Source organism: Haliotis cracherodii, unplaced genomic scaffold (genome assembly GCF_022045235.1).
Source record: "Haliotis cracherodii isolate W230 unplaced genomic scaffold, xgHalCrac1.p SCAF_8, whole genome shotgun sequence".
Taxonomy (NCBI): domain Eukaryota; kingdom Metazoa; phylum Mollusca; class Gastropoda; order Lepetellida; family Haliotidae; genus Haliotis; species Haliotis cracherodii.
The window spans coordinates 17,405,791-17,527,686 of record NW_027266341.1 but is presented as its reverse complement, the minus strand read 5'-3'; the positions used below and the strand labels follow the sequence as shown (position 1 = coordinate 17,527,686).

The 121,896-nt window shown below is 39.3% G+C and overlaps 2 protein-coding genes and 1 pseudogene across 2 annotated transcripts; 2 read left to right on the top strand and 1 right to left on the bottom strand.

Moving 5' to 3' along the window:
- Positions 1-2,656: 2,656 nt before the first annotated feature.
- LOC139449493 (uncharacterized) lies at positions 2,657-8,169 on the bottom strand. Its single transcript, XM_071230916.1, has 5 exons — positions 8,161-8,169; positions 5,712-6,025; positions 4,144-4,236; positions 3,458-3,571; positions 2,657-2,840 (listed from the first exon to the last, which is right to left on the bottom strand). Exons 1-5 carry the CDS (start codon positions 8,167-8,169, stop codon positions 2,657-2,659), a joined length of 714 nt encoding a protein of 237 aa, XP_071087017.1.
- A 21,891-nt stretch (positions 8,170-30,060) lies between these two features.
- Positions 30,061-46,061, top strand: LOC139450830 (sodium/glucose cotransporter 4-like; annotated as a pseudogene).
- A 5,697-nt stretch (positions 46,062-51,758) lies between these two features.
- On the top strand, positions 51,759-67,740 carry LOC139450595 (sodium/glucose cotransporter 4-like). The gene is made up of 14 exons (XM_071232362.1): positions 51,759-51,836; positions 54,917-54,988; positions 55,459-55,563; positions 56,504-56,563; positions 56,817-56,921; positions 57,859-57,964; positions 59,243-59,323; positions 59,623-59,837; positions 62,649-62,784; positions 63,438-63,545; positions 64,247-64,566; positions 65,403-65,624; positions 66,726-66,927; positions 67,532-67,740. The coding sequence occupies exons 1-14, from the start codon at positions 51,759-51,761 to the stop codon at positions 67,738-67,740; spliced, it is 2,019 nt and encodes a 672-aa protein (XP_071088463.1).
- The last annotated feature ends 54,156 nt before the right edge of the window (positions 67,741-121,896 follow it).

Genomic DNA, 121,896 nt, shown 5'->3' with positions numbered 1-121,896 from the left:
TATCATGCATAAACGACACAAACATAAAGTCTAGATACATGTATGCACATATCAATAACCTATGTGATCAGTCTGAATCATGCATGTAGCGTAGACGCATAGCCCGAAATCTCTGCATGACAAATACCTGAATATGTTTTGATGAAAGCTTAATCCTTTAAGACGAATTTAGATGACTTTTAGAGAGAAAAATGAACGTACATGAATTTCCACACTCCCTTCAGAATTCCCTTCTGAAGTAATTGAATAAGAGCGGCAAAACCCTTTCCATGACCATACTAAACATCTGCAAAACGCAGTCCAATGTACTATTCCGACAATATCACATGGACGTGTTTATGAATCATTATCAACTAATGATGCTGTCAATGTTCGCCAAAAGTTTAGCAAATCCTGCACCACCAGTATAACCCGTCACACTACAAACAAGACAATTATTCACATGAAGAGAAGGGAGCATTTGGCACAAGTCAAAATAGGAAATTGCATCGGATATTTTTGTCGCTGATGTAAAGAATTTGGAAATGTCCTCCACATGTCAACCATTAAACTTTCTGAAAACTTTAGTCAGGCCTTTAGTATCGTAACCCTGATCACACAACTTAAGCAAGAGTCGTATGAAGTTTTAGCAGAAAGAGAAAAGTCGTTTACCCCAAAAGGTGTGAAATGTACACGCCAAAGGTTGACGTGGCTGGAATATTGCTTGACATAATGGGAATGTTGACTATTGCCAAATTGAGTCATCCCTTTTGTCATTAGCGTTGTGTAGAGTATTTGTGTCACCCTGTATGTTTATGCATAGATCTAAATAAAAAGCACATTGTTACTGGCCGGTTTTACTTTTTAGTTTGGGTGGGTAAATCAGATGAAGGGAATTGGCTATTTGACCTCAATTGAACAATCATCTGAAGCTAATAATAAATAAAACGTCTTCCCTTGTTTTGATTTTGCCAATCCTAGCAGAACTCCAAATTGAAAAATTCTTACTCTAAAAATATTTTAAAAATTAAATGTAGATTTTTAAACGTAGCTGAATTTGACTTGTATAATTGTATTGCAGACTGTGTCCAATAACTTTATGAAGTTGTGCCATGTATTTATTGTAACTGTATTGCATTTATTGTAACTGTGATCGTCGACCAATAAAAAAACATTATCTCACCGCACCGAAAATATTAGCTTCTGATTGGTTAAGGAGCAAGCAAATACTTTCCATGTAGCCCGCTTATTACCCCGCTGAGAAATCAATCGAAATACACCTTAGGTAACTTGACTATCTCGCTTAAGTTTCGTCGAGCTGAAATGAACCAATCTTCATGCGAATGCGGGACACGGGTGGCTCAGTCGCCTAAGGCGCCGCGATTCGCTGTGCAGGGTTGCGTCCCTTGGGCACGCCAGAAACCTATGATTGTGGGTTCGAATCCCGGTTCTTTCCGATTATGTTTCTAGGTTTGTCAGCACCATCTCCGTGCTCGTGGGTTTCGCCGAAGTGGTAAACGTCTGAGACTTGCATCACTTCGGGCTTTCCTCCCACATTAAGCTGACACACCGTGATATAACTGGAACACTGTTTAAAGCGGCGTTACACCCAACTCACTCACTCATGCGAATGCATTCTATAAAGGGAAGTAACTCGGTTACTTTGCGTTGTCTTCCAGCTGTCAAAATGGCTGAACAAAATCATGTTACTCGGTGAAACTTCAGACATATATGCCGGGCATGTATGCATGAATGTCGGTGAGAGAAATTCATTGTCAGCCGACCCCTAGGGGCATATGGTGTGAGGTACCCTGTGTGTGAGCCTGACGGCTCAGGGAACATATGCTCACACACAGGGTACAGCAAACAATATATCCCTTGAGATCGGTTGACAACTTATAACGTCTCAATTTTTCTACCAAGTAGCATCAATTGTACTGATGCAACACACCGTAAAAGGGTAAGTGGCCCACGTAGCCCTCATCAACTTGGCAGGTTCAATGACCCTATGGTTTGATGGCTTTTTATATATCCCAATAGTATACCTATAGAATAGGTTTTCAGCAACCCATGCTTGCCGTAAAAGGCTACTATGCTTGTCGTAAAAGGCGAATAACGGAATCGGTTGGTCAGGCTCGCTGACTTGCTTGATGCATGTCAACGTATCCGAATTGCGTAGATCCATGCTCATGATGTCAATCACGGGATTGTCTTGTCCAGACTCGATTATTTACAGATCGCCGCCAAAAAGCTGGAATATTGCTGAGTGCGGCGTTAAACAACAAACAAGCTGTTATCACATCTAATACGGTTGTTTGAGCACAAAGTATAGAATGATAATAACACAGCATTTGCGTAATCAAATATGCAATATATTCATCAAAAGTAAAAACATTATGACTACAGATTATGTTTCAACATTTTATTCATGCATGATTTATGTTGTACATAGAGGACCGTTTGAATTGTATGTAATGTAGCAATAGAAAAAATATATTTTATTTAAAAATATTGAGCTGGTTATAATTAGATTTTCGTGTATGAAAATAGAAATAATAGTACTTAAAAACTAATGAGTTACATTTTTGTGTAACACAAGGTTGGTGAAAGCAATGTATCATAAACTAACATATATCTTTTATGACATGAGTGAGTATTGCTTCAAAGTTGATACAATCTAAATACATTTCATATTCTTGCAAGAGCAGAACTTAGGAACTCGAATGGCTTCCTGCCTGATACGTAGGTTGGGGACCTGAAAGTTGTCGCAGTATACCCAGACGTAGAGAGTCTCAAACTGCTCCATGCACATGTTCCTGGCGTAGAAGGAGCTGTCGTAGTGGTTGCTGCAGTAGTTGTTGCTGAAGAAAAGAAGGTAATAGGTCAGACTTCGATTTGAGTGAGTGAGTATGGTTTTACGCCACTTTAAGCAATATACCAGCAATGTCACGGCGGGGGACACCAGAAACGGCTTCACACATTGTACCCATGTCTGGAATCGAACCCGGGGCTTCGGCGTGACGAACGAACGCTTTAACCACTAGGCTACCCGACCGCCCCGACTTCGATTTGAAGTCAAGTGAACTATGTAATAAAGCAATACATAGTTAAACAACAGGCAAGGAATACTAAGCTAAGTGGGTCGCAAGCCAACACTAAAACTAATACCACCAAGGATAAGACCCGTGAAGATCCGGGGTAGAATAGGTCTTCAGCAACCCATGCTAGCTGTAAAAGGCGACTATGCTTGTCGTAAGAGGCGACCAACGGGATCGGGTGGTCAGGCTGGCTGACGTGGTTGATGCATGTCATCGATCCCAATTGCGTGGATCGATGCTCATGATATTAATCACTGGATTGTGTTGTCCAGACTGGATTATTTACAGACCGCCGTCATATAGCTGGAATATTGCTGAGTGCGGCGTCAAACAACAAACCAACCAACCAACCAGGGATAAGTGATGACAAATACACTTACGAGCAGTAGCCATAGTCAATTTCCTGCAAGTCAGACAGAACCCAGCAGCGTCCTCCATATCTGGCGAAACTCCTCATCCTCTTCCTTGTGGTTGGGCAGGAAAAACTGTTGTCACTATGGAAACAAAAGTAAAATATATTCAACTACATGTATATAAAACTCCATGTCTGATGTCACGAGGGACCAAGGAAAACGAGACAAATGTGATTCCTGGACATATTTACCTTCATTATTATTCATTCAGAAGAATTTTTGGCGAAAACTGTATTTAAATGTTCCTTTTATATACTTTTCACTGCTTTATTGACTTTGACGCCCAATGAAATCTGTTTCGGCGGAAGATCGATACTGGATATTCTCTGGCGTTGACATTGTATATAGATATTTGAAAGGGCTCAATTAAGGCGTTTCTTCGTTTCGTTACATAAGGAACATTATCTTAACCATTGTTCTTCACTGTAGTAAATAAGACGTGCCACTACCATCCGTATTGCATAAAGTCTATTGTATAGCGGTATATGTTCTATAGGATAAGTAATAACAAAAAAAAGAGTATATGACGACTGCATGTAAATAATTAAATTAGGACCAGACAATCAAGTGATTGATATTGTGAGTGCGGCGTTAAACAAACAAACAAACAAACAAACAAACAAACAAACGTCAGTAATTCACATCATACTTACACTCCATAGACCCCATCAGTAACTTCCGTGAGCGCTGGGGGAAGGTAGAAAGCTAAGTCTGGACGCTGAGATCTCTCCAGGTTGATAGCGTCACTGAAATATATTAGGTACCATAAAAAAGGGTTATTATGGCAAGATTTCGAGAGTAAGAGAATGCTGTTTAACGATCTGCATGTCGCGGCTGCTTGTACAATTCACTAATCATTGAATGAAAACGTGCACGGATTTACATGCAATCGGGACACGATGACACTGTCAGTCAAGTCAATCAGCATGACCTTCAGATCCACTTTATTCGCAATGGGGTACTGGGATCTTTAGACGTCGAGATCTTACCATAGTGACACGATTACTAAATTCTATGAGTAGCATACAAATGGTGAGGTGAGGTGAAATGGGGTTAAACGTCGCGTCCAAGATTATTGCACGTATATAGCGACTTGCATGCACGTGTGCGTGTGGCTGCTTGTACTAGTCCGGACTGATGCCGATTTATAGTGCTAGCCCACTGAGATACCATGCCGCAGTTAAACAGCAGTTTAACATGAATGCCCCACTCAGACACAGTCACAGCCCGAGCCGACCAGTCCTTGTTTTAGCCCCTTAATGCCGAGCGCAAGACAGGGTAACAACAAGTACCACCTTTTAACGTCTTTTGGTATGACGCGGCCGGTGATCGAACCCCGGACCTTCAACTCTCCGGGCGGACGCTCTACCACTAGACCACGGAGGCGGTCAGCATACAAATGTGGACATGATAAATATAAACAGAAACATAAATGCAATGCATACTGTTATAACGAACACGTTTATAAAGAACTGAAGGGTTATAACAAACGTATTTTATGGTCCCGAACATTTGTTATAATTATGTTGTACATAATTATGCTTCTAACGAACTACGGATATAACGAGCTAAAATTAGTGGTCCCTTTGACCACTCGTTTGTTATAACCGTAGTTTGAACAATGTGAGCCTTCAACGTAGACGAATAATTCCATTTAATTATTACATATTCAGCATTGTCTTACGTTTTCACAAATATGGAATACACCAGAGTTTACTGAGGCTCTTGAAATGCCGAATGTATCGTAGCCATCAGCAACTTTCCAGCATTTACTTCCCAGTGGGAAACATAAGAAATGGCCTTTACACATTGTAGCCATGTGGGAAATCAAACGTGGCCTCTTAACTAACGCTTCACCACTATTCTATCCCACCTCTAAAACCACATGCGAAATGATGACGAATAAATGCGAAACATTGGAAAACGGCTCTACAAGTAGCATTAACTGAAGGGGGCTTTATGACGTGACAAAATCATGCTGTGGGGCGGTGGGGTAGGCTAGTTGTTATTAAGTCGTTTGCTCGTTACGCCAAAAACCTTGGTTCATACCCGATATGGGTGTGGCCCATGTTTTGTGTCCACCGCCGTGATATTGCTGGAATATTTAGAAAGGCGGCGTAAAACCATGTCAGCGATCCCTTTAACCACTAGGCTACCCGACCGCCCCTACGTGCCAACTAAACTGCTGGATGACTGAACGAGTTGTAATGAAACCTCTTACAAGGGATATCCTTCAGCACTGTCAGACAGAGGGCCGAGTTCTACGCTGAGGTTGTACGGCTTGACACACTTGTGGTTGGCAGGCAGAAAGTGTCTATCAAGCTGGTCGTAGATCCCTCCTTGGGGGTTGAAGGGGTTGATCGGGGTTTGAAATGAGGGATTGTGAAAGGGGAAATTTGGAGGCAAATTGAAAGGGAGATTTGGTATTTGGACACCGAATTGTTGCCGAAGATGATCCGCCTGGCGTTTTGCGATAGCGTGGTTATTTAACGCTGCACCCAGACAGGATGAAATGCCGAGGGCAATAATAATGATCTGGAAATGAAAAAAAATATGGTAAGTAAATTAAAAACATAAAACTAATCACTGTCAGCGTATTCGTAATCCTGACGATGAAATACTGTATTACATTGGGTACAAATCATGATATGTTGTATTTGTCAGGATACACTACTTTTGACTTGGCTTTGCATGTGTTTGTGATCGGTGCCGCAGGTGGGACAGGATACGCACACCTTTTCGCAATTATCTGGTATCATTACCACTTCATGTTTTTTTTCATAAACATGCTTATGATATTATCACAATCGTACAATTTCTTATGATTTTGGAAGGGGTACGGGTGGCCCAGTCGTCTAAGTCGCCGTGATTCGCTCTGGAGAGTTGCGTCCCTTCTGGAACGCCAGAAACCTATGATTGTGGGTTCGAATCCCTGTTCGCCTCGATTATGTTTCTAAGTTTGTCAGCACCATACCCGTGCTCGTGGGTTTCACCAAAGTGGTAAACGTCTGAGACATGCATTACCTCAGACTTTCCTCCAACATTCAGCTGACACGCCGTGATATAACTGGGACACTGTTTTAAGCGGCGTTAAACCCAACTCACTCACTATGATTATGGAAATAGTTTTGTCACTGTTATTTAGCAGGGTGTATTTTCCGTACTGCTCACAGATCCCATAAGAAATAGAAATGTGTGGTAGTCAAAGTTATATGACATAATTCATAAACCTTTTACAACCAGTCTTGCACACTGTCCCAAATAGTTATCTATGGTAAAAAATAAACTATTCAAATCATTATGCTATTTGCTGCAATAATGGATTTTTTAGAGGTCACTTATTCATACCCTGTAACGTTGTTGTGCTGTGAACATGTGCCAGACATATTTAGCACTAAGTACAGAAAGTACATTTCCAAAATATCAGCATATGTAGAACGTATACATGTTCACGAAATGTGCTGAATATAGCATATGGTAACATTCCTTAGTTATCCCGTCCCTTTCAGTCGACACGAGGCACGTTCGTTAACAGTGACATAACAAATTAATGAACACAGAAACGTGTCCGGCAACACTCCTAGTCCCTTGGACATGGCAAAAACCTAAGATTGTGGGTTCGAATCCCGGTAATCATCTGAGACCTGCATCATTTCGGGCTCTCCTCCCACAAGAAGCTAACACGCTGACCAGTAACTAGAATACTGTTTAAAGCGGTGTTAAAACCAAACTCACTCACTCTCATATGGTAAACCTACGTGTCGAGTTACATGCATGGTACCTATAGATACAACGCTATATTCAATCTTCATTCTATCGTATCCAATGAAAGGCGGGCCTATAGTCTGGAACAAAGCCCATAAGATCCGAATGAGGGATGACCTGAGCTTTCACCTTTCTTCTTCTCAAAAAGTCAGTTTTGTTCAGTTGAATAATTTCATATAGTATTTTGTAAAGAATGATTTAACATCTCAATCACTTAGAATCTTCTTCGGGCTATTGACCATTTCTTACGTGATACAATGCTACATAATTGCTGCTTCTGTTATACATGTGTCAAGTACACACATATTAACATTATCTAATGGCAAATGGTCATGGACAATTTCGTCATTGATATTTACATGAGCATCAACATTGGCAAATAAGTTCTTAAAATGATTAAACCAGGATTCATTGTCGACATTGGACTGATTATTAGATCGTGAAATATTTCTCAGTCCTTTCCAAAATCTAGTCTTTAACTAACAGTTTAAGCTTTGTTTGTTTGGTTCTCTTATTTCATTTATCTATGTGCACATACATAATGTATGTCCACATACATTTTTTACACATTTCTTATATGGCAGTAGATAGGTTTATGTACATCTGTTTTATTACGTCGTAGGCATTTTTGGCTTCTTCTTTTTTTTTTATGTAAACATAATGTATAAAGGAGTGTTTATGCACCTAATCTAAATAGCACAAGAAATGTGCTATTTAGGTTAGGTGCATACAATATTGTTCTTCATAGCTTTGTCATGCATTTCGTCAATTTAAACTCATGTCAGAAAATACTCTGCTTTGAACAATCTATTTTTGCGGATCATAAATGAATTTTTTTGAAAGCTCATTGCACATATTACAAAAGAAAAGAAAAAAGAAAGATTCAGCACAAATGGGGCACTCACCTTCATCATTCTGTGGATTTGTCGTCGTTTCGTCAGGGAGAACTGGTCAACAACAGAATGAAGAACTGTGTAGTTCCCTCCGTATTTAAATTGTTCGGTGAAAATAAAGAGACAATGCGATTCCATTGAGGTAATCCTACAGGCTTCTGATATCCTCAACGTAACAGCTTAGGGATTATCTGCATCATCCTAATGCTCCAGTCTGTCCATATAAGTCAATGATCAAAAGGAGTGGACACTTTTATGACAGATTAAAAGGCCCATTTAGTCCACAGGGGTGCTTTTATTTACCGGTTCACGTCGACCATCCATGGGTAAAAGGCGAGATTAGCGGTCAAATGTGCGTATACAAGTATCTGCATGATTGTTTAAACGGTTTGACGTTTCGTCTGAAATACTTCTCACCCAAAAATTAGATTATTAGAAACGTTCAAAGATACATCTTATTCCATATCAGGTATAATTAAGTAATCATTTTAACAATGCGTCTAAACCACATCTCTAACACTTGCGTATGTACCTGTATGCACGTGCTACAATCATAATCGTCAGTGTAGATTAAGCGGTAAAGTCGGAAGGAGGGTTGATGTTGCGTTAACATAAGTTTTTGTCCAATCAATACAATATTGTTGCAATATGACTTTTATGACGTTTAGTTAGTGGTGCTTTCACCCGTTTGTATTATGTGACCCTTTGACAAATGTAAACGCAGGTTGTTAAAATAAAGCGTGTCAATAGATGAATGCTACAAATATGTGTGTATTAGTCATATTTGTTATTAAAACCGTAATCACATTATGACTGAAAAGGAACATACGGGTGCTCTTGTCTTCATCAACGTCCTGGCAGTGATAATGCGATAGCCGTTACTATTTGTGCAATAAACTGTGTTTTAAACTTATCACTTTGAAGTACTCATTGACGTCAATGTAATGAATCGTGTTGACTTTTGCTTCGCTGCATAACGATCATTTTTCACAGGATAACCTCAATAATTATGATTACAATCGATGAATATAGCGATGATGTTAAAACGAATTCACTTTTTTAGAGGACTGTAGGACCGTTACGGTATAGCATCTGGGCATAATTTAAAATTAATGTATTCCCGGAGAATCATATGTCAGTATCATCCCGATATGCTTGGTCGCATATTCTTAAAAAAGGAAATAATTTAATGCAGGAAACACACCAAGAATGACCTGTCATTTGGTGTAATCATTCAGCTATAACATTTATATCATAGTTATGAATCCACATTCTTTCCCATGTAATGTTACACAATTATTGTTTATGATAGATAAACATAGCAAAAAAAGACATTGTGCCCAAAGGTCAACTATTGCGATAATAATAATTATTGAAGCTCATAATTTTGAAAAATGACTCTCTCATAACGCTCGCGCCAGTACACAGATGAAGAGTTACGATTCGGGAAGGCACCGTGAGAAACAGTTGGATTGACATTGCCAATCATGCACGAAGGCGCGGTTAGCGTTTTAATATATGTTTACTTTGAGAAAGTGCAGATTCAAACATCGACGCAATGTAGGCGCTTGCAAAATGCCCAAAAGCAATTGGGAAAACGACCAATGACCATGAACAAAAAATGTCTTCGTTTTTTCAGTGTCCTCTTTTTTTTTATTAGATATATGCATGAAGATTAAGAGGAACAAAACACTATCAATAAGGCTATTTGAATGGAGGACGACTTCACCTTTGCAATTGTCAACTTTCCCTTGATCATCGAGCATTATAGCAAAAATGGCCCGCATGTTAGAAAAAATGAGGGGGCCACTGTAACTTGATAATGCCATCATATTACTTGACGACGGGCCATTATCACGCCCGTTGTTAGATGACGTCATAGTATAGGGATAGGTGAAGTCACGTTCAATAGTGACGTCATCTGATTTGTTCTATGACGTTTCCATATTTGTAAAAGTGGGTCAGTAATATTCGTGTTGATTGTTTCAAAACCGATATTGTTGTTTCTTTTTATTTGATAACAAATTCCATCCATTTCAGCTATAATAACGGTAGCGCTATTTTTCAGGGCATTATCATTTGCAGAAGCCTTCGGTCATTTCAACTGACCTCCTTCGTCGGGCAGTTTATCGAAGACCTCGGGCTTCTGCAAATGATAATGCCCTGAAAAATAGCGTTGCCCTTATAATAGTCCAGCAGCCCCAGCCTTTGGTGTTTAGAGTTCACAACTTTTGAGGTAAAACTGGGGATGCTCTTTCTACGAAGATTTCAAAGAGCATCATATAAGTCTTGCTCAAACGTTTTTTGGTCCGTGCTTAGTAAAGTTTTTAAGAGGTTTTACGGTTTGCATGCGGAGGACGTTTCCAAATTTAGTCACATGTGACTAAACTTATGTCTGATGCATTTCTCCGTTTGGACTGGTACGTGTACCATATATTCACGTGTTTTGTTTCAGGTGAAAAGTTGACTTTCCTTTGTGTGTGTTTATGACGTGTTCCATCGTGGGGCAGGATACGCTCACCTTTTAGCGAACACTTGGCATCATCACTAGTTGATAGTGATTCATAAACATATGCTGATGATATAGCCGGTATTGTACAATCGACATTTCTATTGAATATGGAAAGGGTTTTGTCGCTTTTATATTTATAGCTATATTTATGATATTGCAATATGTGTACAAAGACATTGTCAACTATCTCGCATATTAAAGTATTTGTGTATACTAAGTATGGCAGTATGTATGTGTGTATATGTGTGAGTGTTTGTGTTGGTGAATGTGTATGTACATGTTGTTTAGGCTTCTAATATAGTCGTTATCGAACAATTGACTCTGGTTTGTGCAGAGATTCCTTATGATTGGGGTGACATTCTTGAACAGTGTTGACAATGACGTCCCATCTGGGCGAAGTGTGAAATCAGCATATGTTTCACACAAAAAGGAAGGAGATATTCGGAAATAACTTAAAATTTCCTAAACTGTAACTGGTATTAGTTTCTAGTAATAGCTGTATGATTAAAATAAACGAATTCGAACACATTGTAACCGGTAGTGAAGTATGGCAGTAGATGTTATGACTGCCACCGAACAGGAAGGACGATAGGGGTAAGATGGGAAATTTTGAAGTTAACGTGTTTGGTTAAGTAGTGCGTAACATCGCCAGGATACGTCAAACATTCATTCACTCAATGAGGCATACTGCGTATGAGTCTTCCAATGGCGATTTGAAGGAGACTGTCATACTCCTCTTGCAGCACCTGGCCAAGTTCAGTTAACTTGGTCGGCGGCCTATGACGCGCACGTCTCCCGATCATGTCCCAAAGGGTGACAGGTCTTGGCTCATTGGTGAGCAATGGTGGTGTCTCCCTGAAAGACAACACGTCGACCCACACGCCTTGCAACGGGACAACAAAGGGTGTCGGAAGGTTGTGCCGTTGGGATCGTTCCGTGCTCCTTCCTTGCACAATATGGAGTGGGGTTAACTCAGTCATTGTAATGCCACCCCATACCATAACCTTTCCACCGTCGAATCTGTCGTGAGCTTGACGTTCATATCGACGTCGCCTCACTCGACGACGCCTATGAAGGAAGTGCAAAGTGAATCGGGATTCATCTGAAAACATGACACGTGACTAGTGACGATTACCCCAGTTTCGACGATGTGTACACTGAAGACACAATTTATGGATACCAACTTCAGACAATCTTTAATTACTGAAAAGGAGACGTTTCGGTATTGATCTTTATACCGTTGACAAGCAAGACTGAGGACACCGTCACAATGGCTAGACTGGAGTCCAGTGGAATAATATAATTATAATCATATATTCGACCAACCGGACATAGGCAAACCTTGTGTTTATGGTCTGGTGAACACATGTCCTTGGTCGTTCATGAACGCAAGTCAGCATTTCAGGCATGACTTGGTCAGAACATGTCCTGCATTAAAAACGATATATTCAAGAAGGTCAACGATGGATGGCACAGTACAACTATTTTGTGAACATTTAAAAGAGGATACAATAATTACACAACACAACATAAAAACGGGCTATACCAAAAGTTAGGCCACCATACACGGGACCATGGGACTTCGGTACCTCTGCTACCCCAGCAGGATTTACACCATCCTTAGTTTGCAAGTTTAGCCAAATCATTAAAATGTCAAATATACCACGTTTAAGACGGTATCTTCCCATTATGAACTACTGTTTCATTATTTCATGGTTCAGTGATTGCTAAGTACTACCTGTCACCCCTACATATGTTTCTGGTTATAGGCCGGGAAAGCCATATTTGAAGAGCAGAGAGTTCTGGAAACGCCAAACACATAATTCGATTGTTGGTCTTTGTTTGTTGGTTAACGTCGCGCACAGCAACATCCGAGCTATATAACAGTGGTCTCAAAATAACCGAGTCTGGACCAGTCAATCCAGTGATTGACATCTTGAGCATCGATCTTCGCAATTAGGATACGATGACACGTATCAACGAAGTCAGCGTGCCTGACCACTCGACCCCCTTAGTAGCCTGCTACGACAAACATTGGTTGCTGAAGACCAATTCTAACAAATTCAATATTGCCGACTCGACTCGATGTAACATTTTAACTAACTCACTCGTTCTAAAAAGAAGGGGCGGTCGGGTAGCCTAGTGGTTAAAGCGTTCGCTCGTCACGCCGAAGACCCGGGTTCGATTCCCGACATGGGAACAATGTGTGAAGCCCATTTCTATAGTCCCCCGCCGTAATATTGCTGGAATTTTGCTAAAACCATACTCACTCACCTCGAACGGTATCGTCCTCATGCATGTCAATACACTATGCCTGCCAAACAAGATTAAGTGTTTGTTATAGTTTGTGAGGTGCACCCTACTGTAACAAATCATACCATGCCCTGGCAGGACTACAAGAAGTCGAATATGTTCCATCCCGTAGAGGTACCTACGGTTCCGAGCTGAGCAGAAGTATTTGTACTGAGAAGTTTTGACTTTGTTAGATATGGTTTTATTCATTTTGTGTACTTTAAATTGTTATATCCACATGCTGGTACAGAAATGAAAAGTTTATACATACACACACATACGAGTATATATACACACATACAGATTCACACTTATTCGCGTACAAATAGATTACTACACGAGTGCAGTAATCTGTTTCTTACACACCCTTAAATCGCACATTGTGTACATCGAATCGATGCATTTTGTCTATTCTCATGATCGCACTAGCGCATTAATACATAACACCACTGTCATAAGTGACGTCATCCTATGTACTGCTTACTACTTATAAATGATTGACTGTACACAAAAAAAGGTTTCCGCCATACCTGTGGATTATCAATGCCAACTAGATAAAAACAAAGATCACGCTGGAAGCCGAGTTAAAACTTTACACCTCAAAGAAATTACCAAATATGTACAACAATGTTTACTTCCGTATGACATCACTACCGGTGACCGACTTTTACAAAATGGCGTGTTCACTGACAACAGTACGCAGGATTTCCAGGGGAGGATTTTCGTTGATTGAGGGATCGTATATACATAAATTGTCACGTTAGTAATCAGAAACATTCTGACAATCTGCGTACTGTTATTTGTTTACCATGTTTTCCAATGTAACAAAGAGAATTAGTCAGAAATGCAGATAACAACCGTCGTCGTTGTGCGTGATTTGGCGTCAGTCATGGCGTCACATAGGACGGAAACTTTTACGGTTTCTGTTGAATTTACCACATCATTGTTATGCATATATTTGAAAATTCAATAGTTAGTGCAACGAATATTCTCAAACGCGTGATCAAGTCAATGTATGCAACAATTAGACGAAAGTACCTAAAATGTTACACAGCATAACTCTGAATGTTGCTTTCAAATTGTTTACATTTCGTTTCCACACCTAATTTATTTCGCATGATTTCATCTTGATAATTTGCATTGGTGACAAACACCTTTTGTCATTTGTTTCTAAAATGTATGAGGAATTCAGGGATGCATGTTTTGCAGCTGAGTTTGAAATATACCTGGTTGAATAGGCGTCTCATAACCGGCATTTTGAAAACACAATCCAATATGGCGGAACGAGTAAATATCCGATATTTAGATGTCTAGACGCCGTGAATTGTAACTTGGCGAGATTTACGATGTACCTAATTTTCAGAAGTCACTTTCAGTAATTTTGCTTTGCCTAAAATGACAGTAAATGATAAACAGAAGGGGAAATTCAAAACTGTTAAGTATATGTTTACGTGGCGAATTTTGAATTTTATTCCACCTCAAAGTGAGGATTGAAGAGGAGGCACACAATAGTCGTTGTGGCATCAAGGTGGTTAACACACTAAAAAACCAATAACGTTGACATAACAACAGATAATGTAACTGATAAAAATAACAAACTCGCAGACGAGGACGAGATTGTTTGTTTGTTTGTTTGTTGTTGTTATTATTATTATTATTATTATTATTATTATTATTATTATCAATTACACGGTCCTGTGGATCGATACAGACGTTGGTGAACATCCGACTGAAGAACGAGCAACTTGTGAATGGCTTACACTCAGGAAAGTAGTCCGTCATCATCTAACCTCAGGTCATCACCAAGGAGTAGCCAATCACGGGCCTGGAATTCGATCTCACACAAATGTTTGATACCAGTTATCTCAAATGCGTTTCTCACCGACACGTGTGTAAGAAATATACATCACCAACATAAGCACTCTCATACCACACACCCATACCACTCACAGTCACCCAGCGACAGCACCTTCACCACCCCATCCCCCACAGATGCTCACTACCATTATCACCACCCCACAAAATATTTTCATCTGTAGTCCTTCCCACAAACCTGTACATACACATTCACCAACACAAGCACTCACACCATATACACTGCCATACTTTGTATACACAAATACTATAATATGTGAGACAGTTATGTATATACACACATTGCAATATCATAAATATAGATAGATAAATAAAAGCGACAAAACCCTTTACATACTAGTATTTAACAAGGATGAAACGATACACAGATATTCTGATGCATCGCGATACTTGACCCACGATACGATATACGATAAACATGGGCCCATTTATCGATACGCCACTATACGGAAGGCAAATCTCAAGTACAGCGTTTCCTTGCTATCGTGCCTTTCAATAAACCGCTAACTTGGTTATAGCGCTCGGTAACGCATGGCTCCAACAAACGTACTAATCTTACATTTTTAATAAGCTCAGGTCTTACACTGACAGGTGTTTTTCCCCATCTCCAAAAACATTATTAGCTGATCACCGCAAGCACCTACCAGTCAGTAAATCCGAACTGAAGTTCCCAATTAAATACCAATATTATACTATCTTTTTTTTTTTTATTAAAACGTGTTCATTGTATATCTGGACTTGTGTTTGTAATATATTTTATTAATTTTATTCAAAATTTCATTTAATATTGTTTTCATTAAGTTTGGTGAAATCGTGTGTGAAGTAATACCGCAACCACAGTCAGATAACACTGAAACGAACTTTAGTTGCCAGAGAATGGACACGTATATTAACAATGCCTTACTTTGACTCGTTAAAAGTCATACTTGTGGCAATGTGGCTGATATGTGTCAACATAACGTTTTCGCAATCGAAATACATGTAGCAAGGAGTCCCTACGGTGACTAGTCAAATTGTTCCATACGTATAAATATCCTGCAACAATAATCACCAGTACCAAAATCCTACGCTTGTGGTTCTTATAATTTTAAGAATATATATAGTAAAAGCTGCAACTAAAGTAACACGATTTTGGAATATATTATTCCTGATAAAACAATAATTTCAGATACAATTTATTCGACCATTGCATCAAAATTATTTTCTGGTGTTTGAACTTTGAATTGTTTTGAAGGAAAGTTTCAACTTTGAAGCCTAACTTTAAGTCTTTTTTTATCATTGCGTTTGGAGATACGTATCGTATCGTGATCTTCCTGTATCGTTGCAGACCTAGTATTCAATAGAAATGCCTGCATAAAGCAGAGCTGATTATACAATTCCGACTATATCATGATCATGTGTTCACACTATCAAATAGTGATGATACAGGTGTTCACAAAAAGGTGACTATATCATGCCCCACGAAGGCACCGTCATAAATACATGCAAAGGCAAGTCAATATTTCACTTGAAAAAACAAAAGTCAAAATGGGGACTTGTGACTGATGCCTAATACACATCATAAGAACACGATCGTATATCTATGTACATATAATATTTAAAACATGGTGTTGGAAAAATATTAAACGCATGTGGTTCTTCTTCTGGGCCCCGTTCCACAAAGTGATCTTAGCTCTAAGTCGATCGTAACTCCCATTCTTTAACACTGACTTACGACAGTCGTAGCGCTAAGATCGCTTTGTGGAACGGGGCCCTGAACATCTCATATAATGTTGACGATAGTTGATTTGGCACTGAGTGTGTGGATCATTACATGACAATCTGGTCTGGTTAAAGCTGGTATTTCTACACGCTTTCCCTAACAACCAGTAGCACGTGATGACGAATAACCAATCCATCCAATGTAACGGAACAGGATGTTACGCACTTTCATTCAGGCCTAGGCATCTCATCGCCTCAACAAGCATTAGGTAAGTGAGACTTTGGTCTTACAATTCATATAAAAACCTATGAGATTTAAGCTTCATTGATCTACAGAACTATGTGTTTATACATACATTAACTGTGAATGGTAAGCATTGTTTTGCCTAAATGGCTGTTTTAAATTAATGTTCTGTGGGATTCGTTTTGATTTCCAACCATTAAGCTGTTTACATGTAACGTTTTCTTGCGATTGATGACTGTCAGGGTTATATAACAGAAAATGTTTTAATATATTTGCATAATCTAATAATAGTATTCGTGAAGATACATATTATTGATTACCTGAGCGTTTGAAGTAATATCAAAAAGTGGGACCCGTGCTGAAAAGAAAGACGTTACCCTGAACGTGTGGTGGATTGTTGGTTTAATTTAACCAGATAAAGCTCTTATCATTGACAATGACGTAGTGAGATGACATGGGGTTTAACGTTGCATCCAAGATTATTGCACTTATATAGCGACGTCGCATGCACGTGTGTGTGTGTGGCTGCTTCTACTAGTCCGGACGTATGCCGATTTATAGAGCTAGCCCACTGAGATACTATGCCCCAATTTAACATAAACACCCCACTCAGGCACAATAGTACTCATTCCGAGCCGACAGGTTTTGTTTAAGCACCTTAATGCCGAACGACAGACAGGGTAACAACAAATACCATCTTTTAACATATTTTGGAATCACATGGCCGGGGATCGAAGGCGGACGTCTTACTACCAGACCATATGACAATGAACGATAAGAATAATTGAAACGTCACGTTTCGTTCAAGACTGTCGATGCGGTCCACTCAGGGCTTCGTGTGCAAATGTTCTCGAACAATCCCATGATAGACAACCACACCAGACACGCCGAATTAAAGAGGAGAGGGACATTACACATCTCTTTCCAATGTGATGCAAATGACAATGTAAATATCTCGCTAAATGAGAATAGTATGCGTGAACAGTACTGTGAATGCATGTCACACATATCAATAGCATGTCATCCAACGACAAAATAGTATATGAATCTAAGTGTGGGGATATTGGTGGTCATGCTGATAATGATTATGCTGAGCTACTAGTATACGAGCTCTCGTCAACAGATGCTGTCATATCGGGTAAGAGTTATGACTCTCAACATATACTGATTTACTTAAATGTATGTGGTTAAAAATCTAGACTGCCTATTAATGAATTTACGAATGTTATTACCAACTTTGAAATGTTATGTTTGTTGAAACAAAACTTGACCAAGTGGATTGTATTGATATTCCTGGATATGCAATGTTTTATTATCGTTGAATTACAGGTACTTTCACAGAATAGGTGAATCTTCGGAATATGCAACATGGTTTCTCGCGATCGCTTCCCGTGAAATGTTAAATGTATCTTGTAATGGGGATGTATATATTGGTAGTTCCTATAATCCACCAGATGGTTCGTAATTTAACTCTGACGAAACTTTCCCAAAAACTACACAGTGAAATCTTGTGTAACTTTAGTAGATTGCGACAATAATACACGTACTTTGTCCAATGTTATTACAACAAACTCCAGCTCGATCTACGAAGATATACTCCTAAGCGAATTGGTTACTTATATGAATGATGTTGAAAGACTAAAATATGCAAAACAATTAATATATTGTTAGAAAGGTCAAGTCAGGATCTGGATAAACCAACTTCACATGGTTATTCTTCCCCGCCCTTAAGGCGGGGAAGTATACGGGAAACGTTAATGTTGAAGCATGTAAGTCGACATGTTGGTTTATTTGAAATTTCAAGCCACGCATTTACGGAAACAAAACATACAAATCATGTGCGTGGAATGTTGATGCTATTCTTTTCCAGCAATAAGAGATACTTCAAAATCGTCTTTATGTAGTTAATTGATGCATCTGACCGTTTCTGGTCATTAGCTGACATTATTAAACCATTCATGTGTTATCCGATGTCCTTATTTCCTCAAGGACTAATTTTCTGATTTTCATGGTGTATACAAAAGAAGAACTGTGCTCCGGAGATCGTAAATAACAGCATAATAAAAATTATGTTCTGAATATGCTTATTCATGAACAACGACGACATCTCAATTTAAATGTAATATGGCTGAATTCCACATTCTACATACCACACTTTTGATTGTTTGGATGCTCATGTTCCCTGGAAATATTTGGAATAGTTACTATTCCGTATTTTGAATTAACCCAGTCCCCCTTGTTTTTTTTAATCAGTGCACCGCACATAACCACATGTCAAACGTTTGGTAGCAAAGTCAAAGCAAAATCGGAGTAGTGTGTCGGCGAATTTGCTTCAAGGCTGTAGTATTTTTCAACCGTTTAATGGAATTCAATGTACAGCCGTAGCTCTGGTCACTCATATATTTTGTGTCCCATGGCTTAAATCTATTTGCGTCTGTACCGTGTTCCACTGACCTCGATAATCTGTTGGATGAAGGCACAGCTCTCTACAGTCACATAGTTAACACCGGAGGCTATGAGGGGTATTTAGGTCATAATCAGCTCCCAGCAGCCACTGCCTCAGCGATATTATCTACATAACAGATCAGTTTTATGGCTCCGTCACAGGTGCTCCAAACATTAAAGCAGGGAAAACAAATTTCATAGAATCATTTCAACAAGCAATATTGATATCCCCGTCACTTTTGGTAACTTTTAATGATGTCTCTATTGCAATTTTCACGGATTTTGATTCGTATGCATTATTTGACTTTCATCAGCGGAATGGTTTGGGTCAGATTGATCCGAATGGACAAGCGGTTTTACTTCTGTTTAGTAGTATGGATGAATTGTTATGTTACATCTTAACAGTATATCAGGCGACTATGCTTTTCGTAAGAGGCGACAAACGGGATCGGATGGTCAGGCTTTAGTTGATGCATGGCAACGATCCCAATTGCGTGGATCGATGCTCATGATGTCAATCACTGGATTGTCTGGTCCAGACTCGATTATTTACAGACCGCCGTCATATAGCTGGGATATTGCTTAGTGCGGCGTTAAACGACAAACCAATCAATCATCATCATATGAACTCAAATCAGTCATTGTTACAAGTAAACTACATTCCACAACAGTTACTGACACTGGATAAAAAAAATAGTACACAAAAAAAAAAAAGTAACTCAACTCATCATGATCACAATTGCTATTCTTTGAAAGAAAGAAATACAAAAAAGAAACTGACCAAAAAACGTTAAACAAGAGACGAGGAATCTCCGTTATTGATTAGCCCCGGTATTGAAATGTTCTCCAACTACGTGATAATATTTTGAGTATATGCATCTGTTGTTGTGACAAAAAGACCTTATCTAGTATAACGTTTTTGCCATATGGAGCCCTTAGTATTTTCATTTACATTATTATAACCAAATGCCAAGTGTAAAAAGAGTGTGATCTATTATTTGAGTATGTGCATCTGCCAATGTTGTTGGCAGTTTTGATACACTATTTCCACATGTTTACATTTGTGCCAGAAATTGCTTCCATTTCCTTCGATCTACTTTTTAAATAAAGACCCAGGTTAGAACAGGTCTTCAGCAACCTATGCTTGCCGTATTTTAAGAGGCGACCAACAAGATTGGGTAGTCAGGCTCGCCGATTTGGTCGATGCAAAACATCATATTCCAAGTGCGTAGTTCGACGCTCTTGGTGTCAATCACTGGATCTTGTACAGACTGGATTATTTACAGACCGCCGTCATATGGCTGGAATACTGCTGAGTGCGGCATTAAACAAGAAACTATTTTTGAATAGACCTACCCTATGCAAATGTATCAACTGTATTGCCCAATACTCAAAATAAATAATATTTTTTTCCACAACAGCGTTGTGTTATTTGTGGTTAATATAATTATGCTCCATCATGCCTTTCAGTAACATCAGAATTATGCGTTTGTGAGGCATCACATATGGCGGGGAACTTTGATGCTCTGCATCAATGTTTTCTTGTAAGCTAGTTAGCGAGCGCTAATTACTGTTTCCCCATCAACAGTAGATTTCGAGGTCCTTGATTTTGAACCATTGTTCTCAGACATCCTCTCGCCTATCACTGTAACACCAACAAAAACATTGATAAGCCTGTTTCACACCAAGATCCAATGTCAGAAAATGACACAAAACCCGTAATAAAATCGAAAATATGACGCTTGCCACTGAATATGTCGACTCGATTTAAAAAAGAGTTTATACTATTTACACCGACAAAAGACACACGAATACTATTATGACGCATGTTGGTTAATATATAAAGAATTACTCCATTTCAAGAAACATTAGGTTGGTTCGATACACAGTGAGTGAGTTGGGTTTAACGCCGCTTTTAACAATATTCCGGTTATATCACGGCGTGTCAGCTTAATATGGGAGGAAAGCCCGAAGTTATTACGGTCTCAGACGTTTACCACTTCGGTGAAACCCACGAGCACGTGTATGGTGCTGACAAACCTAAATACATAATCGGGCCGAACCGGTATTCGAACCCACAATCATAGGTTTCTGGCGTGCCCAAGGGACGCCACTCTGCACAGCAAATCGCGGCGCCATAGACGACAGGGCCAACTGTGCCCCCGGTTCGATACACAAATGAATATACTCGAATATTATGTGAACCGACGCTCATGAACGCATTACATGTTATGTCATAGCCCCATGACTCGAGATGCACCATTTGTCTTGTGCAGGATTAGCATGTACAGTTTGGAAATCACGTGCAGCATATCGTGATAACAAAAAGAAAAAAGTAGTAAATATTTACTATCAAATAGAGTATTATAAAGCCTTCAAAAGAGATAGTCGCTTTATTTCATCAGCAAAAATGATTAAATGTGAAATTAATACACACAAAAGGCCCCTTCCCTGGAAAAAAAATTAACTCAGTATTTGATACGTATCATAGATAAGCTAACTTCAGTAGTTTCTTCGAAAACATGTCCTGATTGCTGACACTCCGCACTAAGTAAACTAACATGGAATAAGGGCCGTCACAATAACAAAAGATAATTTATGGGACCAATTATCGAACTCCGTCTTGACAGGTATCTCACGTGGTTGTCAGTGCGCACCGACTGGTTGAAGCTGGAGTGGAGATTGATCTGACAGGATACTTGGTACTGTATATCCACTGCCTCTCAACGTGGTCGGTCAGCTGGCGAGCTCGACCTTGGTCTCTCACTTTTTTAGAGATCTCAGCAAAGACTGGTCTTATGTGCTCATGGGGTAGAAAGAGTAAGGGCATCAGCTTGGTGACAAACGTATGTAATTCCCCGTCGTTGCATTGTTACCAGTGTACGCAGTCTAAACAAAATAATATATATATATATATATATATATATATATATATATATATATATATATACTAGCCACATAAAGAAACTGTGCACGGAGAAAATATAGATATAAGGGCACACCGTCCATATATGAAAGGTTTGAACACAGCAATTATTGGAGACATTCAAACGCTCATGCACGTGCCATGCGATATGACGTCATTGATGGGGGCCTATGGACGTGCAATGTGTTACTGCACGTGCATCCTGTGCAGCTGTACACAGCATGTGTAACTCAAAATTCGCTGTCACTTTGGAAAGCATGATCTATGGTCATACAAAAATTCAAAACTTCTCAGGCGCAGACACAAGCCTATTACAAGCAAATCATGCCAAGATTGGCAGCTGCACAGCGTCATGAAACCATTGGAATGATCCGAGCGGGAATGAGGCAACAACAGGTGGCAACACATTTCCAATGCCATCGTAACACGATATCGGCATTGGTGAGGCGTTATCAGAACACAAATGACGTTGCCGACCACCCACGTTCAGGACGTCCCCGAGTAACGACGCCAAGACAGGACAGATGGATTCGAGTTACACATCTCCGACACAGGTTCCAAACAGCAGTAACGACGTCCTAGACAATTCCTGGACTGCGCCGTATCCATCCCAACACTGTCAGGAATCGTTTACGTCAATACGGGATTCGACCACGACGCCCTGCCATACGTCCCATCCTGACACACCGTCATCGAGTCAACCGTCTAAGATGGTGTCGAAATCATGTTCGCCAACCTCGAATATGGTGGAGAAATGTTGTCTTTACAGATGAATCGAGGTTCAACATTTCCCACAGTGACGGGCGCCAACGTGTCTACCTGCGTTTGGGAGAACGTTATGCACGCAACTGTATTGTGGAGAGGAATCGTTTTGGAGGTGGCTCTGTGATGATTTGGGGTGGGATAACAGCACGGCACCGAACCCCTTTGAGGGTTGTTCAGGGCAATCTCACCGGTTTTGATCTTCTGATGTCATCGTAACAGATGTTGTTCAGGTCCCGTTGACATTTTCTTATGGTCCGATCATTCAGCTGCTACAGCGTCTGCATCATTTTGTTCTTGCTGTGTTGTATTTCAATCCAGAATATATTTTCTCCGTGCACAGTTTCTTTATGTGGCTAGTATATATATATACACACATTATTATATATATATAGTTATAGTTATAGTTATATATAGTTATAGTTATATATAGTTATAGTTATATATAGTTATAGTTATATAAAGTTATATATAGTTATATATATATAGGGGGCTGGTCATCATTCAGACTCTCATTGATAATGTCTTCAACAATAGTTGCAGCAGACGGGTACAGATTCCCATGCGTCAAGTCTTTGACCTATTGTAAATAGTTATATAGTTAAAAAAACCCAATCAATTAACTGACACATCTAATTATTATCTAAATATCATTAAGTGACCGTAACATTATACAATGTAGTGTGAGTCCATTTAAGTACTTAATTAGGATAATAATATACAATTGAGTTTTAACCTGAACATCAATCAACACGCCAAGGGTTGAGGAGTGATTGTTGCCGTGTTTACCAGGTGTGAACTTCTCATCTTGTTACTCCTTTAAGTGGCATTTAGAAGTTGGTGTGATGAAGTAAGACAAGTTCTATGGATGAACAACTTCTTTATTACAATTAGTGCGACCTTTCGGTGTAGATCCTAACACATTTATCAAGCAAGCATCACATCTTGTTGTTTAATAGTAGCATGACAGGTGCTATTCTTCTTTCTGACGCTGCAACGCCAATAAACTGAGGATTTCTTTGTTTCATGTAATATAAGATTTAAAGTTAATTTAGGTCTAGCAATTATTGGTGTAACGTTAAGATATATCAACCTTTAATCTATTCAAACATCATTTATGCTTACACATTCACAATGGATCAATTCATTTACCTTAACTACATCTTCAACATCTTGAAAGGGAACTGATATATCTATGCGGGATAAGTCTGGCGCAATTTCAGTTGCAGAGACCTCTACTGTTGTGGTGTCTAAAGTCATATCAAATGTGATGGCTGCAGCAACTTGAGATATTTCTGTGATAGTGCTATCGTATATGTGCCGACCTCTGCATTTGGAACAGACGAAGTCGTCTGATATGTCACAAGAGATGTACTGCTGTCGAAGGCATACCTGACGGTCTTCTGACACTCTGAACACTTAGGTCTCATAGTGAAGAATGATTCTATATTGAATTTCTGAGTTTATATATACTTATTATGAAAATACTATTTAATCTCTTAAAACAACATTAAAACAACATCAAAGCCCAGTGTACAAATCATTAAGTGTCATTATCATTCACTTAATGTTACTTTATCATATTCCAGCAAAACTATACAAGAAACAAGTTAGCGTGACCAGAGGACGTTTGCTTAAAACATAGCGGACGTTTTCTCTAAGTGCAAAGGGCGTTTTCTCTAACGCGGCGGCCGTTCTCGCTAATTGACCAGCGGCCGTTTTTGCGGGCGTACGTTTTCTCCAGTTCCCGCCATAACTCTGTACAAAATGAATTTACGATACCAATTTTCGAACTAATTTGAGATCAGGAAGGACGGACGGACGGACTGACGACCTCCGTTCCTATATCCCCCTCCCCCACTTGGTCATTAAGTGGTACACCTTTGAAACATCTTTTCTTAACACCCATACGTCTCTACATGTTTCTATGGTTGGCGGTGAGTATATTTTGTAATCCAGTTGATGTAATGACAAATGTAAATGACAAAATAAGTGATGTGCTTCTTCATACTGCTGATGAAGTGTTCGGATTTGTTAAAAAAGTGTAAGAGAAAATCAACATCACAAAAGCGCTCTGGTTTGGTATACAGTGTAAAACCGCCCGTGGAATAACGGTGCTCCACCAAACCTCGACAATTACAGACCTATCATTTGGCTGAGCTGTTTTGGCAAACTTTTTACAGCAGTTGAAAATAACTATTTGCAAACATTCATCGAAACCAACTCTACACTTCTTTCAGTGGCATTTAGAAGTTGGAGTGATGAAGTAAGACGAGTTCTATGGATGAACAACTTCTTTATTACAATTAGTGCGACGTTTCGGTGTAGATCCTAACACCTTTATCAAGCTGTCGGAAACTCAGGCAGGTTTGAGCTAGGAAAAAGAAATAAGTTTGTGCGTTTTAAGATTTTTAAAAAGCAGTTGATACAGTTTTGCGATCAGGACTTTGGCAAAATCTATCCTATAAAAAATCTATTTGGAAAATGTTTTAAGGTTATTTATAGTATGTGAATATGAAATCATGAGTTTCGTGTAATAGTAATTTAATAAGTTTCCTTTATGTAAATCTGGAGTGAGGCAAGGAGAAAGCCTGTCTGCTGTTTTGTTTGCAATATTTTTAAATGGTCTCACAAGTCGAGAAGCACCCATTGTCAAATTTCGTCCATCTAACATAACCGTTGATAGCTAAATTGGGTGCATATTTACCTAGGCCTAGATAACAGCATATAGCTCTATGGTGCACTGTTTTCACACATAAATGTACCGTCGTACACCATACAGATGACCCGTAGTCCAAAATTGACCAGACCATTGTGTCAAATAGTTTCCTGAATACATTAAAGGACATGCCTCCGAGGGATTTAAATTTGGAAATCAAGAGTTCAAGTGCTCTGCTAGCTGATTAAGTTGCTGACTTCGCCATGTTGCTGTAATCTGGATGCTCTGTTAATAAAACTCCCAGGTAATTGTAACAGTTACATTTCTCAGCCCCGTCTCACTACACTAAAAGCTGTATGTGTTCTCGTGCTAGATTACCCTCTAAAATGGACCTCTTTAGATTTATCTTGATTTATCACCATCTTGTTTTTGACGCACCAATTTGAGTTTGAATTTTAGCTGGCGAGGGCTGTGCACAGTACTGAAGATGATGTTGGAGATTTAACAAGATTTAACGTGCCGATTTCGCACTCGGATATAGTACAGGGTGCCGTTGTACAAAACAACATTAGCGCTACGACTGTCGTAAGTCTATGTTAAGATATGGGAGTTACGATCTCCTCAGCGCCTAGATCACTTTGCTAGCCGGGAGAATAGTAACATAATTTCTTGAATAGGAACAACACGTATAGCAACTGAACTACCAACTGAACCCATATTGGAGGTATCAAAATAAGGGCTGAACATATTCTACCAAAAGGTACCATGAAACATTAATTTTACAATCAGATGAGAGATACAGATCAGCTAAGAGAGAGGCACAGATAATCCCCATATGGATATCAACCACTTGTGTAAATGATCTATTCTCAAATTTGACGAAGATATTACCAGTCAAATATCATATCTTGGAAGACACCAAGGTACAGGTTTAAAAATGCATCTACGTTTGAGAAGTCAACAAAAGAACTTGACAGGGGTGAGCGAAACTGCAAAAATGATCAAACTGAGAAACGAACTGTGATTAAGAACCTGCATAAAATGGTATGTTACCAAAGGAAAAACTCAAATGTAAAACGCACACTTGGGCATGACTACCATTCATGTTCAAATGTTCTAATGGGCTTCTGAATGAAGCGAAAGGAAGAAGCACACAAGTGGCAGTGGCTGCATCCGCGTATTGCGGCTTTAATAGTTCAACCATGTACCTGACCCTCCACTCGTAAACTGAGCAACGTCATTCGCCGACGAGGTACGATGACACACAACCATCTAAGTCACTGGGCCTGACAACGCGACCCATTTAGTCACCTTTCACAAAAGATTGCTTGGGACTTTTGTTATTAGGCAGAGACCACACGGGGAGGATCAGAAGCGCTGCCACATGACAGCAACTTCAGATCGCGTTTTGAAACCACATCGACATTTTATTACGTCAGTAGCTATAGATGAATTAGATGTTTGTATGACCGTGGTGGCATGACAGAAATATAAACATTAGAATTTATTTGACAATTCATTTTCGGCACATAATAGTAGTCCATTTGTATGGCGCTTTTACATGCTAAATGTCATGCTCCAAGCGCAAAGGGGATTTGGTTCAGTGTTCATTCTGTTTTGATTCTCTTCTCCCTGGAGAGTACACAAAGACAGCAGCCAGTAGTTACCATTCACATTACCATCTAATTCTTCTGGGTATCCACTTTCTGCTTGAAGGAAAGTCACTTTCCCAAGGAGACAAGCCTTAGAAATTCACAGGAGCCAAGCTGCCGAACATATGTGTCGTAATTACTTCATTAATATTCCATTTGCCTGTCAGTGAGTAACCTACGTGTATGACGCTATTCATACATAAGCCTACAGATAGGTCCTCTTGGAGACCAACGGATTGTGGGTTATATATTTATAATTTTGTAATTTGAAGTTTACACCATATACGGCTTTTCCATTGGACGAGATGTCGGTCACATGACCGCGAAACTGACGTTCATAAGTATATGAACGACACAATCTGACGTTCATACGTTTTTCACGAAACCGTGTTCTTGAAATGACGTTAACTCTGACGAACTACTTCCACATGCCAGGGGAAACCCTTGGTATTCCCCAGCACGAATAAATACAGAAGCGTTGTTTCTCATCATTTAGGTCGACCCTCTTTTCTTCAACATTTAGTGAGTGAGTGAGTGAGTTGGGTTTAACGCCGCTTTTAACAGTATTCCAGTTATATCGCGGCGTGTCAGCTTAATGAGGGAGGAAAGCCCGATGTGATGCAGGTCTCAGACGTTTATCGCTTCGGTGAAACCCACGAGCACGGGTATGGAGCTGACAAACCTTGAAACATAATCGGGGCGAACCGGGATTCGAACCCACAATCATAGGTTTCTGGCGTGCCCAGGGGACGCAACTCTGCACAGCGAATCGCGGCGCCTTAGACGACTGGGCCACCCGTACCCCCCTTCAACATTTAGTATACATTGGGATAAGCTAGAGAGTATCATTGCATATCCGTTAAAGGATATCCTCGTTACAACCCATCCTAGAGAATATAACGAAGAAATTCACATCCAAACATCCATACCATCGACTCGATCCGTGTCAAGACCTCAGTGACAGTCTACAGCAATAAATGAATGTACCTTTGTATCTGTTTGTATTGATTGACACATCTTTACGATCACCTTACAGTCATCGGCCAGTTGATTAGTGACGTGTAACACTTGTAACAGCCACAGGTTCATTAAAAACGTCGGTAGTCTCTCCAATCACGTCTATCGTCACGGCCGTGACGTCTTGTACTTGGTGTTATGTGTTACGTTATGCTGTCTTTGTGACCTATTTTACTGAGGCGGTTCTTAACATACCTTTCTCATCTAATGAGGATATTATTTGAGTACATTTGTTGTACAGAAAATACAAAAGTTGTTCCCGCTCGTCACCGCTCGTTTTGAGGAACTATTTCATTCCGCGATAGCTGGTTGTTGTATGGCTGTCAGTGTAAACGTGAAGTCACACGTACGCAATATTATTGTGTATATATCAAAGTCGACGTCCTTTGACGTAAATAGTGATATAAAACAATATAAGAATTGACTTTCACTTTGTTTGAGTTCATTGGAGTAAGAACCTTCAGACATTGAGGGCCAAACATTGTATGAACGTCGTCGCAAGCTCTGACATTCATACAGTTTGGCCCTCACTCTATGAAGGTGCACACAGTCCAATGAACATACACAAAGTGAAAATCATTTCTTAAAAAGATCTAAACGTTCTTTGTGGATGGTAAACAATAGTTGACAGATTTAGTCAACATGTTTATAGTAGACCCCATGCACGGACAGAGCAGTTAGGGTCTTCAAGGGTCAATAAAGGATTACAGCGTGGACATTACAGCCCCTGTATTTGCAGGTAAAGGAACCGCATGGTGCGCCATCTGCAGGGAAAACCTGTCTTGCCAGTTTATGGCGCTCAACATGAACTGCAGATTATCTTTAAATGGCATTTTCGAAGCTCCAGTACCAATTAAGACAGAACTGACTTGTGGATGGCAAGTTCTATATTATTACAGACGCTCGTACCTTATCCAGAAAGAATAGAATCTGCACCGAAACGTAGCTTTGAAAAAAATTGAAGTTGAAATCAGTCAGTCAGTTTCAGTGTTTCAGTAAACGCTATGCTCTTACCAACAATCAGGTGAGGTGAAATGGGCTTTAACGTCGCGTCCAAGATTATTGCACTTATATAGCGACGTGCATTCAAGTATGTTTATGTGTATGTGTGTTTGGCTGCTTGTACCAGTACGGACTAATGCCGATTTCATAGTGCTAGCCCACTAAGATTGCATGCCACAGTTTAATATGCATATATCACTCAGACGCAGTATACTGACTCTGAGCCGACCAGTCCTTGTTTTGCCCGCTAATGCCGAGCGCCAGACAGGGTAACGAAAAGAAGCATCTTTTAAAGTCTGTTGGTATGACGCGGCTGGAGATCGTACCCCGGACCTTCCGCTCACGGGGCGGACGGTCTTCCATTAGACCACGGACGCGGTCTACCTACAATCAAAGTGTTCATCTGATGCATTACTTTGTGAAGAAAGAATATGTCAGCAACGTGACTTACAAGTAATCGAAACAGAATATCATTAATTCGGATGCTCGGATGTTAACAGATAGTTGCAGATAGTTCCAAATGTTATGCACTAGACGATATGTGAAACCCATTTCTGGTGTCCGCCGCCGTGGGTTTTCTAGAATATTGTTAAAAGCTATGTACATAGAAATATTCACACAACTGGTCTCATGACATTGGCTAGTGCCCGGATGCCTGTTGCAATTTAGTTTTAAAAACTTCATTCTTAAACATGTCATACAAAATGCACGTTAAACTCCTGGTTGAACAGGCAGGTCGAATTTTGGGAAATGAAGATCATGGCACGTTCTCATTTCAGTTATACGCAACGTAGATTCAACATCTATTGTCACAACGAAGGAAGGATGTCAGAGCAGCTTCACCCATGGGATTATGCTGCACTGGGCGGGTACTTCGCCCTGGTGTTAGGGGTGGGAATATGGGTAGGTATTTAATCTTAAGACGGTTATTGTATCTATAGAATCTTAAATATTTCGTAATATGAATTGCAGAGATATTACGTGTCGCTGCTCTCGATCTATCGGTAGGTAAGGATCAATAACGTACGCAGTAAAAACGAAGAAATAGAGGGATTATAAACACCACTTCAGCTTTGAACTGGGTGATCGTGTGTCATTGATGGCATGGGTCACGATGGCATGGGTCGTTGTTCATGCTATTCACCACCTGTTTTTCGGGTCCAGACTGAATTACAGACATGTACTGTCTCTTATAACAATTATTTCCTGAGAGATTGATATTGTGTTCTTTTATCGATGCCTGTTCCTGTATGTATTGTTTATGACAAAAGTGGCGTTTTAAATAAAATCTATAATTGTGTCTAATTACATGATTAGAATTATATATTTTCATTTTTGATTGAGAAAGCTTTCTATTCTTACAGGCCAGTCTACGACGTGGTAAAGACAGTGCAGAGGGCTACTTTCTGGCCGGGAAACATATGACGTGGCTTCCGGTTTGTTATTTTTAGTTTCGTTTAAAGACATGTTTGAGTCTTAAGTTATCATCCACGTAGATAATACTTTCATCTGCGTAGATAATACTTTCATCTACGTGGATGATACTTTCATCTACGTAGATAATACTTTCATCTACGTAGATAACACTTTCATCTACGTAGATAATACTTTCATCTACGTAGATGATGCTTCTTTCATTTACGAAGACAATACGTACATCTACGTAGATGATATTATAATCGTGCGTATCGTTACCTCAACAGTAATTTGTCTTGTGAAGTTGCGACCCGAGTTGGATACTAGTTTACACAAAACATATATATGTGGCAACTTAATCAAATGTTTGGGCGCATGCTGGTCGTTTGTTTTATTTTCGCCTTTTCCGTATTTTTACACTATACTGCGATCATTTCAAACTTGTGAAACTATCAGCGTTCAAATAAAAATACAAACTGTAGACTTCTACCTTAAAAGATTTATAGGATGATAGGATGATTATCGTTTTAATATAGTTTTTCTTTCATAGTTTGAATGATTCTCACCCCTTCATATTCACGCTTTACCTCTGAAACCTATAAATCATAACATCAACATATTCCAGCGATTTCTTCGTCTTTAACCATCTTATCGTTGATTTTTTATTTCAGAAGTTATCTATAACTGACCTGGAACTATTGTCGATTAATCGAAAAAATATTGTTACAAAAGTCGATAATTCGACCGAAGATGATACTTTCTTCTACGAAAATAATAATATCATATGCCTAGATGAAGGTATCTTCCACGTAAATGTGACTAGTATCATCTACGTAGATGAAAGTATTATCTACTTAGATGAAAATATCATCAACGTCGATGAAAGTGTCATTAACGTGGACGATGTAGTGTTCAGATTATGGCACGAGTACGCTTCCATACATATTGCCTTGAGGGTGTCATTGAATAATGAAAAGATAATCCGGAAACCCCTCCTTCCGGAGGAGAGAGTGAGTGAGTATGGTTTTATGACATTTTTAGCGACATCACGGTGGGGCTAACCAGAAATATTGAACCCATGTCGGGAACGAACCCGGGGCTTCGGTGTGACGAGCAAATGCTTTAACCACTAGGCTATCGCAAGCTCCTCCTTCCCGAGGAACTTGTTAAAGGGAAGTGTAGGCGCGAAAGTCACTTTCTTTCTTATTTTCAACAAAACGCAGTTTTAGAATTAGTTAGTATCAGTGTTTGAAAATATGCACACATTTTTTATCACAGTGACTGTTGGAAGCACACAGTAAGGGTGAAAAATATCATGCCGTCATGAGCAATTCGTTTTCCGAGCTAAGCGGGTCTGAGTTATCCCCCTTAGATTATGACGTAATTGATGCGAATTTAACTGGTTCCCTGTCTTTTATTTTTCCCAAAGGAGTATATTTTTGGACCCACGATACGGTATTCCTGACCTATTCGCTTATCACACTTGGCAACAGCGCCCTGGAATGTCATTTGTCGACGTTGTAAATCTCCGTTATTCTGGTTCACTGTTTCGCATCATCACGCCCGCCCCCGCAGTGAGTTGGATATAGAGCGTATGTCCATAGAGCGGTGAGGTCGGTAGTTCAATCCCCCAGGCATGGGGCGTTTTACCTTGTCCAGCGCTCCGCATTTAGGTAATACAACAAGGACTGGTCGACTCGGAGTCAATATAATGTCTCTGAGTGGGGTATACACTTTCAACAGCATCATAGTATCTCGGTGTGCTAGCACCATAAAACGGGCATAACACACACATGTTCAGGCAAATCGCTACATACGTGCAATAATCTTGAACGCGACGTTAATCTCCATTTCAAATCACCATCTCATCAACATATCTTCTGACAGCGACATTGCAGCTGTATCGGGGAACGAGTGGCAGATGCTGGGACAGAGCTTTGCCGGGACAGTGCGACTCTTTTGTTACTTTTGTTTTTAAATAACAGTGGTGCCAATTAACCTGTTTTATTGACTAGGGATTCCGACATAGATGTAGTTAACGGTATCCCATGATTGTCGTAGGAGTCGACAAACTTGGATCGGATGGTCAGGCTCTGGTGATGTCACTGAGGGGATTGCGTGTTATTGTTGTGGCGTTAATCGTTCTTTCAATCTGTTTCTTCTGGTCCATGCGCGATTATTTACAGACCACTGTGAAAAAGCAGAAGTACGGAAAACTTTGGCCTTGAAGAGCATTCACTTATTTCAGTCTTCCGTGTGTCGTTTTCTGTACTGATGTGGACCGCCTCCGTGGGATTGTGGTAGAGTGACCGCCCGGATAGCGTAATTCTGGCCGCGTCATACCAAAAGACGTTAAAGGATGGTACTTGATGTTACCCTGTCTGGCGTTAGGCATAAAGGGGGCTAAAACAAGGACTGGTCGGCTCAGATTCAGTATACTGTGTCTGAGTGGGGTATTCATGTTAAACTTAATGTAAATCGGCATCAGTCCGGACTAGTACAAGCAGCCACACACACAAACACACACACGCACGCACGCACGCACGCACGCATTCACGCTCGCACGCACGCACGCGCGCGCGCGCGCACACACACACAAACACACACTATATTAAGTGCAATAATCTTGGACGCGACGTTAAACCCCATTTCAACTCACCTCACCTGTTCTGATGTGATTCATATATCGTATCCGGAAATTAAGGACAAATATATTTGTTATTTACGACAAGCAACACAAAAAATACTCCTAGTATAATGATACCCGGTAAAGACAAATTGGTTATCTGATCACAAGGGATAGTGCATTTTCGTTGAGGATTCAAGCTAAATTATAGTTAGCACACTTTCATAGTCACTTTTATAGGCTTGTTAGATTTTGGGATGAATTAATTTGTTTCCATAAAATAAAGTGTCATATTATATATTCTGTTACCATAGCGATAAACATACAGTGATTTGTCGCTGTTGTAGTTAAAACAAGAATGGTAGCTGTTACTCACAAGGAAACAATATTCTCTCGTTTTCAGCGTCACATTTCGCGAACACCTTGTATCATCTGTTCACCATTTGCTAGTGATTTATAAACAAAAGGTCATGATATACATGTAGTCGCAATCGTACAATAGACTCTGCTTCATATTATGATTATGAAAATTGTTTTGTCGCTTTCATTTGGTTTCAGCCACCTGATGTTTTGTTTTCCTGTTATTTATACAGGTAGGAGCATCTTTGTTCGCAAGCAACGTTGGTGCGCCGATGTTCATTGGCTTAGCTGGAGCCGGGGCTGCATCCGGGTACTCAGTTGTGCTTTATGAATGGGCAGTAAGTATTAAGAGGCAGAACAGAAGCCCGATGTAGTGGATACATTTGGTCTTCTACACATACATTTGTTCTGTTGCATGATGACCACCTCCGTAGTCTAGTGGTAGAGCGTCCGCCCGGAGAGCGAAAGGTGCGGGGTTAAATCCTCGGTCGCGTCATACCATCAGACGTTAAAAGATGGTACTTGTTGTTACCCTGTCTGGCGCTCGCCATTTAGGGCCTAAAACAAGGACTGGTCGGCTCGGAGTCAGTATACTGTGTCTGAGTGGGGTATTCATGTTATACTGCAGCACGGTATCTCAGTGGGCTAGCACTGTAAATCGGCTTACGTTCGGACTAGTATAAACAGTCACATACACGCACACACGTGCATGCAGGTCGCTATATAAGTGCAAATCTAGGATGCGATGTTAAACCTCACCTGTTAAATTATGTTGCATATGTTTCCGGCACCTTGGTTGGTAAAGTATTCGCCGCATGCCGATGAATTTTATAATCCCACAGGCGAATATATCAACATTAAGTAGTACTTGGTACTACAATAGTAGTAGTACAATAATAATCTTGACGAAGTTATGGACCAAAAGAGTCATCTGTCTTGAGTGTCTTTTGTTTGATGTGGCACAGAGGCAAAAATGAAAATTCATAATTGTTATTCCGAATGTTTGAACACAAGTTGTATCTGATACTGTTAAGTGTCCATGTGTATCTAGTATCCAGGTCTCTCTATTTCCTTAAGCATTTTGACAATACAATAAGTACAATTAATTAGAACAGTATCTTATGTACAACCGTCCGTAGTGTTTCGAGAAAAATAAGTTGAGTTGAGGTGCAAGAATCGTAACCACATGTCTCCTTAAGGTTGTGTTGCCCGAAGCGTGTCCTGGACACAGTAGGACGCGGATAACACCCCTATGTTTCTTATATATTGTGTCTTCAAATAAAGCTTGAAAATGTTGGAATATTTTGTCAGTATGCGAGTATATTTCGGAATATAGGGCCTTTCAGTACATACCTTCAGATAGCCTTCAGTTGCGGTTGTGGTTGAATGTGTTTTGCGTTTGTTACATCCTCCAATTGACTTGAACCCTGTGTTTGTTATTTGTCATTTATGTATAATTACAAACATCCCACAAGGAACATAAGTCAATGCTCCCAAACTGTGTCAACAAAAATCACTTGCACGAGTGACCTGAACCCAATTTCTTTTATATTCCCTACATATTTAACCCCTTAATTATTCTGTCGATGTTTAATTACAAATATTTACCGCCCTTGACATGTCACGATTCTAGCGCATGGGCGTTATGGGTGATGGAGTAGGAAAGGGGTTTTGTTAAAAGCTTTTTTGAACAGGGTTTCAGTAATGTCACGGTGTCACAGTTCAACCTTGTAGATATCAAATCGATAACGTTCCTTTTATTTAAAACATGACAAAAGAAGGTGCACTAAAAAGTTTAAATGTTTCCTTTTCCAGGCAACGTTCCTCCTCATTGCTCTTGGTTGGTTTTTCGTTCCAATTTTTGTCGCTAGTGGGGTAAGTTATGTTCTGCAAAGAAGAAACTAAAAAATTAATTTCTTGTCACTTATTATGGTTCCTGTATGAATTGTTACTTATTGTTAATTATTTCATATGACAGAATAGTTACTGTAGATACTATTTCCTAATCGTAACGTACAATGTACGTCACTGGTTTAACGATGTTAAGTTGGATGTCACGAGAAAATGCATCCGCAGTGAACATGTAGATGAAAAATTGCAATGTCTTTGAACATTTATTGATGATTATAACTTTTTTCCATCCTCTTTAGGCCTACACTATGCCGGAATATCTGATGAAGCGATTCGGTGGAGTTCGTCTCAGGATCTGTCTCTCCATCCTTGGGCTGTTTCTATATATCTTGACAAAGATATCGGTATGGAATTTAATTCATCATGAATTCAGTTTTCTCTCTGTCAATTATAATGAACACGTCCCATTTTAATTCTGGAAACCCCAAAGTCCAGAAACTCTACGGTCTTTTCCCAGTCTCGGTCAAAGGTATTTACAAAAATAAGCATGCTGTTTTCATGGGAACATACTAAGGAAGAAAAAATGAAAAAAAAAAGTTTAAAAACTCAATATTTACACCATCTTACACCAGAATATTTTCATTTACACAAAACTCATGTTTTTGTTTCGCAAATACTTAACTTGTATTCCATCAAGTATCATGACAAAAAATTTAACTCATTTTAACTTGATTCAACGATTTTATAGCGATATTGAAATATTTCGCCCATGGGCGAGAAAAAGGCTTGGCCCATGGGCGAGAATATTTTCATTTACACAAAACTCATGTTTTTGTTTCGCAAAAAGTTAACTTGTATTCCTTCAAGTATCATGACACAAAATTTAACTCATTTTAACTTGATTCAACGATTTTAAAGCGATATTGAAATATTTCGCCCATGGGCGAGAAAAAGGCTTGGCCCATGGGCGAGAATATTTTCATTTACACAAAACTCATGTTTTTGTTTCGCAAATACTTAACTTGTATTCCTTCAAGTATCATGACACAAAATTTAACTCATTTCAACGATTTAATTCAACGATTTTAGAGCGATATTGAAATATTTCGCCCATGGGCGAGAAAAAGGTTTGGCCCATGGGCGAGCATATTTTCCTTTGCTCAACAGTTTTAGTTTCGCAAGTACATTAAGGGATTATAAGCATGACACATGATTCAACTCATTTTAACTTAATTCAACTAAGTTTTGGCGTTATTAAATAATGTCGCCCATGTTTTCGTCAGTCCCTTTAAAGAATTAACTAATTGTTTACAAAGTATATTGTATCATGTGAAACACACTTTGTATTATATCATTACATTACTATTTTAAAAGGGCCTTTGGTTGCAAATTGGACGTTTCCCCTGCAGAAGTTTTACAAATTTCACCTTTTTACATATTGCAACGATCTTTAATGAACCTGGCCTTATCTCTCAAAACGTTTTGACAGTTTATCATACAAATTCATGCGCGTGTACACCAATTTATTGGCATTATTTTTCAACAAATTAAAGTTTAGTTTGTTTCTTTTTCACTACCCATTTTATTTCTCGTTAGTAGATCACATTGGGAAAGTAAGTGACAATAGATATGCAATATACAGGTACACGTGCGCGTATTTTAATGGGGAAAAACCCGATTCGTCTTTCATTGCATAACGTCTAGCTGAATATCTCAAATTCTAACTAAATCTCGAACTAATTATTTCATTATATGCGGTGCGATGTTTACAGGCGATTGAGTGAATATTTTGACACTAAAACAACTTAAAAATGCATTGTCACTTTTGGTATCAAAATGGTAACAGTTCAGAAAAAAAACAGCCTTCTTATGATAATTCTCATATTCTCATTAGTACGTTGTATCTAATTACAGTGTCGGCATTATTCACACGTGATTCTACAATACCTGCTCTCAGTCAATTACGATCTACCACACCACGCGCGAATAAACAGTTCTGCAGGTTTATGTATATTTTTTTTGTCGATACATGTATTACATATTTTCGTTGATATGTGGATATATTAAGCACAAAGACAAAAAAAACGGTTTATGAAAGATGAATTAGTGCCTTGATATATTCAACGAGATGTGTATCATCGTTTAAGGGGTCATTCAATAAAAGTATGTTTGGAGGAGATATCAAAGGAGCCGCCCAATATACACAGTGTCGTCCGGTGAACTACCACCCCACCCTGTCCGTAAGAGTTATGTAATCGGTACACAAATATATTTGATGCGGTGTCAGTGTGGAAGGAGTTTGAATTACGTCCGCCACTGGCCACAGAGGTAATCCTCAACGTACTATATGTTGCTACATATAGTTTTGTGTAAAGGAAAATATTCTCGCCCATGGGCCAAGCCTTTTTCTCGCCCATGGGCGAAATATTTCAATATCGCTATAAAATCGTTGAATTAAGTTAAAATGAGTTAAATTTTGTGTCATGATACTTGAAGGAATACAAGTTAAGTATTTGCGAAACAAAAACATGAGTTTTGTGTAAAGGAAAATATTCTCGCCCATGGGCCTGCCCATGGGCCAAGCCTTCTTCTCGCCCATGGGCGAAATATTTCAATATCGCTTTAAAATCGTTGAATCAAGTTAAAATGAGTTAAATTTTTTGTCATGATACGTAAAGGAATGCATTAAAATATATTTGCGAAACAAACACATAATTTTTGTTTAATGGAAAATATTCTCGCCCATTGGCCAAACCTTTTTCTCGCCCATGGGAGAACTATTTCAATATCGCTCTAAAATCGTTGAATTAAGTTAAAATGAGTTAGATTTTGTGTCATGATACTTGATGGAATACAAGTTAAGTATTTGCGAAACAAAAACATGAGTTTTGTGTAAAGGAAAATATTCTCGCCCATGGGCCTGCCCATGGGCCAAGCCTTTTTCTCGCCCATGGGCAAAATATTTCAATATCGCTTTAAAATCGTTGAATTAAGTTTAAATGAGTTAAATTTTGTGTCATGATCCTTGATGGAATACAAGTAAGTATTTGCGAAACAAAAACATGAGTTTTGTGTAAATGAAAATATTCTTGCCATTGGCAGGCCCATGGGCCAAACTGGTGTAAATATTGAGTTTTTAAACTTTTTTTTTTCATTTTTTCTTCCTTAGTATGTTCCCATGAAAACAGCATGCTTATTTTTGTAAATACCTTTGACCGAGACTGGGAAAAGACCGTAGAGTTTCTGGACTTTGGGGTTTCCAGAATTAAAATGGGACGTGTTAATGGTTAAATCTTGAATTTAAAAATCCTTCTAAGAAAAAAAATAAAATTGAAAACTTACCATAAACCGTATACATATGGAAAATCATTACCAACAATGATCTCTTTTCTCGTTTACTTGCAGTTAATATGGTCATTTTTTATGTTTTGTTTTGTTTAAAATTAGGCTGAAATCTTCTGCGGGGCTCTATTCATGCAGCTACTTCTTGGCTGGAATCTCTACATATGCATCATAAGCTTACTGGCCGTTACAGCTGTCTTTACAGTCACAGGTAAGCCAAATCACTTAAGTTTATTTCAGTAGTATTGTAAGGCCACCGTTCCAAGATAAATTGCCCGACAACCTCGATCATCCACCGGAACGGAATAAATTAAACAGGCATGAGTAAAGAATAAGGAAAGACAATTTCATTTCAGCTGTTTATTAAATGAAAAGTTTTGTTAGACGTAACATTACTGACCTTTCGTTGAAATGGTCTGTTGAATGTACCATATGCCTTCGTACATTCCTTTTCAAAATGTGTGAAGGCCCTTAAAATGTTGCAGTTATTACAAAAAATAATTGATACGTTTTCTAATTCTTGCCATGAATCAATAGTTACACCTACATTTCTTGAAGATTATGCTGACATAAAGTTCACATTTCAATATGAACTGTACATATCTTACAACTAACAAACAAATCTAAAATAAGATTCCTTTATAAATGTATTTTCATAACTAGATAGTTATTTATGCCAGAAGATCATTTGATGTATCAGACCTTGAATGTGTTTGTTCGAATTGTAATAGTTGTGCTATCGAAGATGAGTACTATGTGCTCAGTGTTTGGGACAAATACTCATAAATTCGTTGTAAATAGCTAGCAAATATACATTTATAGTCTAAAAGTAAAAACAACACAATCACTTTAAAATACACTCTTCAAACAGGAAACGCACAGGTAGCATGTAGTTCAGTGAACCTGACTACATAAAAAATCGGGTATATAAATGGGATATTTGTCAAAACGCAGATGTTGTCGATTTGCAATGTCTTAATAGAAACGGCATTCTTTTCACACTTGTTAAAAAATGTCATGGAGAAAAACAGTAAAGCACATGCAAGTTATGGGATTCGTAACTCGTGGTTGTGGCTATAAAAAGGCAAGCATTGGCCAATAATTTGTCATTCAATTCTCAACATTTTTCAAGTTAAAACCGCCGAGAGTCAGCGCTGCCGTTCGGAACATCGCCAAAGGTCGTATCCATAGAGGGGAATCGCAGTCTTCTGTTGCAGTCTTCAACGTCCACCACAGCACTATTTGCGGCCTTTGTGACCGATACACACAGTTCAATGCCAGTGCAGACAGTCCGAGAACCGGCCGACCTAGAGTTACCACCCCTGCACAGGATCGCTACATTCGATTGTTCCACCTACGTCATCGCAATGCCACAGCTACGGAGACTGCAGGACGCATCCCTGGTTTGAGGAGGATATTGGACCAGACTGTCAGGAACCATCTTCGCGAGGCTGGAATCCGACCCAGAAGAACAGTCATCGTCCCTGTTTTGCAACAGATCCATCGCATGCGACGCTTGCGTTGGTGCCATACCTTGCAGCCTTGGTATTTGAGAAACTGGAGACGAGTGTGGTTTAGCGATAAATCACGATTTCTTCTTCAGTGGCGAGATGGAAGCGTTTTGCCACACATTGTGTACGTGAATTCGACAATTTCGGTGGCGGTAGGTTCATGGTGTTGGGGGCCATATCTAAAATCGTTACATGAATCAAATTCTTCAACCCCATCTTCTTCCAATCATTGACCACCAGAGGGAGCTGTTTCAACAGGACAACGGTCCAACGCTCACAGCTCGTGCATTCATAATGCCAACATCAACGCCTTGCCTTGGCCGTCGAGATCTCCAGATCTCAACCCAATCGTACACCTCTGGGACGAACTCGACCGATGTGTACGTCAACGTAAGATCACGCCGTAGACACACCCACAACTGGCCATCGCATTACAAGCAGAATGCCGCAGAATTCCGGAGGACAGAGTTCGTACACTTACCCAGTGCCGAGGAGATGCAGAGCCGTGATTGCTCCCCGGGGCGGTCAGACGAGATACTGTGTTCAGCGCAACCTTGTAGCCTTATGTGACAAGACAATGAACAGTTTTCAATGCCTTTGTACAACGACAACATGTGACTATCGAGCACCAAACTTTCATATTTGTATCTATGATATTAAATTAAATATACGACATTATTGGGTACAATAAATTTGTTAAAAATCTGCCAGTGCGTTTCATTTTCTGAAGAGTGTATGTCCTTCAAGAAAAAAAATGTAAATACAATACAACATGTTGCGCTCTTCTTGATGCATATGTTTACAATGTAACATTAATACTTTCTAACACAAACCATATTACTGTATAAACATTTCCTTGTTTTACTTTGCAAGAACATCGATAGTTTCCCGGATTTGTATTAGAATGGTAGATCTAAATATAACCGACAAAAAACATTTCCATAATCTCTGCTAAAAGCATAGTCAATTGTTCGATTCCGACGTCTAGCACATCATGAGCATGTGCCTATAAAATCAAATATTGATGATACCAGGTGATCGCGAAACATAAAAAAACACTCCCATAATAGGCATTTTACGTATGCTTTAATGTAATTCAAAGTTTCTTAACACTGGAATATGTTGTCAATGATATCTACTTTTGGTCAAATGACTCTTATAATGAATCTACAACTCTTATTCGCGAACACACACTCAGAACCAATCAAAATTATAACATATTCACTTAAAACCAAAGTCCGTGATTGCACATTTGTGGGTGTCACGACAACGGGTAAAATCATGGCACCAGAACTAACATATCACGTTCAAGAGAAACGCTTTCGTATAAGAATACCATCTGATTTTCATCACATCGGCATTGTAGTATAAGTAGTATAAATACTGACCTTCATTGCACCTTCTACACACAGTGTCCTATCAGAAACACGAGGCCCCAATCCAAGCCTCTCCGGACGCATCTCTGAGAATCTTTATCAAGTCTCATCACTTATATTTGTTTCATAATTGTAAATGGCTTCACGAACCACGTAATCATGAGAAGGATTTCTCTTTGCAGGTGGTCTTGTTGCAGTTATGTACACGGACACACTACAAACAGGGATAATCTTAATCGGGGCATGCACTCTCACATTTAGAAGTACGTTGTACATGAGTATAACAGGTAGTGAGTCAGTTAGTGAGTATTTGCTTTTTGCAGTATTCTTGAAATATCACGGCGGATGATACCAGAAATGGGCTACACACATTGTAACCATGTGGGGAATCGAACCAGGGACCTAGGCAGGGAGCTTTAACCACAAGGCTACCCCACCATACCAGAAATGGGCTACACACATTGTAACCATGTGGGGAATCGAACCAGGGACCTAGGCAGGGAGCTTTAACCACAAGGCTACCCCACCATCCCACCATCCCTTTAACTAAAAAATACCATTTAATGTATTAGTATGATATAGATTTTTACACTGCTTTGAACAATATTCCATTTCTGTCGTTACACCAAAATAATGCTTTGGGACTTAATCCGAAAAAAACACCAATACAAAATATATCAACTTTGATAATTTTACTATATTTGTATCGTTTACTTATAATGAAACCATTATCTTGAGACTGTATGACGTCTTTTGCATGTGTAATTAGTTACTTCATAAACACAAAGATGTGTTTCAGGCTTCCAAGAAATTCACGGCTTCGAGGGCTTAGAAGCAGGGTTTGTGACCGCAGTCTCCTCTTACGACAAGCATGGTTTGCTGAACACCGATTCTAACCCTGATCTTCACGGGTCCATACCTTGAGGTAACAGCCTCAACACCAGGATGGGATAGGCGACATTCGTACATCCAGCTTTGTTCTGGCATACTTCGTAACATCGCTCAGGCGAAGAACATGCAATTTCATCTGAAAAAAATATTTAGTTTATGCTTCGAGTGAATAGAGCCCGGATAACCTTTTTGCAATTTCAGGGAATATACCAAAACTATGAGACTTATGATTTAATGTCAAAATGTACATACGAACTGCCATTTATTCTCATCCCGGATCGGGTTGTCAGGCTTGCTGACTTGGTTTGATGCATGTCATCGTAGTCCAATTGCGTGGATCGATGCTGATGGTAGCAATCGCTGTGTTGTCTGGCCCAGACTCGATTATATCCATACAGCCGTCATATAGCTAGAATATTGCTGAGTGTGGCGTTAAAGAACAACAAATATACAAAACCTCAAGGTATGAATGATATATAAATGACACTAAATTAAATGCACGATACGTAACAGTAGTAGTTTATTTATCCAGATGGCCAACGGGAAAACATTAGCTATTACACTGAAACGTTGTTTGAGGTACAAGTATATATCTTTCATACTTCCTGTATCATTTTTTAACCTAGTTACGGCCACCCCAACGTGACTGACGCTTTCCTGTCTTACTGCTGTTGTAGTTGTTACGGTAATATCCATCCGCATCCTACTCATAATTATCATCTTGCAGGACTCCGAGGTCTGATGCTTGCTGCTCTGCTTGCTGCCCTCATGAGCTCCCTGACCTCCATCTTCAACAGTGCAAGTAGCATGTTCACTATTGACATCTGGCCTCGGATCAGAACGAAACCATCGGAAAATGAACTGATGATAGTTGGACGAGTAGCAGTGCTCGCCTGTACAGCAATAGGCATACTGTGGTTACCAATCTTGCAACAAGCCCAAGGAGGGCAATTGTGGGGGTACTTGCAATCTGTAACCGCCTACATTGCCCCTCCTTGGACAACGCTGTTTATGTTTGCTCTTCTGTGGAAACGGACATCTGAACAGGTTAGCAATTAGTTTCTTTCTTATCTGACATCTGAACAGGTGGAGTAATTATCCGAGAAAATCCACAGAAAAAAAATCTCGCAACCCATCCTTTCCATCGCTGTTGGTACCTGAAACAGGTTTCCGCAAATAGACCTATGATTACTTTGGATAGAGGTCCTACGTAGGAGTATAGGAATATAGTATTAGTCATATAATCGTATAATCATATAATCTGTAAAACGCGTTTCATTGTAGGGAGCATTCTGGGGTTTTATCGCGGGGCTGGTTGTTGGAATAATCCGCATGGTCGTGGACTTCACACACGCAGCCCCTTACTGTGGCAGTGGAGAGCAAGACACACGCCCGGGAGTTTTGAAGCATGTGCATTTCCTCTACTTCGCGATGATTTCGGCTGTTGTCACCTCTGTCACCATCGTCCTTGTCAGTCTATGCACCGAGCCCAGATCAGAAGCTCAGGTAGGGCTGGTGTGAGCGAGTGAGTGTTGTTTCACGCCGAGTTTAGCAATATTTCAACAATAATACGGAGGGGATAAGATAGGGCAGAGGGATTATAGAAAGACACATAATTACAATTTCACAACGTCAGTCACCAATTCAATTCTGAGATTCAAGCCAACGATCCGTGGATCCTTGCTCGACTAAGGGTTTACACTCTGCACAACGTTTTTTGGCGCCAAAGTTGACTGCGGCACTGTTATAATTGATTAATCAACTGACTTACTGTATTTACATATAAATAAAATGAACTCAAATCTTTTTTTTCTGTTTGAAAGAAGGAGACCGCCCCCCCCCCCCCCCCGAAAAAAAATAAAATAAAAATAAATAAATAAAAAAATTGTGTTCTCAGGGCAAACAAAAAACTTAAAGAGGATCGACGAACAGATACATGGTTTTAAATTGTATTAAAAAAATTGCGATTATCGGCGATTTAAAAGAACAACATTATCACATTATGTTCTGTGATCTGAAGCTCCATATCTCGCTGAACAGATGTGTTACCCTCAGTCGTGTCATTTCCATCCTTAGTCGGTCTGTTTGGGCTTTCCTGACACTTAAAACACAACATATTATTATCGTACTAGTTTTAACTTCATTGGGTTTTTGAATACTGAAGTTACACCATTTTTGTCGTGTTATAAAAACGAATTTAGTTTTCACGTTTTAAGGTCATGTGCTAGTTTATGTATTCCAATCTTGTGATGTAGCTCGAAGGCTTTCTTTAAGATGACATTGCTGTACCAATGTTCAAAACAGCGTTAAACTCAACTCCCTTTTGGAATATCCAGTATATAGTGTAAACATCTTATACACAAGGAATAACGCGAGTGAGCCGATTGGACCGCTGATGTAAGAACGATAAATCACACTGTAATAAGCACACGCACGCATGTCTTTCAAAATGCAAAAGATCAACGCCAGAGAATAACAGTCTCGAATATGTACCGGAACAGATTCCATAGGGCGTAAAAGCCAAACTACATATCGATAATAAAAAGGATATGAATGGATCACTGATCATGAAAATCAGTGATGACACCAGGTGTTCGCGAAACACAGGAAAAGAGATATTAGAGTCACCCATAGGACTCTCATCAGAAAAAAAGTTACGATAAAATTGATTCTCTACATAATTTTTTGTTTTCTGCATGAAGCTTGGCCGCACCACTTGGTGGACACATCACCACGCTGATCCTGACTTGGAAATAGAGGACGACACGGATGACGTTGATAGAGAAAAGGGAGAGGAAAATGGAGAGGACAAGACTGACGAAAAAATAGCCGTCGAGGCTGAAGGCTGTCCTTTCGATGTTGATGTGCAGTCACACAACCACAGTAGAAAAGGTAAAGGCCATCAAAAGTTACCACTACTGCTCTACGTATTATTAACTATGTATTATGTCTTTCTTTCTTTCTTTCTTTATTATTTAAAGCTGTATTCTTTACAAGGGTTCTATAAAACTTTTGTCGGATTTCAAATTGCCATACTTATTTACAAGACATTTACAAAAATATACTCCAAGCCATTTATCTGGTAATTGAAATATGCGCAGATCAATGTTCATGATGTCGATCACCGGATTGTCCGATCCTGACTCGAGTATTTACATACGGCCATTACATAACTGGAATACTGCTGACTGTGGCAACCAACAACCTTAAATTGTATATAGTAATTGTATATAATATCTTTTAGGGAGAAATGAGGCAATATGCAAAAGCATCGCTATGTGGATTTGCGGAATGACCCAGAAGAAGAGCCTTACACTTTCTAAAAGAGAACGAATCGCCATAAAGAAGCGGTTCACCAGTTTGGAAGAACATGAGACAGCAAGCAAAGCACTGAATGCTTGCGCCATAGGACTGTCATTGATAACCTTCTTTCTTCTGGGTTATTTTTCTTAAAAGATTTCGACTTTGTATTTGAACTTCAGACTCCTTATTGTTATCGAAAGGATGCACCACCGCATTGTCCTTCATCAAACAGTTTTGTTAATTTGTATTTTTTTAAACAGCTTGTTGTATGTTTATATGGTTATTGTTCCGCTTTTTTGTATGTTGTATGTTGATATGGCCATATATATACACATGTATATATATATATATATATATATATATATATATATATATATATATATATATATATATATATATAATTAAATTTTCGTTGTGTTCATGGAAATTTCTGCATTCTGATTAGCTGAATTGGTCACGTGTTATTGCATTCATTTCCCAATGAATGTAAAATAAATTAGCCACGCCCACTGCAGCGCACTACTTTATTACTGCGGAATGTCGGGGAATCCCAATATTACCGTCGAGGGAATTCCCTTTCTGCTCACGTGTATCGTCATGCACGGGACATCTTTCATGCATATTCATTGTCCAAACTACCCTTTGAAACCGAAGGCCGAGAATGAAGGAAACAGCAAACGTGCCGCCTCGCTCGCCTGTTTTTTTCCCGCTCGCCCTGGTTCAACTTTCATGTCTTCGGGTTTAGCATTTCTCCAACTGTGTTTTACCGTAATCAGGGAAGTAATGTTTGAATCACGGAGTAAATGACCATGTTATTTGAAACAGCCGCCTTCTCTCGGACATATTTCTTCCGGTTCGTTACAGTCGGACTGTTGCAGTTCTTTTCGCCTCTTGCCTTAATTGACAGGTCCAATGAACATTGTTTTAATCCCACTCTCCGTTGATTGGCTACTGACTGTGTAGGGGTGTCAAGTTATGTGCATAAATTAAACGATCACCTGATTCATGTCACGCCACTGTATGTATTCCTACACCTGGAATGTTTATCAATGTCGTCATTTTGGTCTGTTTTGATATATGCATCTGTTTTGGGTTAAACTATTGTAGATAAAACATGTTTTACGTTGTCGAATTTAATTATAAGCTTTGACTGTATATGTTTTTCGGTTCATTGAGGTGTGAATCGAAAAACCGATGTGCAAACTTTAGTAAGTCATACAGTTTGCACATCGGTTTTTCGATTCATACCTCAATGAACCGAACAAAATACACAGTCAATCCTTATATATATATATATATATATATATATATATATATATATATATATATATATATATATATATCTTACTGATATCTTTTTCTACAAATACTTCGAATATTGTTGTAACAGAAACACTGCATTGTAACCATATTATTTAAAAATGCGACAATATTTTAGGAAGAAATTATTTTCTTTCAACATGCACTCAATTGATTCATTCGAAGATGGATTTTGTAATTTGATGCCTCTGATTATATACCTATGTCTGTATTAAAGACCATTACGAAAAATAGTTATTACGTGTGCATAATGATTATATGTGGTTATTTTAACTCCTTTAGGAACGTTTTCACTGCGTACCACGGGTATTACGCATATTTAAGAACATTTGTATTACATGTCCATGAAAATTATAAATGATTATTACTCTACTTCACTAATGATTAAATTGCGAATCTCTCAAATTTAGTAATGGTTATTAAAACCATTTACAACTATATTTGTAAGTGTTTATTATACGTCATAAAGAACATTTTTATCACGTATTTAATATCTGTATATGGATATTATTGTCACGGTTATTACGGATTTTTTTTTATAGCGAATCACTTATATTATTAATGATTATTTAACACCTTTATGAATATTTACATTGTGTAACATTTTCAATTTTTAATAAGCAATTCGCACATTCAGGAACATTTTCTATTCTTAATTTCGGACGCACTCAGCGTGTATCACAATTTGCAGAAATGACGGCTTTAAAAAAATTAACCCAGAAGTCGTGGCGTAAGAGGCGACCAACGAACGGGGTCAGGTGGTCAGACTTGCTGACTTGGTTGCCACATGTCATCGTATCCAAATGCCAATTACTGGATTGTCTTGACCCGACTCGATTATTTACACAACGCCGTCTTTCAGCTGGAATGTTGCTGAGTGCGGTGTTAGGCAACAAACAGTAAACAAACAAGCAAACAAACAAGGCCGTGGGAGCCGTGCCAATTTACATTTGTCAGAGGAATACACAAAGTACCGGAACTAGACTACCATTGCCGGACTTACGTTTTTGTGGATGCCTCGATGGCTATCACGTTTTTTATGTGTGCTAGAGATTAGGTGCCTCAGTTTGGGTTCGAATCCCGGATCGGACTCAACTCCAAACAAAAGGAAAAAAGTACTAGAATCTGTACTTCACTAATAATGTGTTATCCCACATGTAACATTTGGAACATATTTTAGCTGTTTAATAATCTTCCACACGCTAAAGTTCAATGATGTGCTACCATTTTACTACGACAGTCTTCTCCACAACATCGGCCATTTTGCCCTAGAGGGTCACGTAACAAAAATAATGTTGATGGCATCATGATGTTTATAAACTGAACCGGAAAAGAAACGTCACCCCAAGTTACAGTGCATTAAAACTTGTCATTTAAATATCTGGGAATTTTTTGTCAAAGTTTCTAAAATTTAACATTACCTTGCCCGGAAAAATGAAATTTGATGAAAAAAACGCCAACGCAGATGACAATAAAACTGATCGCCCATACGCATCACGGCAACAGCCATGGTAACCCGATGCACGTGAGTTCTGTGCCAATTAAAATGCACATGCGTTCCCCCATTTCTTGCCCTAAAAAGTCCACCCAGATCTGATAACATTCATTCGTTATTGAATTGCTACCACGTGCCAAGATGGACAAGAAATCAGCGACACCAAGCCCTTGGACGATTGCAAGCTGGACAAACCGCCCACGTAAGGACCTTACACAGGCTCCAGCAACGGTACCAGACCACCAACACCACAGATACCCGAACACGTAATGGATGACCAAGGGTCACCACCCGACGTCAGGATCGTCAGATTGTGCGACAGCATCTTCAAGACAGCTTGGTTACTGCTACGGAAACAGACCACTGGGACACACCAAGGACACATTAGTGCAGGCACCGTGCGTCGACGATTGACGCGCAGACACCTCCACTGTCACAGGCCATCACCGAGGACCCATTCTGACAACACGTCATAGCCGGGACCGTCTTCAGTGTGCAACACAACACCAGCATTGGCGCCACCAGCAATGGAGAGCAAGACGAGAGCCGTTACTGTATCTCAACAGCAGATGGCAGAGAGAGAGAGAGAGTCTGGAGACGCCGTGGGGAACGTTATTCGGATGCTTGTGTTGTTGAGAGAGACTCGTGGGGTGGTCCGAGCATCATACTGTGGGATGGAATTGGTCTTGCACAGAGGGTCGGCCCTGTGGTCCTCCAGAACATCGGTCCAGGGGGAGGCAATGGTGTCACAGCAGCTCGGTACAATGATCCGGGGTAGAGTAGGTGTTCAGCAACCCATGCTTGCCGTAAAAGGCGACTATGCTTGTCGTTAAAGGCGACTAACGGGTTTGATTGGTCAGGCTTACTGACCTGGTTGATGCATGTCATCGATCCCAATTGCGTGGATCGATGCTCATGATATTAATCACTGGATTGTCTTGTCCAGACTTCATTACTTACATACCGCCGTCATATAGCTGGAATATTGCTGAGTGCGGCGTTAAACAACAAAAAAACAAAACACAAAACAAAACCAAATCCAGTATTTGAATATATATCTGAATTGTTATCCTCTGCTCTTTCAGTTATATGATTGTGTGATTCATGAACATTAGTACGTGATGGACAGTTGAAAAGTTGTCAAGGTGAATGCTGTAGCTTGACGTTGTAGGGTCATCATATACACATGCACCTCGAAAGTCTCAACCGGTTTGTCATCCTCTGAGAAGTTTGGTAACTATACCATGACACCCCCCCGCACACAGCACTACAAGTAAGACCATTTTTCCCGGCAAGTGCTTCTTCGTGTGTAAAGTATTTCTTTGCAATTTCAGCAGATATTGTCCGTTAGTGCTGAAGGGGCCGCAGACTGATCTGAATGCATTGGTAAGGAACTTCCATCTATCATGTGCCATCCCCACTCTCATGGATTCATACTGAATCATTTCCAATCTAATATCTGGGTAGTAGGCATCGTGGCTGTGATATCTTGCGGCTGCAGAGTGTGGTGGCAGAGTTTATGACTCTACGTGTGACAGGTTATTCGTCACCTTCTCGCAAAAATCGCTTGTATTATAAGCTGTCCAGTCCGTCCTCCTTACATCCTGTTTCGGTGATGACTTCCCAGTTTCATCTGTTTAGTTGCAAATGTTCACCTGATAGCAGAACAAGGCATCATTCATTACCTTCTTCAATGCTTGACCCTTTCCAAAGTCAAACTGGCCAAAAATGGTGCCACAGCCAAGAATTACTTTAAAAAAGAGCCCATGCCCACAACTGCATCACTGCCCAACATGTGCTTTGAATGCTTTATGCAGCCTATCCTGTTCCTGCTTGGAGCTGACTTGGGTTCTGGAGCCGAAAAAAGTCACATGCTTCCATTTCAACATGATCAGGAAGGAGGATAAGCAAATCTGTGTCATCTCCTTCCAGAACAGTGTCTGTTTTTCCTAAAGATGTGACAGCGTCAGAGACTGTGCTGCACTCGGCTCTCTCCAGTTTGTCAACCAGATAGGCAATAAATGTTGTTTTTGGCCTTCTTCAAGAATTCTTCCTTCTTCGATTGAATGATAATTTCCTCAATGAATTATCTGTTTCACCAGAATAGGTTCTTCTCATGTGTGTGACATCTTTCGTTGATGGATCATCATTGTGGCCATTAAAGACAATGTTAGCAGCATCATATTTCTGCACAATATATAGATGGTATATAGATCACAGACAGATATTTGGAAGAACCTCTTGGTCAAGGTAGCTGTTGAAGTAGAGCACTACCATCAAGAATGTATTGGACATTGCCAGGTTCGCGTTGTTTCACTTGGATGAGTGTATGAACGACACAATTTGATTCTACTTGTGGAAAATGGGAAAAAGAAAGAAACAGCAACAGACAGAATGACACTATCAAAATATAAACGTGGAAATTATGGAACTTGTGAATATAAAGTTGAAAATTCACGTATACAATTCAAAAATAGGAAACAACCATTTCCTGTACGCTCTAGCCTTGATTGCTCCGCTTTATGTTTTTGGTTTGGTTTGGTTTGCTGTTTAACGCCTCACTCAGCAACATTCCAGCTATATTGCGGCGGGCTGTAAATAATCGAGTCTGGACCACACGATCCCGTTAGTCGCCTGCTACGACATGCATACTCGCCATTTACTGCAAGCATGGGTTGTTGATGACCTATTCCACCTCAGTTGTTTCGCGGGTCCATTACTTACATTAGACACGTAATAATATTCAACGGCAGACGTCAGCGTATCACGAGATACTAAATAATGCACGACACCGTGGTATACAATTCTATCTATGTTATTGTATGCCACGGTGTCGTGAGGAATACATAGTGTCTCGTTATACTCTGACGTCTGCCTTTGAATATGAATATAAAATATAAATTCCATGCATCTCACTGCCTGATGTAGAACGTGGCGGGCCTGGTTGTTATAAACCCTGCGCATCAGTCTAATGTCAGTCGCATCCACTGAGTAATGATAAACTGATCGCATACATTCAAACAACTCCAAGGATGCTAGAGCAGCTTAAAACCGGTGATTATTTGGCAGTGGCCGGATATTTTGTGCTTGTGCTGGGTGTAGGAATATGGGTAAGTACTGATTCTTTTTGACAATATTATTTATGGGTCAAGTTTAATTATTTTACTGAAAGAATTTCGGTAAGGACTTTCTAGAGAAATTTAAATGTACATGTTTCATGTGCACTGCCAGTAGGAAGGATTACTGTATGGGATTAAATGCTTTTTCTGACTCTTAATGATATATTTTCTGTAGCGCCATACACTTTTTCTAGAAGTTGAGTCTGAAATTACTGGTTATTGTATATTGATGAGGGATAGAAATTTACTTGTCATGAGATTGTTCTATTATAAATACATGAATAATAGTACAAAATAACACTCACAACATATTGATTGAACGTTATCTCATCAACAGTAAACCTTTTTTCAATCACTTTTTTTCTTGGGAACAGGTAGGACATTAAGATGGTCAATATGAGCGTGTAAAGTTAATCTATTGTGATACATATCAAATACATGTTCGATAGGCACATTTGTCGATACAGTAGGGTTATGCAAAGAGGCTTTGGCAAGACGACCAGAAAGTCATAAATTTATCGTATTCACATTTCGTATATGAGACATGTTTGTGTATGATATGGGCTTAAGAGATATGTTTTAGTTAGGTAATATTGGGGAGAGAGTCTGGACGTTTTTGTGAGTCGATAAATTGCTTTGTTGCAATGTAAATTTAATTCAAGACGTCATTATGTATTTCTTTAAATCCAACTATAGTATTATTCTTATCTTTATTCAGTTCTGTTCTCTATCTATTGCTGCCACAACATTGTTACATGTGTACATTGATAAAGTAAATAGAGGATATTTTCAGTTTCAGTAGTGCAAAAAGAACAAAGCGAGGAAGTGATAAATTTATATTTGACAAATCTTTATTTGTTGTCCAAATTCTGTGAATAATACCGTATTGGAACCATCTTAGCTCTGTGTTGTTTGTTGTTCTAAATGGTAAGTAGTAGTAAGTCCTCGAAATGTCTCTCGGCATTTGTGTGTTATTATGAACTTCACATTTTAATTATTGACTCCGGTTGTTTTTTCTTTTAATGCATATTCGTTCAAAAAAAAACGTGGCAAAGACTACTTTACATCCCTCTTTCCACTTTATATAGAATTTTGAAATTACATGGAATGAATTGTTGTTCAATTTGTTCTATCTAATGATACAGATTCGAATCCATACATGTTTTTTATGGATCTAATAAGATATGCCTGTTCTAAGGAATTTTATTTTAAACTATATTAAGTCTACAATGTACCGCCATCATTTATCAGATCACTGCTGAATTTTATATTGGCGTTTATGTAGTGTTTGAATGTACTAAAAATTATTGGTTTATATCCAATCTGGATATTATCGTTTCCCAATATATACTGTCTTGGTAAGTCTGCGTTATAGTTTGTTTGTCGTGACTTTATTTTAGACCATGTCCATGGTCATCTTTCTAAAAACGATTTTTGATTTTAGGTAAGACATTTTGTCCGAAGTATTTCGATCCTATTTCTGTTGGATGAAAGTCAATGAGTTTGCTTAGTTTTTGTATTTTTGGTAAAGGTTCTTTGTTGTGTTGAAAATGAATCCCAAGTAGAATAGAAGGCCGTTGCGACCAGTCCAAATTTAGTCATTTACCATACTGTGTGTCTGAATATTCGAGCCTATCCATGTTTATTTTTTTTCCGATGTTCCTTTTCAGTCCAGAAAAAGATGCGTGTATTTTCAGAATGTCTATAGTTGCCTGAAAGCATGATTCTGATCCATCAAGTATGATGGCTGTAACGTCTGCAAATTGTGTCAAGCATTTTTATGCCTTTTACTTTTTTCATTTTCTCGCAGCAGATGTACAAGAATTTCTACACATATAACACCTATGTATGGCGAGAGTGGGTCACCTTGCCTGCATTCTCTCGTAATTGTAAGGAAATCTGACGAAAATCTATTAACCAAAACACTTGACATCGAAGTCAGTCAATATAAATATGCCTGGTATATGCTTGTATTCTGTATATTAGGTAGAATAGGTAGAATTGGTCTTCAGCAACCCATGCTTGCCGTAAAAGGCGACTAACGGGATCGGGTGGTCAGGCTCGCTGACTTGGTTGATGCATGTCATCGATCCCAATTGCGTGGATCGATGCTCATGATATCAATCACCGGATTGTCGTGTCCAGACTCGATTATTTACAGACCGCCGTCATATAGCTGGTATATTGCTGAGTGCCGCGTAAAACAACCAACCAACCACAGTATATAAGCCTGGTGCATTCACACACCGATGGGGTGGTCGGGTAGCCTAGTGGTTAAAGCGTTCGCTCGTCACGCTGAAGACCCGGGTTCGATTCCCGACATGGGTACAATGTGTGAAGCTCATTTCTGGTGTCCCCCGCCGTGATATTGCTGGAATATTGTTAAAAGCGGCGTAAAACCATACTCACTCACTCACTCGCACACCGATGTATCTTCCTTTCGTAAATCCTTTTTGATCGTCGCTACAGTAGGAAGTATTTATTTCATTCGAGATGCTATTGCTGCTTATGCTATCTTATAAGATGTTCAGGAGGGATATAGGTAGGACATTTTTTGTTTGCTCTCTTGATTTATCTTACTCAGGTTTACATGTTATAAGACCTTGCTTTTGACCGCTCGAAAATTCACCTCTTCGGTAGGCACATTTTATAGAATTAATTAGGAATTTGTTAATATCTTTCCAAAACAGTTTGAAGAATTGTTCCGTGAATCCGGATGGACCGGGACTTTTGTCATTTTTCAAACTTTTCAAAGCGTCAAGCACTTCTTCATATTATAATTCTTCTTCAAACGAAGGCACTCATATCCACTTTTTAAATCCATTAATCTTAGGTTTGACCACACAGGTGACATGCGTTTGTGAGTGATAAGTTGTCACTCGCTCAGGTAGTATTTTGTAAAAATAACATTAATGGGCACGTCTTCCCTTTAGTTCGCTGGAATTGTTATGACGTTAAGAAGCAATTTGATCGTTTTGAAATCACACTTCGTCATTCAATACTAAAAGTACCCTAATGGTAATTATGATACGATCTTTTTGTGATTGAACAAGAATTATAACATTCCACAGGCGAGTATACGGAGAGGTACAAACAGCACAGAGAGCTACTTTCTGGCCGGGAAACATATGACGTGGCTTCCGGTTGGTATTTACTTTTCTCTAGTACGTGTAGTGCGGTAATGTCGAAACCACCACTGTAATAATAACAAGTAATGAAATGTTGATTTTCTACTTTCAGAGGCGTGATTTCAATATCTAATTCCAATGTTTACAAGTAGCATTCGGAAATGCACGTTTCAGTCAAAACGTGACACGTCTTTTCTTCAGTTAGGGATGAATATCATGACTATATGTGTACTTTGATAGCATAACGTTTCACGCAAAACGTGACATGTTTTTAGTCAGTTTGAGATGAATGTCATGAATACATGTGTGGTTTTGTATCATAGTGGTGTGTTTTCGGACTGGTCAAATGGATTCATCAAGTTGTTAGACTTAGCGATTTGAAAATTATGTGAGAGTTAGCTTGTCTGTATCATTATACCAAATGCTTGTCCCCTGGGCGCTTAAAACAGGGATAACATATTGATACCTGACAAACAAATTTACAGGTAGGAGCATCTTTGTTCGCAAGCAATGTTGGTGCTCCGATGTTCATTGGCTTAGCTGGAGCCGGGGCTGCATCCGGGTACTCAGTTGTGCTTTATGAATGGGCGGTAAGTATACATAGAATTGTGTAGATGTTCGTGAAATATTGTTTCAGTCATTTTATATTGGCCCATACTAAAGCCCGAGATATCCTGAAACTTATGGAGAGTGGAGCACCTATTGTTTAGTACCGAGTTGTGCACGTCATCAATGCTTTCTTTTGTGGTGCAGCAGTTGGTCTACCAGAGGAAGGGCTGTAATTCCTTCACCTGGCGTTTCTTTGTGACATATGATGAGACAGCCTCTCCACAAACACCACACAACCGTCCATATAATGGACCGCCTCCGTGGTCTAGTCGCAGAGCGTCCGCCTGGAGAGCGGAAGGTCCGGGGTCCGATCCCCGACCGCGTCATACCAAAAGACGTTAAAAGATGGTACTTGTTGTTACCCTGTCTGGCGCTCAACATTAAGAGGATAAAACAAGGACTGGTCGGCTTGGAGTCAGTATACTGTGTCTGAGTGGGGTATACATGTTAAACTGCGGCATGGTATCTCAGTGAGCTAGCACTATAAATCGGCATCAGTCCGGACTAGTACAAGCAGCCACACACACACACACACACACTTGCATGCACGTCGATATATAAGTGCAATAATCTTGGACGCGACGTTAAACCCCATTTCACCTCACCATATAATCATGCATGTGTGTGAGTGAGTGAGTGTGTGAGTGAGTGTTTGTCTGTGTATGTACTTATCTGATGACCTCTCCAATACAAAAGTACTTTGTACACTGTACACGATATTATGACAATTCACTACACACGGTGGGAGATAAGATCTAAATTTGTAAAATTAACATTTTGTCTTTTAATGGTTTACAAAGCGTGTGTGTGACTCAGCAGATATATGTCACACAAAAGCATAACAGCAACCAAGATATGCCAGGATCAAACTCTGATATCCCCTTGTATAATTGAGTAATGGCATGTTTCGTCTTTTTTCAGGCAGTTTTCCTGCTGGTGGCCCTGGGTTGGTTTTTTGTGCCTGTGTTTGTCGCTAGTGGGGTAGGTTATGCACACATTGTACACTGGCGATTCCTGGCGTATCAATATATAATGACTACCATAAATATGTATCACAAACGAATGAAACATACATAAATTACACTATCGGTGCCAGTAACCAAACTGTTTTCAAAAGATGTAATGTTAGACTTTTCAGTCATTAATAAAATGATCGTCATCAGTTGATAATCATCCCTTAAAAGAACGCGATGTTAATGTTTATAGATACTGAGATATATTTCCATCCATGTAGACCTACACTATGCCGGAATATCTGATGAAGCGATTCGGTGGAGTTCGTCTCAGGATCTGCCTCTCCATCCTTTCACTGATTCTGTATGTCTTGACGAAGATATCGGTATGGAATTTAATTTTACCACGAATTCAGTTCTATGTATGTCATTTAGGATTGATTGGGGAAAGCTACTTGTTAAAGCGTTATCTCGTCAGGTCAAGATTAGGTTCCATAGGTGCAAATTCTTAATCACATTTGCGGTATCCAAAATTATGGTATTGCTTGGATATCAAACTCACCTGTTATAATTAAAACCATGTGCAATAAAACTTAATAAAACAGAATACTTAGTTCTTTTTTGCACAATGAAAATTTTTTCACGCACACATCGTTAGATAAGGCTGATATGATTGGTTGGTTGGTTTGTTGTTTAAAGCCGCACCCAGCAAAATTCCAGATATATGACAGTGGTCTGTAAATAATCGAGTCTGGACTAGACAATCCAGTGATTGAAATCATGAGCATCGACCCACGTGATTTGGATACGATGACATGCATCAACCAAGTCAGCAAGCCTGACCACTTTATCCCGTTAGTCGCCTTTTACGACAAGCAGAGTCGCCTTTTACGGCAAGCATGGGTTGCTGAAGACCTATTCTAGCCCGGATCTTCACGGGTCTGATGTGACCTTCATGGTGTCATCGCTGATAAAGAACACATTACACCTGTGGTTATTACACCTGTGGTTATTTCGGGTCAGAGGGGTCACGGGTGGCCCAGTTGTCTAAGGCACCGCGATTCGCAGTGCAGAGTTGCGTCCCTTGGGCACGCCAGAAACCCATGATTGTGGGTTCGAATCCCGGTTCGCTCCAATTATGTAGACCCGTGTAGATCCTGGGTAGAATAGGTCAGCAACACATGCTTGCCGTAAAAGGCGATTATGCTTGTCGTAAAAGGCGATTAACGGGATCGGGTGGTCAGCCGTTATATTACTGGAATATTGAGTGAGGCTTCAAAAAACTAAATAGCAAGTTTACATGGTCTGTAATCATCTTGGCAGGCTGAAATCTACTGCGGGGCTCTATTCATGCAGCTACTTCTTGGCTGGAATCTCTACATATGCATCATAAGCATTCTGGCCGTTACAGCTGTCTATACAGTCATAGGTAAGACGATTTCATTTCACCTGTCTATTTAACTTATCAAAATCTTGGTATCCGTTTAGGGCCACCATGGATTGGATATCCTGAAGTATATCTGCTGACGTATATCCAGATGCATTTCGGGGAAGTATTCGGTGGTATACGCCAGGAGGCCGGCAGACAGAACCCAATACAATGTATTATTTCTGGCATCGGCGTTATCACTTCTCTTTCTCTTTTCTTCTTGACATTTGCCTTTAATAGCGGGGGGAGGTCGGGTAGCCTAGTGGTTAAAGCGTTCGCTCGTCACGCCGAAGACCTGGGTTCGATTCCCGACATGGGTACAATGTGTGGAGCCCATTTCTGGTGTCCCCCGCCGTGATATTGCCGGAATATTGCTAAAAGCGGCGTAAAACCATACTCACTCACTCACTCACTCACTTGAATAGCGGCCAAATTGCTGATTCGGCATCAGAAGGTAATCCATTACCCACTCACTGCTCGAAATGGCATGATAAAGAGTTCGCTCGTTGATAGTTAGACTACCTCATTTTTTCAAAACACACTAGATTTACCTATGTTCTCCCATAACCACACGGGCGCTTGAAACTCGTGCTGAAATATAGGCCAGTTTTCTCAAAACGTGCCTCAAACGGGTCACAGGTACTAACAAATGTTCCAAAACATACATTTAAAAATAATCAGTTATTATATTCTTAACTTGTTCAAAATAAATACTTTTTGAAAACAAATTGTTGAAAGAACCCTCCAAAATAAACATTTAATGTCATTACAACCTGTTGCATATTTACACTACTTAGTAAGTAAGTGAGTGAGTGAGTGAGTGAGTTGGGTTTAACGCCGCTTTTAACATTATTCCAGTTATATCACGGCGTGTCAGCTTAATGTGGGAGGAAAGCGTCTCAGACGTTTACCACTTCGGTAAAACCCACGAGCACGTGTATGGTGCTGACAAACCTAAAAACATTATCGGGGTGAACCGGGATTCAAACCCACAATCATAGGTTTCTGGTGAGCCCAAGGGACGCAACTCTGCTCAGCGAATCGCGGCGCCCCTAACACGACTGTCTTTATAAAGTGGTTTCATTTTACCATATTGAGCAGTCGAAGTCGTGGTCAAGGTGCTTATAGTAAGGCGACTACATTTTTAGCTGGTCAGACTGCGTGATTTGGTTCATTGCGTGTCCAGATTCGATATGGCCGCCATCGTTAAGCTGAAATATTGAGTGCGACATTAAACAAAAACGAAACATTTATTTGTTTAACTATATAATTTTGCAGGTGGCATTGTTGCAGTAATGTACACGGACACACTGCAAACAGTAATAATCTCAATAGGGGCGTGTGTTCTCACATACAGAGGTAAGTCACAAATGATTATTGTATGGGCAATATATACAGTCTCAGCTAACAAATGTGTCTATAATTCTTGTACATATGTTAATATATTATGAAAATTATATCAGCAACCTGTACCTAATTATATCGCTATAATTGTTTCGGAATTTCCACCTGAAAATACACGTGTTAACAAAATCATAAATATATAATAATTGTTTTGCCGACTTCGTTTTTACTACATATAATCCACCCGAATCTGAAATGTTCTTTTAGTCTACTTAATATGATGTAGTTCCTGTAATTAACATATTTTGTTTCAGGCTTCCAAGAAATTCACGGCTTCGAGGGCTTAGAAGAAGGCTTTGTGACCGCAGTCTCCAATGTAACAAAGACTAATGTCACTCACTACAGCTGTGGTCTTCCCCCGAAGGACTCATTGCACATATGGAGAGATCCCGTGCATGGGGATATACCATGGCCAGGTGCTGTCTTCGGTCTTTTAATCATAGGCTCGTGGGTGTGGTGCACTGATCAGGTAAATATACAACGTCAACCCCAGAGAGTAATCAGCCTCGATTATACGCCGAAATAGATTCCATTGTATCTGGATGATTAATGACACCAGATGTTTGCGAAAAGAGTAAGCTTGTCTTGCCTTAAGAGTAGCATCCGTCACCCACGAAATTTGAATGAGAAACTAAGTGTTTGATTTTGTCCTAACGCCGCACAGCAGTACCTTGCCACGCGATTGCGGTCTGAAAACAAAACGATCAAAAAATGAACCTGACATAAAATCCAATGACACGACAGCGCATTTACTGATTTTGTTGAAACTATAAACGATATGTCAATTTTGAATTACGGCTCTTTGCGTACAAGTGCGGAGATTCTGCTGGTTATAGGTAAAGAAAAAACGTTTAAAAATATGTTCTTTATGGGGGGCAGTGGGCAGCTTTCAAAAGGTTTTATGCTAGACACGTGGAGGACATTTCCGAACTTGATGCATAAGTGACAACATTTTTGTCCTATGCAATTCCCTATTTTGACTTGTACCATATTTTCCCGTGTGTTTCAGGTAAACAAATGTTTGTTTTGTATCGTTTATTTAACACCGCATTTAGCAATACTCCAGCTCTGTAAATGATCGAGTCTGGACCTTACATTCCAGTGATTGATATCATGAGCATCGATCCCCGGATTGGGAAACGATGACGTGCATCACCTTAGTCAGTGAGCCTGACCACCCGATCCTGTTAGAGGCCTCTTACGACAAGCATAGTCGCCTGTTATGGCAAGCATGGGTAGCTGAAGACCCATTCTAACCCGGATCGTCTTCCTCATGCAAAACCTTTTCAATAATCATATGTTCATTAATCTCAGTTTGCTAAATCAAAGTCCGCGAAAAGGTGTTCGCGAAAAGGTGAGTGGAACCTGCCTGAAACGCGTGTCAAGTAAGGGGAAGTTAACTATCTTCGCTCTTGTCATACAGTCTTGTGGATAATTTATTATCACTCTCAAACTTGATATGAAACCGATGAGGCGGTTTCATTGGTCTCTTATTTCTAGCTCACGTGTGTAAATTAGTATGAAGGGAATTGGCTATTTGACTATTATTGAACGGTGTCGGAACATCTATATACTTGAGTGAGTTGGGTTTAACGCCGCTTTTAACATTATTCCAGTTACATCACGGCGTGTCAGCTTAATGTGGGACCTCAGACGTTTACCACTTCGGTGAAACCCACGAGCACGGGTATGGTGCTGACAAGCCTGGAAACATAATCGTGGCGAACCTGGATTCGAACCCACAATCATATGTTTCTCGCGTGCCCAGGGTGTGCCCGAATCGCGGCGCCTTAGACGACCTACATACTTGAAACTTAATTAACCTCTTGAACTAATAATGTCTTGTTTTGAATTTGCCAATCAGAGCAGAAATTGAGATACACACAAAGAAAAAGTTAAGCACACCCAAATATATTTCCTTATTGTTTGGTCTCAATATTTGAAACAGTCATGAAAGATATAATTACGGGAAGAATTGTGTTTTCTCGAGATGATATAACCAGTCATGCGTGACGAATGCTCACGTGCCATGCATGGTCTGCCCATGCAGCATCCCACCCTCGAGTATCTCTAAAAGCAGTATATCCAAATGTTAAAAGTGCTTGCTTAAGCTCGGTTTTAAACAGTTTTTCCATGACATCGTATTACCATTGCACGAAGGCTATTATCAAACGCCACAAGATGGCAAATTATCGGCATGCATCACGCAGGAATGTCTTGTAATGCCATTGGTCGGAATTTGGGGTATCATCACACTGTCGTAAGCGGTTTTGTTGAGAAGAAACATGCTCAGACCGGTGATGCACAGGACCGTCCCAGATCCGGAAGACCTCCGGTGACGACACATCGCGAAGACAGGGACCTTCCTCGTCTCATACGCCGAGAACCCGTTTTTAACAAGTACTCGTCTGAAACAGCTGTGGTTGCCCAATCGTCGTTTCAGCACCAGAACCGCCAGGAACCGGCTGAAAACAGCAGGACTGAGGGCTAGACGAGTTATAAAGCGTCCCCTGTTGAGAGATCACCACGAAGCTGCTCGTTTAGCATGGTGTATTGCGCGACGGAACTGGAATCTGAGAACTTGGAGACGAATCCATTGGTCAGACGAAAGTCACATGAAACATCAAACGTAACTCCTTTACCTAATCCTGCAGCGCCATACATTTTTTAGGTATTGTCTAAGGTCAAAAACATTACCTGTGTTACCATGATGTTTTTGTCAGTTAACTTCAATCACAACACACCAATATTTGTTGTCAAATGTTTGTTCTATCCGATGACATTGGTATCGCCCAGCTCCTGTGGTCAGTCATCCCATGCCATGATTTTTGCCATTTGTCATGGTTCAAAAATAGTGGTGTGCTTAACTTCTTTCTTTGTGTATATATGAAGATGTATAAAATGACAGATGAGCAAGTTGGAAAGCACAATTGGGCTCGTTGGGGACACCTACTTCTTGTCTAAATGTGAAAAACTTTCGACGTTGATGGTATCAACAAGGAATTCCAGTATTTCACATATTGATTTCTCAGTGAACTGCAGATGACATTGCTTTCATTTTCAACAAATTGTTCCTGAACCTTCGATAGTGATGTAACAATAGCCATTGTGATGATTAGGTCAGATCACGCAAACTCACGTTACACGTTAAGAAGTAACGACAAAGAAAACGTAATTTAGGTTTCCAAATCGTGATTAGTCAACTTATTGCTTTCAGATAGAAACTGGTTTAATTCATGTGTTACTCACAACCCTTTGGTAAATGATGTATCCATTACAGTTGATGGTGCAGCGAACTCTCACTGCTAAGAACATCAGCCATGCTAAAGGTGGATCCCTGTTAGCCGGTGCCCTGAAGATATTACCCTTCTTCCTCTGGATCATTCCAGGGATGATAAGTCGGATCCTCTACCCAGGTACATGACGTTACAATGTATACGTAGAGAGCCACACACACACACACACACACACACACACACACACACACACACACACACACACACACACACACACACACACACATTGGCGGCAGTGCTATAATTTATACAGGTTACCTATGTCAACGGGTGGATATTATTGTTGTGTTGACCCGTAAGGATCCCTGCTAGAATAGGTCTTCAGCAACCCATGCTTGTCTTAAGAGGCGACTAAATCGGGTGGTGAGTATCGCCGTCTTGGTTGATGCATGTCCTCGTATGCCAATTGCTTGGGACCCTTGAAGATCCGGGTTAGAATAAATTTTCAGCGACCCATGCTTGTCGTTAGAGACGACTAACGGGATCGGGTGGTCACACTCGCTGACTTGGTTGATACATGTCATCCCGTCACAATTGCGTAGATGTTCATGATGTCAGTCACAGTATTGTTTGGTCCATGCTGGATTATTTTCAGACTGCCTTCATATAGCTGGAACATTGCTGAATGCAGCGTTAAACAACAAACACATTATTGATGTGTTAATGTTGTTAAATTGTATTATTTATGTCGTATTTGAGATTACTCTTTTCGGTACAATGTATATTTAATAAAATCAGGACATAAAATGCAATCATGATAATGTTTCTTTCAGATGAAATCGCATGTTCTTCACCTGAGCGATGTTATGAAGTATGTCAGAATAAAGCTGGATGTACAAACATCGCCTACCCCATTCTGGTGTTGAGGCTTTTACCGGAAGGTATATATGTTGATATTATCAATATATCGTACACCGTTAAATATTCTTTCGATTATACAGTGACAAATAAATGAATGTTGAACCACGTCATAAAAAAAAAAATCATTTTGGCCAAAACCATGAAATCATTTAAATCTACCCTACATCATTCGTATTGTATATTGGTAACCAAAATCTAAGAGGAAAGTCTTTATTGAGACAAAGCAACATTATTTCAACATGCATTTACAAATATGTGGTCAGTCTCACTGACTTGGTTGATGCTTGTCATCGATCACAATTGCGTGGATCGATACTCATGATATCAAAAACTGGATTGTCTAGCCCAGATTCGATTATTTACAAACCGCCGTCATATAGCTGGAATATTGCTGAGTGCGGCGTTAAACAACAAACCAACCAACCAATCATATCACCCTTTTTAAACGATGTGTGCGTGAAAATGTTTTCATTGTGCAAAACAGAACTTGTGAAGTATTCTGTTTTATTAACTTTTATTGCATATGGTTTTAATTATAACAGGTGAGTTTAATATCCACTGGACGTGTCTGCCTTAAGAAAGGTTCCAAGTAATACCATAATTGCGGAGTTAAAAAAACAAACCATCCATCCAACTACAAATTTAATTTCTCTATGGCAGTTTGTTATGACTCCTATTTCACTTCTATACCTGCAATATTCTCATAATAATCCTCTTGAAGGTCTCCGAGGTCTGATGCTTGCTGCTCTGCTTGCTGCCCTCATGAGCTCCCTGACCTCCATCTTCAACAGTGCAAGTAGCATGTTCACCATGGACATCTGGCCTCGGATCAGAACGAAACCATCGGAAAATGAACTGATGATAGTTGGACGAGTAGCAGTGCTCGCCTGTACAGCAATAGGCATACTGTGGTTACCAGTGTTACAATATGCCCAAGGAGGGCAATTGTGGGGATACTTGCAATCTGTAACCGCCTACACTGCCCCTCCCTGGACAACGCTGTTTATGTTTGCTCTTCTGTGGAAACGGACATCTGAACAGGTTAGCAAATGGTTTCTTTCTTATCTGACATCTGAACAGGTGGAGTGATTGAAAAAGCTTAAATTACCTGTGGTTACTGGCGTCTTAAAGTTTGTTATTCGACATTTTCTCTACTTAAGAAATAAACGACGATGGGTTTGGGGGTGGGGTCGGGTGGGGCGTTATGGGTCAAATAAACATTTGTTGATCTCCCTGTTGTGTTTTATTGTACGATAAACAACGACCACGAGTCGTTTATTTCTTACATGCGATATGAACATATTTTACAGCCTCTTTAGGGATGTTATAAATATTTACAAGTATAAAAATATTTACCCGTATTTAGATAATGATGACTCTCAGAAAACAATCCCATAACGGTCGAGTCCATGTTATGAAAACGGGTGTTAAGTTAGATTATATCCAGAATATTCTCAAAACAACATCATACTGTGAAACACGAGCACGTATGCATCATTTTCAAACGTAATTCATGAAGACGTTTAGAAAATAGCGACATGTATAACATTACTAACACCTTTCTAAGCGGGAAAACTCACTGCCACAGAATATTAGCATCGTCCATTTTACGACGTCATAACATTGCGAGCGTATGTTCGAATCTCCAGAAATGACGTCATGACAGAACAATGTTTTATCGTCAAATAAATCACACCTGTTCCTCGTTGTTTCTTTGCGATTTCTCGCTTAGCTAAATTATATCCTAATAATTGATGTTCCTTTCTGAAACCTGTATGTACATGTACAATCAATCGTAACTTGTGGAAGCCATGGCTTGAATCGACAAATTGATGAAGAGATTAATAATGCAGATATTTGTTAATGTTTCATAATAGGGAGCCTTCTGGGGTTTGATCGCGGGGCTGGTTGTTGGAGTAATCCGCATGGTCGTGGACTTCACACACCTAGCCCCTTACTGTGGCAGTGGAGAGGAAGACACTCGCCCGGGAGTTTTGAAGCATGTACACTTCCTCTACTTCTCCATGATCTCGGCTACTGTCACCTCTATTGTCATCGTCCTTGTCAGCTTGTGTACAGATCCCAGAACAGAAGCTCAGGTAAGGCTTGAAAACGATCGACAATCATTGAATATGAACGTGTCTGCCTGAGAGGAAGCTTAATATAAGTTCGTTAATAAATATAATTGTGAATTTTGTGTGTGTGTGTGTGTGTGTGTGTGTGTGTGTGTGTGTGTGTGTGTGTGTGTGTGTGTGTGTGTGTTTATAGTAAGAGCCCACTGAGTTTGTGTATTTGTCGTTTAACGACAACCCAGTGCTAAATAATACTGACTCCCAGACGACAAGTGCTTGTTTTAGAACCTTAATGCCGAGTGCCGGAAGATGATTAGCGCCCAACATCAAGTATCAAAGGGTTTAAATATAGGAGAAAAGACATGTACTAAGAGGTGATTTCTGAAGAGTCTTTTTGGCCATAAAATTGATTTATCGATTGATTGCATGTTGTGTAACGCCGCACTTAGCAATATTCAAGCCATAAGACGTAAACCTGTAAATAATCGAATCTGGACAAGACAGTCTGGTATTACAATCATGGGCATCGATCTATGCATTTGGGATACGATGATATGCAATTAAGCAAGTCACCGAGCCTGACACCGCATTTAATTTGGCGCCAGTCATATGTAGCTGGGGACCTACATTTTTTTCACGCTATTTATGACTTATGGATGGGAACAACTGCATGCAACGATAGATAAAGTGAACAACAGTGTAGGCTGCAAACATTCAAACTGGTCATGGAACATTTGAGTACAATTTTCACCAATAATTGCAGTGCACATTATACTAATTAAACACAATTCTCTCTGAATATGGACCCGTCAAGATCCGGGTTAGATTAGGTCTTCAGCAACCCATGCTTGCCGTAACAGGCGACTATGCTTGCCCTTAGAGACGACTAAGGGGATCGGGTGGCCAGGCTCGCTGACTTATTTGAAGCATGTCATCGTATCCCAATTGCGTGGATCGATGCTGATGGTGCCAATCACTGGATTTGTCTTGTTCAGACTCGATTATTTATACAGACCGCCGACATAAAACTGAAATATTGCTGAGTGCGGCGTTAAACAAAAAACAACAACCCAAAACAAACAAAACTCTATAAATGTGGCACATTTTAATCAACATGACTGTGTGTAGCTTGGCCGCACTACTTGGTGGACACGTCATCATGCTGCTCCTGACTTGGAACTAGAGGAGGGGAGCGATGACGCCGACGGGAACAAGACAGAAGACAATGGAGACACGGATGACAGCGACAGTGAGGAGGGAAGGGACGGTGGCGAGGTCGGAGAACCGACATTAAGTACAGGGAAGATAACACAACCCACTGACATACAGAGCGGGTTTGACGATGATGTTGCAGTGCAGAGCTACGAAGGGAAAAGTAAGGAGTAGAAACACTATTTGGGGCAAATGAATCAAATCATCTTCCCTGTTTTCTTCTTTTCATATTTGTGTCAAATAACATTACATTTCAAGGAAATCCTGAAAAATAATTGAATGAATCTGAATGTATGGTCTTTGTAAAATATACAAATTGAATGAAAACAGTCAGCAACAAATAGATGTCTACTAGATTGCTTCCTTTCCGTGTATAACTTACCATATTCAAAAGGTGAATGACGAAATGTAAATAATTGAAGTACTACTAATACTACTATTATGTATCCTTGTATCGTTCCGTACTAGTTTTAAATACACCTCCGTGATATTCTAGTTGTTTAGCGTCCATTGTCGAAAGGTTTTATAGAAACTAAATACATCATTATTAATGCATAGCTTGCTCAAGTCACTGTATGGCTGACAAATTGCCGATGTGACTTTAAATACTAACTCTCTCGCTCCCTTCTACAGAGTATCTTTAGTAACCCTGCCATGATAGTCCTGGACTACACGTGATATGTCAGAAACATTGATGTCTAACTTGTATCCCCATCTTACAGGGACAAACATGGACGCGTGCAAACACATAGGTATGTGGATGTGTGGGATGACACAAAAAAGGCCCCAGAGACTTTCGTCAACTGAACGATCTGCCATTCAGAAGCGGTTCACCAGTTTGGAAGAAAATAAATCAACAAAATCAGCTTTGAATATAATCGCAATTGGACTGTTAATGTTGACTGTTTTCCTTTGTGGTTATTTCAGTTAAATCTCACTATTTTGAACTCAACCTTCATAAAGTTCTTTTAACAATCACGCCGTCTCTGTATAAAGACATGAGGTTATCTGCTCATGAAATGACTATGTACACTGATTGCAACACGTTCACGTCGAGCTGATTGGGAGATTGTTGTGCAATAAAATATATACGCTGATCTTGTTAACTCACTTTTGTCAGAAAAACATATATCAAAGTTGAGCAGATACGTCATTGCTGCATGATGGTCCAGTAACATATTAAACTATACTGTAGCACTGGTAGCACAGATCTACGCGTCTTAGGCCGTAACTTGTTGCGTTCTCAAGGCACGCTAGAAACTTTGAATCGGTTCGAATCCCGCTTAGTCCCGATTTTGTTTCTTGGTTTGTCAGCACCATACCCGTGCTCGACGTGCATCACTTAGGTCTTTCCTCCATCAATAAGCTGACACGCAGTGATATAACTGGAATACTGTTCCAATCGGCGTTAACCCCAAGTCTCTCAAATTGCATTACTCAGTGATTGGTTGGTTGGTTGGTTTGTTGTTTTACGCCGCACTCCAATATTCCAGCTATATGACGGCGGCCTGTAAATAATCCAGTGATTGATATCATGAGCATCGATCCACGCAATTGGGATCGATGACATGCATCAACCAAGTCAGCGAGCCTGACCACCCGATCCCGTTAGTCGCCTTTTACGACAAGCATAGTCACCTTTTACGCCAAGCATGGGTTGCTGAAGACCTATTCTACCCCGGATCATAAAGTGACCATAAAGCGTATCTATTCTCAAATTGCTCTACAGTAACATCTTCTGTAGTTTGGTTACAACAACCTGATTCAAATGGGTTGCTCAAGATCTATTCTACCCCGGAATCTTCACAGGTACATTGAGCACAATCAGTGAGCGAGCGTGTGAATATGGTTTTACGCCGCTTTTAGCCATATTCCAGCAATATCACGGCGGGGGATACCAGAAATGGGCTTCACACATTGTACCCATGTCGAGGATCGAACCCGAGTCTTCGGCGTGACAACCGAACACTTTAACAACTACCCGACCGCCCCTAGCACTATCAACAATCAACAGGGAACAAAATTGCTGTTTTTAGACGTATTTTGAATATGAACACTGACCGCGTGTCATGACTGTGTTTGGCTGTGACGTTAAAGGGGTTCCATGTTCACAGGACATGACTTTAATAGGGCCCGTAAGTCTCGCTAGGGCCCGTACTTCCGGTACCGGCATTTCCGGTGACATGCCTTTACTCTTGAACTAGTTCTGCTTTCGAAATGCGCGACCGCCAAAGCTAACTTTGCTGGACGGTACCAAGTATACTACCACGCTTGGTTGCTATCGCTGTTGACAGTCGTCATAGCTGGGTTATTGCGCAATAATATGATCGGTTATTTGTCATTCCTGCAATGTTTTCGGTTCCTGAGTGACATATTGTCACCATGGGACCGTTCGTACAGGTATGTGCTCTTTTCTTTACATTTAAAAGAATGTTGACAACCAGTGTGGTACTATCGTTCAGACGTGTATTTATATTCGCAGTTGACAGTGTTTTATGATTACGAAGGATGTGTAACTTGTTTTATGTAAGAACATTTATAAAGATGCAACAGAGGCCAAATTACCATGGTATTCTGACTAAATAAGGCAATACGTGGAGGATGAAATTTGGAAAATCAATGCTATGATTTTGTAAACGTGAAAGGTGTTTCAGTAAATTGTATTTATTTGATTATGGTAATTATAGTACTTAACCAACCAGTCTTGTGTTTGAAACTTAAAATCAAATATGCACTATATCTGGTCATATTCACATTGTAACGCACCTTTAATTAACGTAAGAAATGGAGTTTTATGCAATGTAGAAAGCATGTGAATAAACTGTGTAATTAAAACTAATTTATTTGTATATTAAATGTGAATAGATATAATAATGCAGATGTATTATTTATTGCACATTGGCACTTAAAGTTAACTCTAATCAGGATGACTGTATGAAAGTTAAGATGATAGAAATTAACAAGAAAGACTGAAAAACCCAAGCAAAAATGTTTTGGTGAAATTTAGAAGTTGAGAGAAAATGACGACAATGATTAATGCATGCCAAATAGCTTTTCTTAGCCCTGCCTGTAAATATAGATAAAAAAAATATTTATCCTAGATAAATAAAGGCCCTCTCGATGTGCGCACAAAAATAAAACATATTTAAAACTTTTTAATAAACATAAAAAAGTATAGTGACATACATCAATCAATAGTTAAACAAATAACCATGATGACATTACATTATTTTAGTTACTATAATTTAGTATTTTAAATAAATATATCACACCTTAACCTGTAAATCCGACAGCCCCTATAATTTTAAATTCCTTTCGAATATCCATTACCATGTCAAAATGAAAGTATATCAGTCCAAATACTTTATTGTAGTTGCATATTTCAGTTAAAGACCTCTTTGTCTTAAGTAGCTTCAGGTTTGTAAAAAAACAGTTCTTGTCATGAATATTAACAGTCATCAAAGGACTTTACCCCAAACAGCTGTTAGTATTTCATATGAATATTCACACTGAATGATTTTTTTTAAATTATGTAAATCTTATTTTAGACCAGTGATGAATAAAACAGGTGTTGGACAATGGTAATTTGAAATGTGTATGTCCTTGATATATATAGTTCTATGTTGTTGCTCTGTGAACTATGAACAGTACATTAGATGTTTTTTTCTTGGTTATGCAGGTGTGAATTTCTGCTGTACAGCAACAAAAAGATGTAGCAGCATACAACATGCAGCAACTTAAAGTCTGAAGTGGCCGAAATACACGACAATACACCGAATTATGGTAGCGATCACTGATTGACGTCCACATTATGAAATATTCTGACCAATAAATGAAGTTTAATATTATTCTGAGGAACGAAATATAAAGTGTGTTACACCATGTCAGTAATATAATTGTCATAACACTGCAAACTGTTGTTGTAATGAGTTGTGTTTCTGCATGAAGTGAATGCAACAAATGTGTCCATGACACTTTTGGAGGACCATACACTCAAGCAATGCAGAACTTACCAACAAGAAAGGAAATTTTCATTTTCAGCCTAAGTCAAAGTCGCTGCCATGGAAACTCGAAATATATATATTTTTTTAGATCTCAAACTATCAAAAGGCACCAGTTCACCACTAGACCTATCTATGTGCCACGTATGGTGAAGAAATATGGTACGGTTTTCAAGATCTGCTCCGGAAACGAGGACTACCGCCATTTTCAGTCTAAATCGAAGTCGTTGCCATGGAAACTCGAAAAATATTTTTTGTTAAAATCCCAAACTATCAAAAGGCACCAGTTCACCATTAGACCTATCTATGTGCCACGTTTGATGGAGCAATATAGTACGGTTTTCAAGATCTGCTCCGGAAACGAGGACTACCGCCCTCTTCAGTCTAATTCAAAGTCGTTGTCATGGAAACTCGAAAAATATATATTTTTTAAATCCCGAAATATCAAAAGGCACCAGTTCACCACTAGACCTATCTATGTGCCAAGTTTGATGAAGAAATATAGTACGGTTTTCAAGATCTGCTCCGGAAACGAAATGTGACGAACGGACGGACGGACGGAAGGACGGCACCTATTCCTATATCCCCCTTCCACTTTGTGGCGGGGGCTGATAAACCGGGCTCTGGACGACGTAACACTGCTATCGTCATTGCCATGAAACATTGTTTTTCACTGGAAGTACTGAACAACGTGAGGTCTCGCGAAGTCCCGTGACCTATTTACCCAATTGGAATGTCGGATTCCAGGCAAGAATATAGGTTCCCAGCAGCCTTAGATAGGCGACGAAATGGATTGGGTGGTCAGACTCAATAACTTGGTTGATTGCATAGCACTTTATCCCAATTAACTGGATGATTGTTCATGATGTTAATCAGTGGATCATCGTACAATGGTTTAGGGTATTACATTTGATTGGATTATGTAAAATCTTCTTTTCACTGTATATAAATACTGTTCTTGAAAATTACCGTTTTTTTGTAACAAATCCTTATTTGACAAGAAAAACTGCCATTCGGCTTCATGTGGAACAGATTCCACATGAACAAAATTTATCAGAACAACTTCGATTCAGACGATCTTTCTCCATATTATGTTAACGTAATCGTTTCACATTATCCATTGTATCATGACGTAGTATTATTACAGAGTTAGGTCTTCATCAACCCGTGCTTGTCGTAAGAGACAACTAACGGGATCGGGTGGTCAGACTTACTGACTCGATTGATGCATGTCATCGTATCCCAATAGCGTGGATCGATGCTCATCATATCAATCACCTGGATTGTCTGGTCCAGACTCGACTATTTAGACCCTCGTCATATAGCTGCAATATTGCGGAGTGTGGTATACAACAAACAAACATTACCGCAAGCATGAAACATCTAGTACTGGCAAGTTTATTGAACACAAACACACAAAAATGTAACATTTAACAATACCTCTACTCTTAAAAAAAGACAATTACCCAGAGAAAGAAACCAGGCGAGTGATGTGGAGTGAAACTGATTTAAAATGGTAAGACATCTCAAATTAACAACTCGATCTCAGAATGGTTACCCAATGCAACACTGACCTGTATTGGTAAGTATGACTGTCTACGAACATTTAGGTACATATACAATACACACACATATGTGGTTCAGTACATACCACAAGACGTAGATAAAGGTACTTCTTGTCACTCTGCCATGAAATAGGCATTAAGGTGATACCTCTTGGGCTGGTCGGCTCGTGATCAGTACAATGTGTTGGACGTCCATGTGAAACTGTGGCATGGAATCTCAGTTGACACAAATAAACAGGCATAAGTCGATGTAAGTACAAACACACACACACACGCACGCACGCACGCACGCACGCACGCACGCACACAACTACACATACATATATTCATGGGCACTACATAATATAAGTGCAATGTTATCGAACGCGACGTTAAACCTCTACCACACATCACCTCATTATCAACACAGTAGACCGCATACTGTACTCTCGTTCGTACATCACGATGGCCCGTGTTGCGACAAGTCTTGATGTTTATGTTAAACAGGAAGTAGGTATACAATTTATTATCGAGCAACATTTATATGAGGGTCACGATTGACGCAGTATTGTATTGTACAAGGAAGTACATTTGAACATGTGAAATATCCCAGCGCATGTTGGCCTTAATTGTGCTGCTATCTATCTAAACGAGTAGACCAGAGGTTGCCAAAGTCTATTGGCTGCGTTTGGACGACACTTATAATACCATTTATTCTAGATAAAGGCATAAACAACTATGGCTTAATTTTTTAGATATGTGTAAGATACATGGTTTCAATAAAGTTAATGGAAGATTTAAATCAGATATCATAGGCAATTTGACTTATGTATCACATGCTGGATGCAGCATTGTTTTTAAAATTATTATTTCTACTGATCTTTTCACAAATATAATAGATATGTCGGTTCTTCAGCAAACTGAGTCTGACCATTTGCCAATCCTATATACGCTGAAGATTGGCTTGTTGGTTTGTTGTTTAACGCCGCACTCAGCAGTATTCCAGCTATGTGACGGCGGTCTGTAAATAATCGAGTCTGGCCAAGACAGCCCAGTGATTGACATCATGAGCATCGATCCAGGCAATTGGGAAACGATGACGTGCATCACCTTAGTCACCCGATCATGTTAGACGCCTTTTACGACAAGCACAGTCGCCTTTTACGGCAATCATGGGTTGCTGTGCTGGGAATGATGGATGGCTGCTAGGCGATTCAGGGTAACAACAAATCATTTGTTTAAATATTAGCTGCATTGTCACCACTACAGTGGTGATATAACATATAAACAAGAAGGTAATTTTCTGTACACAGAATATCAAATTGTTATCATGCTGTGATTGTCAGATTCCAATGTTTATTTCATGTTAGTCACATGAGAAAGAAAATTATAATAATTAAAAGAGGCGCCTATAAAATCTAGCCTTGAGTAAACGTGATTTCCTCTTGTAGTTAATACAAAATTTCACAATGTAAACTGTCACCAATAAAATTGTCACTAAACGAAATAACATTTGAAATTGAAATATATAAGATGGTATTATAAGTTGTCTTTCAATATTTAATAGTACCGACCCGTGAAGATTCCGGGGTAGAATAGTCTTCAGCAACCCATACATGCTGTAAAAGCGTGGATTGATGCTCATGACATTAATCACTGAATGGTCATGCATCAACCAGGTCAGCGAGCCTTTTACGACAAGCATAGTCCCCTTTTACGGCAAGCATGGGATGCTGAAGTGGAGTCTCTTTTGTCAACTCCTCTAGGAGCTTCAGTTTCTCCCTTTCCCCAGCTAACACACTACGTTGTCACAACGTTGTGACAACACAAATGGGTTGATTGTTTTTTTTGGTTAACGCCGCATTCAGCAGTATTCCAGCTTTATGACGGCGGTCTGGACCAGACAATCCAGTTATTGATATCATGAGCATCGATCCACGCAATTGGGATCGATGACATCAAATCGGAGTCCTCAGAATAACGTTGTATGGACGTAGTATCATAACGTTACCACAACGTTGTCACAACGTGAATTTTTTAGCTGAGTCTTGACCAAATTTCTTAATTTGTATATAATACACTCAGTCGCTGACCTATAATATGAACCGATCTGAAACCCTGATATATATAGCCAAATGCATGCATGACTTTTCACGTTCAACAGATTCATCTCTCTATACTTGCAAGACACAGCATATATTGACGCCTATACATGTCGAAGTGCAATGCAGTGCATGTGTTATGAGTATTACATACAGATATATTATTTGCTTTTTATATAAAATAATATAATCATATACAACAGTGTCTATAAACATCATATTTCGGATCCGATTTCAAATATGGCCGCAAAATGAAGCAGACATACATACTTATATCTTAAAAGTAGCATTATATGCCAGTATTATGCCCGTAATACACATTCAATTATCATAATAAAGTCTGATGTCCAGTTGGCATAAATGCTTACATGGCAAATATGTAAAATGTAGATCTGTATTTTGTGTTTTCAAGCGTGGCCGCCGAATCACATAAGCAGTCAAATATTGAAAATAGCACTATATACCAATATTCAACCATATATACCAATCTATGTACCATTACTATTGCCTCCGTCATATACAAAAAATACGATTAATTGTATTCGAGTTTATTTCATGACGAAAGCAAACACCATTAAGAAATGAGAACACATTAGAGATGAGTGAGTGAGTTGGGTTTAACGCCGCTTTTAACAATATTCCTGTTATATCGCGGCGTGTCAGCTTAATGTGGGAGGAAAGCCCGAAGTGATGCAGGTCTCAGACGTTTACCACTTCGGTGAAACCCACGAGCACGGGTATGGTGCTGACAAACCTAGGAACATAATAGGTGCGAACCGGGATTCGAATCCACAATCATAGGTTTCTGGCGTGCCGAAGGGACGCAACTTTGCACCGCGAATCGCGGCGCCTTAGTCCACTGGACCACCAGTGCCAAGTTTGTAGATACATGACAACAAATGCAGTATATTTCGCATACACGCCTTAATTCAACCACATTTTGAAAAATAAAAAATAAATAATAACATATATAAACGCGCAAATATGTACACCAGTTACATAATTGGCTCTATTTTCTGTTTCAAATTCATACAGTGCCACAGAAACAAGACTGCTATAAAACAAAACATGTACAATAAACAGTGTCTCTCCGGGAGTTACATTCAGGTGACAGATGGAATCCGACAAATGACGCTATTCATGGTCACGTGATGGCAATTAGAGCAGCCTGTCGCGTCAAGTGGTTAATTATTCATTAATGACGTTGTGGTTCACATACTCGGTTATTTATTCATTCATAATGTTAACACGTCACAATACACACATTGTATGGTATTATTTCATCAGTACAGTTGATAATATGACAATATATACATCTGGTTGAAGGATAGGTCTCGGTATCGGCGTGTAACATTGAATCAATTCGTGTGTCTTTTTCTAGCAAATAAAAAAAAACATTTTTCAAATTTCCTCGTCATCTGAAACAGACTTTGTTATCCATGCTTGACAACTGGCATTGTAACAAAGGGCCGCGGTAAAGGTGTGCCTAGTTCTGCCTGGTGGTGCGCTTGGTGGGATAGAAAAAAATAAAATAAAAGGCCCTATACATCCCAACTAACTTTTGAAAAAACATGTGCCCGAGAATTTTGTTTAGTGAAACAACAATGGTTGGTTGGTTTGTTGTTTAACGCCGCACTCAGCAATATTCCAGCTATATGACGGCGGTCTGTAAATAATTGAGTATGGACCAGACAATCCAGTGATTGATATCATGAGCATCAATCCATGCAATTGGGATTGATGACATGCATCAACCAAGTCAGCGAGCCTGACCACCCGAACCCGTTAGTCGCCTTTTACGACAAGCATAGTCGCCTTTTACGGCAAGCATGGGTTGCTGAAGACCTATTCTACCCCGGATCTTCACGGGTCCGTTAAACAACAAACCAACCAACCAATCATATTACATAACTCAAGTTTCACAGCAAATGTTATCTCTCCTCCATCTGTATAAAAAGTATATTGAAAAAAAAGCAGGGTTTCTTGAGTAAATTACACTTTTCCCTCTCATTCATCAGTTCAAATTTAATTGTATTGCTGTACATACCACTTAAAATGTTTATGGCCTTCAGATGTGAAACTGTATGAAAGCTTTAGTTCGTTTGTTGTTTAACGCCGCACTCAGCAATACTCCAGCTATATGACGGCGGTCTGTAAATAATAGAGTCTGGACCACACAATCCAGTGATTGACATCATGAACATCGATCCACACAATTGGGATCAATGACATGCATCAACCAAGTCAGTGAGCCTGACCAACTGATCCCGTTAGTCGCCACTTACGACAAGCAGAGTCGCCTGTTACGGCAAGAAACAAATCATTTCACTGAGGACCCGTGAAGATTCCGGGGTAGGAAAGGTCTTCAGCAACCCATACTTGCCGTAAAAGGCGACTATGCTTGTCGTAAAAGGCGGTCTGTAAATAATCGATTGATTGACATCATGAGCATCGATACACGCAATTGGGATCGCTGAGAAGCATCAACCAAGTCAGCGAAGAGTAAAAAAAGGAAGTGATGATATTTTGACTTTTAAATAAACACCTCTCTCTCTCTCCTTATAACACGTTAACACATACAGAGATTGGAATGCCATGAACTACATTTCTAAGACCTGTGATATTGTATATGATTTCATGTTATCTTGTGGGAAATATACTTGCAATAAACTATCACAGTTGCAAATCTCTCCCCACACAGATCCCTTAAAATATGTATACGGTAATAACCTGGAGGAACATCATCTTCTGACATCACACTCTCTGAGTATGTAGGTAGTACATAAGCCCCATCATATGGCAAATCCTGCAGGGCTTTAAGAGTGTCTTGGGTCACTGGAGTTGCTGGAGTAGTGTCTGAAAGTAATACGATACATGTACGTCCAATTTACCAATTTCTTTGCAATGAAAAAGGAAAAATCTTCAAAAGGAATGGTAATTAATGGAACTATTAACCAATGTCAATATCGACTTTATACATTCCCTTACATGATCACAATTACTTTCACTATATGCGATAATACGTCTGGTTGGTTGGTTGGTTTGTTGTTTAACGCCGCACTCAGCAATATTCCAGCTATATACGGCGGTCTGTAAATAATCAAGTCTGGACCAGACAATCCAGTGATTAATATCATGAGCATCGATCTACGCAATATTGATCGATGACATGCTTCAACCAAGTCAGCGAGCCTGACCACCCGATCCCGGTAGTCGCCTTTTACGACAAGCATAGTCACCTTTTACGGCAACATGGGTTGCTGAAGACAAATGATTATAATGTGACATCTCCAATAACAGAATGCCATCTCAGAAAATAAAAGTTCAACTTGAAGCATATTTTTGTATCTTACAGACACTGTCCTGTAACAGTCTGTATCGTATGTATTCCATCTACCACACTACGTGTACCATTATGTGCCTTCATATAAGATTAATGATGTTGAAAAGTAACAGTAAGTGTGTCATACAAACCACGTTTAAAACATTTCAATTGTCGAAACTTAACCTCTCAGACAAATAAACCTCTTGGTTTTAAACTTCTATTGAAATTCTGGTGAAACCTTGTTGCTCTTTGTCCTAATGTATCTATCAAGTCTGTCCTTGGTATGTTTGACAAAATACTGTTATGGTATGATTCATGAAAGAGAAGATGATGTTATATACCGAACTTTGTTCATACTACATGCTTATCAAATTGCAATGACATTATGATACAAGCAAAGTTGTTTGAATAATGTGCAACCATGGCGTTTCAATATGGCTTTCAATAACACCTTCCACATGTGCAAATTGTAGACAGCATTGCTGAGGTACAAGGTTGGTTGGTTGGTTGGTTGTTTAACGCCGCACTCAGCAATATATTCAAGCTATATGACGGCGGTCTGTAAATAATCGAGACTGGACCAGACAATCCAGTGGTTAAAGTCATGAGCATCGATCCACGCAATTGGGATCGATGACATGCATCAACCAAGTCAGCGAGCCAGACCACCCGATCCCGTTAGTCGCCTTTTACGACAAGCATAGTCACTTTTTACGGCAAGCATGGGTTGCTGAAGACCTATTCTACCCCGGAATCTTCACGGGTCTGAGGTACAAGGAACATAATGTGAGCTAATATACATATACAGATGTGAAGTAGAAAAATCAATGTATACTCACACGCAAAAGAAACGCAAGTCGAGTATGCAGTATACATGTTATTTATTTTGAACAGTAAAGACAAGACATACTAATAGGGCAAGATTGACAACAAAAAATGACTGAAGACAGTATAATGGATTAAAAGGCAGATGACACAATTGTATTTTTCAAATGTTAAGAGCTTACACAGTTTCGGGTCAATACCCTAAATGTTTGTCAATACCTGGTGTGACCGCCATTACCATTGATCACTGCCACACATCTCCTGTACATTGAGTGGCCATGGATCAGACGATTTGTGAAGGCCTTTGAACCTCGACCCGCAAATGTTCGATGGGGTTCAGATCAGGGCTGAGGGCAAGCCACGGTAGAACACGGATGTTGTGTTGTTGTTGCAGAAAGGCCATTGTAGCTCTGGCAACCTGGGGACGAGCGTTGTCCTACTGGAAAATGTGTTGTTGATGTTGTGCAAAACAATGGAACGCAATGGAACAACGTGGGGTCTGATCACTTGGTTGATATACCGCTGAGCAGTGACGCCGTGTCCCCGACCTTGACCAACATTCAGAAAGCACATGGGTCCACGTCTCGCATGAAGTCCAATCCCTGCCCATATCATGATGCTAGGTACACCCCATGGATCCCTTTCAACGTTTCTGTCAAGGAAACGATCACCTCGACGCCGCCAAATTCTGACTCTTCCATCTGCATGGGAGACACAAAAGCGACTTTCATCAGTGAAGATGACATGCCTCCACTCACGATGACGCCAATTGTGATGACCCCGTGTCCACTGAAGTCGTGCTTGTCGATGCCGTGGTTGGAGAACAGGACGACGTGCTGGTCGGCGACATCTGAGGTTGTTGGGACAGAGACGTCGGATAACAGTGTACCGGCTAATGTGTCGATTATGTGTTCCTATGGTCTGTCGAGCACTTTCACTTGCAGTTAGGAACGGATGTCGCTGGTGTTGACGGGTAATCTGCCGATCTTGTCCAGGTGTAACTCCATAATACCAGCCTAGTTCGGCAAGGAATGAAACTGTACTCATATATTCACTTAACTCCCTCGCCTCGCGAAGATGAGGACGACCGCTACGAGGAAGGTCATCTATGGTCTGTGTAGCATTTGTATCGATGCAGGAGACGGTAAATTGTGGCAAAATCTTGGACAGACAAGCTTCCAAACGTCCGATAGCCTGCAGTGGTTTCTCTGAATTTGGGTTAGGCGTGGCATTGTTGACCAAGGAGTAGTAGATCCAAGAATCGGCCACAGTTTTATACCCACTACAGTTCGTGCATTTTCGATTTCGTGAGAAATGGGTGCATGATACCCATATATTCATTGAAATGGTGTGTTTTGGCGATTCGTTTTTTATGTTGTGTTTTTACTCGGGGCTTCCAAAATGCAACCAAAAATTTTGATAACACCATCAGCTTCACTACATGCTAAAACTCAGCTATCAGTTTATGGTTCCGTGTTTGTTACCTATTTGCTTAAAACCACTTGCTTTTCTTTTGCGTGTGAGTATAGTTAATAAAAAAAAACGTGGATAGTAAGACCAGGGTCAGCAACAGTACGAGGGCTGCTCAAAATCTTCTAAGCCTGACTGACTTCCACTACATAGAAATTGAATTTTTCAAGATCAGTGAAGAAAGTTATGGCCACTGTATTGTGGAATGCAAAGGGTGTGTTCCTTGTTGATGAGTTAGAAAGTCAAAAGGCAATTACTATTGCCTGCTGTGCTGATTTGCTTTATCGATAGGGTTTTTTTTCAGGGTGCTTTCAGAAAATATCTTGCTTACTGGAATTGAAAAGCTTCACTATCGATATGCGAAGTGTATTGAAAAGCGGGGAGATTTTGTTGAAACAAAAAAGAAAACTTTCACAATTGTTGGCTTTTTGACCAGTTACAGTACAGTAACATTCTTGAGTCCAGAGCTGATTTTGCACTGGCCTTGACACAAAGTTTTACAACAATCACACCACCAACACTTCACGACCTAACTGTCATTGTTGCAAACATGTGGATGTAACACTGTAAATCTAAGTAGTACTGCTTTTCTTTCACTATCCTAAGCCTCGTGGTTAAAGCGTTCGCTTGTCACGCCGAAGACCCGGGCTCGATTACCGACATGCGTACACTGTGGGAAGCCCATTTCTGCATTGCTAAAAGCGGCGTAAAACCACACTCACTCACTACCCTACACTAATTACTTGATACGAGTGCCTCCTACCTTTTAAAAGTCTGGTGCTGTAGAACATCAGCCCTCACCTGTTTACACGCACCGTTCAACATCAAGTGCACAATGGAGGACATTGTAGCCGTCGTTATTCAGTATTATATTTCGATGAAAACAATGTGTAATTTGTAGTCAATCGGAGAATTACATGTTTTAAATCTTACAAATGTCTATTATTGTCAAATTACTGCCCCGAAATGACATACAAACAATTGATGATAAACGATCAGGGGGTGCGGTAACTGCCGCCAAGCAGCAGGTAGATACTCATTTTGCGACATTTGCACATTTGCGATCATAAAATCAAATCGTAGCTGTTATGCAGATTCAAGGGTGCACATGGAAGTTTCATTTTCAATATTATTTTATTTCGATGTGATTTTAGTAATTTAACTTCAAATCGCACCTTTTTCTCAGTGCAAGATTTAGGTGTGAGCATGACCACATGAATGACAAAACCTCTAACATCATATACCATGTTTTGTAACAGCTGTGGAGTCACATTATCATTTATGTTAGTGCAGATACAAGCACATGTTGGAGGTACGGGCGAGAGGTTTCGACGGATTGTCGTAATTGGTTATTTTCTGGTGCTTGCGTTTGATGTTATCTTCAATCGCTGAAGCGGACTGATATCTTTGAACACTGGCAATGTGGGACACATTATCTTTTCCTTTGAAACATCATTCCGTCAATCAGATGGATGATGTGGAGCACGACGACCTTGACGAGAAGGTTCTGTCATCAATGGTAAGTATAATAGGTCATAGACATATTTGTTTTCTCTGACAGGAGGAGTCAAACAATTATTTTGGGGACATCAAGTGAACAATATTTCTTTATATTTATCTTTTTTTATCACACAAGTGGTTATCCTTTACAATGTAAAAGAGTGTCGGTAATATTAGGGAACAAAAGGTGTCCATTTTAACTAAACCGATGAACTAAAAAAAGATATGCTCCCAAACAACTAGAACACATATAAAAAAAATGGCCAGGCCTGTGTGTTTGTCGTTCAGCAATATGTCAGCAGTCATTTGTTTAGAATATAACACATTGACTAACATTGACTAATAACCCGTGAAGATTCCGGGTTTGAATAGGTCTTCAGCAACCCATGCTTGCTGTAAAAGGTGACTATGCTTGTCGTAAAAGGCGACTAACGGGATCGGGTGGTCAGGCTCGCTGACTTGGTTGATACATGTCATTGATCCCAATTGCGTGGATCGATGCTCATGATATTAATCACTGGATTGTCTGGTCCAGACTCGATTATTTACAGACCGCCTTCATATAGCTGGAATATTGCTGAGTGCGGCGTTAAACAACAAACCAACCAACCAACCAACCAACCACTGACTAACAACAAGTGTGTCTCATTATTTTCGATACTTGACTTACGTTCAATGATGCAATCCCTATTTTGACCTGTTCCATATGTCCCCGTGTTGATCAGGTGAACAATTGACTTCCTGATAGGCGGGGGCCTGATGGGCTCATCTTTTCTCGAACGCCTGGTATCAACACTGATATAGTCGGAATCGTAAAGTCCACTGTTTTTGGCAGAAATGTTTTTTTTTAAAATGAGTATGGAAAGGGTTTTGTTGTTTTTATTTACATTCATAGTGACCTCTAGTTGTAAACTGTGGCATACGACTACCAGCAGCCCAGCACAGAATTCTAGTCTCAATAATATGAATGTATGCTTGACGTTAAGGAATTAATTGTTTTCACATCTGGTTTTATTATCAATGTATATAAATTATTGATTAGAGCGGTGTAGAGCGGTATATGCTTCATTTAATACCGCACGGTCGGCCCAATCGTCTAAGGCGCCGCGATTCGCTATGCAGAGTTGCGTCCCTTGGGCACGCCAGAAATCTATGAGTGTTGGGTCGAATCCAAGTTCGCCCCAATTATGTTTCTAGGTTTGTCAGCACCATATCCGTGCGCGTGGGTTTCACCGAAGTGGTAAACTTCTGAGACCTGCATTACTTCGGGCTTTCCTCCCACATTAAGCTGACACGCCACGCTTTAATCTAATACTATTAAAAGCGGCGTTAAACCCAACTCACTCACTCACTCATTTAATATCATCATCCAGTTTGTCAGGCACGCGGATGGTTGTCAGTTGTCAGGCACGCAGATGCTCTAGTACACCGTTTGTGTGGATCGTTGTGTAAAACATCAATGATCACAGGATTATCTGTTCCAGATAAAATTTTTTAAAGAATGTCATAGTTAGCTGGAATATTGCTGACTGTGGCGATTAACAATAAACCAAGCAACCAAACATCAACTAAATCATGAAACTGTAACCACTTATTTCAGGTAAATATATATTTCGATTTACAAAACATCCATTGCATACTAAAACTTCAAATACTCTGACATTTTCAAACTAACAAACGGTACGGTCTGAAACATTTTATGGTTATTTTGGTTTGTTTGTTGGATAATAAATTAATTGAAATGTGTGACATAATTTAACATGTCAACGCCAGCGAATAATCGGTCTTGATTATCTGCCGAAACAGATTCTCATGTCCGTAAAATGAATCACTGTAAATTAGGGATTTCACCAGGTGTTCGCGATACGAATAAGCATGTCCTGCTCTAGCGGTAGCACTCGCCACTCCGACTCAAATTGCATATAAATTTAGTCCTGCGTAAACTCTTAACGAAAAATTGGTATGAACGGGTATAAAATGTACGGTTTCTCGGCACACCTGACATGTGAGCAATTGTTGCAACTTGCCTGTCCGTCGTTCGTCGTGAACATAACCCCTTCAGAAAACCACTGGACCAATGAAGCTGAAACTTCACATCAATGTTTTCACCAATTCTGACACCTGGATCTGTTCAAGGGGTTCAAATACTCCGCCGGGAAATCTTACTGAAAAAAACTTTCATGGTCATAATGATTATGAAATGGAATGATATTTCGTACTTGTGCATTTAGTATTGATGCTTAACCTCTGTCCTACTGATGCTTAACCTCTGTCCTACGTATTTTTCGACCCGTGAACATTCCGGTGTAAAATAGATCTTCAGCAACCCATGCTTGCAATAAAAGGTGACTATGCTTGTCGTGAAAGGCGACTAACGGGATCGGGTGGTCAGGCTCGCTGACTTGGTTGATGCATGTCATCGATCCCAATCACGTGGATCGATGCTCATGATATTAATCACTGGATTGTCTGGTCCAGACTCAATTATTTACAGACCGCCTTCATATAGCTGGAATATAGCTGAGTGCGGCGTTAAACAACCAACCAACCAACCAACCAGCCTCCGTATTTTTCAATGTATGTTACGTTTTCACCATAATTTAATTGTGACCTTTATTAAAGATTTGCACTTGGACCAAACTCGAGTCCGATTTTAGATCAGGCCACCTCACCAGCCATATTGAATGATCAAATATCATCCTGTTAGTTTCAATAACATAACATTTGCACAACTATGAACTAACCTTTCTTTAAGTATACGTCCTGTAAGTAACTTCCGTTCTTGCTCAAATCAGCGGCATGGCAAACACTAAAGTTAAGACATGACAATAATAGCCATCCTTGAAGGACTTACTTCATATAATGTTAGTTGGTTGGTTGGTTTGTTGTTTAACGCCGCACTCACTGTTGTGAGCCATGCTTTTGGAAACATTTTCAAGAGATTAATAGTCGTCGTATTATTGTGTTTGCTCGAGGAAAGGTCGTTAACGTTAATGAACGTTTGTGGTTTGGGAATATGCTCGTTTGGTTTATTTCTTTACGTTTGGGGGAAGAGGAGTTCTCAATCCAGCACAAATGCATGAGTTGGGACTTGACTATGCTTTGAACCGTATCTAAGTTATATATGCTAACTCAAAACAATTTGAAAAATACCCGATTCTTTAATATGACTACATGTATAGTTAATCTGGCATGGCATGACAGATTAACTGTAGTCATATGAAAGAATCTGAAAGAAAGAAAGATACTGGGGATCGACCATTTCTGTTTATCTGTTGTTGGGGCGGGTCGGATTTTGTATCGAGATTTGATATTTGTTCAGCTATAGCGACGAAACGAGATGATGTTTATTTAAAACTATGAGCCTGAATATTCTTTGTACCTTGTAATTTTTGTGGCTGACATTTTTTTCACGATATGAAGGATGATCATGTTTTTCAAGATTTCTTTCGGCGACAATTTCAATTTTCACGATTAAATTCCAGGCCCGCCCAAAATATGAAATGGCTTGTCCCTTGTTACTTCTCGAGGGGTCATAGTGTCATGTTCTCCGCGTGCGAGTCCATGTTGTTAGATGTTTGAACTTGCCAAATGTTTCCAAAATGGGAAATCAAGTAACTAAATATTAACCCTTGAGCTAGATTGGGAAACATATGATTTTCCGTACATATATGGTAGGCTCACACATGTCTAAAAAAGTATGGATCTTAGCTTTGTTAACATGTTTTTCAGGTGAACAACTGACTTGTTTTTGCATGTGTTTGTGGCGGGTGCCACAGGTCGGACAGGATACGCTCACCTTTGCCAACACCTGGTATCATCTCCATTTTGACCCGTGAAGATTCCGGGGTAGAATGGGTCTTCAGCAAAACATGCTTGCCGTAAAAGGCGACTATGCTTGTCGTAAAAGGCGACTAACGGGGTCGGGTGGTCAGGCTCGCTGACTTGATTGATGCATGTCATCGATCCCAATTGCGTGGTTCGATGCTCATGATATTAATCACTGGATTGTCTGAGTGCGGCGTTAAACGACAAACCAACCAACAAGCATCACTATTTGATGGTGATCCATACACACATGCCCATGATATGCTCGAAATCGTACAATGATCTCTGTCAGCAGAGAATTCTTATGAAAATGGAAAGATGTTTGTCACATTTATTTTTGTAGATGAAACTCTTACTTCGGAGACTAGATGTTGTCTTGACACTTATGCAGCGTTTTTAGCTCCATTTGTGGCATGCATTTTGATTAATGTGTTAAGTCAGCAAAACACTCGTATAATGTAAGTAATGTTTTCAGCACGTACATGTACATAAATGTAGGGTCGTGTCGTACTTTATACATGGTACTGACAAGGCCAAAGGCCTAGAGTACATAGTCTATGGTGTAGCACAGTCATCCACTTTCTTAGTTTCATAGCATGATAACTGAACATATATAACTGTCTGATAGTTTCGGTACCATCACATGTCATTAATTTACAAAATGTGTTAACAAATGAATTGTGGTAGAAATAGTTGTTTAAATAGTTTGCTCTTAAGTCATAACACACTGGACATACACATAAAACGTGGCATATTATATTCAATATAATCATCTTTACAATTTCTACATTGTCTGTATTCTCTTAAAATACATAAATATCTGCCTGTTTCAATAAAATGGCAGCAACAAAGACATTTGTGGTATTGTGTTTTGTAAAGAATGACCATGAAAACAATGGTAATATAAGAGATTAGTTTAGGAATGTCAACTCGAAAACACAAGTGAATAAATGAATGCAATTATATACATGTATATTAATACACGAGCAGGGGCGGTCGCGTATCCTAGTGGTTTAAGTGTACGCTCATCACCGCGTAGACTCGAGCTCGATTCCTCAAAATGTGTGAAGCCAATTTCTGATGTTCCCCTCCGTGATATTGCTGGAACATTATTAAATGCGAGGTGAAAGCATACTCACTCACTCACTATTAAAGGAGCAAAATCGCGTAAGATACGGTTTGAATTTCATGAGTTTTAATGAAACGGTATCTGACAGGGACAAGAGAAGTATTTTAATTATTACTCACTTAAACTTTGCACATTATGCGAAAAAGATTAGATTCTTAAAACATAATAGCTCATCCACTGAGAGGGCTGTGTCTATTTTCAACATTGAAACTTCTATCTCCCAAATTAAGTAATGCTTGTGCGACATTTTTAATATATATGAAAACAATTAATTAAAAAAACACATAAATAACACTTATGCCATGTTTTAATTTACTTTGTAGCGATTTAAATGATACCAAATATTAAAGAACATATCTCTCTACGACGATACGTTCATTATTTATCAATACATTGTACATTACGAACACAGGAGAAGCATATATACATATCTTATCGCTTGTGGGAATTTCATTAAATCCTCTATACACGCGTTTGAACTTTGTGCATGGGTTTAGAAAATTACTAATTTTAAAAATGGATTCCAATTATTGAATGGATTGGCAAGTCATGCAGAAAATTGACATGATACTTTCAGACAGACAGTATGCAATACAAAATGTTTCAGCTTGTTTTGACAACCCGATTTCACCAGTTTAGGTACACGACTGAAGTGCACGTAAACACTTTCCAAGGGAGTTAACTCCCTGAAATTCCCTGATCTTTTCAGTATAAATAGCCACAGCTTTAACAATATCGAACAGATTGACTGCCATTTTTAAGTTTTTTTTATCTTGTTTACATTTAAAATTATGAACAATTGTTTGTAAATATTTGTTTCTAAACAATCAATAATTCTTACATACAAACATTACATTGTATTATTCATCATGGAGTTATAGCAAAAGTGTCCTGAAATTATCCATGGAGCATTCATTAACGATTTATATTATCTATCGAATGTTAAGTGCACATTTCTTGGTGTGCATTTGATTTTAATTCGGCATAACTACATAGGAATCTTTATGTAGGCATTGAAACTGGACGAAACTCATTTTGTAAATGATACTTTCATTATTCTGGAACACATTAAAGATTAATATCTGTACATAAAAACGTGACGTTTAATCAAAATACTATTGTGCGAACACATTGCTACCCCACATATATGAACACGTTTCATTTAATATTTTGTAGGCTTTTATGCAGGAAATGTATTGGTATTTGTAAATAATAACCCATATCCTTTAGAACATTTCTCTGAAGGGATTGGGATTGCATAATAACAGCTCTACAAACAACATACCATAATTCTTTGCAATAACATTACATATATTCCACTACAACGCGTGATATACTTTGCTTGTAAATCACGACGCGGAAAATAAAATTTAATGCTTGCTTCAGATTGCTTGCTCTTTTACAGAAAGTTCGTAAATTTTGTTTTACCAGAAGGTTCGTAGTATATTAATAGGGGAAATTATGTTTTGATTTTAATTGGTTCAACAAAACTCAACTATAAATATTCTGGTTCGTAAAACTAGTATCTCATTAGGGTAAAGTATGTTTATTTAAAATAGTTATGATCTCTATGTTCACAACATTTCTGTACGACTGCAAAACTTTTAACTAACTGTGATACCTGGTTTATATACCGTAGCAAACCTTTAACCTCAGATGTTTAGAGAAGAAATTACAATTTTATCAACAAGCTTAAGTAAAGCTGGTTACGGCGTGTGCTGTTAATGTGAGAGTACTGAATCTCGTACATGTTTACAACTGTGATAAATCAAGAGCATGGCACGAATATTGACAGGTATTGTCATTACTCCGTTGAATGTACGTAGCTTGTCCTCACCTCACTGCACGTAGGCTCTCCACACTGTGCGCATACTGTACGAAGTTTGTAATCACCTCACTAAATGTAGGCAATCCTCACTGTCTGTAGACTGTACGAAGTTTGTAATCACCCCACTGTATGTAGGCAATCCTCACTGTCTGTAGACTGTACGAAGCTTGCAATCACCCCACTGTATGTAGGCAGTCCTCACTGTCTGTAGACTGTACGAAGCTTGTAATCACCGCACTGTATGTAGTCAATCCTCACTGTCTGTAGACTGTACGAAGCTTGTAATCACCTCACTGTATGTAGGCAATCCTCACTGTCTGTAGACTGTACGAAGCTTGTAATCACCGCACTGTATGTAGGCAATCCTCACTGTCTGTAGACTGTACGAAGCTTGCAATCACCCCACTGTATGTAGGCAGTCCTCACTGTCTGTAGACTGTACGAAGCTTGTAATCACCGCACTGTATGTAGTCAATCCTCACTGTCTGTAGACTGTACGAAGCTTGTAATCACCTCACTGTATGTAGGCAATCCTCACTGTCTGTAGACTGTACGAAGCTTGTAATCACCGCACTGTATGTAGTCAATCCTCACTGTCTGTAGACTGTACGAAGCTTGTAATCACCTCACTGTATGTAGGCAATCCTCACTGTCTGTAGACTGTACGAAGCTTGTAATCACCGCACTGTATGTAGGCAATCCTCACTGTCTGTAGACTGTACGAAGCTTGTAATCACCTCACTGTATGTAGGCAATCCTCACTGTCTGTAGACTGTACGAAGCTTGTAATCACCTCACTGTATGTAGGCAATCCTCACTGTCTGTAGACTGTACGAAGCTTGTAATTACCGCACTGTATGTAGGCAGTCCTCACTGTCTGTAGAATGTACGAAGCTTGTAATCACCTCACTGCATGTAGGCAATCCTCACTGTCTGTAGACTGTACGAAGCTTGTAATCACCTCACTGCATGTAGGCAATCCTCACTGTCTGTAGACTGTACGACGAAGCTTGTAATCACCTCACTGCACGTAGGCTCTCCACAATGTGCGTAGACTGTACAAAACTTGTCCTCATCTCAGTGCACGTAGAATTTCTTCACTGTCCGTAGACTGTACAAAACTTGTCCTCATCTCACTGAACGTAGAATTTCCTCACTGTCCGTAGACTGTACATACCTTGCCGTCACCTGACTGCATGTGAATTTCCCCACTGTCCGTAGACTGTACATAGCTTGTCCTCATCTCACTGCATGTAGACTCTCCTCACTGTCCGCAGACTGTACATAGCTTGTCACCTCCTCACTGCATGTAAACTCTCCTCACTGCCCTTAGACTGTACATAGCTTGTCCCCTCCTCATTGCATGTAGACTCTCCCCTCTGTCCGTAGACTGTACATAGCTTGTCCTCATCTCACTGCATGTTGGCTCTCCTCACTGTCCGTAGACTGTACATAGCTTGTCCTCATCTCACTGCACGTAGGCTCTCCTCACTGCCCGTAGACTGTACATAGCTTGTCGCCTCCTCACTGCATGTAGATTCTCCTCACTGTCCGTAGACTGTACATAGCTTGTCCCCTCCTCACTGCATGTAGACTCTCCTCTCTGTCCGTAGACTGTACATAGCTTGTCCCGTCCTACCTGCATGTAGACTCTTCTCACTGTCCGTAGACTGTACATAGCTTGTCCCCTCCTCACTGCACTTAGTCTCTCCTCTCTGTCCGTATACTGTACATAGTTTGTCCGCACCTCACTGCATATAGACTATCCTTACTGTCCGTAGACTATACGAAGCTTGTGCTGATATTGTAAATCCAGAATTGATTAATGTGGACGTACATTTTATCACCCAACATACAGAGATGGTGTTTAGTGTGCATTACAGCACTGCCTCCGTGGTCTCGTGGATAGACCGTCTGCCCGGACAGCGGAAGGTCGAGGTTCCATCCCCGGACGCGTCATACAAAATGACGTTAAAAGATGGTACTTGTTGTTACACTGCCTGGCGCTCGGCACCAAGGGGCTTAAACAAGGACTGGTATCTCAGTGAGCTCGCACTATAAAATCGGCATTAGTCGGGACTAATACACACACACAGACACACACACGCGCGCGCACACGAATGAAAACCTTTGACGAAAATACATCTAACAATTGCGACACAGTTAACGAAGCAGCTGTAAAATCTACACTACCTCCATGCATTCCCTTATCCCCAATGAACAGGCGAAATTAAAATTTCTTTAACGTCGTTGGTCGGAAACATATTTAGCTACTTCACTGATCTTGTGATCTTTTTTCGACCGTTTGGCACCCATTCTACTAATGGGTAATACAGATGGAATCACATTTTCTTTTCGATTTTGATCAAAGACTGTCCATATACTGATCACAGCTCAAACAAACTCGCATAGAGTGCCCGAAGAACGTCCTCACCTCTGTTGACTGTCCGTAGATTGTCCACGCAATTCGGATCGATGACATGCATCAATCAAGTCAGCGAGCCTGGCCACCCGATCCCGTTAGTCGCCTTTTACGACAAGCGTAGTCACCTTTTACGGCAAGCATGGGTTGCTGTTGTAAAAACTTGATAACTGCTCAGTACTTGTTCTTCTCCAATCTGTGTCCATTTGGCCCCGTATCGCTTTCAACTGGCTGTCACTAATATACAAACGGTCTCCACAGACCAAATACGCTTGAACAACTCAAACAATGTACTACATTGACTAGTCCACTTTGTAATGGCCAATAGTTGAAAGTAAGTCAGGCTTAGAACTTTTTGACCATCCCAGTATATTATATTTTTTTCGACATTTTTGTAGTAATTTAACATAAAATCGCACCTTTTTCTCAATGCTTTTGAGGTCTGTGTAAAGTAGTTTTCACGATTCTCCGAATTCAGAATATTAAAAGTCGTTTACATGAATGATCAAAACAAACATCATATGTCATGCTTGTAACAGCTGTAAATTTACAATCCCATTATGATGTGAAGCAAGTGCACATACAACATATATCAAATCACGTGTAGCATTTTGAAGGCACAGGCGCTAGGTTGGATATTTTCTGGTGTTGGCGTCTCATGTTATGCACAAGCGGACTCATATCTTCGAACAGTGGCAATGTGGGACATAGTATCTTATCCTTTGAATCATCATTCCATGAATCAGATGGATGATGTGGAACATGACGACCTTGACGAGAAAGTTCTGTCTTCAATGGTAAGTATTACAGAAGATATTAGATTTAGAGTATTTTAGGAGTCTGCTTCAAGATATATATTTGTTTTCTCTAAAATTATTTTGTGAAAATCAAGTGAACACAATTTATTTATATCTGTCATCCTTTGCAATGTAAAAGGGTAATGCTAAATGTAGGCACAGCGAAACAAGTGTAGGTTTCCGTCTTTCGGAAACCTTCCTGATACCTTCCTATTTTGGATCCGGCCTGGATACCTTCCTGGAACCTTCAAAAAAAAGAGGGGTGCATTATGTTCATTTTTTGGTGAAACACATACAAAAATTATCTGGAAAATACCAAGAAATTTAAAGGTTGCTGTAGGTATCTGGAAGGTTTCCAGAAGGCTTCCGGATGCAAATTTTCTTCATGTCTAGTTTTTGGTTATCAATGTTAGCCTGTGCATATCAGATAGCTGTTGTAATATTCTGTGTTGTTTTAGTTGTAAATAACCTCCTAAAACTGAGATCTGTGGGCATGCATTGTTCACAGGTTCGATTCGCGACATGGGTAAAAATGTGTGAAGCTTATTGCTGGTGTCACCCACTTTGATATTGTTGCAATATTGCTAAATGTGGCATAACACTATACTCACTCAGAAAAAATAGAAAGTCATTGGCTATGTGCTTTTGTATTTGGCCCTAGTGAGATTAAAAGATTAGTTTGGAACGGTATCAGTACTTGTTATATCTGGACAGTGTAGTTTCATGGGAGTTCGAAACAGAATACAATTGTCCCAAATTGGTGCATAAGACGACGGCATCCATAGAAAACACCTTAATAAAGTACATAATTTTTGTTATCAATGTCATGTGTCTACTTACCTGGAACTACAACTTTTCTTAAATAAGCTGTATTTATAGTAGGAAAACATTCAGGGCATTATTAGGGCTCCAAGCCGAAAGGCTGTAGAGCCCTATTGTAATCGTTCGATTTATTATTATTATTTATTATTATTATTATTATTTATTATTCCGCCGATTTTTGTACCAGGCCTAGCAAAATAACCACTTGCCTGATTGTGTTCAAATTTTGTATGTGTATGTGGACCGTTGGGTACTAGTGCCCGCCAAAAATCCAAGGCCATAGGCCCAAAGGCCAAGGGCAGATAACTGATAAACAAGTATTTTTTGACGATATATTTTGCCCTGCTGCTCCACAACCGTTTGTCCGTTTACTTTCAAACCTTGCATGTATCTGCTGCTTCAGTTCTTTGATATTTTTTGTTCTTTGACTTTGGTCATTGGTCACGTGGTTTGGCAGCAATATTGGATTCAAGGTTTTGCCAAGGTTTTTTGGGCACCTGTCTTCAAATACTATCTCCTCTGAATCCACTGCATGAAATGATTTCAAACTTTCTGAGAATTGTCTCCATACAGAACACAACAAATAGGCATAGCCGTTTTTTTATATCTTTTTTAGTTGCGGCCATATTGGATTTTGATTTTGATAATTTTTTTCACCAAAATTTTACTTTAAAGATCATATCTTGTAAGGTTCTCCACAGAAACTATTGAAAGTTTGCATGAAGTTTTGATACTATATGTACCTCATTTTTTTTCTGGGTTGCATACTGAAAGCACCACCGCTTGGTGGTATTACTTGATTTTAGTAAAAGTTATTGAGTACAAATTGACTTGAGTACAAATACTGAAGGAAGCGCCTCATAAATCTACTATAAACCCCCATTCACTGGCTTTGCAGATACTCAAGCGTTCTCCACAGTCTTGTTCAATATTATGTGTACTACCCTTGACGACCAGAGTTAGAATTGGCCTTTTTCAACCGATGCTTGTCCTAAGAGGCAACTATGCTTGTCACAGGAGGCGACTAATCGGATCGGGTGGTCAGACTTGCTCACTTGATTCTTCATTTCTCAATTGCTAATTACTACAGTACCTTATTTTTGACGGCGTTGTTAAAAGCAAACCGTTTGTGGATTAGATTATGGGAAACTGTGGCACACGCCAATTTGGTAGCGGCAATGTCCTGCAAACGGTGACTATCTTTTGACGGAGTTGGTACAACCAAACCATATGTGGATTCGAACATGGTCGAAGTCAAACTTGGGTTAAGAATACACTGGGACACATGTCATGATGTCTCACAAGCGGTTAATTACATTTAACGGCATTGGTACAACCAAACCATTTGGGGATTCGAACATGGCCGAAGTCAAACATGGGTTAAGAACACACTGGGACACATGTGGTGATGGCTCACAAGCGGTTCATTACATTTGACGGCGTTGGTACAAGCAAACCATATGCGGAATCGAACATGGTCGAAGTCAAACATGGGTTAAGAACACACTGGGACACTTGTGGTGATGTCTCGCAAGCGGTTTATTACATTTGATGGCGTTGGTACAAGCAAACCATATGGGGATTCGAACATGGTCGAAGTCAAACATGGGGTAAGAACACCCTAGGACACGTGTGGTGATGTCTCACAAGCGGTTTATTACATTTGACGGCGTTGGTACAAGCAAACCATATGCGGATTCGAACATGGTCGAAGTCAAACATGGGTTAAGAACACTTTAAGACGCATGTGGTGATGTCTTGCAAGCAATTCCTTACATTTGATGGTGTTGGTACAAACAAACCATTTGAGGATTCGAACATGGTCGAAGTTGGAAATTGGTTAAAACATCCTGGGACACCCAGGCACATGTCAATTTAGTAGTGGTGATGTCTCATAAGAGGTTCTTTACATTTGACGGTGTTGGTACAGGTAAACCCTTTGAGGATTCGAATTTATGAACGAGGTGGGAAACAGGTTAAGCACTTTATCTCAGCAATGCGACAGGAACCCGGGGCCCGGAACGACGCAGAACGCTAATCCGTTTGACTGGAGCCCAACTGACAAAGAAGTTACAGCCTGTTAAAGAGTCACCAAGCCGAAAGGCTCTAGAGTCCCCTTGTAGCGTTTGATTTAATATTATTATTATTCCGCCGATTTTTGTACCAGAGCTAGAAAAATATCCACAGGCTCGATTTCGTTCAAATTTTGTGTGTGTATGTAGACCGTTAGGTACTAGTGCCCGCCATAAACCCAAGGCTGTAGGCCAAAAGGCCAAGGGCAGATAACTAAAAAAACCAGATTGTTTTGAAGATGTATTTCGCCCTATTGCTCCTTAACCGCTTATCCGATTACTTTGAAACCTTGCATGTATCTGCTGCTTGAGCTGCTTGACATTTGTTTTTCTTTGACTTTGGTCATTGGTTACGTGGTTTGGCAGCCATTTTGGATTCAAGGTTTCCACAGTGTCTTTTGGGTACCTGTCTTCAAATGCAAACAACTTTAAGTCCAGTGCATGAAATTCTTTCAAACTTTCTGATAATTGTCTCCATACATAACACATCAAATCTTAATAGTCGATTTTGGATATCTCTTTTAGTTACGGCCGTATTGAATTTTGATTTCGATCATTTTTTTCAACGAAATTTTGCTTTAAAGATCATATCTTGTAAGGTTCTCCACAGAAACTATTGCAAGTTTACATGAAGTTAGTGTGCCATATGCATCTCATTTATTGTTATTGGTTGTATGCAAAAAGTAACACCGCTTGGTGGTAATATTTGATTAATATTTGGGACACCCCTGGAACACGCCAATTTCGTAGCGGCGATTTCGGGTGACTATCTTTTGAGAGAGTTGGCACAAGCAAACCTCTTATGGATTCGAACATGTTCGAGGTCGGTAATGGTTTGAGAACTGACCTGGACACCCTGGCACACGCCAATTTCCTTCCGACGATACCCTGCAAGTGGTGCCTACATTTGACGGAGTTGGTTCAAGGAAACCCTTTGAGGATTCGAACATGGACGTTTGGGCACAGTGTTACTTGGAGCCCGCCATTGCTGCTTGCAGCTTTAATTATATTTTATATTTGTTCAGCACCTATGTTATGGCTGATCAGTATTATATTTCTCTATGTTTATGAAGCAAAACAAATAATGTTTTGGGGAAAAACAATCATATTTATTGATTATATGACATTTCATTGGTACATATCACAAATTGAAATTTGATCAAGCAAGAAGAGGAACTAGCATAAAGTAACCAGTGGTGTTTGCAAGAACTTACAGAACAGACTCGTCAATGCCATTTTCTAGATAAACAAATTAGTCCAATGTCAGAAGAATTTCATGGAAGAAAAATATCTAAGGTCAGTTATGTTTCTGCAGTAAACCACAAAAGTCATTCAGATTTGTATAGTCAGCGTCGGTGTACACAACCTGGACATAGTCACAGTGCTTTGGCATAAATTCATTCAGTCTTGATTAGTGTCATAATAAAACCACCTACAGTCACACTGATGTGGCATTATTCATTCAGAATCATCACTTTCTGAGGTGAATCTGTTGGTTATTATCGGGGGTATTGTTCATCATCCGGCAAGTCCCTTGTCTGATATGTCTGAGCAAGATCTTCTTAAATGTAGCTGGTGTCAGATTGTGAAATCCAGTGCCTGAAACAATTCATAACATCTTTAGAAAGTTGTTATTCAAAAATAATGAAACACACACATATTTACAAAAAGTTGTTTTATTTAAAAAGTTGTTTTCTCGAACAGTGAGGCATTGACAATTTATCGTGCAACTGATTTTTAACCAATCTTTGAACATGTAAATAATCCATTGCAAACAGAAAAAGTGTTCAGAAAATACAAAAATGTATCCGGTCTTCTAAAACAATACCTTAAGGTTCACCTGAATTTTGCTTGAATGTTTGCATTACATCAAAATATAAGGAAGGGTAAACAAGACAATGCAACACTAAGTTACATCGGTTCTTATACATAAAAACAGAACTATTCATAATAATCAAAACTTTCAATCACTCAGGTCATGTAAGTGATCTCAAAATACAACATAATGAGCGATCGAGTTGGTATACTTTCATGCAGCTTGTTAGCAATATTCCAGCTATGGGCTTTACACATTGTACCCATGTGGTGAATCGAACCCGGGTTTCAGAGAACGTTTTACCCACTAGGCTACCCTAGCACACGAAATACAAAAGAAAGTACATTAGGATTTCAGACAATAGATATTCTCACCAAATTCATTCATTCATTATTGGAAGCTATATTGAAATTCAAATTTTGACAAATAAGGATGAGACTGTAGAAGTTATTATGGATATTTAATATCTACCGTTAATTGGTAGTCCAACATAGACAGTGATAAGAAATTCAACTGAAAAGCACAACCTGAACCATCAGCTAAAAACTATGTATATTGCATTGAAGGGGCCAGTCATACATTACCGGTATGTTCTCATTCATTTTTGACTCTACCCTCCCTGAAAGAAAATGCAAAGCACTTTATATTTTATTGTCCATTTTTTCATAACCCTCCCCTTGAGACTGTCACATTTTTTAGGTTACCCTCCATGTTTGTTCTGATCTGAATTAAAATATTCATGGCAATATTCTTGACTAAAATCATTATCATATTTTTATCATTTATCCTATCTTTTTGAAAATTAACTTAATGAAGATTAACAATAACATGCAAATCTGCCAAAAATATTGGTCTGGCAAAGTTTAAATTAATCATAATTACTGTTAGAAAGTTTTGTTTCGTCTGTTTCGTCTATTTCTGAATACTGTGAAACCCAACTTTGACATCAGTGACATTATTGAATCATCTACCCAATTTTCTTTATGCATTGATATGCATCTGCACAGTGGTCGAAGTCCTTGTCTGACACATAGTGTGCTACAAGGGAGACATCAGTTTGTGTCCAGCCAAACTGTCTGATAATCTCAAGGGCTGCCTTGGTAGCATCAAAGGATGTAGCTAATCCTAAATAAACATAAAAACAAGTGACATCATCTCTTCTCCAGAACACATGATCAAAGCCTTTGATGTTTCTTACCTTGCTACTCTAAAAACAGCTAATTAGCAAAATGAACGGTGTCCTTCCATTAGTTTGACAGCCAGTTGTTAGACACCTTAAATAAACATCTTTTCTGGTTGAGTGCACAACAAAGTGCAATGCTGTTACCTTGATTGATAATGGAATGACCCATAGCTAAACATCAAGATATAACAATACAAAAAGACGTGTTAAGTCAGATGTACTTATTTTATAAACGTTCATCAGAGATTTGGCTGTTACATCAGATGTATATACACATATATTAGATTTAGTCATGATATGTACATGTCCACAACATCATACTCGGTTCATCCTGTTGTCAGAGCAAGGTCTTTAGGCAAGTTTCAGGAGGTGGCCCACAGCATCTACAAACTGAACTGGAGTCTTCTGACCAAGGCATAGATGGTCCTCCATCTGATGATCCGGTTGTCGATCTCGCGATACACTCGTTTGCGGCTTGGTGGTGCTTCTCTAAAGTTGACCTGGACGAGTTTGCTTCTTTCCGCATGTTCAATACGTCTGATGACCTCTATAAACCGGAAGATGTTGGGATGGCGATGAGGCAGGGACTGGTATAGGGACTGGCATAGGTGGCGGCTTGACGATCAGGCAACAGGGTGAAGACAAGTGGATAGGATGTAGAACCAGCTCGAGCATGAAGGATATATACTTGATCCCACAGGTCTGGGCAGGAGGTGAAGGTGTCATCCGTGTACACCATGTCCGCAGTCTGCAAGGCTTGTAGTTGTTCCAGCCAGCTGGTCATTGTAGAGGGAGTGCATCTTGGTTGTTTCTTCACGGGCGCGCTTTCGAAGCGTGCTGGAGAATTTGGGTTTGTTGACATGTTCTGGTGGATGGTTGTGCTCAGTCTGGTTCCAGAGGAAGTCGTCACTTGTTGTGCATCTCCCAGTGCAGGTCTCGATAACACACCTCCAGTGGGTGCTGGTCTGTCTTTCTCGATTTCGGTTGTAGAGATATCCATCCAGAAGAATCTGTGGTGTGCCTCTCTGTGACAATATATTCCACTTTCCTTAACCCAGCCATTCTGATAATGCTACCATGATGTTGTTGTAGTTGCATCAAGTGTTTAAGAGGTCGCCTTCTGCCTAGGCAATTTCGGCTGACCTGTCTCTCTTTGGGACTCCTGTGTGTGAGTAGGGTACACATATCTATTGTGAGTTTGCTGTTCACATAATTTCTGTTTTTGTATTGATATGATTTCTATTTTCTTATATTGATATGATTTCATTTTTATCCTTGGCTGCTCTGTTTATATACGTTCGAGTAGCTGTCCATCTCTGAAATAGAGTTAGTTTGGCCTTCGCTATTGCATCTCTTGGCTTTAGGAGATCTATGACAGACAGAGGATCTAACTGCAATTCTTGTTTTAACCTAGCCAAGGCTGGGGCATGGTCTTGACATTTTAGTAACACGTGATCAATGGTTTCAGCCTGATTGCAAGATAAGCATCTTGAGCATTGTCATAGTGCTTTTTGTGACCGAGTCTGAGGCGTGAGATAGCAATTTCAGTTTTCCTTTTATTTGAGTTTGGCTTTTGTTGGACCTTGGGTTGAATTTTGTATAGCCATATCTACCATGATCTGCCAGTAATGATATTTATATCACAGTTGGTTAAACTGAATAGACTCTGACAAATTGATAGTAGAAGATTAATTGTTTTATATTAAGAATGTTATTATAACAAGCAGCTAAGTGCAAGTGTAACTTGAGTAGTAGTCTAGTTGAGAAGTTCTTCATTTACCACAAGTTTTAAAGATCAAACACTACATATTGGATTAACATAATAACTTATTATCAGAGTACAACATGCAACTGGAGTAGCGACTGGAGTAGCAATCCAGTAAATAACTATAACAATAAATTAGTAGAAAATAAGTAGAGAAAGATCAAACAATGAACCTTGGGACATGACTAATTAATCCCCCACTGAGTAGGACTGTACCAGTGTTGTGGGTACTGCCCTAATTCATCCCCTACTTCAGTGTCTGACAACTGGCTGTCTAACTAGTGGGAGATAACCAAATGAACTCAATGTCAGCTCATTGGGATTAACAGGGCAGTTAGTGTCGGGTGGGTATTAGCACTTTAAATTGTCTGTTAATTACTTAATTGCGTAGTGACGGTTAATCAGTTGTGTATTTACAACCATCCAGACTGCTATTCAAGTTATCATGTCAGTTTACTATGTAACATGCTTCTGGGGACCAAGGAAATGTATCTTGCTGGATAATATTTTTATTCTACTTTATCAGATCTCAGATATATAACAATGACAGTTTTGATGTGCATTTCTTTGTTTTGTTCATTAGGATGATTAGTAGTGATGGTACTTGAATTAGACACTATTTTCTTTCAAAAGAGGGATAGGGTTGGTGAAGAGGCAAAGCTTATTTGAACACAAAGACATTTAACAATTAATAAACAGAAACTGTACAAAAAACAGATTAACTGTTTCCACAGTTAAAACTATCATGATGCAAATTTTCACTGAATCAAAGTCATATCTTCTTACGGCTCAGATCAGGTTGTAGTGATTCAAGTTCACATAAAACTTGCTAATTTCAAATGACCTACCCAGCACTTGTGGCACTTTTTATGATTTGGTTTGGTTTGTTGTTTTATGTCGCACTCAGCGATATTCCCGCTATATGTAAATAATCGAGTCTGGACCAGGCAGTCCAGTGATTGACATCATGAACATCGACCCACACAATTGGGATCAATGACATGCATCAACCAAGTCACCGAGCCTGACCGCCACCCTGTCCCGTTAGTCAACTCTTTAGACAAGCATAGTCGCCTGTTACGGCAAGTATTGGGTTACTTTATATTTGTGTGTCCAAATTACTCCATTATTAGAAATAATATGTATTATTATACACATGAATATGATATAAAAACAGCTTCATATGATAATGTTGAAAATTATGTACAGGATAACATTGAATGAATTCATCAATCCATGCATTTATGTCAGAATATATTAGATTTAATCAATATGGTATCATACTTCAATTATCTACTTACAATTTGATACTACATTATTGCTTAACTGATAGTATTAAACTTTATTGTAATTAATACTTTTTGTGTATTTGATTAGCATATAGATGAGGAATCAGATTGTTTGCAAACCCATCACATTTTGAAACAAATATGTTCAAAACACATGTAGTAGTACATATCATTAAGTAGATGGCAGTAGTTATGACATGAAAAGATGTAACGTGTAGGATCCTCAAAATGGTATCCACAACGGCAGGTAGTAGAAACATGTTGTGTCTGTTGTTTACCGTCACACTCAGCTATATTCCAGCCATATGACAGTGATCGGTTAATAATCGAGTCTGTACCAGATGATCCAGTGATTGACATTATGGGCATTGATCTAAGCAATTGGAACAGAATCTTGAATAGTAACCTAATGAAGGAGTATACTCACACGCAAAAGAAACGCAAGTCGAGTATGCAGTTTACATGTCATTTATTTTCAACAGTAAAGACAAGAAATACTAATAGGGCAGGATTGATAAAAGATTGACTGAAGACAGTTGAATGGATTAAAAGGCAAATGACATAATTGTATTTTTCAAATGTTAAGAGCTTACACAGTTTCAGGTCAATACCCAAAATGTTTGTCAATACCTGGTGTGACCACCATTGCCATTGATCACTGCCACACATCTCCTTTACATTGAGTGGATCAGACGATTTGTGAAGGCTCTAGGGATCCTCCTGCACACATCCAAAGAACAGCTGTGCGTAGTTCATCGGCAGTTGTAGGGACTGGGCGCACATTGTGCAGACGCCTTTGAACCTCATCCCACAAGTGTTCGAAGGCGTTCAGATCAGGGCTGAGGGCTGGCCACGGTAGAACACGGATGTTGCGTTGTTGCAGAAAGGCATGACGCTAGGTCCACCCCATGGATCCCTTTCCACAACGTTTCTGTCAGCGAAACGATCACCTCGATCAAATTCTGACTCTTTCGTTTGCATTGGAGACACAAAAGCTACTTTCATAAGAGAAGATGATACGCCTCCACTCACGATGACGCCAATTGCTATGACCCTGTGCCCACTGTAGTCGTGCTTGTTGATGCCGTGGTTGGAGAACAGGACAACGAGCTGGTCGGCGACATCTGAGGTTGTTGGAACGGCGGCGTCGGATCACAGTGTCCCGGCTAATATGTCGATTATGTGTTCCTATGGTCTGTCGAGCACTTTCACTTGCAGTTAGGAACGGATGTCGCTTGTGTTGACGTGTAATCTGCCGATCTTGTCGAGGTGTGGTGACCCTAGGACGACGGCTCCGAGGAAGGTCATCTGTGGTATGTAGCATTGTATCGATGCAGGAGGCGGTAAATTGTGGTTATGTTAACGCTGAAATGACGGGCAACATCTTGGACAGACCCTCCAGTTTCCAAACGTCCGATAGCCTGTTTTCTCTGAATTTGAGTTAGGCGTGGCATTGTTGACCAAGGAGTGGTAGGTCCTAGAATCGGCCACAGTTTTATACCCACTACAGTTCGTGACAGTTCGTGCATTTTCGATTTCGCAAGAAATGGGAGCATATACATTGAAATGGTGCGTTTTGGCGATTCGTTTTTTATGTTGCGTTTTTAGTCGGGGCTTCCAAAATGCAACCAAAAATATTGATCACACTATCAGGCTTCACAACATGCTAAAACCCAATTCATGGTTCCGTGTGTGTTACCTATTTGCTTAAAACCACTTGCGTTTCTTTTGCGTGTGAGTATATATACTCCGAAATGTTGTGATCCTCATAATAAAGAAGTTGACATCAATACATTTCCTCTTTTAAGTCCTTATGTGTATTACTTATAAATAACTTTCATGGACTTCAGGAGTATATCTGTGATATATGTGTGCACTTAAATAAATCACTGCATCCTTACCTGAGGCAGGAATAGATAACTTGACAGAAACCATATTCAAATGTATAGCCAAATACAGGTGGTTTCATAAACAAGCACTTGTTTAAAAAATCCGCAGCCGCACGCACTATTTAGTAAACAAATAATTAAAACTGTCAACAACATAGTGTGTGGAGACGATAGACCACTGAAAAGAGCATATATATGCCCACCCAATGACCCCTGACATCACAAGGTGTACTGGGAGACACAAAGGCTGGTCTGGCTAATGTGAGAAGACCAACCAATGCCAAGTTGGAGTGGGATCCTTCCACGACATTCAAGAAATCCTTGTCTTGAGCGATGTGGTAAACACTTGAAAGGAATGATAAATGGGACTTATTGTCTATTAATGTGGACCCAAACACGAAATAGAAAGTTCACAATTCTACTAACACAATGCAGCAGGGATAGAGTCCAACTTGCATCCCCTTATCCTGGTTCCTGTTCATCCATGGCAATATTTAAAGAAAAGGAGGTTTTGAGGAAAGTACGTTCTCTGAACTGGTGAACATGATCCGTAGGTACTGTCAAGGGAACAATTATCACACTCTGTTATGAGTATTGAAGAATAGGATGAAATTGCATAATGCACCAGGAACCATCATGTGAACACTGTTCAATGTGTGATATACTATAGGCATAGGAATAAAATAAATTGATAATTTGATTGTTACTTATGTTTCATTTGCCAGCTAGGTAATTGGGAATGTTTCATGATTTTGCCTCAGTTTAATAGCCACACTTATCTTATGAAACCATGCATTGCGTGGGCATCTCAGGAATAAATAACACATGTTTCCTTAGCTCTGAGTACGTCTGTTGACATATTGATTTGTTATGTCAAAGGTCAAAGTCACAACCAGGCAAAAAAGTTGTTACTGGTCTAACTCTTCCTTTGGTCAGGGGTCGAAGTTGGAAAATGGTCGTACGTGCGTACATATACTACATTTTCCCCTAAATTGCCTTTTCTGCAGAAGCCTTAGTAACTCTTATACATATACTGGTTATATTATTTTCATATTATTGTCAATGTTATGTTGAATTCTACCAAAGGACAGCATATTTGGTTAATGTGCTGGATAGCTCTTTGAATATTAAAAAAAATATTTATCACTGATAGTGAAGGTCAGATTCACACTCAAAAGTGATAACTCATAAAGGGTTGAAGTGTAAGATCAAGGCAATAGTGAAGCTGTCATTCATAAAGTATTTTTGCAATTATAACTAAAATGCCTATTTATGGAGATGTTTTGAAGTATTAAGCACGTAGTTGTTATATTATTTGAATACACATATATGAGCAGTGGTTACAACTCCAGTGTCAAATTAACTCTCAATCTCTTTCAATGAAATAATTCACAGTAACTGAGGAAGAGCTCACTGTAGTATCCTAAAACTAGGGTGAGGCACACTTCAATGAAGTTAGCATTTTGGATATAACAAGTACATGTACCGAAATTTAAGGATATCATTATACGAGAACTGATGTTTGTTCATTAAATACCCTTAACATCTGAAAAGAACAATATATGAAATTGAACAATTGTCTTCTCCAAAAATGCATGCCAGTAGATCTCGGTTTTAAGAGGATATTTACCATTAAAGTAATACAGAATATTACAACAGTTATCTGTTATGCACAGGCTAACATTATTTACCAGAAACAAGACACCTTCCGGAAGCCCCCAGGAAACCTTCCAGATAACTTCAGCAATTTTTCGACTGATATTGGCAGTCATTTCTTATGAATATGGAAAGAGTTTGTTGTCGTTTTATTCACATTCATTGTGATTTTTGTCGTAGACTGTGGTATACGACTAACAGCAGGCCAGGACAGAAGTCAAGACTCAAAAACATTTGTATGTAAGCTTGACGTACAAAACGGTAATTTATTGTCTTCACATCTGGTTTCATTGTCAATGTATACATGTATATATTATTGCGTAGACGTGCTCCATGGTTTTCGAAAAATGTACCAAAGTGGCCAGAGCGGTAAATGGTTCACTTAATATCATCATCTGGTTGGCCAGTCGCATGGTTGGTTGCGTGTTCTCGTAGCCCGATCGCTGCTTATTACATGATCAATGATCACTGGATTCTCTGGCCCAGACTCAATTATTATTAAAAACTGCTGTCTATAGCTGGAACATTGCTGACTGTGGCGATAAACAATAAACCATCCAAACGAACATGGAATAATTAATCAAAATGTGACCAATTATAATCCCTATACTGCGATTTATAATACATCCAACACATACTAAAACTTCAAAAACACTAACATTTTTACACTTTTTTCGACAAATGTACTAAAGTGGCCCAAACGGTAAATGCTTCATCTAATATCATCATCTGTTTGGTCAGGCGCGTTGTTGGTTGCGTATTCTTGTACCCCGACAGGGTGGATTGTTGCTTATAACATCAATGATCACTGGATTATCTGGTCCAGACTCCATTATATATTTTTAGACTGTCGTTGTATAACTGGAATATTGCTGAAGGTGGCGATAAACAATAAACCAAGCAATCGACATCAACTAAGTTATCAAACTTCGACCACTTGTTTTAGATAATATAATACCTATATTTCGATTTAGAAAGCTTGAAATACAGGGGCGGTCGGGTAGCCCAGTGTTTAAAGCGTTCGTCATCCAGTGATTAATATAAATCACGCAATTAGGATCGATGACATGCATCGACCAAGTCAGCGAGCCTGACAACGTTATTCGCCCCTTACGACAAGCATAGTCGCCTTTTACGGCAAGCATGGGTTGCTGAAGACATATTCTACCCAGGATTTTCACGGGTTTAGGTGTTAAAAACGACCTAATGACCGTGCATGCCTTTTCGTATTATTTAGTTGAAAAAAAAGGTATATATCCAATGAGAAAACACATGTAGATTAACTAAATTATTATTTATATACTATTTTCTTTTCAGAAGAAGATCTGCTATGGCGTCATTACATTTGTGTTGTGGAGTTTGACAACGTTTATTGCCCATCTTTCTTCAAAAACATGTCTACAAGCGGCAATATCAGAAACTCCACTGAACAGTGGAATTGCATGGGCGATTATACTAACCACTTGGCAAGCGATCACATGCATAACCTTCACAGACCTCCACCTATTTGACACTCGTGACAGAAGAGCACAGATCGTACATTATGTTAAAATGGTATGCCATGTATTTGCTAATTTGGCAACGAATTTCAGCTTTACGTCGATATATGCCTCATCAACGTTTACGATTAAATTACTCGAACCAATCATGAGTGCCATCATACAACGTGTTGTGTTTGGAAGACGTCTCTCATGTTGTGGAATACTTAGTCTTCCCCTCGTGATAGGGGGCGCTGTGATGTTCTGTGGTACATCAATCTTCTCGTCAGTATCTATCGTCGGTGCGTCTGTAGCATTTTCTTCAAATGTAATAGTAGCAATGAGAAATATTGCCATAAAGCTAGAACATGATGATAACTCCCCGTTGACGGCAACATTGAGATCCAGATATGTTATTTTGACAGCAACACTTCTTATTATTCTAAACCTTGGACTGCTGACATATCTTGCTCTCAAAGGAGTCTTTGCAGATTATGTTTTATTTGTAATAGCAACAGGAACCTCAAGTAGTGTATTCTTCTTCGTATGTACGTACATCTCCACCAACGTCGTCCTCACATATATGTCTGCTGTGAGCCATGCTATTGGAAACATTTTCAAGAGATTAATAGTCATCGTATTATTGTGTTTGCTTGAGGAAAGGTCGTTAACGTTAATGAACGTTTGTGGTTTGGGAATATGCTCGTTTGGTTTATTTCTTTACGTTTGGGGGAAGAGGAGTTCTCAATCCAGCACAAATGCATGAGTTGAGACTTGACTATGCTTTGAACCGTATCTAAGTTATATATGCTAACTCAAAACAATTTGAAAAATACCCGATTCTTTAATATGACTACATGTATAGTTAATCTGGCATGGAATGACAGATTACCTGTAGTCATATGAAAGAATCTGGTATTCATACACTCGATCAGCGGATTCTAGTAGGACGCAATACTGCACAACAACTTCTGGGACCGTTATATCGTAAATTAAAAAAGATATTGGGGATCGACCATTTCTGTTTATCTGTTGTTGGGGCGGGGCGGATTTTGTATCGAGATTTGATATTTGTTCAGCTGTAGCGACAAAACGAGATATGTGTTTATTTAAAACTATGAGCCTGAATATTCTTTATACCTTGTAAATTTTGTGGCAGAAATTTCTTTCGGCGACAATTTCATTTTTTACGATTAAATTCCAGGCCCGCCCAGAATATCAAATGGCTTGTCCCTTTTTAGTTCTCCAGGGGTCATAGTGTCATGTTCTCCGTGTGCGAGTCCATGTAAGCTCCTATCAGCCAGACCAAACAAGACATAATCAAGACATAACAAGACATAATCAAGCAAAATCAAGACATAATCAAGATGTCACCAAATAAGGGTAAAAGGAATTAAAGTGGAAATGCATGTTACATGCTCTTGAATGTTGTTAGATGTTTAAACTTGCCAAATGTTTCCAAAATGGGAAATCAAGTAACTAAATATTAACCCTTGAGCCAGATTGGGAAACATATGATTTTCCGTACATATATGGTAGGCTCACACATGTCTAAAAAAGTATGGATCTCAGCTTTGTTAACATGTTTTTCAGGTGAACAACTGACTTGTTTTTGCATGTGTTTGTGGCGGGTGCCAGCGGTCGGACAGGATACGCTCACCTTTGCCAACACCTGGTATCATCTCCATTTTGACCCGTGAAGATTCCGGGGTAGAATGGGTCTTCAGCAAAACATGCTTGCCGTAAAAGGTGACTATGCTTGTCGTAAAAGGCGACTAACGGGGTTGGGTGGTCAGGCTCGCTGACTTGATTGATGCATGTCATCGATCCCAATTGCGTGGTTCGATGCTCATGATATTAATCACTGGATTGTCTGAGTGCGGCGTTAAACAACCAACCAACCAACAAGCATCACTATTTGATTGTGATTCATACACACATGCCCATGATATGCTCGAAATCGTACAATGATCTCTATCAGCAGAGAATTTTTAAATATGAAAATAGAAAGATGTTTGTCACATTTATTTTTGTAGGTGAAACTCTTACTTCTGAGACTAGAAGTTGCCTTATGCAGCGTTTATAGCTCCATTTGAGGCATGCATTTTGATTAATGTGTTAAGTCAGCTATACACTCGTATAATGTAAGGAATGTTTTCAGCACGTACATAAATGTCGTGTCGTGTCGTAATTTATACATGGTACTGACAAGGCCAAAGGCCTAGAGTACATAGTCTATCGTGTAGCACAGTCATCTACTTTCTTTGTTTCATAGCACGATAACTGAACATATATAACTGTCTGATAGTTTCGGTACCATCACATGTCATTAATTTACAAAATGTGTTAACAAATGGATTGTGGTAGAAATAGTTGTTTAAATAGTTTGCTCTTAAGTCATAACACACTGGACATACACATAAAACGTGGCATATTATATTCAATATAATCATCCTATACAATTTCTACATTGTCTGTATTCTCTTAAAATACATAAGTATCTGCCTGTTTCAATAAAATAGCAGCAACAACGACATTTGTGGTATTGTGTTTTGTAAAGAATGACCATGAAAACAATGGTAATATAAGAGATTAGTTTAGGAATGTCAACTCGAAAACACAAGTGAATATATGAATGCAATTAATACATGTATATTAATACACGAGCAGGGGCAGTCGCGTATCCTAGTGGTTTAAGGGTACGCTCGTCACCGCGAAGACTCGAGTTCGATTCCTCAAAATGTGTGAAGCCAATTTCTGATGTTCCCCTCCCTGGCATTGATGGAATATTACTAAATGCGAGGTGAAAGCATACTCACTCACTCACTATTAAAGGAGCAAAATCGCGTAAGATACGGTTTGAATTTCATGAGTTTTAATGAAACGGTATCTGACAGGGACAAGAGAAGTATCTTAATTATTACTCTCTTAAACTTTGCACATTATGCGAAAAAGATTAGATTCTTAAAACATAATAGCTCATCCACTGAGAGGGCTGTGTCTATTTTCAACATTGAAACTTCTATCTTCCAAATTAAGTAATGCTTGTGCGACATTTTTAATATATATGGAAACAATTAATTAAAAAAAACCCATAAATAACACTTATGCCATGTTTTAATATACTTTGTAGCGATTTAAATGATACCAAATATTAAAGAACATATCTCTCTACGACGATACGTTCATTATTTATCAATACATTGTAAATTACGAACACAGGAGAAGCCTATATACATTGTACATATCTTATCGCTTGTGGGAATTTCATTAAATCCTCTATACACGCGTTTGAACTTTGTGCATGGGTTTAGAAAATTACTAATTATAAAAATGGATTCTAATTATTGAATGGATTGGAAAGTCATGCAGAAAATTGACATGATACTTTCAGACAGACAGTATGCAATACAAAATGTTTCAGCTTGCTTTGACAACCCGATTGCACCAGTTTAGGTACACGACTGAAGTACACGTAAACACTTTTCAAGGGAGTTAACTCCTTGATCTTTTCAGTATAAATAGCCACAGCTTTAACAATATCGAACAGATTGACTGCCATTTTTTGAAAATATCTTGTTTACATTTAAAATTATGAAGAATTGTTTGTAAATATTTGTTTCTAAACAATCAATAATTCTTACATACAAACATTACATTGTATTATTCATCATGGAGTTATAGCAAAAGTGTCCAGAAATTATCCATTGAGCATTCATTAACGATTTATATTATCTATCGAATGTTAAATGCACATTTCTTGGTGTGCATTTGATTTTAATTCGGCATAACTACATAGGAGTCTTTATGTAGGCATTGAAACTGGACGAAACTCATTTTGTAAATGATACTTTCATTATCCTGGAACACATTAAAGATTAATATCTGTACATAAAAACGTGAAGTTTAATCAAAATACTATTGTGCGAACACATTGCTACCACACATATATGAACACGTTTCATTTCATATTTTGTAGGCTTTTTTGCAGGAAATGTATTGGTATTTGTAAATAATAACCCATTTCCTTTAGAACATTTCTCTGAAGGGATTGGGATTGTATAATAACAGCTCTACAAACAACACACCATAATTCTTTGCAATAACATTACATATAGTCCACTACAACGCGTGATATACTTTGCTTGTATATCACGACGCGGAAAATAAATGCTTGCTTCAGATTGCTTGCTCTTTTACAGAAAGTTCGTAAATTTTGTTTTACCAGAAGGTTCGTAGTATATTAATAGGGGAAATTATGTTTTGATTTTAATTGGTTCAACAAAACTCAACTATAAATATTCTGGTTCGTAAAACAAGTATCTCATTAGGTAAAGTATTTTTATTTAAAATATTTATGATCTCTATGTTCACAACATATCTGTACGACTGCAAAACGTTTAACTAACTGTGATACCTGGTTTATATACCGTAGCAAACCTTTATATCTTCTCAGATGTTTAGAGAAGAAATTACAATTTTATCAACAAGCTTAAGTAAAGCTGGTTACGGCGTGTGTTGTTAATGTGGGAGTACTGAATCTCGTACATGTTTACAACTGTGATAAATCAAGAGCATGGCACGAATATTGACAGGTATTGTCATTACTCCGTTGAATGTACGTAGCTTGTCCTCACCTCACTGCACGTAGGCTCTCCACACTGTGCGCATACTGTACGAAGTTTGTAATCACCTCACAGTATGTAGGCAATCCCCACTGTCTGTAGACTGTACGAAGCTTGTAATCACCTCACTGTATGTAGGCAATCCTCACTGTCTGTAGACTGTACGAAGCTTGTCCTCACCTCACTGCATGTAGGCTCTCCACACTGTGCGCATACTGTACGAAGCTTGTAATCACCTCACAGTATGTAGGCAATCCTCACTGTCTGTAGACTGTACGAAGCTTGTAATCACCTCACTGTATGTAGGCAATCCTCACTGTCTGTAGACTGTACGAAGCTTGTAATCACCTCACTGTATGTAGGCAATCCTCACTGTCTGTAGACTGTACGAAGCTTGTAATCACCTCACTGCATGTAGGCAATCTTCACTGTCTGTAGACTGTACGAAGCTTGTCATCACCTCACTGCACGTAGGCTCTCCACAATGTGTGTAGACTGTACAAAACCTGTCCTCATCTCACTGCACGTAGAATTTCCTCACTGTCCGTAGACTGTTCATAGCTTGCCGTCACCTGACTACATGTGGAATGTCCCCACTGTCAATAGACTGTACATAGCTTGTCCTCATCTCACTGCATGTAGACTCTCCTCACTGTCCGTAGACTGTACATAGCTTGTCCCCTCCTACCTGCATGTAGACTCTCCTCACTGCCCGTAGACTGTACATAGCTTGGCCCCTCCTCACTGCATGTAGACTCTCCTCACTGTCCGTAGACTGTACATAGCTTGTCCCCTCCTACCTGCATGTAGACTCTCCTCACTGCCCGTAGACTGTACATAGCTTGGCCCCTCCTCACTGCATGTAGACTCTCCTCACTGTCCGTAGACTGTACATAGGTTGTCCCCTCCTACCTGCATGTAGACTCTTCTCACTGTCCGTAGACTGTACATAGCTTGTCCCCTCCTACCTGCATGTGACTCTTCTCACTGTCCGTAGACTGTACATAGCTTGTCCGCACCTCACTGCACGTAGGCTCTCCTGAAGCAGCAGTTAAATCTACACTACCTCCACGCATTCACTTATCCCCAATGAACAGGCGAAATAAAAATTATTTTAACGTCGTTGGTCGGAAACATATTTAGCTACTTCACTGATCTTGTGATCTGTTTTCGAACGTTTGGCACCCATTCTACTAATGGGTAATACAGATGGAATCACATTTTCTTTTCGATTTTGATCAAAGAATGTCCGTATACTGCTCAAATGTAGGTATTAAATTTAGAGTATTTTAGGAGTCTGCTTCAAGATATATATTTGTTTTCTCTCAAATTATTTTGTGAAAATCAAGTGAACACAATTTATTTATATCTGTCATCCTTTGCAGTGTAAAAGGGTGATGTTAAATGTAGGGAACAAAACGTGACCTTTAAGCTAAACCGAGGAAGTAAGACGACATCATGCAAAACATGGGCGAAGGGGGAGGGGACATACGCTCACCTTTTCGCATACACCTAGTATCATAACTGTCCAGTGACATTGGCAGTAATTTCTTATGAATATGGAAAGAATTTTTTGTCGTTTTCTTTACATTATGATCTCTGGTCGTAGACTGTGGTATACGACTAACAGCGGGCCAGCACAGAAGTCAAGTCTCTCAAAACATTCGAATGTAAGCTTGACGTACAAAACGGTAATTTATTGTATTTACTTCTGGTTTCATTGTCAGTGTATATAAATTACTGCTAAGATGTGCTCCATGGTTTTCGAAAAATGTACTAAAGTGCCCAGGGCGGTAAATGGTTCACTTAATATCATCATCTGGTTGGCCAGTTGGTTAGTTGCGCGTTCGTGTTCTCGTAGCCCGATCGCTGCTTATTACATGATCAATGATCACTGTATTCTCTGGTCCAGACTCAATTATTTAAAAACTGCTGGAACATTGCTGACTGTGGCGATAAAAAATAATCCATCCGACCGAACATAGAATAAATCATCAACATGTGACCAATTATAATCCCTATACTACGATTTACAATACATCCAACACATACAAAAACTTCAAAAACACTAACATTTTTACACTTTTTTCGAAAATGTACCAAAGTGGCCCGAGCGGTTAATTGCTTCATCTAATATCATCATCCCGGAAACACTTAACAAAGCATCTGTGGTCTGTACAAAATTGAGTCTGGACCAGATAATCCAGTGATTAATATCAATCAAGCAATCGGGATCGATGACATGCGTCAACCAAGTCAGCGAGCCTGACCACCCGATCCCGTTCATCGCCTCATACGACAAGCATAGTCACCTTTTACGGTAAGCATGGGTTGCTGAAGATCTGTTCTATCCCGGATCTTCATAGGTTTAGGTGTTAACAACGACCTTTGACCGTTCATACCTTTTCATATTGTTTAGTTGAACAAAAATGGTAACTATATATCAAATGAGAAAACACATGTAGATTAACTAAATAATTATCTATATACAATTAATGTTTTCAGAAGAAGATTTGCTATGGCGTCATTGCATTTGTGTTGTGGAGTTTGACAACGTTTATTGCCCATCTTTCTTCAAAAACATGTCTACAAGCAGCAATATCAGAAACTCCACTGAACAGTGGAATTGCATGGGCGATTATACTAACCACTTGGCAAGCGATCACATGCATAACCTTCACAGACCTCCACCTATTTGACACTCGTGACAGAAGAGCACAGATCGTACATTATGTTAAAATGGTATGCCATGTATTTGCTAATTTGGCAACGAATTTCAGCTTTACGTCGATATATGCCTCATCAACGTTTACGATTAAATTACTCGAACCAATCATGAGTGCCATCATACAACGTGTTGTGTTTGGAAGACGTCTTTCATGTTGTGGAATACTTAGTCTTCCCCTCGTGATAGGGGGCGCTGTGATGTTCAGTGGTACATCAATCTTCTCGTCAGTATCTATCGTCGGTGCGTGTGTAGCATTTTCTTCAAATGTAATAGTAGCAATGAGAAATATTGCCATAAAGCTAGAACATGATGATAACTCCCCGTTGACGGCAACATTGAGATCCAGATATATTATTTTGACAGCAACAGTTCTTATTTTTCTAAACCTTGGATTGCTGACATATCTTGCTCTCAAAGGAGTCTTTGCAGATTATGTTTTATTTGTAATAGCAACAGGAACCTCAAGTAGTGTATTCTTCTTCGTATGTACGTACATCTCCACCAACGTCGTCCTCACATATATGTCTGTTGTGAGCCATGCTATTGGAAACATTTTCAAGAGATTAATAGTCATCGTGTTATTGTGTTTGCTTGAGGAAAGGTCGTTAACGTTATATTAATGAACGTTTGTGGTTTGGGAATATGCTCGTTTGGTTTATTTCTTTACGTTTGGGGGAAGAGGAGTTCTCAATCCAGCTCAAATGCATGAGTTGAGACTTGACTATGTTTTGAACCGTATTTAAGTTATATATGCTAACTCAAAACAATTTGAAAACACACCCGATTCTTTCATATGCATAAAATAAGAATTTAAGCGAACGTATGTCTGATTTCAATGTTGCGTGCTTCAGTGAGACACATTTAGATGACAGTGATGATCTGATATGGTTCGTTCGTTCGTTTGTTGTTTAACGCCGCACTCAGCAATATTCCAGCTATATGACGGCGGTCTGTAAATAATCGAGTCTGGACCAGACAATCCAGTGATTAATATCATGAACATCCATCCACGCAATTGGGATCGATGAGATGCATCAACCAAGTCAGCGAGCCTGACCACCCGATCCTGTTAGTAGCCTTTTACGACAAGCATAGTTACCTTTTACGGGAAGCATGTTTTGCTGAAGACCTATTCTACCCCGCAATTTTCACGGGTAAAAATGGAGATGATACCAGGTGTTGGCAAAGGTGAGCGTATCCTGTCCGACCGGTGGCACCCGCCACAAACACTTGCAAAAACAAGTCAGTTGTTCATCTGAAAAACACGTTAACAAAGCTAAGATTCATGCTTTTTGAGACATGTGTGAGTCTATCATATAAGTCAACGAGCCTGACCACCCGATCCCGTTAGTTGCCTTTTACGACAAGCATCTGATATGGGAACATTTTTACATGTATATATACTAGAAGGAAAGGATAGAAACATATTTTGAGATTATAAATGTAAAACAAATCTTATCTTATAGAAGGCTTCGTAACTTAGTGCATGTATATGAGTCAACATGGATTGAATTATATTAACCTCAGAGATCAATCATATAATATTGTGTTACAGCTTTGAAAAAAAACAACTATGGTGAAAATCCTACTATCATTTCTGAAATAGACAAAGATGAAAAAAAGTTTGAGTCCATAACACACACGTATAATGAGGATACGATTTTGATAGATTTTCCATTTCGTACAGAATATACATGTCATATGTGGGTAATAACGAAGAATGAAATTTCTAATATCATTAAAACCTTGGGACCTGGTAGAATAATAAGAGTAATAAATTACAGTAACTGTGTTAAATTCTCTTTTTTTAATTCATCTCAGCAGGTACAGCATTTATATATACATGTCATGTCAGTATAGTTGTGGTACATGTACATCTTTCCATACAATAATTTCATGCCTGTTGAGTCCACGTTCTGTATCAGTGTATCACTGTTCGGTTTTTAAACAAAGTGTGGAAGGAAGGCCAAAAACTAAAACAGTTTTCATAGTTACAATTTGTGAATGACATTACCTTTGTAGCATTGTAAAACCTTTTTATCTCATGCTTTATATGTTCAAAATATGGCCTTAATCCTTTCCTACATTGTGTGTATATTACTTGTTTTGTTATTAAAAGTACAATATTCAATGTGTTGTTGTGTTTGCCTTGAAATCCAAACAAAACAGTTTCTCTGTTTAAATCAATGGTTCCTTCAACAACAGATTTTAACCAGATATACACTCTCTCCCAAATACTACTTTCAAGTTCACAATCCTACAACATATGGATTATAGTTTCAGGTTTATTTGTACAGAAAGTACACATAGGAGAATCCACATATGCAATTTTATACAAATATTTGTTAGTTGTAAGAATGTAGTGAATAATCTTAAACTGAAACCATCTAATATCCTCACTTTGAGTGCACCTTTTTTGCCATCAATATATGTTCTTGCCAATTTGTTTAACTAAATGTCTTGTTTAGTATACTTTCCCATTTTTCAATGCCATGGAATTCAACAAACTCCTGTGCTGTTAGAGGCTTGTAAAATGCTTTACCACCCATATTTTGGTTTAGAAGATATGATACGTTGAGTGGCATGGTTTGTCGAGGAGATATAGAATTGAAAATATTGTATTCCTTTGACTTACAAAATTGTTTGACTGCATTTACAACTCCATAATATTCTATATAATTTGTTTGGATTCCATACATATGCACAAAAGCATCAAATACAGAAAATTTACCTTTGTCATCCACTAAATCCCGAATGAAGGCTACACCTCTGCTTGACCAATGTTTATAAAAGATTGGACTATTTCCTATTTGTATTCCATTGATAAACCATATAGACTGTCTCATAATATCTTAACCAATTTTCAGTTTCTTTTTGGCAAGGGATGTTGCCCAAGCTTCTAAAACATCCTTCCAAAATACATTCATGGTATTTGGAGCAATATATACATCAACACAGGAGGCATCTGCCAACAATAACCTCTCTCTATTTGGAATACAGCAAGCAACTAACTCAGTTCATTTTGTGTGATAACAATATAATCTTCTGATCCATGAAAGTTTTTGTGCTGCAACCACATCTTTTATAATTGGCATGTTAATTCCGCCATGTTTAGGGGGTTGTGACATTATTTGTCTTTTCACTTTATCCGGTTTTGCCTTCCATACAAATTTAAAACATCTTTTCTGAAAAGTATCAATCACATCCTTTGGAGGGTTGGGTATGGTAGAGAAAACGTGATTCAATTTTGACAGTAAGAGGCTTTTCAGGACTATATTTCTACCTATTGGAGTCACATTTCTAACCGTCCATAGGTTCATTTCTCTCTCAATTTTTTCAAGCTTTATTCTATAATTATCCTCCACAATATTATCCAAAACAACATCAAAGTTTATTCCTAAAAGTTTAAACTTTGTATTAGTCCAGTCTAGATGCCAATCCTTACATAGTTTATATCTTGATCTCTGTTTTGAACCAATCCAAATGAGTTTAGTGTTTTTTGCAGAAATCTAGCAAAAAACTGCAATGTGTGCAATACGGCATAAAGGCCTTTTTCTGCTCTATCCAAACTTACTGATGTGTCATCTGCAAAAAGAGACAGCAAGTGTTCAATTTTTCCTGTCTTAATTCCTTTTATTTTAGGATTATTTCTTATCATATTTGCCAAAATCTCCGCACAAATTATAAAAATATATGCCGACACTGGGTCACCTTGACAACAGCCTCTTAATAGCTTAAAAAGGGATTCTCAAATCCATTAACTACTACACTGGATTCCATGCCATTGAAACGTATTGACATCCATTTTTGAATACTTGGTCCCAAATGGAAGAATTTTAATGCATTAATGATATTAGCTCTATTTACCGTATCAAAAACTTTCTCAAAATCTATTAACACCAGTAAACCTGGGATTTGATAACTTTCTGTATAATCCATTAGATCATATATAAGTCTAGTCACCTCTCTAATATATCTCCCAGGAACAAATCCCTTTTTAGTCCTCATTTATTATAATAGGTAATACAGTTTTAATTCTGTTCGCTATCACTGCTGATGCAAGTTTATAAGATGTATTTAACATTGAGATTGGGCGCCATTTCTTAAAGAGTTTTTTGGATTTATCTTCTTTTGGTAAGCAAGTAATAAGCCCCTGTTTCCTTGTTATAGATAATGAATCATTTCTGTATCCCTAATTTAATGAATTTTTTAAATATTTTCCAAGGTCATTCCAAAAGAATTTCAAACATTCTGTAGTAAATCCATCTGGTCCTGGGCTTTTTCCATTTTCCATTTTTTAGAGCATCTAGGGCTTCTTTTGCAGTTATTTCCCCTTGTTAGTCTAATGATATTTGGTTAGATAGTCTTGGAATGTCGTGATTGACATCATGAGCATCGATCTTAACAATTGGGATACGATGACATGCAGCAACCAGGTCACCAAACTTGAGTTGTTATTCGCCTCGTACGACAAGCATGGGTTGCTGAAGACATTTTCTCTACCCGGATCTTCACGGGTCACTTTTACTACTACTTTTATACGAACAACTTTTTGTATAAGTATCAATCCAGCTACCAAGTCGAACAATCAACTGCCCATGAACTGATTGAACTATACCATCAAATATGAACATCCTTACACAATAGAGAAACCTTTTGTATGGTATTTTGCGACGTATCTGAAGCCTTTGACCGCGTGTGACTTAGAGGGCTCATTTACTTGAAAGATATGGGCTTGAAAGATATGTATAAAAGTGCAATTGTAAGAATGGCTTTTAAGTTACAAAACTAGACGTAATCAGTGTGTGTTCGGGAATGGAGCCCAGCCAAGATATTTAAAGGTAGGGGTCCCCCAAGGATCAATCTTGGGGCCTTTTATTTATATTGTTTATATCTATAATGACATTGCAGATAATTTAAGTTGTATTACAAGACAATAGCTGATGACACATCAATTGGGGTTTCTTCGAGATGTAGCGCAATGCTTCAAATTAATCTTAAACAGAAATTTAGTTTTATTAAATGAATCGGCCAAACGCAGGCTGATTTCATACAACCCTGATAAAACGGAAGCTGTTATATTTTCACTTAAGCAAGATAATCAGCCCAAGACCCATCGTACTTCTCCTTTTGACATAGAAAACATAATAGTATACATAATAAGCTAAGACATAATATTAGCCAGTTGAGTTATGATTTTCGCAGACCAAGTATTAAAGACACAGCAGAATGTTTATATGGTAGTAAATGTGAAAATGCATATAATTGTTACTTTGAATGTGTGACGAAAAAGACACAAAATAACATGAGAAATGGACAAAGTTAAACAAGTAATAATTGTTCCTTCTGTTCTGTTAATGATTTGTACAAGCTGTAAACCAATTGTATAAATATCGGGGAGAAGGTGGAGAACTTGTACCCAATCCCCTTCACTTTTTGTGAATAAAATACGTTTAAACCAGAGACTTGCGTCGTTCTGTTTTAACGTTTCAAACTTGCCATGTATTCTCCAAATCGGAAAGCAAGTGACTAATTACAAACTCATGTCACAGCTATGTTAACATGTTTTCAGGTGAACAATTGCCTTGTCGTTCCATATGTTTGTGGCGGGTGCCACTGGTGGGGCGGATTACGATCACCTTTTGGCGAACACCTGGTGTCATCACTGATTGATGGTGATTCATAAACACATGATCATTATACACTTGAAATAGTTCAACTAACTCTGCTTTCAGCAGAGAATTCTTCTGAATATGGAAAGGTTTTTGTCACATATATTTTTTGTAGGCGAAGCGCTTACTTTGGAGACGAGAAGTTGTCTATACGTCAATGCAGCTTATTCAGGTACATTTATGTTGGTTGGTTTGTTGTTTAACGCCACACTCAGCAATATTTCAGGTATATGACGGCGGTCTGTAAATAATCAAGTCTATGTTCATGTAAAATACATACCTGTGTAAAAAAAATAGGCCATGCCAGAAACAACGACACATGTTGCATTGTTCTTGTAAAGAATTACCCTGTATAATAAAGCAATGGTTATATAACAGATTAGTTTTGGAATGTATACGAGAAAACACAATTGAATAGATGAATGCAATACGTATATATTACAAAACGAGCGGGCGGTCGCGTAGACTAGTAAACGAGCAAAAGCGCGTTAGATACGGTTTGAAATGCGGGAGTCTTAATAAAACGTTATCTAACGGGGACAGGTGTAGTATTTTAAATATTACTCACTTAAACTCACTGTAATTCTAGACCTGGTTGGCAGGACATAAAAGTAAATGTTGCTTGAACATGTGCAGGGTGTGTGATGAATTATTGCTCAGGAGAACACATTTACTCGTACAAAACTCGAATTTGTTACATTGGTTGCACTTTTATTGAATGAGTGAGTATTGCCCATACTCGTGATATGTCTCAACCAATTTTAGGCTGAATACATTCTGCCTATACAGGATACACACATTGCTCTTCCTGGGATAAAATCAGCGATGTGTCTCCTTCTTCGGCGTCTTGTACAACGCTACAATAATAGTGTGTAAATTTCGTATGCCAAATTGGCGTGTGTGGTTTGTTGCTTAACGCCGCACTCAGCAGTATCCCAGATATATGACGGAGGCCTGTGAATAATCGAGTCTGGCCCTGACAATCCAGTGATTGATATTGTGACAAACGATCCTCGCAGTGAGGATGCGAAGACACGCAATCAACAAAGTCACAGACTAGTACCATCTGATCCATTTGGTCGCCTCTTTCGACCAGCATACATTAGTGGGACCCATTCTATCCCGCTATCCCAACGGGGCTCCTTAAGGATGGTAATCACTGTAGGAAGCCAACTTCACAGAAATAACGCCACAGAGTTAAGTAACGCAGTGGAGACTACTCAAACTGTTTCAGTCATTGACATACGTTGTGAAATTGAAAAGTATAGCAGATAAACATATTTGTGATCATGATGAAATAAGACGGACAGATTTTATGAGTGAGTGAGTATAGTTTTACGCCGCCTTTAGCAATATTACAGCAATATTGCGGCGGGGGACACCAGAAATGAGCTTCACACATTGTGCCTTTGTGAGGAATGGAACGCGAAATGTTTATTCGATGGTGATGTATTTGATGCGGGTATCATAGTTGTGTTTTGGACTTCAAGTTTGCAATTTGACTGTTTTCAGCCTAGAAACATTTTGATAATGTTTGCAATTTTTTGCTCAAATTAAAGTTTTAAGTGTAAATTTTCTTTGCTATGTCTAGATTTCGAAAGTGTAAATCAAGATGGTGCACTAGACTGTCGAGAATCAAAAATATTCTTCACACACCTTTGTTCACTCTACACGAGAAGAAAGAAGCATACAGAAAATACAAAAATACTGGCCACATGGACAAAATAACGATGCCCAAATACGTGTATACAAGAGAGTTGATCGTTTACGCCAGCAATATCACCAGAAATGGACTTCACACATAATACCCATGTAGGGAATGGAACCCGGGCCTTTGGTGTGACGAGCGAAGGCTTTAACCAGTAGGCTACCCCCGCCCCGTATAGTAGAGAAACACACACGTGATAGATACACTGTCCGTGGTTTCTGGTGGCTACATATCTTGCTCTGATATTGTACAATCCATAATTTATTAATAGGGACGCACGTATTGTCACGTAGCATACAGATATGGTGTTCTTGTGCTTCACATGTACACAACATGTGACGAAAAAACATCTTACAATTACAGAGTTAATGAAGCAGCAGTAAAATCTAGATTATCTCCAAGCACAGAGTTATCTTCAAATAACCAGGCGTAATTAATATAATTATTGTATTTATTAGGGGTGACTATTGGTCTGGAAATCACTATTACCATAACTATTGATATTGCAAGCAACTATTGCGATAAATATCGATAGTTTTCAGTGTATCAATTTAGATGGATTTTAGAGTTGAATTACACCTTGGAACTGACGTTTCCTTGGAAAGTGATAACCCGTATTTTATTTAAATGGTAAATACAATCGAAACTATCGATATTCTTAACTGAAATCGATACTATTGATCGGAAACTGATTTAACAATCGGTTTATTGACCGATAGCAATATATCGATATTTCGATTTGTCGTGACACCCCTAGTATTTGTATATAGTAACTCTCGCACTGTCCTCACAGCCCGCAGACTGTATGTACACTGTCCGCAGACTGTGCGTACACTATCCTTACTGCCCGCAGACTGTATGTACACTGTCCTCACTGCCCGTAAACTGTACGTACACTATCCTTACTGTCCGCAGACTGTACGTACACTGTCCTTACTGCCCGCAGACTGTACGTACACTGTCCACACTGCCCCAAGACTGTACTACACTGCCCTTACTGCCCGCAGACTGTACTACACTGTCCTTACTGCCCGCAGACTGTACGTACATGTACGCTGTCCTCACTGCCCGTAGACTGTACGTACACTGTCCTTACTGCCCGCAGACAGTACTACACTGTCCTTACTGCCCGCAGACTGTATGTACACCGTCCTCACTGCCCTTAAACTGTACGTACACTATCCTTACTGTCCACAGACTGTACGTACACTGTCCTTACTGCCCGCAGACTGTACGTACACTGTCCTCACTGCCCGCAGACTGTATGTACACTGTCCTCACTGCCCGTAAACTGTACGTACACTATCCTTACTGTCTGCAGACTGTACGTACAGTCCTTACTGCCCGCAGACTGTACTACACTGTCCTCACTGCCCGCAGACTGTATGTACACTGTCCTCACTGCCCGTAAACTGTCCTCACTGCCCGTAAACTGTACGTATACTGTCCTTACTGTCTGCAGACTGTACGTACACTGTCCTTACTTCCCGCAGACTGTACTACACTGTCCTTACTGCCCGCAGACTGTACTACACTGTCCTTACTGCCTGCAGACTGTATGTACACTGTCCTCACTGCCCGTAAACTGTATGTACACTGTCCTTACTGTCCGT

Excerpts from the sequence above, each read along its gene's own strand:
- LOC139449493 (XM_071230916.1), bottom strand. Across the intron at positions 4,237-5,711 it reads AGTGCTGAAGGATATCCCTT|TGACGCTATCAACCTGGAGA; the intron begins GTAAGAGGTTTC and ends AATATATTTCAG. Across the intron at positions 2,841-3,457 it reads ATTGACTATGGCTACTGCTC|CAACAACTACTGCAGCAACC; the intron begins GTAAGTGTATTT and ends TCTTTTCTTCAG.
- LOC139450595 (XM_071232362.1), top strand. The coding sequence starts at position 51,759 with ATGCTAGAGCAGCTTAAAACCGGTGATTATTTGGCAGTGGCCGGATAT. Across the intron at positions 57,965-59,242 it reads AGCTGTCTATACAGTCATAG|GTGGCATTGTTGCAGTAATG; the intron begins GTAAGACGATTT and ends ATAATTTTGCAG. Across the intron at positions 59,838-62,648 it reads GGGTGTGGTGCACTGATCAG|TTGATGGTGCAGCGAACTCT; the intron begins GTAAATATACAA and ends TATCCATTACAG.